At 44.1% G+C, this 121896-nt stretch overlaps 3 protein-coding genes across 3 annotated transcripts; all 3 read right to left on the reverse strand.

Annotated features, from left to right (window-relative positions):
• Nucleotides 1–50673: 50673 nt before the first annotated feature.
• On the reverse strand, nt 50674–71096 carry LOC127196375 (2-acylglycerol O-acyltransferase 1-like). Its single transcript, XM_051154022.1, has 6 exons — nt 70756–71096; nt 65573–65751; nt 64829–65033; nt 60365–60539; nt 59236–59435; nt 50674–50894 (listed from the first exon to the last, which is right to left on the reverse strand). Exons 1-6 carry the CDS (start codon nt 70847–70849, stop codon nt 50740–50742), a joined length of 1008 nt encoding a protein of 335 aa, XP_051009979.1. The 5' UTR covers nt 70850–71096; the 3' UTR covers nt 50674–50739.
• Nucleotides 71097–74870: 3774 nt separating this feature from the next.
• On the reverse strand, nt 74871–96888 carry LOC127196701 (2-acylglycerol O-acyltransferase 1-like). The gene is made up of 4 exons (XM_051154542.1): nt 96795–96888; nt 90846–91201; nt 90018–90222; nt 74871–75091 (listed from the first exon to the last, which is right to left on the reverse strand). The coding sequence occupies exons 1-4, from the start codon at nt 96886–96888 to the stop codon at nt 74937–74939; spliced, it is 810 nt and encodes a 269-aa protein (XP_051010499.1). The 3' UTR covers nt 74871–74936.
• A 4076-nt stretch (nt 96889–100964) lies between these two features.
• LOC127196372 (2-acylglycerol O-acyltransferase 1-like) lies at nt 100965–116264 on the reverse strand. Its single transcript, XM_051154020.1, has 3 exons — nt 116104–116264; nt 109560–109759; nt 100965–101185 (listed from the first exon to the last, which is right to left on the reverse strand). Exons 1-3 carry the CDS (start codon nt 116196–116198, stop codon nt 101031–101033), a joined length of 450 nt encoding a protein of 149 aa, XP_051009977.1. The 5' UTR covers nt 116199–116264; the 3' UTR covers nt 100965–101030.
• Between the last annotated feature and the right edge of the window lie 5632 nt (nt 116265–121896).

Raw genomic sequence — 121896 nt, forward strand, 5'->3', positions numbered from 1 at the left:
AGAGGCGAACAAGAGTAAGGTGTCTTCAGACATAGGGACAGATCCCCAGGGAGCCCCTCTGTAGTGAATCCTATGAGTTTGGCGATGATGTACAAGCCACATGATCTTCCTTCTCCTGGGGAACAGTAGGACTCTTTTCCTTTGAATTACAAATTTTGTCACTTTTGTGAGACTCAAGCTAACATGTCAGGAAGCGCTTCTATGAAAGCCATCTAAAAACACGCACAAGAAGCTGCTCCTAGTAACTGTCTTCAGGAGGAAGTGTAGATAGGATAGAATTAGCTTCCAATATTCTAATTACTTTGTGGGTCAAAAAAAAAAAAATCAGTTAAATACTGTACAAAAAAAAAGAAGTTCTGCTTTATGGTTATTTCTTACTGATGTGATCTTGACCTTCAGCCATGTCTAGAAATAGCATCTTATTGAAGAAGGAGAAGGGGGAAAGGGAGGAGTTAATTTTGGAAATTAAAAAAAAAAAAAAGTATTTCCAAAATCAAAACAGAAGTGACTCAGCAGTTTCTATCATGGGTTCCGATCTGGGAGTCTATTGGGAAGAGCCGTAAGTTTAGAAAATGGGCCTCAGACGACTCCAAAAAGTGCCTCAGCCTTCAGGCAACCTTTCAGTCTTCACTGTCTTGACACATTCTGTGCAGGAGTCGCTTCCTTTCTGTATTTGCCTGTCTCTGAGGCGTCTTGAGATGCATCAGTGTAGCCTCGAGACTGAGAAGATGAGTGACTTCAACCAACTAGAAAACCCCTCCGTCAAAGCCAAGGCCCAGCTTCCTGCATGTAGGTCTATCTGTGTATGCCTTTAATCCCAGCACTCGGGAAGTAGAGGCAAGTGGATCACTGTGAGTTCGAGGACAGCCTGGTCTACAAAACGAGTCCAGGACAGACAAGGCTACACAGAGAGACTGTGTCTCAAAAAACAAAAACAAAAACAAAAACAAAAACAAAATTATTAGCATATATTAATTGTACACAATAATGGGTTTCATTCTGGCATTTTCCATACAAGTACATAAAGTACTTGAGCACTCACTTCTGCTGACCCCTGTTCTACCAATTAACACCCTTTTCCACCTACAGTGTGTGTGTGTGTGTGCGTGTGCGTGTGTGTGTGTAATGAGTTTTATTTGAACTGTTTAGATGAATGTGGACAAGAGTGTGCTTATGAGAACAGTGGCATCTCGGTGGCTACACCACTGAAGAAAATGTCTCCCTCTCTCCTCAGTCTTTGACTCTGCATAAATCTTCATGTGTCCCTTTTCAGGGACGCCTCAGACATCAGAACACAGGTTGTCCTTGACCCTAACATTTGTCAGAAACTGCCTGTGATGAAGTAGGTGAGGTGGAAAGGAAGCCACAGATATCAGGAGAATGAGACTAATCAGTTGTGACTGCTGAAGACTTGGCCAAGCTCTTCCTCGGGTGCCAAGTAGAAACGGCACAGTCAGAGGCACAGAGTCCAGGCTGCATGTTCCTGGCCAGAGGCAGGGGGTTTGTTCTGTGCAGTTCAGCTTGAATGAGGCAATTGGCTAAGACACTGATTGTCCATCCTATTTATTATAATAACGAGAAAGGACCCAGCCTGAACAAAGACAAAGGGTGGCCCTAATCAAGGACCCGAAGTGTTTGGCTGTTTCTGCTCAAAGAATATTCCTATTGAGATAAATGCATGAGAAAGTTCTGCTTCTCTGTTTTTAACACATAAAATAGAGCCATGGAGCAGAAAACAGGAGCAAATACATTAAAGACTCAATTGTACGAATAAGGTTCTAAAACTAATGTCAGGCGCTTCAAATCTACTTTTACTTCATTTAGTTAGTTGGGGTTTTGTATGTTTGTTGTTCTTGAGGAAGAGGATGTCGTGGGATCACATGTGTGTTCCACTATGACCAACCTCTAAAATTATTTTTTATTACAAAAATATTTTGTAAATGATTTGGGAAAACTCAAGAAAAGACAGCTTTATCTGTCTGCCTGTTTGTTTGTTTTCTTTCTCAGTGGTTTGTTTCCCCTACTGTCAAGGCTAGATTTGGAGAAAGGTGGGGGGGGGCAGTACAGTCTACACAGCGATTGTGACAAAGACCCAGGGAATGATGCTCAAACAATGGCTATTTATTTCTCTGTGTTGGAAGTAGAAACCCAAGGTCAAGGTGTGGGCAGGTTTGGCTTCTGCTGAGGCCTGCCGGCCACCTTACCTAGCAGAAGGCCGCCTTCCCACTGTGCCCTTATATGGCCTTTCCTCTGGAAATGCATCCCAGATGTCTCTGGGTCTAATTTCTTCTCATAAGGGAATGGTCAGACTGTGGAGAAACCCATCCTACAGATTACATTGTAACCCAGTTATCTCTTTCAAGACATTCTCTCACCCATAAGACAGGTAGAGTGTTTGCCAAGCATGCTCAATTCCCAGGGTTCAGTCCCTAATGCCATATATACCAGATATATAAGTGCATGCCTGTTAGCCAGAGACTGCAAAAGTAGAGGCAGGGGGAATCAGAAATTCACGGTCACCCTTGCTACAGCACATGCGCATGTATGTGAGTGAGTAAGTGCATTTGTATATCAGTGTGTGTGTGTGTGTGTGTGTGTGTGTGTGTGTACATGTGTTTATAGTAAGTACGGATGCTCATGTATGCTGGGTCTCAGTGCTCATGTATGCGTGTAGGTGGAATAGGCAAAGGTCGGTCCCAGTAGCTGCCACCTTCTGTTTTGAGATGGGGGCTCTCACTTGGATGGTGCACTTGCTGATTAGATTAGGTTGGCTGCATAGAGTCCCAGCACTCCTCTAGTTACCACCTCGCCAGGGCAGGGATCAAAGGATGCACCACCACCCGTGCTTTTTACATGCATGCTGGGGAGCAGACGTGGGTTTTGATGCTCAGGTGATGAACACTTCACCAACTGAGCTGTCTCCCTAGCCCCGACATAATCAAAGTTGAGGCCAACCTGAGGCACGTGAGGCCCTATCTCAAAACAAACAAATACATCTTTATAACTAGTCAGATGCCAGGCTTACAGAGCCAGTACCTGGGTTTTGGAGGTTCTGAGCTTGGATAATAATGAAGAGAACCAACCATGCTTTTAGTAACTCATCCTTATGCAGTCGCTGCACTCCACACAATCACTGGCCCTCAAAATCTTTCTACTTCTTCTCCTGTCAACTCATCTCCAAATGACATCTAAGCTATGGGATTTGTGCTATTTACATAACCCAGGAGTAGATGATGGACCTCACTGTGCCAGCTAGATCACATTGACCCATGCCAAGGGCTAGGCTCATCTCACCTCCCTGCTCTTCTTGAGAGCTGAGCTGCCCCAGTCTCATCATGGCTTTGGGATACAGTGCTTCCCCCATTGCACTGTGGTGCTAACCCCAGGTCTCCATTGGTTGCTGTACAGGGCAGTCCTTCTCCTCTCTTTCAGGTACCATGGGATGTACCACAGTCTTGCACACCCTTGAAGGTTTTGAGAAGCCAAGAACTCTACTTCAGGCTTCCAGAAGCCCATTAATTTAGCTGTTTTCCATGGCCTCAAACCTGCAAACCTATAGCATCTTGTCTCTCAGGCTCCTGAGACGCTATGCGTGTTATACTCACAGACACAGGAGGCAAGTCTCAGACCCTGTTGTTCTCTGGCTCCCTCAGATCTAGCCAGGCAACCCTCTTCGTCCCTTCCTCATCTTTTTCTCTGTCTCTCACACACACAGTTACTCGTAGGGAGAAGCAGATGAGACCTCTCACTGTATGAAGGCGTGTTACCCTTTCCTCTCTTCCTGCATTTGCAAGAAGTGGGTTTGGTATTCCTTTCACTAGCTCCTCTTTTTATTTATTTACTTTTAAAGACTTATTATTGATTTTTATTGATTGATTGATTTCATGTGTTTGAATGTTTTGCCTGAATGTATGTATGTGTACCGCGTGCTCATGGAAGTCAGAAGAAGGTGTTGGCACTCCTGGTACTAGAAATGGATGGTTGTGAGCCACCATGTGGATGCAGGGAATTGAACTCCTCTAAAATAGCAACCGGTGCTCTTAACCACTGAGCCATCTCTTCAGCCCTTGATAGTTCTTCTTATCTATCAAAGAAACCCTTTTTTTTTTTTTTTTTTGATAGTTAAGGATGATGCTCTGTTGTCAGGGCATCATAATTGATCTGCAACTTGAGTCCTTGTGGGGCCTAATGATCCCTGACTGCAACCTCACACATCTCAGTGTGGGCCTGGATACTGCTGTCATAGTTTCTGGATGGAGCCCTCTGATTAGCAGCTAGACACGCCATGCAGGTCTGCTCCTCTACTGAGTGTCTGTCTTCTCCCTAGAGCCCTAAACTGTGCTCCTTCTATAACTCATCGGATGCAGAACTATGCCCAAACACCTTCCTAAATAGCAGCCCTCTTTCTGTTGTTGTTTTCTTGTTTTACAACACAGTCTCACTCTGTAGCTCAGAGTGGGTCTTGAAGCTGTGATGACTGACCCTCTTGCCTGCACTTCGTAAGTTCTGGGATTACAGGCATGAGCCAACCCGCCTGGATGGGATATCTTCTTTATTTATTATTTTCAAAGATCATTTTTAGATCTTGACTGAAACAGGATATCAGAGTTAGGGTGGGAACAGTTGGGATCACACTCAGGTCCTCCCTTGTGCCACTGAGTTCTAACCATAGGCATAGAACAAGATTCTACGCTCTGACCGACGATGTCTTTACTGCTGCACACCAGTGATGTGATCTTGAGACAGGCCACTTAAACTCTCCAAACTCCCATCTTCATCTCTCAGATAAGGCAAATAATTATTATGCCAATGAGATTGCATGAAAGTATGTAAGTATAGTGCTTGGGAGGCAAAGAAACCCAGTCCATGTTCCATATATGTAGACCTGTCACCACTAGAAGGGGAAAGATTAGAAAGGAAGAGAACAGTAGAAGGTTGGGTCAGCGCTGGGGCCACTCAGGCTTGCTCAGCAGGATGAGGACCACAGTTGCAGATTAAAAGTGTCATTGGAGTTGAGAGTATTAGATCCCAGGCTGGTGAATCTTGAATCTCTGGGGGAAGCTTTTAGCTTATTCCTGACTTGGTTTCTGTTTTGTTTTGTTCCATCAGAAATAACCTCAGTTACTATTGGTCTTTCCTGTTTATTGGCTGGCCTAGTGTGGGATGCCCTAGGGATGAGTCAGGTGCACCTGCTCCGGCTCTGCTGAGAAATCTCATCCCTGGGTTACAAAGGAGGCTTTATTCATCTCAAACCCATGACTAGAGTTCTTGGAACGTGAAGTCGCCTTCCCAGCTATGCTTTCAGAGGTTTTACCCCTCTGAGGAGGATGTGATTCTTGTCCCTTCCCCAAATTGCCTCGGAAAGCCATGCTCCTGGCAAAACAGGACAGGGAGTTCAGGACAGTGGCTCCCTCTCCTCAGTCTTCTTCCTCAGTGGTGTAGTAGTTAGTTGTATGGCTGCTATGGTAAAACACCTGAGGAAAGGAAGATTTAAGGAAGGATTTATTTTAGCTTACAGTTCAAAGGAGGTACAGTCCATCATGGCAGGAGAAGTCGGAATGCTTATGCTCAGCTGGCTTTCTCCTCTTTATAGGGTGATAGACCTCAGTCCATGGAAGGGTACCACCTACATTCAGAATGGGTCTTCCCTCAGTTAACCTAATGGAGATAACCTTTCATGGATGTGGTGCAAGATTTGTTTCCATGGTGATTCTAAATCCCACCAAGTTGACAATCAAGATGGATCATCACTGGTGTTGTCCTTAGACAATATTGGGGCACCAGAATGGCCACAGTCTTGTTCTCTACTAAATTTATCTCCCTTCTGGCTCTGCAACTGGCCCTGGCAGCTCTGCTTTCTGATGTTAGCACTGAGGCTCCTCGCCTTTTCTTCTTCTGAAGTAGCTTTTCTGCCGTCTTACACAGGTGGCTCTGCAAACCCTTGCCCCTGGGGCTTTGCCTGCTCTTTCCAACCTCATTCTCAGTCTGAGGGTTTCTGGCTTGTCACTGCAGCATCTTGTGTACTGGCCAAGCTATACAAAAGGGAGGCCTCTGATCAGTGTGTGGTGATGGTGGTGAGGTCCTCCATCCGAATTGCTGGGGCTCTTTGTCTCAGAACAGTGACCAGAGTTCCTTCTGGCTTGGGAACACACTGTTTTCCCAGACTCCTTAGAGCCTTCATGTGGCACTATTGCTCCCCTCCCTGATGGTAGTCATGGAGGAAGGTGGAATATTGGCTTAAATGCACCCAGTACTGTCTTCACAGGCCCTGGACTTACAGGTATAAGCTCTATGGAACAGATTTGGATGCGGAGCAGTGGTTACAGATTACATAATTATACTAAGTGCTATGTGAAACTCATTCTTGGGCTGGGGATTGTAGTCCAAGGGTAGAGTTCTGACTAACTCAAGGATCAATGTACAGGACAGAAAAACAAAACGAGAAACCTCACCCCCAATTACAGTCAATTCTTTTTATGCTGACATCACTGTGTTTTTTGAGACTCCTCTTGAATTCTCAGCAAAAAGCAAGAGGCTTTGGCAATGTGCATCTGCAAGAATGGGTTAGTATTGTTAGTTCACTGCACTCTACAAAGTAGGTGCTTAGAGGAATATTTGGTGGTTCCTTATAGGGAGTTTTAAGCACATTAACTTAGATTATGAGTTAAAATATCTCAGGATTTGAGGCTCTAGCATTAATCTAGTCTGCTGCCATTTAGTCCTTCACACTGTCCGTTCCTTTCCTGGATTAGTGACTGATGTGTTTGTTTTGAGATAACTGAATATCCAAGTGCAGTGACTCACACAAATAGTTTTCTTACGCAGTAGTTTTCTTACGCAGGAAGGAGTCTGAAGGGAAGAAGTTGTTGGGTGGGTGAAGCCATCATGCAGTGATGTCAGCATTGGCATGCTTGGCTTTTTCCTCCTACTGTGAGATCCCTACCACCATCCTTGGCATCACATCTTCATTTTTGGAAAGATAAAGGGGACAGTATCCACCCACTATATCGGTCCCTGCTATTGAAAATCAATACTCACCCAACTGACCCAGCAGAGAATTTCCCCCAAGATCTGAGGTCCTTACTGGGTCATCTGTTCATCTCTGTGTAAAATCGAGGTGTGGAGAGACAGAGAGTCGAGGGTGAATGGTAAGTAGGCCATGGTAGGGGACAGCCAGCTTTCCTCAGTCAGGGGCATTCATACTAGCTCAAAACTGTTTGGGGCAGAGGAACAGCTTGTTCCATGCCTGGCAGCTCTAGAAAGATGTTTTTGTTTGGAGCCAGATTCAACCTCTCCTTAGACTGGTCCCTGGGGCTACTAGTCATGCCCTGTGGCAACTTTGCACATCAATTTGTTGACTTCTTGCTAAGAGATGTGCAAATATTTGAAGACATCGACCATGGCTCCTGTGATTCTTCTCATAAACATTGGAAGCATCTCCAGCCGGGTCCTGGTCTGGTGCGATGTTCTGCGCTCCCCTTTTGATTTGCTCCCCCGCTGGGTGTGTGTTGAGCAATGCACCGATTAGACTCCAGTGTCCCCACACCTCTCTGGTCAACAGGTGTGAAGCAAACCCAGAGGAGCCAGCAGCTGGTCGCCACTGTTCTGGGAGAGCATTGACTTGTCAGATGAGATTGGTGTTGCCTTCTGTGCGCTTGCTACAGGTGACCTGGCTTCTAAAAGCAAAGCATCTTTTCTACATCTTTACCATTTTCTACTTACATATTTGATAGAGGTACTTTGCTGCAGAAATTTATTGGAGATTAACACACACACACACACACACACACACACACACACACACACCATTTATTTATTTGTTTGTTTGTTTACAGGCAGGGTCTCTACATAGCTCTGACTGTCCTGGAACTCACTATGTAGATAAGGCTGGCCTTGAACTCACAGAGCTCAACCTGTCTCTGCCTCCCATGTGCTGAGATTTAAAGGCATGTGCCACCATGCCTGGCTTAATTTTTTTTTTTTTAATTTTTAAAGTTTCTTTAAAATTAATACATTCAGTTTACATCCCAATTGTACCCCCCTCCTCCCTCCCACTCCCATCTTCTTTCGCCTGTCCCCCCACCCCTTGTCCTTTTTTGGAGACAGGGTGCCTCTTGGTACCCCTAGCTGTCCTGGAACTCAGAGATCCTCCTGGCCCTGCCTCGTGAGTGCTGGGGTTAAAGGCATGTGCTACCACTACCAGTGGTTTAGATTTTTTTTTTTTTTTTTTTTTTTTTTTTAAGAGGGTTTCACTATGTAGCCTTGGCTGGCCTAGAACCCAATATATAGACAGGCTTACCTCAAGTTCACAGAGATCTGCTTACCTTTGCCTCTGAGTACTGGGATTAAAGGCTTGTGCCACCATGACCAGGCTTATATTTGTTTAGCCTTTGAGACAGTATTTTGTGTAGCTCAGGATGGCCGTAAAGTCCACATGTAGCCAAAGATGGCTTTGCATTCCCAACTTTCTTGCCTCTACCTCCAACAAATGGAATTATGGGTAAGTGCCACCCGCCACACCCAGCTTTTGGTAATATCTTCTATATTGTTAGGCTTGATTTATGTGTCTAGTTTCCTGAGTTATTTTCAGATTATTTATTTATCCTTTAATTTTTAATATTGCCTTTTTGGGCAACATATACCACAGCATTTAGGTGGAAATAGGTTTTGGGGTTTAAACTTGAGTCATCAGGCTTGGCAGCAAGCAGAGTTACCTGCTGACTCATTTTAGATTTTAATTCTATTTTCCAAAGTGTGAGTTGTTCCTTCCAAGTTGATACGATCTGCAAATGTGACTAATGTATGCTCTTTATAATTCTGTAAAAATTGTCAGGTTTTGTCATTGATGTTGTTGTTTGGTTGGTTTGATCTTATGAGACAGAGTGCCCTGATCTTGCTCTGTTTGGCCAGGAACTTTCTTTGTAGCCCAGCTAACCCAGACTTCATAGATCCTCCTGCTTCTGTTTACTTAGTGCTGGCATTCCAGGTGTACACCACGCCCGTCAGCAAACACTTTCAGTAAGAAACTCAAAGTGTTTCAGCCTGTTGCCTGATGACCTATTTATTTATAGAGTGAGGGTAGCCAGTTTGTCGTTAGGCACATCAACAGTAGGTAAATCTGCCTCATGACCTTGCTCACATGCTCACACTCTATCCTTGTCCTAGGACACTGTGAGTTCTTCTTCCAGTCTCTGTAAATATTCAGACGAGGAGAAGGACGCTGCATTTATATGGAGCTCATGTCTATAATCTCAGTATCTGGGAAGCTAAGTACAGTATAGTTGGGGCAGGGGAAGGGGAGAGGGCCAGTCCCATCCCTGTCGCCGGCCTGTAATCCCAGCAGAGGCTAGGGGGTTATGAATTTGAAGACAATATGGATGAAATAGTGAGTTCCAGGCCAGCCTGGGCTACCCAGCAAGATCCGGTTTATTGTGCATTGTTTAAGATGAGAGAGAGAGAGAGAGAGAGAGAGAGAGAGAGAGAGAGAGAGAGAGAGAGGAAAGTGAGCCTCTGTGTTCTTCAAAGTAATGCTTTTTTGTGACCCTGCTGCCTTCCTAATAATAAGTTAGATAAAATTTAAAGCTGAATCACACAAATGGTTTATGAAATTGCACATTAAAGGGGTTAGCACAAAAGCAGAAATTATGTGTAATTTAAATGATCTTTGAAAATGCCCTAAATGACACAAAATACATCAGTTATGATGTGCCATGGGCAACCTTTTGTCTTGTCCTGATTTGTTTTGTTTATTGAGACAAGGTCTCTCTATATAGATATAGCCACATAGCTGGTTTCTCTGTATGTGTCTACACAGTGACACTTTCTGCCTGTGTGACTGTGTCCCTCTATCTAAATCCCTGTCTGGCCTGTAAGTTGCTATGTACACCAGACTGGGGCCTCGAACTTGTGAACTTGTGTCTATCCTCCTGCCTCTCTAATTCCCTAGTGATGATGACAGTTTGGTACTACTATGCTCAGCAACAACAGTAATAGTATAGTCACCAACCTCTCCTCAGTGGCCAAAGAGAATCAGTAAGCTAACGGTTCACATAGGTGTCCATCACTAAATATTTAAAGTAGTTCATCAAATCTTCTCTGGAAATGAATGACAGAAAAGTGAAGAACTCCAAAGTATTCCTGTCCTTTGATATGTATGGTTTATGTTGGCTTCATTTGATTCCTTTGCTCTCTTTAATTTCATCATCATCATCATCATCATCATCATCATCATCATAATAATAATAATATCATCATCATTATTATTTATTCTGTGTATGTGTGTTGATAGATGGAGGAGGGCTCATGCCACAACACACATGTGGATGTCATAGGACAACTGCTGAATCAGTGTTCCACTTCCATCTTTTACATGGTCTTGATGTTCCTTTGAAATACATGGCATTAGCCACGTAGCTGGTTTCTCTGTATGTGTCTACACAGTGACACTTTCTGCCTGTGTGACTGTGTCCCTCTATCTAAATCCTTTCCTTTTATAAATATGTCTGGGATTGTTGGATTGGGACTCAACTCCAGGGACTTCATTTTTAAAAGACCACTTCTGTAGAAACCCTGTTTCCAAACAAGTACTGGGGTGCTAAGATTTCCTGAGAGATATAGTTCAGCTCATATCACTGGGATTGAACAAAGATTATGAGTCCATCATAAGAAGGCAGAGAAAAAAAAATAATGGCCACAGCAGCCACTCTTGGGATGTAGTGAGGCTAGTGCAGAAGTGGGACATGGCAAAAAAAGTTTGTTGTTTTTTTTTTTCACACCCACTCCTGCCAGCTAACTCTACATTTGAAGATGCTGGATGCACACAGCAGTGGCATCTTTAATAAGACCGTAATATCTCCCTACATTCTATGTTTAGTCCTTTTTTATTTTTATTTTTTTGAGACATGGCTTTTCCATGTGCCCCTGGATGTCCTGTAACTCACTCTGTAGACTAGGCTGGCTTTGAACTCAGAGATCTGCCTGCCTCTGCCTCCCAAGTGCTGGGATTAAAGGTGTGTGCCACCATCGTCCAATTGCTATGTTCAGTCTTTTAGCTCTTATGAAGCCAGGCATGGTGGCTCACATCTGCAATCCCAGCTCTTGGATACTGAGACAAGCATTCACCGAGAACTCAGTACCAGTCTGGGCTACACAGTGAGCTCCTAGTTAGCCTAAGCTATCGAGTAAGACCCTGTCTCAAAAAACAAAAGTGAAACAAAGAAAGACATGGACAAGCTTTACGTGCCCAGCTGCTTTATGTGTCTAAGTAGACAGAAGTGTGCTCTCCCGACTCTAAATCTCAGCACAGCTCAGCACTGGCTACTAGGCCAAGTGTTTCTTGTGAAATGACTCACAGCCCAGAACAGTTGACACGCAATGAGCAGCTATACAACACTTGCTAAATAGTAGCTAGTTTCCTCCTTGCTATTGACTCTGGACGCCCCCAAAGCTTTTTTTTTTTTTTAAGATTGGCTGTAGCCCAGAACAACAAAACCCTGGGTTGGGGATCCAACTCAGTGGCAAAGCTCGAGCCTGGCGGCAGAAAGACTCTGGGTTCAGCTCCCTGCAGAGGGGAAAGCATAAGAAGCAAGAAAGGATGGAATGAAGGAGTGAAGAAGGAAGGACAGTCCCTTGACAAATAACCGATACTGAATTAGAAGGAAGACTTCCAGGAAGATCCCTGAGATGTGGTTAGACCAGTGCTTCTCAGCCTGTGAGTGAGTTGCAATCCCTTTAAAGGGGGCGTGGGAGTGAGGGGTGGAGGGATTGGAGGGTGGGGGATAAGGGGGTGGGAGTGTAGGGAGTGTTGGGAGTCCTTTCACAGGGGTCAAGACAGTAGCAATATTACAGTTACAAAGTAATAACAAAAATAATTTTATTGTTGGAGATCACCACAACATGAGAAACTGTATTAAAGGGCCATCACATTAGGAAAGCTGAGAACCACTGACCACTGGCTTGGACTCAAGTGGCCACAGGTTGATTTCCATTCTAAAAAAAAAAAGGTCAAAAATTTAAATAATTTTATGTATGTACGTGCAGGGAGCACATATGTGACTGCAGTGCCATGGGGTCCAGTAGAGGTCATTGGACGCCCTGGAGCTGGAGTTACAGGCGGTTATGAGTTAGTTGTCCATGTGGCTGTCGGGAACTGGCAAGAGCAGCAGGTGCGTAACTGCTGAGCCATCTGCCCAGCCTCCACAGGCTGATTTTCAACACAGTGGACCAATGATACTGGGCCTGGTTCATGATGTAATTGAGTAGGAACATTGGACACAGCAAGACAAGGTTTCCGTGGATAAGCTGTCTTCTGACAGGCTAGTTCCTTCCTCAGGTGAGCAACTCATTTCCTGATAAGGAACAAACTTTTCCTGGATAAAGTCAGTTTGGGGGAAGCGCCTGAAGCAAACTGTTAAACTACTGCTGTATACTCATCTTCTTAGGCAATAATTTCATGAATATTAGTAGAAGCGTCATCATTTCTCTTGGCCCATCTGTTCTTAAACACCACCTGAATTTCTCTAGGTGCCACGACGTGAACCGACTGGGGTGGCAGGGGATGATGGAACAACAGAGCAAAGTAGGGGAAAACTGGCAACCAATGGGCTGCATTCTTTAATGGAGGCACAGCAATAGCAGCCCAGAAGCTCCGTGTGTTTATTTCATACAGTGCCACGAAGGGTTAGCTAACCTCAGTAAAAAGTCTCTGGAGGAGCCGAGAGGTGGTGGTGCACCCCTTTGATTCCAGCACTTGGGAGACAGAGGCAGGTGTATCTGAGTTTGAGGTCATCCTGGTCTACAGAGTGAGTTCCAGGACTGTCAGGCTACACGGAGGGGAGGGAGGGAGGAAGGGAGGGAGGGGGGAGGGAGGGGGGAGGGAGGGCGAAGGAAGTCACTAGAGGGACAGTACAGGTTTCTGGCATCCCTGAAGAGGGCCGAGCCTCAGTTGACACATTCTAGCACACTGCTTTTAGCTAAAGGTTAACAGTTCCTCAGCACCAGTACTTGAACCACAGGATGGTTTCCCCATTCTTCTGAGCGTGATCTACTGATGGCTGTGCCATCCCCATGGTTGTGGGGCAGCGGGTCCTTAACATGAGTGCGCCCATGCCAAAAGTACATGTTCACTCAGGACTTCATCCACTCCCTATATTTAAGAAATATAAATTCAATTACTTTTTAAAGAGTTTTAAATGTATTAATTTTATTTATGTGAATTTATGCCTTGTGCACGTGGATGTCTGTGTTCCAGGTGCATGCCTGTGCCTTCAGGGATTAGAAAGGGGGTGTCAAATACCCTGGAACTAGAGTCACAGACAGTTGTGAGCTGCCATGTAGGTGCTGGGAATCAAGCCATGTCCTCTTAACAACAAGTGCTCTTGACTGCTGAGCCATCTCTCCAGCCCCTAAGCTCAGTTATCTTTTAAGGACTAAAGTGATAGGTTTGCCTTCAAGTCCTGTATTTGGTAGATGAGAAGATCTGTTTTGCTGTAGAAGGACCATATAGAACAGGCACTTTAGTTTTATTTTATTTTATTTTTCTGATTTGACAGAATACCTTTAATATTTTTTATAATTTAATTAATTTATTCAGATTACAACTCAATTGTTATCCCATCTCTTGTATCCTCCCATTCCTCCCTCCCTCCCACTTTCACCCTATTCCCCTCCCCTAGGTCTATGACCGAGGGGGACCTCCTCCCCCACTATATGGTCATAGACTATCAAGTCTCATCTTGGTAACCTAGAACAGGCACTTTAAAAGCTGCAGTTTTTCTTCTTACTGCTGCATAGCCTGGCTCCCAGGCCCTTCTTAAAGGTGTGGCAGAAAGCTCTCCAGAGCAGCTGAGATGGAAGCTCAGCACTTGGGAGGCTGAAGCAGGAGGCTTGCCTTGAATAACCATGAGACTAATTGGGCTTAACAACAAATAACTGCCCCAAAAGCAAAATGTAATATTTACCAAAAGCAAGAAGGTCAAGAACAGCTGTTACGGCAGAATGGCATGTGACTGGTCCTTCTCAGAGGGATCCTGAACCCTCTACCAGGACCTCCTGCCAATACCTACTCTGTGACCCTAATTTATAGCAACCACTAAAAACCTCACTTCAGCTGAGCATATGGCCTACTTGTAAGGCTCCCAGGCCACCTGAAGGATCCCCCAAAATCCATTTGGCTTCTGTAAAGACCCAATCATGTATTATTTCTGCCCCATTTTAGTATTTCAAGCTTACTTCATAGGGGTCTGAGGAAGTCACTCACTGGTGAAGTGCTTGCCTAGCATACAAGAAGCCCTGGATGAGATCCCCAGCCGTGCAGAAACTGGAGCCCGGCACGACTTGCTTGTAATCCCAACAACCTGAACTCAGCCCATAGCACCTGGATAAGAAGCCAGATTCAGCAGACTGCAGCAATCTCAGCCCTTGTATGGCAGAGACAGAGGAATCAGCCTGCGGAGCAGCTAGCCTGAAGTTCACTGTGTAGCACTGACAAAAACAAGAGGGATCCTGACTCAACAAACAATTCCTAAAAGCTGTCTTGACCTCCACATGTGCACCACGGCATACTACACACACACACACACACACACACACACACACATCCCAAGAAAAAAGATACCATTTCTCTTTTCTGGCTTCAGCATTCCTTTTGACACTTTACTGCCCAAAGGAAACTAGACACACCGCTATACGCCTGTTGTTCTACTGTGCTGTCTCTTGCTGTGAAAACAAAACAAAACAAACGAACCAACAAAAACACTGACCAACACCAACTAGGGAAGGAAATGATTTCTTTGGCTTACCTATTCCACTCACAGTCTGTCTCTGAGGGAAGTCAGGGCAGGAACTCAAGCATGGCAGGAACCCAGAGGTAGGCACCAAAGCAGAGACCATGAAAGCGTGCTGCTTCCTGGCTTGTTCCCTATGGCTCGCTCAGCCTGCTCTGTTATAGAACGCAGGACCACCTGCTCTGGGGTAGCACCATGAACAGTAGTCTGGGCCCTTCATCATCAATCATTAATTAAAAAAATGTTCTACAGACTTGCCTCCTGTCAATCTTACGGAGGCATTTTCTCAATTGAGGTTCCTCTTCCCAGGTGACCCTGGCTTGTGTGTGTAAAGTCCAAAGGAAACTCCAATTCCCCAGACTCAAAGGAAGTCCTCGACTGTGGGGTGGAGTAAGCACTCTGAGTGATTAGATAAAAGCCACGTTTCCTCAGGAACTTGTGAAGCCTATTTCCCTCTACCAAAAGATTTCCCTTATCACTGGCCCAAAGGACAAAAGGCTGTCTGTGGTGCCTATCAGCATATCAAAGCTCACGCTGGCCTCCAGGCTCCCTCAATGTCACTAGTACCTATTACACATTTCAAAGTCCATGCTAGCTTCCTAGCTCTTCACACCTCTTCCCTGACTCTAAACTCCCTCCATCTCACAGGCTTCCCTCCCACAGTTACTCATTCTCCTTATAACTTTGCTATTTTTTATATGCTCTCCCCCACTCCCCAGCCCCCCCTCTCCCTCCCTCCCTCCCTCCCTCCCTCCCTCTCTCTCTCTCTCTCTCTCTCTGCATCTGCTTCTCCCATGGCCTGGTTCAGTCTATATCTTTCTCTCTCTGCTCTGGCCTCTTCCAGAAGCCTCTGGCTGGTCTTTCTCATATCTACAATAAAAAAACCTCCCCCTTAACCATACCATGGATCAACCAGGTCCTCAGTTTTAGTGTCATGGTGGCAAAAACAAGCCAGCATAGCTGCTGTTATTTTTTATTTTCAGGGCTTCATCTAAATTCACCATCCTGCTGACTCCATCTCCCAGGCACTGGGGTTGTTTCTTGTTTTAGTTGTTTTGAGGGTTTTTTTTTTGGGGGGGGGGTACTTGTGGCTATCAAACCACCGGTATTAGATGTTAACAAGGTACTCTGCCACTGAGCTACACCCTTACCCTTCCTCCTCTTTTCTTCTTCTTCCTCTCCCTTTTCTCCTCCTCCTTCTTCTTCCTCTTCCTCCTTTATTCTGGCACTAGAAGTTGAGCCCAAGTTGTTGCATGCTAAGCTCACCCAACCACTGAACTACACCCAGCAGTCTAAATCTCTACTCGTGCTTACTATTATGTGGAAGTTGGGAGCTGACCTCACGGCTGTGCACATACTGGGCAAGCTCTCTACCACTGAGCTACACCCTCAGGCCCTATACTGAGTGATTTCATCTAAAGAAAATGAAAACCATTAAATACAGCCCCCGATGGAAGTCTCTCTGACCTTCCCTCATCTCTGTCCTCTGCTCCTTTCTTCCCCGGAAGAGGTACTCTGTAAATGTTTCCTCACCTGCCTAAAGTCCACACTCCACAGAGAGAAATAGTCACCTCAGGTTCTTCTCAGAGCTTCCATCAGCTAAAGCATTCCACAGGAAGACAGAAGGCAGTCAACCCACCAGGACAGACCAGGAACAGGTCTTGATTCTCCATTCTGTTACAAGAATCATTTACAAACCATCATCTGTAAGCCAAGTGAATCTTGCCTCAGGCCATTGGATATCCTCCAAGCCTACTGTGTTAGCCTAAAAAGTAACTACACCTCCTGAGTTTCTTATCCTAGTCCCCATAAAATAAAGGGGAAGCATGTACGTGCGTGCGTGCGTGTGTGCGTGCATGCGTGCGTGCGTGTGTATGTATATTCAGGTAAGTTTACCCACATGCATGGTTGCAGAGGCCAGAGCAAGTCTCAGTGTCTTCCTCTGTTGGTTTACACATTATTTCCTTGATACAGTCTCCTGATGAACCGGACGTTTTTGCCTAAGCTAACTGGCCAGTGGCTCACCCATCTCTGTCCTACAGCATTACAGTTAAAGGCATGCACAGCCATGCATGCGCAGCTTTTTACATGGGTGCTGGGATTTGAATGAAGCCCCACATGTTTGCAGAGCAACTTTTCTTACCTGATGAGCCATGTTCCCAGGCCAGAACCACGATGGAAACCTTCTGTTGTGCATTAATAAATCTAGGCATCTCTGCTTTCATTTTTATTTGTTTACTTCGCTTTTATTTTTAGGTTTTAGGTTTGCTGCATTTTCTTTTGTTTGAGGCAGCTGTCCTTGAACTTGTCAAGTGGCTGAGGATTGATTAAAATGGACGGAGCTAACAGCGGCAAAGCTATATTATATAAATGTAGGTTTATTGGAGCAGTGTAGGGGTGGAGGGTGTTGGTGGGGGGATGAGGAAGGGAAAGAGAGAGGCTCGCAGAGGGGTGGGAAGGGCATGGGAAGAAGGGAAGGACAGAGAGCAGGAAGGAGAAAAGGGCAGGAAGGGGGAGAGGGGCCAGTGGAATCAAAATGTCTGGATTATACAGTGAAGGGTCTCAGGGAGAGGGGAAGGCCCGCCCCTAGGTAGAGGGCAGGGCATGGCAGCCACACCGGGAAGCAGAACCTAACAAGATGACCTTGCCTGACCTTCCTGCCCCGGCCTCGTTGGCGCTAAGGTTATAGCTGTGTCTGCTGCACTACCGTGTCAGCTAGGGCCTCCTGCCTTCACTTTCTGTCCGGCTCCTTTGCTTTGGATCAGATGTCTGCTAGACTCTGCTTAGACATTGGAATCACTCAAGGAATGCTTGTGTGTCTAATGCATGCAACTGTCAGCTCTTTACATCTGTCTCTTGCTCTCTTTATATCATCATCATCATTATTATTATTACTACTACTATTACTATAGCTTTGGCTGTCCTGGACTTGCTTTGTAGATCAGGCTGGCCTCAAACTCAGAGCGATCTGCTTGCCTCTGTCTCACTGAGTGCTGGGATTAAAGGCGTGAGCCACCGTGCTCCACTGTCTCTCGCCTTTTTATAACCTTTTGGATTCTGGGAATAGCCGGTGCTTCACAAGAAATACCTCCTGTCAGATGAGACCAGTTCTCAAGATGATGAGGCCCATCATGAGACCACTATTGTTTTTAAAATTACAAGTATTATCTGTAGGCCTGGCTAGCAATCAATCAAGACACAGACACTTGTTATATTTTAAGATAGCCTTAGTTAACCTGGGGCAGGGCAGATATCAGTCCTCTAAACTACCTTCCATACTAGGGCCTCAGGCATGGGATCCCAGTCTCAATCCCATGCCATCTGCTTCTAATAACTTCTATCAAGCTACCTCCCAACCATAACCCCAAACACTTGCTCATGTTCTTCACCTGGGCTGGATTCTCCATCCACACCGTGGGCCATGTGCTTCCCCAGGTAACCCATGGCGGCCTTCCTCTCTTCACTTCAGGTCTCCTTCTCCTGGTGGTGGTCTTTCTTCTTCCCAGGATTCCTCTGTCTCTAAGCCCCACCTATCTCCTGCCCTGCCCAGGTGGGATGGCTTTTTATTAAGCAAAAGGTTGGTCACACAGACAGCAAGCAGTAATTAGCATCAAAATACATCAAGACCATCCCCCAACAGACTACACTCTGGCCAGGAATGCTTCCTTATACACACTCTTGCCTCTTATGTCTTTCTCTGTTTAAACCCAAAACTCATGTCCATACCTGACAGACTTCCCAGAGTATGCCTTAGAACTCTTCTCTCTGCTTGTCAACATGTCTCATCTGCTTACTTGACATATAGGGATGGGAGGCTGAGCCTAGCTTGTTGGGGCTGGAGCTAGGGCTACACTGCATGCATGCAGACATAATCAGAGTCCTCTTATAAGAAGTGCCAGCCACACGCAGTGGCATACTCCTTTACTCCGAGCACTCTGGTAGGCAGAGGCAGGTGGATCTTTATGAGTTCAAAGCCAGCCTGGCCTACAAAGAGAGTCCAGAGCGGTCAAGGCTACACAGAGAAACCTTTTCTTGAAACAACAACAACAACAAAAGTGCCCGTTATCCTATGATCAGTATTTAGTGCACCTACGACCACAGTCAGGACTCTGGTTTCTGGGCAGGCTGGAGAAGCATTTGTTTCTCCATGACCCTGATTACACCTGTAAGTCCCATTGTCCAATATTAGTGAACACTAATCATAAGAGAGATTGAATGGATGAAAAATTGAAGGAGGGAAATCTGTCCCCAGAGCCACAACTAAACTCTGAGCACTTGACCTTCAAAAGAGGCCTTTCTTACCAGCTCAGCTCATCTACCAGAAGACCAATGTATTCCTCACTTCTGTCAGGTTACCGCTACCACACATGTCTGTGGGAATTAGGAATTGCGACTACAGCAGAATTAAACTAAATCTTCATGATCAGCCGTGGATATCAAAATGCAATGATGTGGGTTGCAGGGTTGATAGGCAGGTGCAAGCCTGCCAGGCTAGGAGATTTTTTTTTTTTTTTTCTGTAAATAAATGGGCTATGCTAAAATAGCAACACCCACCCCTGATAACAGATCAGCGTTTCTTCACATTAGTCTGTCATATTTTCTGCAACAGCAGTCACTGGTTTGATGACATAAGCATCCTTTCTGGTCCCCTTTTGGAGTCAAGTTCTGTTCCCCTGGACAATTACAAGCATGGAAGTGTATTTTGGTCTAACATTTTCTCAATGATGATAGAGACCAAGATTAAAATCTGAAGGAACCAAAGTTGCTCGTGAGAGTCTCTGAAGAACACTGTGTGTTGGCTTCATGAAAATCTCTTAACCTAAATTTTGACAAGGTGAATATTCATGATGGTGACCTTGAAGGTTGCTAGCCAGAGAGGAATAAAGAAGCTGGTAACAGGAGAAGTTGCAGAAAACTAGGTCATCGTAAGAGCTGGCGGAGGAAATAACTACCTCAACAACAAATATGCAAATATTCCCAAGGTCACAAACTGGAGTTTAGTTTAAAAAGGTCCCTAACTTGCCACCTGCCTCCAGTCTTTTCTGAGACTATTTGGATAGTATTGTGACTTTAATTACCTAGTTCACAATCCATACACACACACCCCTTTGGTGGGTCCTTTAGACTTTTTTCAGTATACAGTGTTGTAGGAAAAATTGGTGTCTCTCCTGGGTGGAATCCTGCCATGGTCTCCTCCCTTAAGAGTTAATCCAGTAGCAGGGTGCAGTGGTGCATGCTTGACTATGATTCTTGTCCAAGATGGATCTCCATTTGCTTTTGGCTCCTCCTCCTCAATTTGCATACACAACTTCAGATGAAGAGCAAGGCCAGGCTTAGGAGGAGGGCCTTAAGAGTGATTGTGGTGTGATGTGGGCAGATATGGCTGTCTTTGAGCAAGCCACGATGACATGTCCAAAATGAATCAGTAAACCGTGAAATTCCTGGAGGAAGAATTAAGAGTGAGGATACAGCTGGGCGGCGGTGGCGCACACCTTTAATCCCAGCACTCAGGAGGCTGAGGCAGGCGGCTCTCTGTGAGTTCGAGGCCACCCTGGTCTACACAGTGAGTTCCAGCACAGCCAGTGCTACACAGAGAAACCCTGTCTTGAAATTCAAAAACAAAACAAAAAAAACAAACAAACAAACAAGTGAGGATACCTAAGTAAGCACAGTCAGAGTCCAGGAGAAAGTAAAAAGCAAGGATTTAGCTACAGCCCAAATGATTCTGTTCCTTGGGTCAGATCCCAAAACAGGATTACATCCATTTCTGTAAAGTCTTTGTATGGAGATGTACCACTGAGCTAGCTGTGGTGGTACATATACATAACCCAGAACTCAGGGCTTGGACATAGGAAGATGAGAAGTTCAGGGTCATCTTCTTTGTCTACATAGTGAGTTTGAGGCCAACCTAGGCTACATGACACTCTGTCTCAACAAAACAAGCAAAACAATTTTTTTTCTAATTAGCAGTTGAGAGAGAAGACAAGGAAAGAAGACAGCCTGAGCTACAGAATGAGACCTCCCTGTCTCTAGAGGAAAGAAAAAGGAAGTGTGAGATGTCTTGCCAGAAAACTATAGTATAAAAAAGAGCTCTCTTTTGTACAGTGGATCAGTATTGTCCCTTGTTTGCCCGGGGGTTACTGGGTATTATTGCTTCGAGGACTGTTCCTGGGAGAAAAACTGACGAGGGATTGTCAGGGACAATGAGGAAAAGACCACATCTTATTCTACAGGGCTCCATTGTAACGTTATGTTGTAGTTTGAGAGGCCTTTTCTGATCATCTGCTCTAGATCCAAAATAAATAACAGTGACTTATTACATTTATTAATAAGATTTAGGCTTAATACCTGGGCAGATATGATTGATCTATTCGAATTCTCTAGTCTGGCTACTTCCCAGCACACTTGCCATATTGGACCTGCCTAGGATGTTCCTGCTCCATCAGGCCACATCCTTTACCTACATCATCTTTCTGCTCTCTTCTTCACTTCCCTTCTCTCCCCTTACTCCCTCCCTGACTCCCCTTGACTGGGAACAGAAGTCCTGCCTACTGTCTCCCCTGCCCAGCCATTGGCTGTTAGCTTCTCTATTAACCAATCAGAGATAACTGGGGAGAAATAATTACACAACATTGGTCATTGAGTGTGACAATGCCCACATCCAGACTGCAACCAGGTTTTAGGCCACAGGAAAGAGCATTTGAATACATAGTGCACTGGACCAACCCCCAACACTAAACCCTCTGGCCAGAGCAATGAGTGATAGAAGTCAAAGAGCTGACTTTAGGAGGGAACTTTTGAGTTTAAGGTAAGAGCTGGGCTGCTGTGCACAACAGAGGGAAGTAAGCAGTCCTGCAAGAGGTGGAGGCAGCCCTTCCTACATCCCCATGGACCTCAGCAAGATTAGCATCTTACAATGTGGTGTCAGATCAGAGGAGGTGTCAGGCTGTTTCCTGGATCTTTCTTGAGCAGTGTTCCTCTGCTAAATCAATCAGGTTTCTTAGCTGCTGAGCCGTCTCTCCATCCCTGTATCTTACTTTTATAGTCCTCTCTTGTTTGGTTTGAGATTGTCTCATGCTGCAGCCGCAGCTGCCCTGGAACTTACCATGTAGCCCAGGTCACTGTCTTGCAGCCATCCTCCTGCCTCACGTGGTACCATGCAGGGCTTTGGAATTTCTTTATAACCCAGTTCCAGCCATGAGAAAGGAATCAAGCAGGTCTACCTGTGGATGAGGGTCATAGTAAACTCAGAATACTCTGAACTTTTACAAGTATCTTGTGAGGTGGGACTGTCATAATAGCTAATGTTTACTGAGATCTTGTCACGTGCAGGCATGGTGCTAAATGTTCCTATGTAACAGCTCGTGTGATTCCAAAACACTGGGAAGGGATTTGTGTCATATGCCTTATTTAATGGAACAAGAGATGAAGATTTTGGAAGGTGTGGTCTCATTGAGGCCACATAAAGGGATCTGTCTGACTCCAAAGGTAGGTTTTTTTTTTTTTTTTTTTTTTTTTTTAAAGTTAGACAGCCAACCTTGGCTGAGGAACAGCCTTTTCCTAGGATGGATTCAACACTGGGCTTTGTTCATCTTGTACTCAACTGTGAGTCGTGATGTCACCTCAAGTCTGGCTTGGAGAGAGAGGCAAACAGCCCTGTCCCATTTTCACTGAAGTGAAATTGCAATGGTTCATTGTTTTTTCATTGCTGTGGTTTTGTTTTGTTTTGTTTTGTTTTTTTTAAACCCAGTTCCCGTGAGCCGACAAATTGTCTGCGGACAGTTGGGAACAGCTCTTACATAATGGGTCAGAATCTGTGTGACAATCCGATGTGATGGAAGCGGGGGTGGGGGGGGTTTAGTTATCAGCCTGCCTATTCTAATTGCTAATAAGGATAATGAGTTCAGGTGAGGACACTGCCTGCTCAGAATCCAGCGTTTGCTTTCTCTTTTGAAGTTGCGAATCACCTCTCTTCCCCCACCCCCATGGTGCTTTAAAGTTTGCTTTTTAGGCAAATTAAATAATTGATCTCAAATAATAATTTCCACTATTACCATTCAGGATTTTATTATGCACTTCAGATGACCGATGAGAAAAGGCATGAAACTGTTGCCTATTCCTGTGTGTGTGTGTGTGTGTGTGTGTGTGTGTGTGTGTGTATAAATATACATATGTATATGTTTGCGTGTGTATATATGTATGTGTGTATTTGTGTGCATGTGTGTGTATGAATGTATGGATGTATCTGTGTGTGGTGTGTGTGTGCATGTGCATTCTGAGACCTGAAGAGGATGTTGAGTGTCATTCTTACGTCATTCTTCACCTTGTTTTTTGAGACAGGGTATCTTACTGAAGTAATTATTAGCTCATTAGGAGCATATGTCCTCCTATGTGTAGTTCATGAAAAGCATTACTCCCAGATAAAGCCAAGTATATGTATTAAAAAACTACCTGCCAAGCTGGGCATGGTGGCACACGCCTTTAATCCCAGCACTCGGGAGGCAGAGCCAGGTGGATCTCTGTGAGTTCGAGGCCAGCGAGTCTAGGACATCCAAGGCTACACAGAGAACCCTGTCTCGAAAAACTAAAAACAAAAACAAAAACAAAAAACAAAAAAACTACCTGCCAAATGCCATCTCTGAGATTGGGATGGGGAGGGGGCTCCAGTTGTGGGTTTTCTTATTAAAAAGCAAAACTATGCTTGTGCCACTTTTGCTCCATCTACCCTTTCCCACAGAGCCAATTCCTCACAACCAGAACATATGAGAAAACTCACTGTTCTCTGTCATTTTGATCTTCATCAAAATAGAACTCTTGAGTCACTGGGGAGCAAAGAGCAGTGACCCGCGCTGAGCATAACAAGGAATAAAGTAATCTAGAAAAAGCCAAGAGCAACAGGCTGCCAGCAGTAAACTGCCTTCACCAAGAACTACATTTTGTCTTCTGTTTCCACTGTAGAAGCAAATGCAGCAGGTCAGTAAATGGTTCTGGCATCTATCTCCTATGTGAGCACTGTACCGTGTGTCAGAAATTAAGCAAAAAGCACAAAGAAGAAAAAATCCGTAGGTTTGTGGTACACCATGCCTGTATTCCCAGCACTTGAGACTGGCCAGCCTTGGCTACATGGTGAGACTCTGTCTCCAATAGACAAAAGAAACAAATGTGAAAGTTATACCTTAGGCCCTCAGACTGTCCAATCCCTGGAGAGAAATGACAGCACCATGGAACCAGAGCCCGAAGGGGGTTGTGTGTAGAGCTGTGTGGGCTGTTTCTCTTTCAAGCCCCCGTCATGCTGAGGAGGAGCTAAGGCTCTGCAAATAGGCTGAGCTTATGGCAGCCTCAGGAGCCGAGGTTTGTAACTCTGCCTGGGGAACATAGGAACATCACCACCCCTGGACACGGTGTGAGCTCAGAAAATGATGCCCCAAAATATACAGATAGGGGGTGCCAGCTCCTGAGAACTGAGGGCACAAAGAAACACCCCCTCTCTTGCCTAAAGAGGACTCTCTAAAAGGAACTTAAGGGTCAAGAGTTTCCAGAATCCTGTCACCAAGGAAAATCAAGGCCGTCACAGGAGAGGAGACATGGGTGTAATGAGCATGTAAGAGCAATGTCAACTGCTCAGTGTAGAAAACCATAATAAGTGTGTTATGAAGTGATAAGGACAGCTGTAGCCAGCTGAGCTAGTAAACATGAGTGGCGTATAGTAATAGATAAGCAGACCTGAGTGTGTGATGTGATAAAGAGTAAAGAAACTCGGTGAAAAGTATATAAACCGCGGTCGAAAGCCATTCAGTATCTCACTTCCACCATGGCTGCATAAATCCCGACTGCCTGGAACGAGATCCACCGAACAGATCGAGACTCTGCCCAAATACCCAAACACGAATGACGGCTCAAGCTCCTAGGACCCTACTGCTGTAATCAGAAGTCGCAGCTCCGGACCTGTCGTCGCTGACACGACTCTCCATCAGGTTGTATAACCCTGATTAGGAATGTTAGATGCTACTCCTATTAGAATTAAGATAGTTATGAATGCTTGAGTATAAGATAGAACAGTATGGAATGGTATCATTATATGATTTTGGCCATTTGTGTTTTTGGACTGATTTGGTGTTGTTTTTGTGTAGTGGTGACTGATATTCTTGAACCCGTTTATGTTAATAAACTTAGCAACTGCAAAACCACTGATCAGTCTCAGATTGAGTTCATTCGGGATCCTGAGTGCGAAGTACTCAGTGCTCGCGACAATGGGGGACCGGCATCATAGATGGTCACCACCCCATGAAGCCTTCCTTTCTGTGCCTCAGCCAGCATTGTCTCAGCTTCAGTCACCTGACCCTGCAGCTGCTCTCCTGTTTCCATGGATTCCTGTCCATGCAAATGTAATTAAATATGGCTTTTCTCCTGCTAACCTGTCTTGTGCACATTTAATGAGTATCCCAACTGAAGAAGCCAACGGCGGATAAGAAGTCACTTTTGAATCCCCTGCCTTGGGGGCAAACTCATTCTCAGTTGTGAACCTAGGGTTTAGGGATCCAGAGTCTCAGGCTAGACCAATTGCTGTGACTTCAGTGATCCCTCCCAAAATTATGTCAAAACACTGTGGGTGGGTAGTTGGAGTTCATTTGTTTGTTTGTTGAGATAGGGGCTCACATAGCCCAGGTTGGCCTTGAGCTTAGTAAGGATAACCTGGAAATTCTGATCCTGCTATCACCACTACTCAAAGGTAGGCACAGGGGCATGCATGTACCAGCACACCTTTTATGTGTACTAGAGATCAAACTCGAAGCTTTGCATGTGGGCAGGGACTCTACCAACTGAACTACATCCCCAACACTTATGTTGAAATGTAACTGACTTGTGACACTATTGAGTGGCCCCTTGAGATGTGATTGGACAATGTGGGTTCTGCTTTCATGGATGAATTTATAATGCTACCCACAGGAGCTGATTATCACGGGAGCAGGCTTCTGATAGTTGGGTAAGTCGAGCCCCAAGCCCCCTTATCTCTCTGAAGTTCCCTATCCTTCCATTTACTTCCCAGCATGAATCGAAGATGCCCTCAGCAGACACAAATACCATGCTCTGGAACTTCCCTGTCTCCAGAAACTCCAACCAATTTCTCTTAAATTACTTGGTTTGCAGTACTCCGTTATACTATGGAAAACTGAGGATGACACCAAGTCTTCAAATGCTGTGCGTTATATCTCGCTAAGATGCAGGCTTCTGCCTATGAAACCTTTGTCAGGCCTGGGCTGCGGAACCTAGGAATTTGTCCTTGTCACAAGCTTCAAGGTAGCACAGGCACTCCTAGTGAGAAAACATCCTCCAATAACCGTATTCTAATCCTTGCATACAGCCAGTGCCAGAGTATTGATTTGAATCGAGTAAAAATTGTGTGCATTACAATTTTCTATGTAGGCACTTAGAATGGCCATGACCTTTGATTATTTACAGGGTCACTTCCTATACAAAGCCACAGACACACTGGCCACTATAATCCTAGCCAGGAGCTCCTGCCCCATACATTTGTATATGTGATGTCATTCATTTGGAAATCCTTTTCTTTGCCGGACACATCGTTAACCTTTTAAGCCATAAAAATAACAATCGCAATTTGATCTTTATTGGCAGCAAATGCTTCTACTTTGTCACGGTGGCTTTCTTAATATAATCACACTATATCATCTATCTGAAGGACATTTTGGATCAAAACAAAAGTTGTTGTCCCGGTAAGAAGTACAGAAATCAAGCTTATAGGCAATGAGTCCCGTGTGTAAGAACAGACGGGGTCTGCAAGAATGAACTGGAAATCACATTTCTCAAAATTCATGCATGCTTTCTTCAGCACACATAAGGGAACCACAGTTATCCCTTGTCATCTGGGAGTGACTGAGTTTAGGGCTGCAGATACTGAATTTTGTTTGTGTTTTTTAAGTCCCCTATATGAAGATGGGCACTATTTGCATATAATGTATGTTCATCTTCCCTTTAAGTTGTATATAGAGTACTTAAAATGCACAGCACAATATAAATGTAAATGCCACATAAGATTTTCAACCAGGCTGCTTAGAGGATAACAACAAGAAAAAGTTCCCTATATACAATGAAAATCTTTTAAGTCATAAAGAAGAAAGAAATTACATCATTTGCAGGAAAGTAAATGGGACTGGAGAGAATCATATAATCTAAGCCACATTTGTGGCTCCTTGGTTTTATATAGATACATAGAATCATATATGCATTTATGACATGAAAGTAGAAGGGCAGACTGTCTGGGGTAACAGAGGGGACTAATGGGAGGGGAGGAGAGGGAGTGAAGGGGGTAGATATAGGGGAAGATAGAGTCTGCATAAAATACATACTTGCATATCAATTTTTAAAAAAGGAAATGCTTGTAAATGTTATATACAAATAGATTTTTTTGGCTGCGGGAGGTTAGTTTTCTTTTAGGTTTTAGTATGTAGTTCAGCATAGGTAGAGCAGACCTGCCTTAGACTTGCTATGTAGCCCAGGCTAGCCTCAATTTCCTAAATCTCATGATTTAGTCTTCTAAGTGCGGGGATGACAGATGTGTGCCATGTCTTGCTTTTCCTCCCCTAGGTATTTTCAAAGTAAGGTGGCTGGTGAGGTAGACTCTGTGGATAATAGAGAGCTAGCTATACTGCCCTCAGAAGTTACTCAGAGGCACTTTTATAGCTGGGCATGGTGGCACACGCCTTTAATCCCAGCACTCGGGAGACAGAGGTAGGCAGATCGCTGTGAGTTTGAGGCCAACCTGGTCTACAAAAGTAAGTCCAGGGCAGCCAGAACTGTTACATAGAGAAACTCTGTCTTGAAAAATCAAAAAAAAAAAATTATTATTATTATATAAAATAAATTTTAAAAATTAAAAAAAGAATCAACCCACTCAGTCTATGAATATTTATGGGTCCTTCCAGGAGAGCAGAGACCCTAGCAGATAAGATGAAGGCAGCCAATACACGTACCCTTGCTTTTAGAACATGAGACGTGCCCCCAAAGCAAGACAATACGCGGCTTTATGACTTGGCTTGCAGCTGGCACTGGCCTCAAGGGGTATCTCGTGGAAGCTGAGATGGCTCTGCAAGGATCTGGGGGAAGGATGTTTCAAAGAAAAGCAGGCTAATGGCAGTGTCAGGGAAGGGTGGCGCGCTGAGACTATGGGAAAAGGGGACTACAAAGCCATAGCCAAGAGAAGAAGGGACTTGTCCCTGCTCTGCCACTTGCCAGCCAGTGGAACTTGAAGCAGTGTCCCCTGATCTTTTGTATCTCAGTGTCACAGAAACAAGGGAGTGACCTAGATCTGCGGTTTTCGAACTTGGCGGAGCACTGGAATGACTTGGAAAGCTTTCCAGACGCCCGATGACTTCACTGGTCTGGAGTTCAGCTTTAAAGCTGGGGATCGCTAACAGTCCACAGCAAAGTGGGGACCCTGTGCTCGCTTGCTCGATTATCTGTGAAAGTTTAGTCCCACCCTACCAACTGCTGATAAAGGACAGTGACCTCCCTCAGCCTAGCCGCCTTCTGCCTCTGCATCTCTAGCAAGGAGCCAGTGACCCGGATCTATCTAGCCCCTTTCATATAATTATCATTGTATGGTATGGGTAGACTGCTTATGTAACTACAAAGGCTGAAACCCCATCCCGGGCCAGCGGTCCCAGCGGAGGTAAGGGGATACTCCCTGCAGGGTTTCCATCTGTCTCTCAGCCTCTCCAAAGCAAATGTACTTTTCCAGCCCTTTTAACTGTAACAGTTTAAAAAAAAAAAAAAAAAAAAAAAAGGAAAAGAAAATTATAGCCACCAACATTTCCTTTATAGACAGAGGCAGGCACCAAAATAGCTCTCCACTTGCTATCCAGGTAAACTTGAGACAAATTTGGAAGCCTTGTAACTTGGACCATCATCCCAGGACCTGAAGTGGGGATCTGGTTTTCTTTCTTTTTCCATCTTTCATTCCTTATCCTTTTTTAATTCCCTAAAATATAATCCAAAGACACAGGTAGGGTTTGCCAAGGCCAAGGTTCTGCTAATGACCAAAGCCGATAAATTCCAGCTCAAGCAGATTAGCCCAGTTAAGTCCTTGGCATTAGGGTCTGGTGTACCGCCCAGGCCTGCCGAGACACCTCCTGCATCCTGCTGGGAAATCCTTCTTAAGCCCCCAAATAGCAACTTAATCTGTGGAAGAAATGACAAAGGAGGGGTGCTAAGTATAGCCAGTGCCTCAGAGAGAACTGCATACTTTAGAATAAAATGTGAGCCATGGGGCTATTTTAAATTTTCAACTAGTCTTCTCAAGCAAGAAAAAAAGATGTGCATGGCATTAATTCGAATTAATATTTTATTTTCCCTTAATGCTATTATCATTTCTTGACTAATGAACTATTTTGTAGCTTCTGCTTTTTAGCAACTCTCCAAAAATCCCATTTTGCTGCATCTCTAAACTGGAACTAGATGAAACTAGGTACACTTCCTGTGTTCAGTAGGCCACATGTGCTAGTAGGTACATGAGAGAAAGACGGAGGCAGACAGACAGACAGGCAGACAGGCAGAGAGGGAGACAGAATGAACAAGGCAGAGAGACCTTTTAAAGGAAGCACTTGTTGCAGAGGAAAATATGGGACTTGTGGGGATAGTGAAGACAGGGACACCTGGGACAGCTGGTGATGACGTAAGCTGCTGCCTCTGAGTCACTGAAAGGCAGGCTGGCAGAATGCCAAATTTACAACAGAACTGGCAACCACACCTGCAGCTTCACTCAAGCTAGGCGAGGACTCTACCAACTGAGCTAGATCCCCAGCCTTGTTTAAACAAATATAAAGCAGTATCCCAAGTATCCCAAGTAAACATGTAGACAAATGTCTTTGTTTATTAAAGAGATTAGGTGGTAACCAGGTCATTCATGCAGCTGTACCAAATACCATAAACTAGGTGGCTTATAAATTGATGAACCAATACCATCTTATACTAAAGACAAACTAGACTCATTCCTGTTTATAAGTAAACCTCTGGTTTGGATGATTGAGCTATGCCCCACCTGTAATCTTGAGTACAGATTGGTCTGTACTGCTTGTTCCAGGGAATAGCAATCATGCCTTTGTTTCAAAATGCTGTTATTTTAAAATATGAAATATAAGGCACACACCAGATATGATATGGAGAAGTTCATTTGTAGAGGCATGGAGAAGTAGGCAGGGCATCCCAAGGGACGAGAGAGAGAGTCAGAGAAAGAGAAAGTGAGAGAGAAAGAGTGAGACAGACAGACAAACACATAGTAAGAGGTGTGTGTGTGTGTGTGTGTGTGTGTGTGTGTGAGAGAGAGAGAGAGAGAGAGAGAGAGAGAGAGAGAGAGAGAGAGAGAGAGAGAGAGAGAGAGAGAGACAAGGTGGTGGGTTTGTATACTCCTGGGCAGGGGCATGTCTAATGGCAGGTAGGTAATGACATCATAGGTTGCTAGGCAGACTGGGGCAGTATGCTAACATTTCCTCCTTTTTCCTATAATTAAAAAATGAGGAGTTTGGATTGCTTTTCATGTAAGGTAAGTTAAAGTACATAAGCATAGGTTCACTAGAAGCAGTTTTTGGCTGCCATGTAAGGGGGAAAAGAGAGAGAGAAGAAGAAAGGAACACACACACACACACACACACACACACACACAGACACACACACACACACACACACACCAGCAACAAAATGTCCGGATTACATGGTAAAGAGTAAGGAAAAGCTCTGCCCTAGAAAGTTCAGGGTAGAGGGCCAGGTATGCCAACCACGTCCTGCAGCAGATAGGGACTGAGGAGTGCTGGGGGAACCGGGAGCTGTTTGTCCTGGGTCTGAAGCTCACCATTCCAGCCTTTTGTAAACGGATAAGAGATGAAGAAATCGACATCTTTGACTGCTTCCTGCTGACAGTAAAGTGGTGACAGGGGATCAAAAGGCTGAAATGTTGGCTAGGTCCGGGAAGAGCAGGCTGTTGGATTTGCTGTCCAGGGTCTGAGAACATCTGTGGCAAGGCAGGGCAGTGCAGGTCCAGCTGCCGTGACCTGTGAGGTTGCACTGGAGCACCTGTCGGTTGCTGCTTTGGCACTATCCTGGATGTGGGAAGATTGACAGGATACTGCAACATATTTGTGACTGGAAAACAAAGCTAGTAGGTTAAAGAGAAAATTCCCTCTAGGTGTACATTTGAAAGCCTTGGGAGGGCAAGCACAGATGGAAGTTTTGGAGTGAAAAAGAGAAAAGCTTGAATTTAGGAAACTTCCTTTTATTTTACTTTAGGTGTATATTTGAAATTTTGGGGGGACAAAGGAGAGAAAAGGCTTGAAAATAAGGAACCTTATTATATCTTAGAAAAGGCTTGAACATACGGACCTTCCTTCCATTTTACCTGATTTCTGGTGGTGATTAAAAAGGTCTCCTTTTGGATCTGTCCAAGTTTGGTTGCAGAGGTGTGTAAGCTTAGAAGCCCTTAATGTGGGCATAGGGATTTTAAATTCTCTAGAAGGATTCCTAGAAGAGGCTGGAGAGACAGCAAATGGACTATTTCTCAGGGAGAGGTGAAGTCAGTTATCCCTTAAGGTGTTCCCAGAAACGATTGTGACTCATAAAAGTCAGGTACAGACTGTTCCAGCGACTCATCAGTTCCGGTCAGCGACCAGAGCCCGAACACGGACAGGCTGGCCCAGAGACACAGCCACCTAGTACACTAAGATTTTTTGGTGGCTGCGCTGCAGTCCTACCCACTGGGAAAAGTCCTAGTTGTAGGTCAGTGAAGAGGATCAGGCACACTTATGTAGACCGGGGTTGGGTACCTCCGCTCCCAGTGAACCAGAGAGGTGTCGACAGTCTCTTGGAAAAAAGGCAAGCATTTTTGCTGACTAGAAGGGGACAGCTGGGTAATTATGGAGGGAAGTCCCAAAACCCACGAAAAGGGGAAGGAACCCCACCCTTCGAAATAGACAAAAGGTGGGAGACTTAGACTGTTGGCAGTACTTATCTGGGCTCCATTTGACCTGAGAGGTAGGTTTCCCTGTAGCTACAAGAATCCCTTTAAGTTTGTAAAAGGAGATACATTTTAGACATGTTAAGCATCATCATTGTTTGCAGCCTGTAGTGAAATGCACATTGTACAGAAAGGCAGTAAGCATATAGCATAGCAGAGGCTTGGGAAGACCTTTGGGTTATGAGCATGAATTTTTTTTGAGGTGAGCTTAGGAAAGGCAGAAGCCTTATGATGGAACCTTTCTGACGTCTGTGGAACAGTAACGTGGGGAGGACGGAAACCTCCTGTGGAGCAGAATGGCAAAAGCTCACTTTAGCATCAGCACGCATCATGAAAGAGGAGCTTCTTCCCTCTGTTCAGAAATCTGGGTGTATATAAAAAACATTTAAAGTAAAAGATAAATCAAGGGAAAGTTGAAATATTGAGTTTGGAACTACGATAGAGGGTCTTATAGTGGAATGTTTTACCACAGTTAGATTAATAAATCAGTTTTGTTTTCTTTCTTTTTTTTTTTTTTTATCAATGTCAACACTCTGAACAGTCTCAGTGCCAGAGTAGCATAGCAATAGGAGGAAATAAAACAATCTTTTAGACATTTTGACCTTCATAACTTGCATTTAACATTTTAATCTTTTCTCTTTGTAGCCTTAGCTGTCCTGGATTCCCTTTGTAGACCAGGCTGGCCTCGAACTCACGGAGATCCGCCTGCCTCTGCCTCGCGAGTGCTAGGATTAAAGGCATGTGCCACCATACCCAGTTGCATTTACCATCCTAAAACATCTTCTTAGACCTTCTAACATTCATAACTTGCATGTAATAACCTTAAAACACCTTCTTAGTGGGGCTGGAGAGATGGTTCAGAGCTTAAGAGCACTGGCTGTTCTTCTAGAGGTCCTGAGTTCAATTACCAGCAACCACATTGTGTCTCACAACCGTCTATAAAGTGATCTGATGCCCTCCTCTGGCATGCGGATTTACACACAGATAAGGCATTAATAGGCATTAAATAAATAAATAAATTAAAAAAACCTTCTTAGACCTTCTAATGTTCATAATTTGCATGTAATAACCTTAAAACACCTTCTAGAACCTCCAATATTCACAAAACATATTCTTCAAAGCTTTAAAATGCAGGTGAAATTGCTGTGAGTAGTCACTGTCCTTTAGCTAAAAGACTGGTGAAAGGCTGTATCTGAGATCTGTCCTTTAAGTCTGGTAACAAGGTAGACTATATCTAGACCTGATGGAGCTCTAGGAGTGAGGCTTAAAGTCTGCTCTCCTACATATGAGGAAGACTGGGAAGGTGTCTGAAGCCTCCCATCATAGAAGTTGGCAATGTGACTGTGTAACCCAGGTATGAAGTTAAAACAGACCTGCAGCGTTACCCTGGGCTTGGCGAGGTTGCCGAATCTAAGAACCATGTGTGCTCCTCTAGGTTAAGGGGCTTGAAGGCTGGAAGTATCTCTAGCTCTTGTGCTGATTGAACCTCCAGTGCCTGGCACAGAGGACAAGCCTGCATGGTAGCATTTTGACTTCTGGAGGCCAGTCTGCCGGTAGGCAGGGTATAGCTTTTAGGCAGCTGTGGGATCAGTGTCCCCTTCTGGCTGCAACCAAAACAGATTCTCAGGTCCTTGGTAGAGCTGGCTCAGGCTGGACCCCAGTGGAAGGGTGCATTGCAGGCCTTTATTTCTTTGCCTCAGGGCATCAGCTAAGGCCTGAAGCATAGTTTTCTGCTGTAGCTGAGCCTGTCTGGAAGGTTTCTCTTGGGTTTTAAAGATTTTAAAGACTATTTTTACCAGCTATTGTATGGAGGAGGTTCAGGAACCATCCTCAGCCTTTTAGTTTAGATGACCTTGAGATTGTAGTCTATCTTAGGAATATTTAGATAGATGAATTTTGTTCAATTTTGAAGTTATATATAGGATGTTAAAATTTAAAGGTGTATAGTTTATCTTAATCTTACCATAAGAATTTGGGTTTTATCCCTGTTAAGTTGGAGTCTTAAAGTGTATAAACACAGTCCATAAAAAGAGAGGAGAATAGTTTCCTGTATGTTTTAGTTTATAAAAAGTCCATAGCCTATGAAAGTTTAAAGCTATATTATAATTTAGTAAAAACAAAGCTAAATATAATTCATAAGGCAGTGATTTTTCGGCTTTGCAAATAAAGGTAAGGCAGAGCAATCAAGTTCTAACACAGTAGAACATTGTAGAATAATTTAAAATTGTATCAAGCCCATTAGCATGGTTGAATCTAGGGTAGCTGGTGACAGGAAAAGCAGCATTTATTTCTTTGTTTAGGAATTAGTAAAGACATAACTTAGAAATAAAAATATTTTGAATCAGGGTAAAAATATAATCTTGAAAATGTAAAAATCAGAAATTAGGTAAAACTTAATCCTGTTATTAATTGCACCAGCAGATCAAGTAGCAGAATGCTTAAAAGACAGAAGCTGTTATTTGGCATTTAGCAAGGATTTGATAGGGCTGGCAGCTGTTAGTAAAGATGGTGGATGTAGCCATGATTTTCCCAAAACAAAGATGGTGGCTAGTCACGTGATCACCCTCAGCCAAGATGGTGACAAGGCAATAGCTCCACCCCAGCCAAGATTTTCCCAAAACAAAGATGGCAGTTAATCACATGATCTCCCTCAGCCAAGATGACAAGGAGGCAATAGCTCCACCTCCTGAGCAGCCAGTGGTGGGAGGTTTTAAAAATGATATCAGGCTATCTCCCATCTGCACATTGACTTCCCTGACCTCCTGTGAGATCAGTGAACCTGCCTGAGAGTTTCCCCCAATAAGATTTGCCTTTACATAATTCGGGCCTGAATTGGTTTATTCCATTGGCAGAGATAACCTATCAAAAGTCACTTCCCATTTCCTACTGTAAGAGCATCATCCAGGTAGCTTCCTGTTCCCTGCTTACTGTACAGTTTCCTACTGCAAGAACATTCATCTGGGTAGCTGGCTGTTGACTATAATTTTTAAAGAAAAACAGATCTTCTTTTCCTGGTTTCATCACGGCATAGGGTCGGGTGGAAAGAACCCCACTCAGGAACATCACATCCACAATCTCTGACTCGATTGATATCTTTATATGGGAGAGTGGAGGGCAGCTCACAGGCCAGTCACCTGTATATTGCAAAGCTAACTACACCACCAGGCCACCTGGCGTCAGGGTGAATGAACAGATCACTGATCACTGCACAGTGCAGCCAAGGCACAAGAAATACTAGGGAATGGGCGAAGTTGTGGGAGTATGAGTTATGGAAAAATAACTTCTCAGAGACCAGCAACTTTGGTTTTGGAACTAAAGAACACATTAACCTGGACATCAAATAAGATGGGAGCATTATGAACACGGCTTGGAGTTCTCTGTGGTGCTGGGTAAGCCAGGTTGCAGCACTGAATACAAGAAGCACAGGGAAGGCTGCACTGGTGCCAAACAGAATCAGCAAAGAGGAGGCCATGCACTGGTTCCAGCAGAAGAACGCTAGGATCATCCTTCCTCGCAAATACATTTTTTCTAAAAGGCCAATAACATTTTTTCAGAGGTTAATAAAAGGAAAGAAGGAAGGAAGGAAGGAAGGAAGAAAAAAGAAAGAAAGAAAGAAAGAAAGAAAGAAAGAAAGAAAGAAAGAAAGAAGTAGAACTAGCTAAAGGAATAACAGTGGCTCTCAACCAGGGGTGATTTTACACGCAGGAGACATTTGACCATGAATGAAGACAAAAGTCTTCCTGGAGAAAAGGTTCAGGCTCCACTAGACAGATAATTGTTATATCATTATTTAATCATGACTTTGAGATCCAACCCTCTCAGCTCAAATGATGTATCAGGATAGTTCTTTCAAATCGATAATAGGCACCCCACAAAAGAATCTCAGGAATTTCCCTAACAGTTTATTGGTTATTCCTACTAATGAAGTTAAAATTTGAAGTTTTATTTGACAGACGCAACTATGGACCTTTGTCACAGTCTTTACATTTTGACTTTTAGAGATGAGAAATGTGAATGCATAGAATGTAGTGAAAGAGCAACACATTATACTAACGGGGACAAATGGGCTATTTTCTCCTGCTTTCCCTAAACAATGCAGTGTTTTGTGAAGCTGGCCTTGTTTTCCTCATTGCTCTTTGTCAAGTTTTGACTAAGGGGAGGTGGTGTTAAGGGGATGTGGGGAGGGCAAGGGAGCTCTCTCTCTCTCTCTCTCTGTGTGTGTGTGTGTGTGTGTGTGCATTCTTGCATGTCTGTAGTTTGGTCTGTGGGTAAATAGATACTGGTTTTGAGGAAGTGTAGGAGGTGGGGTGGGGTGAGTCCTGTTACTTCCAAAGCTGAGAAGGCTGAAGAATCACTGGGAACATTTCTGGCAACAAAACATAAGTATAAAGCCAGGTGCTGTGGTGCACATCTGCAATCCCAGCACTTGAGGAGGCAGAGACAGGCAGATCTCTGTGAGTTCGAGGCCAGCCTGGTTTACAACGCAAGTCCAGGACAACTGTTAGCGTACCTGCCTCTAGGTTGCTTAGCAACCTCTGACATCGTCACAGCCCAGCATCAGGTGTTTGCCAGGGGCAAACCCACCTCTTGTGTCTCTCCCAGCCTGCCTCTCTGTCTCCCTCTGGGGCACCTCTTCCCTCTCTCCTTTCTCCCTTTCTACAGTAAATCTCTCCATAGTCATATCTGTTGTGTGCCATCTCAGTTTTAATCATAACAACAGTCAAGGCTACACAGAGAAACCCTGTCTCAAAAAACAAACAAACAGCAACAACAGTAAATATAGATAGAATCTAAGTTAGAATCTAAATGAAGAGCTGGACATAGTGCCCATGCCTATAATCCCGGCCTGGAGGAGGAGGAGGATTGTGGGTCGAAGGGCAGCCTAGGGGTACAGTAGGATAAGGAGAGACCCTGTCACAGGAAGAGAAGAATAGAGACAATGAGCTCAACCACGATTTAAAGAACTGGCCATGAGGCTACAATTCTCATCCAAAGCTCGCCCATCTCCTTCATGGATGGTCCTGCTACCCTGCATTGTCGCAGCCCTCTTTACGACTATCTGATCATAACACAATGATACAAGCCAGCTGTAGCAGCTTACACCTGTGTTCCTAACATTCAGGAGGCTGTGATGGTTGGAGGATTTCCGCATGAGGCCCTATTTCAAAACAAACTAACACACACACACACACACACACACACACACACACACACACACACACACACGCCACTGCCGCCGCCACCAACACTACCACCACCACCACTAACAACAACAACAGCTAAGAAGTATATAAATAAATAGACCTAGAAATAACGGTATATTCCTCTTGCTTGAGGATAGAAGTTAGAACAATGTTTTGTGTCTGGTTAAAACAATACTATTATACTTATGCTAAGTGGCAAAAGGAACTTACCGCCTTCCCCCCCACTCCTGCTCCTGGAAGTATACATTTGCTCCTGAGAGGCAAGCTAAGCTTTGGGACTCCTGATTCACTGAACTCACCAAGTCCACAGATATTAGGTCATAAACTCTGCCCTGTACCGACTAATCCCTCAGCTTCCTAGACCTGCCTTCTGGTCACAGGAATGCTAAATATGGGCTCCACACACACCTGCTAGAAGATTTATTGTAGAAGCATGGAGAGAGAAGGAGGGGACACCCCAGGGGGACACAGAGAGAGAGAGAGAGAGAGAGAGAGAGAGAGAGAGAGAGAGAGAGAGAGAGAGAGAGAGGGAGAGAGAGGGAGAGAAAGAGACAAAGTAAGAGAGTGAGGGATGGCAGGCCTGTCCTTTTTATCCTGGGCCCTTGGTGGCAGTGTCAGGTGATGACAGCAGAGCTCACTAAGCAACCTGGAGGAAGGCTTGTGAAGCTGCTTATATGCTAACAAGGGCCATGCTCCCAAATTCCACAAAAAACTCCCTTGACTTTTACCTGCAGAGATTTTGCCAAGGATCTCTCTCTCTCTCTCTCTCTCTCTCTCTCTCTCTCTCTCTCTCTCTCTCTCTCTCCAGCTGGCCTAATAATAATCTGATCAGCAAGTTTTTCTGATGATCCTTTGAAATTATCAGAAAATAATCAAATAAACACAACTTTCTCCCAGGGTAAAAATAGCTGGTTGCTTTTAAAGCCTGCAGGTGGAAATGCAAAATGGCACAACCACTATGGAAACAGTTTGTGATCTCTTAAAAGGCTAAATATTGAGGCTGGTGGGGGGGGTGGGGGGGGGAAGGTTCAGTTGGTAAAGGACTTGTCATGCAAACAAAGCACCTGAGTTGCATCCCTAGAAGCCACTTTAAAAAAAAAAAAAAAAAAAAAGTCCAGTGTGGTGGCAGGTGCTTACAATCCTACTGTTGGGGAGGCAGAGACAGGTGACAGAACAGCACTAGTCACAATAAACAAAAATGGAAGTAATGTGGCTGTGTACTGATGGATGGACAAATGTAGTATAGTCACACACTGGACTATTTAGCCATAAATAGAAGCTCCAATGTACGCTGCAGCATAGATGACTCTGCTTGATATTGTGTCAAGTGGAATAACCCAAGAACAAAAAGACAAATAATGTGGGATTCTGCCTATAGGACATACCTATAATAGTCAAGACCATGAAGCACACTAGTGGTTACCAGAGGGTGGGGCTGACAGGGAGGAATGTGGAATTATTGCTTAATGGTTATAGCTTTTGTTAGAGTAGTGAAAATGATTTACCTGTAGAGGTGATGGCTATGCAACCATATAACTATAACAACAAATCCAGGTGGTGTGAGACAGACCTGTAATTTCAGTACTTGGCAGGTGGACCAGGAGGATCAGGAGTTCAAGGTCAACCTCAGCTATGTAGTAAGTTCAAGGCCAGCCCAAACAACATAAGATTTTATCACCAAATTATACTCTTAAAAATAAATGGTTAAGGCTGGAGATGTAGATCATCTGGTAGGGCATTTGCCTACCATGTACAAAGCCCTGGGTTCCATACCCAAACTTAGCATTAACATGAGAACATTTCTATTTTCAATCCCTGGACCATTTAAAATGTACCCTCGGGTGGTGTGGATAGAGGTCATTTGATTGTCCTTCTGGTCTTCTGCCTGCTGCTCTGGCCCTCAGCTTCCTGAGGCTTACATGCTTGCAGTAGTTGACTGTCAGATCCTGGACAATGTGTTTTTCTGGAGTCAGCATATAGTTAGGATAAAAGTTAACCAAGCAAATCACTAGGGAGATCGTATAGCCTGTGAAAGGCTTGCCTGAGTTGAATCCCCAAGAACTCATATAAAAACAAAAGCAGAACAAACAAACAAACAAAAGCATAGTGGCCATGGTAAAAGTAAAACTGAGTCTTGAGGGATGACATCTGAGGTTGGCCTTTGGCCTCCACATGCACACATATGTGTACAAAAAGTTAACCAACCAGGATGATGGGTGATTTGCTTTGTTTCCCATCTTTCTGACCAGGGACCTGCAACTGCTGGGTCAAAAAAAAACAAAAACAAAAACAAAACCCCAAAAAACAAATAAAGAGGTAGTCTGGAGAAGAGGTCAGAGGGAAGGAAAAGCAAAAGAGAAACCAGAGGAGCAGAGAAAAGAGAGCAAGGAAAGGGTGTGGAGAGGGAGGGGTAGTAGAAGATGAGGGAACAGTGCGGTCTGATTAAACCTCAGCATGTGGTTGGAAACTGCAGGCTAAACCCTTTCCCCTTGTGGTCTCCAGACTCTCATGGAAACTGGAGACTGACCACACTGGGAGGCAAACAGAGTGGGCAGCCTGAATGTGAGCTGCAGCTCAATGGCCCTGTACTTAGGAGGCATGCATCAGAGACGTAGCACGGGCGGGTTTGCTTCCCAGATCCATGCACTGTGCAGAAGAGCAAGAGGAGAGCGAAGTCTGGGGGAGAGTCGGGGGAGAAGCCTTATGTTGTGGTGACCACCACTATAAAATTATTTGGTTGCTTCCTCATAAATATAATTTTGCTACTGTTATGAGTCATAATATGAATATCTGACGTGTAGGATGTCTGATATGTGACCCCTGTGAAAGAGTCGGCTCCTGCAAAGGCTTCTCAAGTTCCTGCGCTGCCTCTCAAGTGCTGGGATAGGTAGGCATCACCACGCCCAGGCTGATGTCATTTAATTCTGGTATTTCCCTGTTTAATTTTGTTCAAATGTCTTGCCTATTGGAGAAAGTGGAGAGTTTGGTACATGTATGTTTAGGACAGTAACGTCTTTTTGATGAATTATTCTCTTGATTATAAGGAAGTGTCTTTTTAAAAAAAAATTTATTTAGTTAGTTTTAGTTCAAAGTCAGATATTCTGATAGCCTGCTTGCTTCTTGGTCCCATTTGCTTGGAATGCTTTTTTCCATCCCTTCACTTTAATGTGATGCCCACGTTTCAAGATGAGTTTCTTATAGGTAATAGAAAACTGGATTTTGCTTCTTAATCCATCCATCCAACTTGTGTCTTTTGTTTGGAGAGTTGAAGTCACTGATATTTAAAGCTACTTCTGAAAGGTTGATGACAATCATTCTGTTGTTTGTGCTCTTGATCATACTTTGTGTTTCAGTAATTATAGCTTCACTTGTTTTCTTCCCAGAGTCTGTTGGCTATGCTTATTTGTCTCTTCAGACTAAAGCAGTGGTTTTCAACCTGTGGGTTGCAACCCTTTTGGGGTCACATCGGATATCCTGCATATCAGATATTTACATTATGATTCATAACGGTAGCAAAATTAGAGCTATAAAGGAGCAATGAAATAGTTTTATAGTTGGGGGTTAGCACAACATGAGGAACTGTATATCAAAGGGTCGCAGCGTTTGGAAGGTTGAGAACCACTGGCATAAAATATCACCACAGACTGACCCTGTCCCAGATAGTTTTTATTTTTATCTTATATTCTTTGCTTGTGTGGTCTAATTCTTTTTTATTATTAATTTATTCATATTACATCTCAATTGTTAGCCCATCCCTTGTATCCTCCCATTGTGTGGTCTAATTCTTTACTTTATCTTTGAGACTTGATATTCTGTGTTTTACTTGATCCATTCTACTTGTAAGGCTTTCCCCTGAGTTTTCTACTTGGGTTGCTAAGTTTTTTGACCCCATCTTTGTTTCAGCGTGAGTTCCTTTCAATACCTCTGTTGACTTCCGTTTTCAGACCCTGGACCATCTTCATTATTGCATTCAGCTGTCTGTTTTCCTTGACACCAGTCATGTACTTCTTCTCTTTAAGTTCATTGAGCTGTTTGTTTGTATCTTCCTTAAACTCCTTGAATTCTTTGATGACTCCTCTGGCTCCCCTTTTAAGTTCTGTGTCTTGAGATTCATTTAGGGAAGTCTCTTTGGAGAAGCTTTCTGTAGAACTGGTGGGATTTGTGGGTAACATACTGTCTGGACCTTTCACGTTGCTTTTGTGATGAGACCTGGACATGTGATGAGAACTTCTTTTGCTGGTTGTGTGTCTGATGTAGGTACAGCAAGCCAGGCTCTGTGTGTGTGTGTGTGTGTGTGTGTGTGTGTGTGTGTGTGTGTGTGAGAGAGAGAGAGAGAGAGAGAGAGAGAGAGAGAGAGAGAGAGAGAGAGAGAGAGAGAGAGAGAGAGAGAGAGGACACAAAATGTAAGAAAAGAAAGTGGAACACATTCAGAAATGGCTCTTGGCCTTGAAATTTGAAAATGCAGAGCAGAAAACAGTCATGTCCACAACTACTGATGATGCAGGTACATCTTGCTGACAACCATTAAAGAACCATCATCATTTCTCATTCCAGAGGAAGTGGGTCACATCTGCTTGAAAGAAAGGGATGTAGGAAAATATATTCTGACTTCACAAGGGAAAATAAAGTCTAGGATTAATGAAAACTATTCAAGTCTTTTGGCAACAAAAAGCATATAAGCTGTCATGGAAATCAGCAATTTCATTTTAAAGCCCCACTCTTTGCTTGACTAAAGGGTACTTTATTTTTTTAATTGGTTGAAAGGCTTTGGGGATCTTTCAGTCGACAATGAGTAAATATCTATAAAAACACCCAACTTTAACTCGATTCTCTCTTCACTTAGAATAAGCTCAAAGCACTTTTTGGAAGCTCATTTTCTTTAGACTAACTCTTTTAAGCCTCATGTTTTAAATTGGCAGCTGGAGCCATGTCAATATCTATTGAAATAGTGAAGCTATTTGTTTTATTGAGGACTGATGGTTTTCAGTAAGCAGATACTTAAAAATAAGACAAAATTGAGACTTACTTAAAAATAACAGATTATATATATACACACACATACATATATGTATGCATATATATATATGTATGTATATGTATATATTTTGGCTGGTCCTGAACTGAACTCATGGACAATGCTCCTGCTTTATCTTCTTGAATGCTAGGATTACAGGCACACAACACCACACCCAACAAAATGCACACTTTCAAGGTATACAATGCTGTGAGTTTTGAAAAGCTGAGAGCTTTTTATTGCAATTCCCGCAGTTAGCTACTAGAATGCTGTGTGGGGTGTGGGCTGACGGTGAAGAACAAACACACAGCACCACAAGGCGAATAGCACACACAGAATTCACTCTCGACAAGAATATTCTTAACTACGCCCACTTCAATAGAGAAGAAAAGGACTTAGACAATCCCTATGTTACAGGTGAGGAAACTCCAGCTTGGAGAGACAAGTCTGTGGGCCAGGACCCCACATCAGAACTGTCAGGCTCCTTGCTAGACTCTCAGTCAGGAGGCTCAGCTTCCTAAGGGGAGGAGAATTTGCTTCCCTTGTCTTCAACAATAGCTAGTTTTGTGATTTGGGAAATTCATTCAGCTGGCTGGAGCTTTGTCTTAGTTTCTTTTCTTGTTGCTAAGATAAAACACCCTGACAAAAGAATCTCTTAAAGTTTAAGAGAGTTTATTTTAGCTCACAGTTCAAGATTATGGTCCTTCATGATGGGTGTGTGGAGGTGTAGGGAGTGTCTAGGCAGCAGGAGCTTGAACCTGCTGGACACATCACACCCACACTTAGGAAATAAAAACATGAACTCAAACTGCTGTGGGGCTCCCTTTGTCTATTTATACAGTCCAGGACCTACTGGCCAAAGAATGGTCAAAACCATCATTAAGACGGTCTTCCACATCAGTCAGTGGTCTCAAGATAACCCTGTATGGGCATGCCCAGAGGGCCACCTCCCACATTACTCCAGATCCTGTTAAGTTGTCCATTCTTTGAATCATAACTTGTAATTTCTGTTATACTTCTCTCCCATAGCTGAGCAGAAATGATGAGATGATATGATGGCAAAGAAATGACCCAGTTGATCATGGAAGTACAATTGTACCCAGAAATGTAGCTCAGTGCTCTCTGTAATAACTAACCAACAGGCTGCTACACCCCATCTGAGTTAAATACGGCAGCTAAAAATAGCTTCCTGTGACTACATTTGAACTGCAAAGCTCATGTAAACTGATGGCAGAAAGCGCTGTGTGTCCATGTGCACCTAGCACCTGTGGAATCCTAGCATTAGGGGTTCCAGTGCAAGGAGAAGGATTCGAAGATCAAGATCCTCTGGCTACAAAGTGAGTTCCAGGCTAGCCTGGGCTACATGAGACTCTGTTATGAAAGAGAAAGGGGAGGAGAGGAGGAAAAGGAGAAATAGGATTGAAGGAAATCCTAGTGATTTCTTATCTGTTTAAAGAGAAGGCTGGGACAGCTGGCTGGTCCCCCAGATGCCTGTGATTCCCACATCTCCCCCATCAGGGTTCACAGAGCAGTGGCTAAAATGTTTTGACTCAGTAACCCTAGGGCTGAGTCTCCGTCAAACCCAGAATCTCACAACAGCAACAACAAAACCAATTTAAGATTCAAGTAGAAATGACATCCAGGCTTGCAAGCTGCTCAGCCTGCTCCCAGCAAACCCTTCCTCCCCTCTTCCCCCACAAGGAGCAGCTGGCACAGGGGACCAGCACAATGCCATACAGTGGAGTTCAGGAGGCCAAAGAAACAAGTGGAGAGGAAGTACACGCGACCTCAGTCAACAGGACAATGTGGCCACTGTCTTCTTTCTGTATTCTCTGGTCTTGTCACATCTTAGAGACCATGGAAAAAGAGATTGGCTGAGCTACCCTATTACTCTTGGCTCTGTGCTGGTCCGAGCATTGTACATCACATCGCCTCATTCGCTTCCTCCTCCCATTAGTTTCTCTTGGCAATGAAAGTCTACTATTGTCAGCCCAACTAGGAGGGAAGTGTGATGCGAGAGCCTAACTGTTCTCCCTGCAGCAGGAAACTGACTTCCAAAGTCCGTCTCTACCACCTAATGGTTGTGCAGATCAGGGCCCTCCATCACCTAAGGCTCCCTTACTACATAGAAACCTGAGATTAGTAATAACTTAGAATACTCCTGTGAGGCAGGAGAATGTCAGTGCCCATAAACACTGTAAGCCCCAAAGCCTGGCTTCTTGGTGTGTTTTAAAACATACATACATACATACACACATACATACAATTTACACACATGCATCTGTGTGGGTGTATGCAAGTACCTTCAGAGGCCAGAAAATCCCCTGGAGATAGAGTCAGCACCACTGACTGAGGTGCTGAAAACATAACTTGGATCTTGTGGAGGAAAGCAGGCTCTTAACGACTGAGTCATTTCTTCAGTGCGCTCTTGGTGTGTTTTTACCTGCTGGTGAAGAAAAAAAAAAAATGAAATGAAATAAAAGAGGGCTATATTGATGCCAGGGGGGTAGAGCATGAAGGAGAGATCCAGAGGACTTCTCTTGGTGCTCATGTCACCTCTTGGCGATCCTCAGAGACACGCTTCAGGTCTTTTCATGGAGTTAAAGCAAGAGGTCTACCCTACATGCCTTCATTGTGCCACTCCAGGCTTCACTCACTCACACCTCAGCCATCTAAAAGCATCTACCTCCAAATGCCTTAGAGCTGCAGAAAGTTCCCACTGGAGCTAGGAACTGCAAACAAAGCTGAAAGTAATTCTTCAGCCAGTTCCTGCCCAAAAACACCAGTAGAGGAACATCCCCGATGACACTCGGAATCAACAGAAAACACATTACATGTTTCACATGGGGGAGGGGAGAGTCAGACCAAAGCCACCACACTTTTTTGTTGTTTGTTCGTTTGAAGATTTTATCTATTTACTTTATGTATATAAGTGTTCTATCTGCATGTACACCTGCCTCGCAGAAGAGGGCATGAGAGGGTATAGATGGTTGTGAACCACCATGTGGTTGCTAGGAATTGAACTCAGGACCTCTGGAAGAGTAGACAGTGCTCTTAACCACTGAGCCCTCTCCCCAGGCCAGCCACCACACCCTTGTGTGTCACAAAAGCAGAAAAAGATTGCAGATGAAAAAGAAGTTTCTGCTTTGAAATATGCTTCCAGAGGCAGCTTCTAAACGTCTCCAGATAAGGCACGGGATGAAACCCCTCACTGCAGGTAGGTCAGGAGGATGTGGCGAGTGCTTCAGAGATGTCTCAAAACCCATTGTCAGTGGCTGCTAATGAAGTGCTTTCTCTGGCCACAAAAGGCCACTGGGATGTGTTGTTTGAGTATGCTGCAGGCTTTCCACATGAGCCCGGAGCTGTAAAAGTAACATTGCTTGTGCACATCTGGACAACTTTTCCTTCTTGTTTGCATTCATCCAACTGTTTGGTCTTTGTACCAGGTGCCCGATGCCACTTGTCAGATTGACACAGTTTTGGAGAAGAGGGTCTTTAAGGGTTTCCCACAGCATTCAAGCGTTTCATTACAACAATGCAAAGGATGGTAATACAACAGATGATTAGTGTGGTGGTTTGTGTAGGCATGACCCCCATAGGACTCATGTGTTTGAATCCTTGGCCCGTGGGGAGTAGCACTATTAGGAGGTGTGGCTCTGTTGGACGAAGTGTGTCACCGTGTGTGTGTGGGGGGGGGCCTTTGAGCTCTCCTATGCTCAAGCTCCACCCAGTGTGGAGCACAGTCCCCTTCTTCTGCCTTCGGATTGAGATGTACAACTCCCAGCTCCTTCTCCAGGGCCACATCTGCCTGCATGCTGCCATGCTGCCTGCCATGATGATGATAATGCACTAAACCTCTGGAACTGTAAGCCAGCCTCAGTTAAATGTTTCCTTGGTCATGGCGTCTCTTCACAGCACTGACACCCCCAACTAAGACAAGTAACAAATACCCTTTGCTATAGTGACTTGGATGACGAAGGACGTTTCTGCTTCTAACAAAGGTTCCCGGAGACTGTCAGGAAAGAGCAAACAAGAAGCTACCTTGAGTAGGGAACCATTTCTGAAGAAACATATGGGTAAGTTAGGTCGCAGTGGGAGGGTGACAGTCTAGCACCTATGAGGCTCTGGGTTCAATTCCCAAGCGTGACTAATATTGATGACAAAAAAATTTTAAAAGAGAAAAATATTAAAATCTGGGATAATACATCACACAGAAAGCAGCAAGTGTGCTCCTTGTCATGTGTGGCTGAAAGGAAGGTCTTCGAGGACCAGGATAGGGTGGAAAGGGATGTGCTAGATTCTTTCATGTAAAATTTGTAACAGCTGATGTAAAACGCACAAAGCTGAAATACTCTCTGCTTCTCACCAATCGTCCTTTCTCCTTCATCCTTGACGTCCTTGACGTTGTACCTGACAGTCAGCAGTGTCTGAAGTTCTGTGGTCCTCTCTCCCTTTCTCTGCCTTTCATTTCCCTTTACCAGAGACTATGGACAGAGCAGACAGCAATGTGAAAAGAACAAAAATAAGTAATAAGAGAAAGGAGGTTGAAAAGTTGATGCAGGGTCAGTGAGTCTTTCTTCAAAGTCTTCCCTGGAGGGCAAGTTTACCCCCTGTCTCTGGCTGAGGCACTGTCCAGGCACTATCCTGAGGCAGGGTATGGGAAAACGTTGCTTCAGGCTTAAACTGGAAATCAACTCCCCACCTGTCTTTCTATCTTTCTGTCTTTCCCTTTCTATTTTTTTCTCCCTCTCTTCTATCTTTCTCTCCCCCTTTCCCCTCCCTCAGTCTCTCCCTTCCTCCCTCATTGCTCTTCCTGCTTTCTTTTACTCTCTGTTCTTCCTTCTTCCTCATCTTTCTATGTAGCCCAGGCTGGCCTTAAACTTGCAATTCCTTTGCTGCAATCTCCCAAGGGCTGGCTTACAAGTATGCACCATCACGTCTGGCTTCCAAAGATCATGTTTAAAGTGTGGTTAGATCCAACTAGATGCCCTTAGATTTAGATGGGTCCAGCTCAGCATGGCAGCTCATACCTGTCAGCCTAGCATTTGAGAAACTGAGGAAGGAACACTGCTGTGCATTTAGGCCAGCCTGGGCTACACAACGTGCTCTGTGACAAAGTGAGACTGCCTGATAACCAACAACCAAGAACTGCAATGAGAGCCGAAATGAAGCACAGTTGCTTTTATTCCCAGAACTCCCTTTGTTTGGTATTATTTCAATTATAGTATTAAGTGTTGTGTATACACAGATATATACAAGTTATTATTCATACTTATCTCCATAATAGCATACATACTCTATAAGTATGTAAAGCATTATTCTCATGTATAAATATATATTTTAAGACTTGTTTTATTTTAATTATGTGTGTGTAGGTGTGTCTAAGTGTGGGTTTGTGCAAAAGTTCATGTATACAAAGGTCAGAAGAGCATATTAGATCCCCTGGGTCCTGAGAGCTAAACTCTAGCCCTCTGTAAGAGCAGTACCGCGATCTTCAGTGCTGAACCATCTCTTTCTAGGCTTTATATACTGAACATAAAAACCTTTATGAAAATTCTGCTAACATTTTTATACCACTAGGAGTTTCATATTTGTGGATTCATTGTTATTTAAAACTTACGGCAATCTGAAATGACAAATTCTATAACCCTGTTTATAGGATCAGGCCAATTAAAAAAAAATTATAGCATTCCCTTAGTTTGCTATCACAAGACTGTGTCAGTACCAGGTCAGACTGAGGGATAAGCTTCCCTGCCACAGAGAGTTGTTAGAGCTGCTGCTGGAGAGCAGGAAAGGGTGTGTAAAACACAATTTTTTTTTTCTTTTTTTGAGAAAACTGGAACATAGAGGGGTTGTTTTGTGGAAAGAGAGTGTTGATGCCTGATTGGAGGTGCACACATACATGGAGGAAATAAAATGAACTTTAAAATAGCTGATGTCCTGTGCACTATCAGCTACAGGGAAATCAAGACTTTAACCAAACAGGTGTTTACTTCCTACACATTTAGCTTTAGCAACAAGTTGGTCCATTTATGAAAAATTCTCACACTGCCTTTTTTTTTTTTAAGTGGTGAACATAACATGTTGCTACCCAATTGAGTGCCCAGGTGCTGTTCCCAGAGCTGAGGGCAGCTGCCATGTCCACGGGGTTCCCGGCATGGGAAAGCATCAGAAACGTGAGACAAATAGCCAGGCACAAGATAGTTGCCACACAATACATAATCTCACACAGATGGAAACACTGAAAAGCTGATTTTAGCCAGCTGGTTTTAAAATGATGTTTCTTCTTTTCCCCTTCTCATTTAACCCAGAACCTCAGGCCATGGGGCGATGTTACCCACATTCTGGGTGGGTCTTCCCTTTTTATTTAAAATTCTCTGGAGGGGCCAAAAAGATGGCTTGGTAGGAAAAGGTGCTTGCTGGCAAGACTGATGACCTCAGTTCGATCCCCACAGTACACATGCTAGGAGACAACTGACTCCTACAAGTTGTTCTCTGTCCCCTTTGCATGTGTGCAATGCTCTCCATACCCATTCCACGTGCATGCCCCATTCCTTTATCCTGCCCTGCCCCCAACACAAATGACTAGATTATAAGAAATGTGTCTTTAATCTATAAAACAACAAAACCTACATATTCCCTTGCAAGTAATTTGTTTGACTTTTTAAAGAATGGTTAGAATCGGGACTGAAGAGATGTCTCAGAGGTTGAGAACACTGGCTGCTCTTCCAGGGGTCCGGAGTTCAATGCCCAGCAACCACACGGTGGCTCACAACCATCTAACCTGAGATCTGGTGCCCTCTTCTGGTGGGCAGGCACATATGCAGGCAGAACACTATATGCATAATAAATAAAATTTTAAAAAAAGCTAAAATCAATTAGACAGCTGATCTCCCAATATGAACTACTTCTGAAAACTGTAAGTGGCTTTTTATTCTTTTTTTTTTGTCTGCTATGAGACACGACTTCTCATCTCACATCCCAGGATGGCTTCAAACTCTTCACTGTAGTTGTAGATGACCTTAAGTTTCTGATCCTTCTGCCGCCACCTCCTTGGTTGCCTGATGTTTTTCATGTAGGACTGAGGCCTCATGGGCTTTTTTCTCTTGCTCGCTTTAGCATGACTAATGTTACCCTCACTGAGCTCATGCTTGAGTTGTTTGGTGAGAGTTTAATGGGTGTAGCTTCTGACATCACTAGCAGACACAGTCTCACAGGGAGCTTCCAGGGCCTCTAGCTCTCACAGCCTTTCTGTGCCTCTTCTGAAGCATCCCCTTTGCATGACGGCAAAATTCATTACAAAACCTTCATTTGCATAATTGTTATGCCGTTTTTTGAAGCAGGATGAGTCTGCCACTTGGAATCCTACATGGATATGAGCCAGTGTCATTTCTCTTTACACTCAGAAACATATGCATTTGCAACAGAAAAGGATCTCTATATGGAAGATGTCATCGGCCTGTTTTAGGACATTGTATAGGGTGCTGGAGTGTGGTATGCAATATATGTACTTGTAATTTTCTCCCTGTGGTGGCCTTTTCACCTAAGACAAACTCTGAGAGAAAACACCCTCTCTTCTGAATACTGTCCAGTTCACAGTTAGGCAGAGTTGGGTCTTCTCTGCTTGCTGGTATGTCCCTGGTGCCAGGGCCAGCTTGGGAGGAACCAGAGGGGATAAAAGAAATAATTTCCTCGTGGGTGTAACAAGTAAATTGGCTAAAATGTGAAGGTTTTTCTAAAGCTATTTCATAGTAATGAACCCTAGTATAAGCCAAGACCTACGTGAAATGGGAAATTCCTGGTTATCTAGTTGGCCCACAGCAATAATCAGCAACCCTTCCCACTGCCATAAGAAGTCAGCTTGGGGCTGCTTAGTTTCTGAGCATTAGGTGGGAAGAATGGCACTAAAACAACATTCTTTCCAAATACTTCCAGGGCTTAGTGCTTGGTTTCCTGTCTGCTGCACTATGTGGGAGTAAGTCCATCCAATCACAGTTCATTCCTATGTTTTTCGGCTTCACATTCGGGAATGTAAAGCCCCCAGCTAGAGAAAAGCCTGGAATGCATTGATGGGACCTGAAGGACCAAAATTACCTAGTATTAAAACTGACAGTATTCAGGAACAATTGTTCTGGCCAGTGGAGGCCAGACTCTTCAGCTCTCTACATGGCAAGTCAGTCGGTCTCTAAACGGTCAGTTGTGCGGAACAACAGCTGCCCCGGCCACTGAAGACACACTGGAGCCACAGTACTGATCACTTAGAGTCCAGAGGCCCTTTGAAGTTGGCATTTTGCTTTTTCTCTGAGCACATGAGTAATTCTAAACCTTTTGGAAACCCGAAGAACAATCTAGTCTCCCTAAATTCAGAAGATTGTTAAGCCTTAGTCATCTTCAAGCCATTCCTGTAATCATCTAATGTATTTTTATTTTCCAGTATTAAGGATCAAACTTAAGGCCTTATCCATGCCAGGCAAGCATTCTACCACTGGGCTACAACCTCCATTTACTGTGTTTTTATTTACCACAGTACAAAATACCAGCAGCGGTCTCCACCACTAATACCTTTTAGTTGCAAGTTCATCCTTAGTCAAAAGAAAGAAAAAAAGAGAGAGAAAGAGAGAAAGAAAGAGAGAAAGAATCCCACAGAGAACTATTTAAACTATTTATTTTTCTCAACAATGCTTTCTTGTCTTCCTTTGTGCATGGAGGAGGCAGTCATGTAAACACCAGGGTTTTGTGCTCTGGAATACCGTACTTCCCCTTGTGCTCTTCGAATAGTGTCCTCAGCTCCTGCAAGTAGGTCCGATGCAGCTCCTCAATCTGCTCTGGGGTCGGGTGCAGAGTCTGCTGAACAGGGATGGGGCGGCCAACTGCGAAGGGCAGAGCACATATCAACTTCGAGGAACAACCACCCCTCCACCACACTCAGCCTGTGTCTCCAGTGGGCAGCTGAGGGCTGGGCTGCCAATCTGCATTCTGCCAGCCTGCTGGCCCCAGTCCTCTCCTCAGCTCACTGGCTGCCTCCCTCAGTCACACCATCCCACTTGACAACAAATACAGACTTTCCCTTCTCAGCACACACTGGGCTGTCATTCTCCTGGGGGTTGACTTTTGAGTCATACTCGCTGCTGTGCAGACTGCAGCTGTGAGCAGAGTAGGCGTTCCTGTGTGCCACGTCACTCTCATCTCCTCTGGGCATAGCTGACAGCCAGAGCACAGCGTTCTTAGTGTGATTCACTGTGAAATGCGCAGGTCACCTGGCGTCCCTCAGGTCTGTGGGTGTTTGTTTGTTTGTCTTTTTGAGACAGGGTTTCTCTGTGTAGCCCTGGCTGTCTTGGACTCAAATTGAAGACCAGGCTGGTCTTATACTCACAGTGATACTCCTGCCTCTGCCTCCCCAAGTGCTGGGAATGAAGGTGTGCACCATCATAACTGGCTACTCTATTTTGAATTTAAATATGTAATATATATCTTTTGATATACAGTATATAGATATAGATAGAAATACAAGTCTATCAATATCTTTTGAATCAATAGAAAGTGTCACATATCATTACAGTGGAGCCTCTGTGAAATGACCATGGCTCATTATGAAAACAGTTACATAAGCTGAGCAACATTATTCACTGGATTCCAAGGCGACTAAATTTTTGAAAGAAATAACATAATGTGCCCCCATGTCTAAAATGTCCAAGAAAAGTTGCAAAATGAAGTGTGATTCTATCTGTGAAAAAATATTTTTAGGTGCAGCAGTGTTTTTAGTGTGCAGGAAAAACTGGGAAAGATGAACATTTCCCTCCAGAGACAGAGTCAGAGATGGAAAAAGGTTCAGTTAATTTGTATCATATGAATGTTCCACAAGGAAGAAGGCATTTATTTCATCTATACACTCACAAAATGCCAATTGGTAGTAAAATTTGCTCTTCTGTATATATTTTTAAAAGATGTTTATATACTAAGTAATCTCAGAATTTTAGAGTCCAAAAATACAAGTCTTTGTGGTCTGTGTACATTCCACCCCCTGTTGGCCTGGTGATGCTACTGCTCCAGGTTGGTTAATGTCAATTCTTGATGCCCAGGGTTCTGAAGTCATTGGCTTGGGCATGAGGCCCATGGGCATGGCAGTAAGAGGTAGCTGGAGGACACAAAGGGAGGGCCCTGCTTTGTCTTCTGCCAAGCTACATGCAAGGATGAGCCCGTGCCAGGAACAGAGGTGATTATTTAAGAAAAACTAAACCACTGTGAAGGAGTAGAGTGGCAGCAAGTGATAAAGAGCACGAACAAGGGAGCTGAGGGTCATAGAGCAAGGAGCATCACACCCAGAGCCTGAATTGCTCAGGGGTTCCCCAGATGGAGCCTGCACACCCTCATGGACAGGGTTACTTGACCTTTTGGAGGTCAAATGCATGCACAGCAGACATTAAGTCCTCACACACACCGCGAGACAACTGGAGGATATAAACCACGTGTGCTGCTGTGTGCCTGTAGTTGCAGCACTCAGGAGGCTTAGGCAGGAGGACCAGGAGTTCTAGGCCAACTCTGGCTCCATAGTAAGCAGACTGGATGGACCTTAGCTTTCTCTCCACCCTAATTTTTCCTGGGTGTGGGATGAGAGAGTATAATTTGACATTCTCAAAGCTGCCTCTCAGTTCAGAACTTTGAGGAAGGAAAACTGAGAAACTCTACCCAATGGACCAGTGAACTTGTAGTGTCACAGAAAAAACTGTAGTTTCCAGTGAGACTACTTCAGTGAGGGTGGCCAATGTGACAGTGCAGGATGCAATGGGGACTGACAAGAGGCATTGCTGTGTAAGGTGAAAGTGACTGTGCTGCTCCCAGCTCAATGTCACAGGAATTGTGACCTCTCCCCTAGGGCATCTTCTTTCCAAGGAATGAGTGACACCATGGCTAAGCTCAATCATATCCCCTTCTTATGAAGTTTCGTTCCATTTAAGTGGGTTCTTCCAGGAGCCCAAATATGCCCTTGTCTAGTGAATTAATCATAAGACCGTCCCCTTGTAAGATGCCCATAGCCCACTTGCCTTTCACTGGGAACAGTGGGGACAAGCCTGTGTGGGTTCCTTTCACCTCCTGTTTCTTGAACTTGAACTGAGTCTTTATTGGAAACATTAATGCTTATGGGTATCTAACAGATGTCACTAAATTGAATGCTGAACAGCCTAGGAAGGTTACCACAACAGCCTCTCCTTCACAGATAAGGCAGGCTAATATCAAAGCTAGCCTGGGCTACAGAGGGAAACCTTGTCTCAGAAAAATGGAGGGGAAAAAGCCCTACCTGGTGTGTTGTAGTTTTCATTACGTCGTGGCTGACGTGCTCCAATGTTGCAGCTTTCAATCTGTGCCCCTGTTGGAATGTGGCTGCTCCCTGTAGCCTTGCACAGCAGGCTTGTTTATCCCCCATGTGCTGTGCTAAGTTTACCAGGGCTAGAGAACCGGAAAAGCACAGCGGTGCACCAAGGACTCCAAGGATCCCTATCTTGCTTTAAACCCATTCTACTACTGTGCTGTGTGCATCTTGGAGAGAGGACAAGGAGTTTTGGGACAAGTGAGGACAGCAGCCTAAGCGCTGGACGCTCATTTTCCCCCCTCTGGGAAGGAAAGAATCAATCTTTCGCAATAAAAACATCCTTATTAGCCGGGCGTGGTGGCCTATGCCTGTAATCCCAGCACTCGGGAGGCAGAGGCAGGGGGATCACTGTGAGTTCGAGGCCAACCTGGTCTACAAAGTGAGTCCAGGACAGTCAAGGGTAACACAGAGAGACCTTGCCTCAAAAACCAACCAACTAGACAAACAAAACAAACAAAAACAAAACGAAAAAAACAAAAAAAAAAAACATCTTTATTCTGCTTGTCTGCAGGAAGAGTCTATAGAGTCTATAATCCTCCATTTTGTTTTGTTTTTGCTTTTAGACACAGTTTTTCTGGGTAGTCAAACTGGTCGTGAACTCACTTAAGTAGCCCAGGCTGGCCTCAACCTGTCTCAACCTGTCAAGCACCAGGATTGCAGACATGTACCACTACAGCAGCCCAGACTCTCCTAGGGTCACGGAGAACACTCCCTTCTCAAACTGTACCATTGCAGAGAGAAGAGGTGAGCATTGTGGCCAGGGGGGACTGTGGAGATACTTGGGAGCTGGAGGGACCCTGAGTTCAGATCCAGTCAGACAGAAGTTCAAAGGACTTTGGCCTTTGTGTGTGCATGCATGCATACACGACTCCGGTGCATGGCCGTGCAGACATGAACCTTCAAGGAGCAGTTAGCACGCCTTACTAAGCACTGGAGTGTTGTACTATGCAGTGTGGGCTGCCATGCTGGCACAGGATTATTTTGAGCTAAAGGCACCTAAAACACTGCAGATGGTGCTTCTGCCATATGGAGAAGGGTACTATGGACTTCTCTTTTCCTCCTACGAGAAGGAACTAAAACTCCCATGTAAACGATGCTCTCCTTATACCAGGGAGAAAGAAACATTCTTTTCAGCAGGCAGGGGAAGTAGCCAAGAGAAATCCTTGCAGACTGTGTTACAATAACCTCTCCCTGTCTTTAGTCTCTGCCTACATTTTAGCTGCTTTTCCTCCACTGCCTGTCTTTGGTCAAGCCAGCATGTAAACATGTCTCCCGAGCACTTCTGTGACTCCTCATGATTTTGTTCTTTCCTTTAGCACCTCCTGTCCTGTGAGAAAACTTCAGTTGAGTTCCCTTCCTTGCCTCTTATTGCACAAGTCCCTTAGCCTGTGCTTCCCCCTCAAGTATGTGACGTTGATTTAAGACACAGTGGACTTTTTTTGCTCTTACGTGGGTTGGAATCAGTTTCATTAAAATAAGACACATTTCCTTACCTTTTTTATTTAGAGAGAATCCAAGCTTTTGTATCCTCTCAGCCACATTCAACCATTCCTGTGTGCTTTGCATGCACATGCACACATATGGACATCAACATATAGGGATTATTATCTTTAAAAAGAGTTTTTTGAGAGAAGGTCTCATGTAGCCCGGGCTGACCTTGAACTCATTATGTAGCAAAGAATGGCCATGAACACTGGCTCCTCTTGCTTCTAACTTTCAGGTACTGGGTTACAGGTATTCATCCACCCTACCTGTTTTATGTGGGGTGGGGATGGGGGGTGGGGGATTGAATCTTGGCTTTGTGCTGGGAGGACAAGCATTCCACCCACCAAGCTACCTGCCTAGCTCCTTATTAGGCTTTAATCTGTTCATTTGTCTGTTTGGTTTTGAGACAGGATCTAGTATGTAGCCCTGGCTAGCATTTAACCTGAAATAGTCTTCCTGTTTCTGCCTCCTAAGTTATGGTACATAAGACATGTGCCACCATGCCAGGCAATGCTACTTATTCCTCTCTTCTCTTCTCTTCTCTTTCTCTCTCTCTCTTTCTCATAAGGATTTATATATTTATATTTATTCATTTTTATGTATACGGTGCTCAGCCTGCACGTACCCCTGCAGCCCAGAAGAGGGCACCTGACCACATCATAGATGGTTGTGAGCCACCATGTGGTTGCTGGGAATTGAACTCAGGACCTTAGGAAGAGCAGCTAATGCTCTTAACCTCTGAGCCATCTTTCCAGCCCCACTATGTATCTCTAAAAACATCTGGAAGTTAGGCATGGAGAGTACCAGTTTAGCCATGTGACTCGACCCTAACTATTTCATTTTCTAAGAATGAGGCAAAGTGTCTGACACATCACCACATTCACACCCACAGAGCCGTACCATCCTGGGACATTTTGTAAAAGATTCACACTAAACTGTGTCAAGGGCTTCCTTAGCTATGCTGGCATTGGCTTACCCAACTGATGACAGCTGTGAGTCTCTGAGTGCCTCCTCCTCTCTGTCTTTCCAGAAACTGAGAGGTTTTTGTTTTCTTTATTTGCTTGCTAGTTTGCTTTTAATGAGACATTTGTCTATTTCCTCACAATTTGACTTGGGTTAACATTTTGCCAAGAATCCCTGCTCAAGGAAAGCTTAATACAGTCAGCACTCTCAGCAGGCTGGTCAGGAAGGTTTCTGTCCTGTGCATCTGCAGCACGCTTCCAGGACTCGGGCACACAGCTCTGTGACCCCTGAGAAGCCCAAGGGAGGATGTGACAGCTACTCCTACCTTCTTTCTTAGAATTGGAAACTCTAAGGCTGGGAAGAAAGAAAACTATTCTAGTCACTCTGAGTCAGACCTTAAACCCCACCACTTCCCTCAGCTCGTTGCCTGATATATGATGAGGATTCTTAATGCCAATATTAATCTCTACATCTGAGGCCATGTTAGCCACAAGCCTTTCTGACACACATACCAAGAACCAATCCCTTGTCCCTCTCTCCCTCCTTATTTCCTTCTTCCTGCTTTCTCTCCCTCTTTCTTTGCCTTCCTTCTTACAACACTGGGAACAGAATCTGTCTCTTGCATGTTTGGCAAGTCCTCCTACATTAAGCTAAATAGAGTCTACCTATGTAGCTTTTGTCCAGGCTGGCCTTGAACTTGATCCACAGCCCTGGTCAGCTTTCAACTTGTGACCTTCTTGTCTCAGCTGCCCAGTAATTGGGATTAGAGGTCTATGCTTGGTCTGGTTCACACTGGTTTGGCTTTTGGATCTTGCCTCCCCCTCTGTTGTCCTAAGTATGACAGCTGGGTATAGACATAAGGTTATTGTGGAATTCAAATGCTGATTTCTGTATCCCCACCCCCGTATCTGGTTGCAAGCCTTGTTCTGAGAAGCTCCTGTATCAATGTTGTATAAACGCTGCTCTCCAATTGTCCTCTTGTATGCAAATAAAGAAGTTGATAGCCAATCACTGAACAGGGGAGAGAATATAACTGGACTTGCTGCCAGCCACGGGAGGAGGAGCTAGAAGAGGAAGTGGGGGAGTCAGCCACAGCACAGGTGCAGGAGAGATGCAGAAGATTCAGCTGGAGCAAAGAAAGAATGAAAAAGCAAGTAACTTAAGGATTTGGGCAAAGCTGGAGTCAGGAAAGCAAAGAGGGTCAAGAACAGACTGAAACTGCTAAATATTGTGCTGTAAGATTTATAAACAAATATAAAAGTGTCTCAGTTATTTGTGTGATGGCTGGGTTAAGAGAGAAACTAAGAGATAGAAACAGTTTGATAAAAATAACTATTAACAGCTCGTTGTCTATGAAATCCATACTATTGTGCTGCCTCAGAGGTTAAGAGCACTGTCTATTGTTCCAGAGTTCCCGAGTTCAATTTCCAGGAACAACATGGTGATTCATAACCCTCTAGAATGACACTTGGAGCCCTCTTCTGGTGAGTAGGCACACATGCAGGCAGAGCAATGTATAAGTTATAAGTAAATGAATCTCAAAAAAATATTAAAAAAAGAAATCCATGTTATTATCTTCATTTAATACTTTCTGATAATAACAGGCTGCTGGAGACACTACTGACTAAGGACACTGGAAGTCAGCAGAGGGTAAGCCAGTGGACTGTCCCTTCATTCTGAGTTTTTTAAAGAGGCACAATGCACACTATGGATGACAAGACGACTTGACAGCTGGCTCACATTTAGCAACTTCATTTGTCTCTGGCTTTGTCAGGATAGGCAGAATTTAACAGTATCACACACCAAGCCACTGTGCTTACAAAACAGACAAACAAAAACACACAAAAGTTTAATGCAATGAGGTAATAATTAAAATCCTTTAACTGAACAGAATGCCCTTTATTTTCAGTACTTACAAATTTTTGTGACCATATGCACTACATGCAATTAAACTTTTTCCTTGAATCATAACTTGTAATTTCTGTTATACTTCTCTCCCATAGCTGAGCAGAAATGATGAGATGATATGATGGCAAAGAAATGACCCAGTTGATCATGGAAGTACAATTGTACCCGGAAATGTAGCTCAGTGCTCTCTGTAATAACTAACCAACAGGCTGCTACACCCCATCTGAGTTAAATATGGCAACTAAAAATAGCTTCCTGTGACTACATTTGAACTGTAAAGCTCGTGTAAACTGATGGCAGAAAGCGCTGTGTGTCCATGTGCACCTAGCACCTGGCATTAGGGGTTCCAGTGCAAGGAGAAGGATTTGAAGATCAAGATCACCTGGCTACAAAGTGCGTTCCAGGCTAGCCTGGGCTACACGAGACTCTGTTATGAAAGAGAAAGGGGAGGAGGGGAGAAGGAGGAGAAAAAGGATTGAAGGAAATCCTAGTGAAACAGATCTTTTAAAAGGCAGTATATTTAGACCTTAGTTGTCAGGCTATTGTGGTAAAGATAGTATTTCTATTTTATATAAAGTCAAAGCGGTGGTTTCTGCACTGTCTTATTTTCAACTTCCTAGTCTCTTCCAAGCCTCAGAAGGGAATTATTTCACTCCTGCTACTTGTTTCTTGTTTAGTTTTTGAGACAGAGCCTTGTGTGTTGCTCAGGCTGCCCTTGACCCTGGGTTCCCCCTGCCTCTGTATCCCAAGCAGGCAAAACCTCAGGCCCCTTTCCTTTTCTACTTCTCCCCATATCTAGAGATTCAAATCACCTTTTATAACTAAAAGCATTTGCACCTGAGCACACATAAGCATGATTAGTTGCACAAAGGAGGCGTTTAGTAAGAAGCTGATGCTGGGGGCGGGGGTGTGTGTGTGTGGCTGTGAAGACATATATATATATAAACTTTCAAGTGTTTAACTCTGAAGTTGTTTGTCTGTCAGTCAACCACTCTGCTACAGGCAAGTGCAGAGAAACAGGCCCAGGAAGAAGCACTGGAAACTTCATGTCTTACAGGAGATTCTAGTTTAACAGTGGTATATTGCAGGGTAATCAACGGCCACTCCAAGGTGAACAGAGATCGTTCATTAGGCGTGAGTACTGTGTTTGAAGCTCAGTTAAAGTCTAAGACAATGGTTCTCAACCTCCATTAGAGGTTGAATGACCCTTTCACTAGGGTTGCCTAAGGCCATCAGAAAACGTAGATATTTGTATACAACTTCCAATAGTAGCAAATTACAGGTATGAAGTAGCAACTAAAATAATTTATGGTTGGGGGTCACAACAACATGAGGAGCTATATTAAAGGGTCACAGCATCAGGAAGGTTGAGAACCAGTGGTCTGAGACATTATGAAGTCGAAACTCAAGGCTACATCTTTTAATGTTAGTACTTAGTCATTAATAGTAAATGGAGTAAGATCATTTTATGTATTTCAGGTACGTACCAACAGTGTAGATCGGTTTCCGATAGGGCATTAGGCCAAAGCTGTACTGGAAAATCCCTCTGCCACAGATTAATGGTATGGTGAAGCCTGTTAAGTTCAGCATTGTGTCTTGCACAGTTCGAAGCCATGAACCCTTAGGGTTATTAATCTGTTTGTATAGATCATTTTCACCAAAAGAAAACACTGGGACCAAACTGGCACTGCAAGTAACAAAGAGAAAGGACACAGTTTACAAATAATTGAAAAATGTTCATTTGGTTGTTTGTGAAAACGTATATACAAATAGGTCTGAAGGTTCACACACATGTGTATGCATAGAGGCTAAAAGTAAATGTCCCTACATCAGAGCTGGAGGTACCTGTGTTTGCAGGTGCCAGGCCTGTGGTGTGGGTGCTGACATCTAAACTCCAGTCCCCAGAATTGCACGGTCCAATTGGTGAGCCATTAAATACCTCCAGCTTCAAGAAAACAATCTTTTTTTTTTCAAGGATACAATCTTAAATAATGTATTTTCATCCGGTTTTTTTTTTTTTTTTCAACAAAAACTCCCAAACTCTAAATGTTCCAGTGACAGTGAATCTTCATTATCAACTCCACTGGGGTTGGAACCTCCTAGGAGACACACCTCTGGGTGTCCATGAACGTGTTTTGAGAGAAGTTTTGAATGAGGAGTGGAAGATGATCTCTGAGGATAGGTCCTCATTATCCATGGGCAGGGGTCTTAGATTTAATAAAGAGGAGGGAAGATAAAAGTGAGCTGAGTCCCATCACTCATTGCTCTCTGCCTGTAGACAGTGGGTACAACATGACCAGTGCTTACTGCTCCCCAAATGTGTTCCCTACCAAGATGAACTGTATCCCCTGAAACAGGGAGCCCACATAAACCCGTCTTCCTCAAACTGGTTTTCTTAGGCGTTTGTAGCCATGGGGGAAAGTAGCAAATACAGCCCTTCCAGTGCTATCGCCTATACTACAGTTGAAACCCTGAAGCTGAAGCTGCTTCATGGACTTCAAAACACTTCAAGCTGTACTTGAAATCCTGAACTACATAGCAAGACCATCATCTGCAACAAAACTGAAAAAAACAAAAAAACAAAAAAACCCAAAAAAACCCAAAAAGACCACTTACCCATGGGTCAAGGCAATCTTAACAAATCCTTTGCGCTTGTGGATACATAGGGTAAAATTTCCAGGGTGGGCATTCAGTGTCTCCTCTGCAGCCCCGAGAACAATGACTGAAATATTCCCACCTCCGTCCTTGCTCAACACATAAGACAAGCTCTTCTGAGAAACTGAAAGCGGTCCTTTGTGAGTCAAACAGATAGTGTAACTAGCCATTCCTTCTGAAGAATTATTTTTTAAAATAATATTATACAGCAGCAGTGATGGTTTTATTATGATTCCTACTATTAGAGAAATCTGAGTTTCTGAATGTTTCTCTCTCCTCTCTTTTTCTCTACAGAGTCACACTATGTAGGCTTGCTGGCCCTCAGCTCACTAGGCTAAGCTTGTATCAAACTCATGGCAAGCATTCTAGCTCAGCCTCCAACATACTGGGGGTTACAGGTCACATGTGGCTTTGAATGGCCTACCCCTTTGAAAGAAAAGGCAGACACTGATGGATGAGAGAACCTGACCATTCGTGGATGGCTTTGAACTTTCCCTGAGTTTAAGACATGTCGTTTAGTTCTGAGTAACCTGAGTGAGAAATAAGACATTGCTTCTTTGGCAGAGACAGCCCCCTGGATCTTGACACATGTTCCTTCTAGCTCTCTTCTGGCCAATCCTCATGCCTTTCTACTTCTAGCTTGCCCTGATATTTTGCAGAGTCCCTTCATTATTTCTATTGTCCTCTAATCTCATCTATACCCATGAACTCAACTACCACTTGTGCGTGCTGAGTTCTATCAAACCCATCTCCTGGATTATATTTCTTGGCTTGCTGGGCAATGTCACCAATGGCCAAATGGAAATCTCCAAATCCAGTGCATCAAATGATTCCTCAGAGCAGATCCTGTTCCAACATTAATGATCATGACGAAGGATCCCATCGCCCACCCAGTCATCCAGTTCGAAATATCATTCTGCTGTGCCAGTTCCCTTCTGCCGGCCACCAGCTGACTGGTGACTCATCTCACACAGCTGCTGCCTACCTGAAGAAGAGGAATCCATCCTGAAATCTTGTTACTCTATCAGACACTGCTCTCTTCTAGATTCCTGCCATCAGAGCTCTGTGCCAGGCCAGGCCTCATAGGGTCTCCCTGATCACTGCCATAGGCTTGTCCCATAGTCCTAGTGTTCACACCACCCATCTAGCCTATCTCTGTGCTGCTGTGTGAATGAGCTTTCTATCAGTTAGCGAATGAATAGATAGCACTTTTGTTCAGAGACCCCGCACAAGTTTCCTGTGGCTTTACCCACAGAGCAAAATCTAAGATCCTCTGCAGGATGCCAGAGGCTGCTGTGAGTAGAACCCTGCTACCTGCTCCAGCATAGTAGGCAGGCAGATAGTACATAAGCCTCAGAACACATACTGTTCTGGCTGACACCTGGTGGCTGCAGACTCTCCAAAATGGGCCAAGAGGAATGAGTTGTAGTTAGGGTTTAAGAGAATCTGTAGCCACAGAAATTTCCTGTGTTTGGGGAGGATCAGAGGAAGAAGTCTTGGACCACAAAATTTCCTCAGAAGCCAGAACTGGGAAGTGCTGCTGAGGCCTCATATACAGTTAAGTCAGCTAAGTTGACACTGGCCAAAAATTTAGGTTTTCTTATTTAGCATTGAAGACATGAAGGCTGCAGCAAGAGGAACTATTTCATAATATTATGAACCAATAATGGCCAGTGTTGTGGTACACATGTCGGCAGGTGGATCTCTGTAAGTTTGAGGCCAGCCTGATCTATGTAGTGTCAGGCCAGCCATGGCTACCAAGAGATCCAATCTCAGAAGCTCCAATAAACAAACAAACAAACCAATGGTGGCACATAACACACAGATCTAATCTCAGTGTCAACTCCAGTAAACAGGAAGGGCTGTGGTCATTGACTGTGATTAAAAAAAGACTCTGAGACTGACAGTGTCTGACATGGCCATGGAGAGGGGTGTATCTTGTCTCACCCACACCTGCTCTCAAGTACTCCAATTTATTAGAGATTATACTTTGATTCAGAAAAAAGTTAAATCTCTTTCTGTGACTTTTTTTTTTCAATTTCTGTGACTCTTTTGGAAATTAAAATTTTATCTTTAATTTTTTCCTTTCATAAAACTCTAACTCAATGTCTACAAAATAAAGATAGACAGGATTATTTTCTCTGGTAGTTTGGGGTGTGAGTGTGTCCAGTAGAGGTAAAATGATAGATCAGAAGGAAGTAGGGGAGCTTAGAGCACTGTCCAGTGTGCCCTACAGCACCCATTAGACTGGGTTTGGCTTTTGAGGCCACTAACTGGTGCAGACCTGGCAAAGCCAGCATGGATCCTAGCCAGCTTTGGATTGTAAATGATTTCCAAGCAATACATAACAACAGAGGCGACTATATGGGAAGCCACGACAATCTGGAAGTAATAGAAAATCTGCCCCTAAGCTCTGTCACTAAGCAATACTGAAGTTACACTTTTTTGGAAAAGGCTACTGACTCATTTTTCTCTATCCTCAGGAGCTGCAAAGCTGATGATAACCACCCTACATAACTGTGACAGGCACACAATACTTTGTCAGCTACTGAAGTGCATGGTCAAACAGTCGATCAAGCTGGAAAACAAACGAGTCTCTGCAGTTGAAATGAAGGCTATAGGCAGGAGCACAGCCCTCTGTATATGTGGAATAGGCCCCTTATGAGTGCCTCAGGCTGAATCTGTTCTCAGAATTAGCAATTAAAGAGCACTCTAGTGCTTGACAGGCAGAGCGCAAGCACCCACAATCTCATAATTCGAGAGGTGGAAGCAGCACCATTAGGAATTCAGTGCCAGAAGGCCAGCCTGGGTTATGGGGTGAGGCTCTGTATAGTCCTGTCTGTCCTGCAGCTCCATTTGCAGAGCAGACTGAGAAGGAGTTACCTTTGTTTCTCCCTTTTCTTCTTTTCCCTTCTGTGCCCCCTTCTTTTCTTCCCATGTAGATCTGGAGGCAGAGCTAAGCCTCCTTCATGCTTGACAAATGCTGTACCATTGACAACATCCACAACTCTTGCAGTTACACACAATGCAGGATGCCAAAGCTAGCAAGCACACTGAGCACTTCATGTCACTATCACTACTGGGAGGCACAATGGAGGATTTTTCCAACATAAAAGTATTCAAAGTGTGTTGGGGCATGGTCTGGTGCTTTGTATTTGACTGCTAATTATTTTCCCCACTGAGACCAACTTGCTGTCTTTAAGGGGCAGACTCATGGGCCCCCACAAGATGTTTGTAATTCTTGCCTCCCAAGTTATCCCTGATTGGCTGAGTAAATGCCTGCACACATGGACAGGACAGAGTGAGCAGGTGTGGCCAAAGGGCTGCCAGGGAGAGATGGATCTTGGGATGAGAGCTGGATCAGGGATGGAAGAGGAGAAAGGAGCAGATTTGCCATGGGAGAGGAAAGAGCCACAAAGGCCAGGAAGAAGAACTCTGAAGTTCTGTATGGAAAGAACCGGCCCAGATGAATAACATAAGCGAATATTTTGAGATTATGAATGGAAAATAGCCCAGTCAGAAAGGATTAAATCAGATGGCATGGGATAGAAGCTGGGAGATAATGGAATATAGTTTAGGCGGCTAATATATCTGCTCAGCCCCAAGTAATATAAGGCTTATTATAAAATAGAACAGGTGTCTGTGTCCTTTTATTGATGTGTAGCAGGTTAGATAAACCACCATAATAATTATAGGTATTTAATGTTAAACTTCATTAGATTTTTTATAGATAATACAAAAAAAGTGCCTCTCCAAAGTGTGATTTATAATTTATTTGTTCCACGAATGTATTCCCACAATGGAGTATAATATATATAAAAATTAAGGCAGACGATAGATTGAACGTATTAGACAGCAAATATTAAGTGAGCATGGGAGAAGAGGGAAATAGGGGTGGGGGAGGGGCATGGGAGAGAGAGGGGGGGAGAGAGAGAGAGAGAGAGAGAGAGAGAGAGAGAGAGAGAGAGAGAGAGAGAGAGAGAGAGAGAGAGAGAGAGAGAGAGAGAGAAGAGGAGAGTTGGTAGAATAGGGCGAGAAAGTAGAGAGAGAGGTAGAGAGAGATCACATGGAGGTCTGCCTTTGGCAGGGTCACGCCTCCATGGCAGGTAAATGGTGACACCACAGTAGGCCAACAGAAGGAGAATCTAAACTAAGTGCACTCACTGATTTATTCTACCACTGGATGGTGTTTATTAGAAAATTCCAATGTTGCTATCACAATAGTAAATACTTGGGATGGACAGAACAACAGAAAGCATGGTCCCAAGGTCCATGCACTGAGGGTCCAGGAGTGAGTGTGTGAGGAAAATCCACAGAGCACAGGAAATCTAAAATCAAGTGGCTGCTGTATGTGCTGCCACAGCACTGAAAGGACAGTGGCTGCGACCCCAATCTCTGTAGGTACAGTGTGGCTCCATCACTTACCATAGTTCATCAGATATTCTCGGAAGAAGGGGAACCGGAACCACAATGTGGCCACATGAAGATACACCATAAAGCCAGGAAATAGCTTCTTGATATCTGAATAATTTGTACAGAAATTTCCAAAGGCTCCAGCCACGAATGCTCCATGAGGGTGAAACCCAAATATATAATTGTGACTTGGATCCAAATCCTGGGTTTTGATGAGCTACAGCACGTTCACATTGAGATAAGGAAATGACATGACACCATGAGTGACAAGTGGAAGAATTCCCTGTGTCTTAAGCCAGCGGGCAACGAGAACAGGATTCACCTTAGTTCACTGGATTAGAGATGTTTTGACATTTATAAACTATCCTCTAAGTTCGGGTCCCTCCACACACTGTCTTTCAGACTTTGTCTATGATGGAAGGTTAATCTCCAGTGAACAGCAGTAGGGATGTGGGGCCTCATGATGGGGACTCTTATTCTCTCTTGCCTTCCCTATCTGCCATGAGATCATCAGCTAGGGTGATAACTGGTTGAACATTAGAACCTTGGTATTGGACACCCAGCCCCACCCTCAGGTTTCAGAACTGTGAGGAATAAAATTTTCTTTAAACAGGTCTGATGCTCTAGTATTCATTGTAAAAGCACAAAATGAACTAGACACACTCCGTCCGGAATGGGAAAAGGTGGAGATGCCCAGGATGGAAACACACGCCACTGTCCTCCCAACTCAGGACTTTAGGAGACAGTTCTACTCACGTGAATTGGAAAATAGTCCTTAAAGTACTTCCACACAGTCCAGCTTCGGACCCAGTCAGATCTCCTGCCTCCTCGCTCTGGGGTTTCCCAGTCATAGAAGAACCAGGCCAGATATGGGATGTAAATGAACCAGTAATTGTGTACTATCAGCATCACTAGGATCCCAATGCCTATCTCCCCTGCAAGGAAGGAGAAGCTGGGTGGAGCTGGTGCATCGGCATCTGCTCCCTGCATTTCATAACCACTGGCTATGGAAAGTAGAAGAGTCACTGCTGTAGGAAATCTTGGCTTCCTACATTGGCTGTACAGTGCAAGGAGAGGGCAAGTGCTACCCCAGCTTCCATTTTCAAGAACTCTATTGTCAGAAACAAAACAGCATTGTATTCGTTAATTTTCCATGGCTGTGACAAAACATCATGATCAAGTCAACTTACAAGAGACCGTGTTTAATTTAGAGCTTATTGTTTCAGAAGATTAGAGAGAGATCACGAGTGGGAGCAAAGGCATGAAGGCAGGAACACTCCTGCAAGCAGGAGGCAGAGAAGGCATACAGGAAACAGCACTTTGCTTTTAGAGCCTCAAAGCTTGCCAGCAGTGACCCACTTCCTCCCACAAGGCCACACCTCTTACTGCTCCCAAGCAGTTCCACTACCAAGGATACAACATTTAAACAAATGAGCCTATGACTGTCATTCTCTTTCAAAGCGCCATAAGCAAAATGGGGGCATTTCAGGTTCTGGTGGCTATGAGTTCTTGTTATGTTTATGGAGAGTCATTTGTCGTTTTTAATAAATAAAAAAACCCAATTGTTTGATTTTACCAATGGAGCCTTGGGAGCCAGGCACCAGGGTGAAAACCTGCTAGCTCAGAGAGTCAGAGAAACCACCCAGCTGGCTTTCCTACTCCACTGATACTGCAGAAGGAAAAAGCTTTTTTTCCTTCTCCATGATGTCTCAAATACCCTCAACTCAATGTCCCTCCCTCCTGTTTCCTTATGTTCAATCCCTGCTTTGTGGTTACTTGCTCTGCCTCTTGACCTATGGTTGACTTTATTTAGCTCTTGGTTTAAAGGTATGTACTACTGCTGAGCTTCACCACAAGTACTTGCTTGTAGTAAACAAAAAGCTCTAGGATCAAAGGCTGAGCGAAAACACAATTAGGAAAAGATTTTTCCAGTTCACAATCTCGGGGTTCACAATGTGATCACATATATTGCAAGAATCATTCTAATTTTTTATGTGTGTAATAATATTGCTTTAAAATACAGGTGGGAGAGAAAAAACTTGACCTGAAAACTGACAGCAAAAAAATGATACCTGTACAATAAGTCATTATGTTTAATGCATAGTTTTGTTTTTTGAGACATGGTCTTTAGAATCTTCTTTGAGAGTAATAGAAAGTGGTCTTGGAATGTCGTGCTTTACAGATATTTTGTAATAGAGGATCCCTTGGTATTTAGCCTAGGCTTAGATAGCACACCTATTGGTTTGGGCTGAGAATAAGTAAAGTTTTTTCTTTGTTAGAGAACATTCAGCTGAAGCTATGTTCCCATGGAAATCATGTAAACACAGTGGCTTTAGCTCCGGACAATTCAGCATTAACTTTTCCTGACTATTATTGAAGAAATGATAGTCAGGTCATGTTGACCATTGCTTGGAAATTGGTTGGTTTTTGCTGTATGCTTTATTGTAGGTCACACAGAACTGTTTGTATTTCATTATTTGACTGTTCTATTGATTGTAAATTATCAGAAAAATCATGATGCAATCTGTAATGAAAAAAAATCGAACTTCACTTAAATAAAGTACTGGGGTTGGCCCAAGGGATAGCAGCAAGAAAATAATGAAGACAGAAAAGTAAAGTTCTCCTGGGCTATAAAACGTTTCAGTTTTGTAGCATATGCCTGGGCTAGTATTTTTTTCTCTCTGTTCCTCAAGCTCTCCTCAACAACTAATTCCTAGCTAGTTGTTCACCAATGGTTGGTTTCCCTTAACCAGTTGTTCACTGCCTGCACAATTTTCCCTACTGCAGATCCACCAAGTTTTTCTCCTCTCTCCTCTTCACTGGTTCTCAGAGCTGGTCTGTAGGAATCTATTATAGCTTAGAAGCCAGGTGTGGTGGGGCATACCTGGAGATAAGGTAAGAGGATTGAGTCACAGGCCAACCCAGGCCACATAGTGAACCTGTGTTTTGAAAAGAATAATAAGAATTGTATCAGCTGGGTGGTGGTGGTGCATGCCTTTAGCCCAAGCACTCGGGAGGCGGAGGCAGGCGAATTTCTATGAGTCTGAGGCCAGCCTTGTCCACAGAGCAAGAGTTGCAGGACAGCCAAGGTTACACAGTGAAACCCTGTGTCAAACCCCTCACCATAAAAAAGTATATCAATAAGAGAGGGCAGATTAAAAACTTAAAGCCTGGTAGGTTATGAATGTTCACTAGTGCAGGTCCCTTTAAGGAGTCATGCGTCAGCCTTCCTTTTTGCAATGAGATGCCCTCCAGACCCCAAACTCTTGTCTACTTCTTTTCAATCTCATTTTAAAAAGTCCTGAAGCAAGGCTACATCAAGCCATCCCAGTGACACCTACTGGGTCTATCCCTGAGACACCACAGTCTTTCTTCTGTATGATCAGATGCATAGTGATACCCCGCAGTGGTGGTCTGAAGCCACTGGCAGTGCTGGTCAGTTGCTACGCTTTTACCAATGTATACATATTATTGAGACCTGTTTTAGCCTTTAGCATAGCATACTTGTAGCTGTTTTGTTTCTTTAAGTCTCCATTTTGTATGTAAGGTGAAACTAAGTTTAGGTTCCATGTTCTACCTGCCTGAGAGCTTCAATAGCCTTTTACTTACAAATCAATACTTGTCAAATGTTCTGCTTGATTAATGATTATTTTCAACTTACTAACTTACATACTTATTTAATGATATATTTCTAGCTAAGCAAAACCACCATACCCTGCTATGTTCCTTTCTCCTGGACCGGTGGGGGACTGGAAAGTCCCCCAAACCTATATTCTAGCCATTCAGCTTAAACTGCTGTGTCTAGCCACCTGGATATGTCATGCTTGGAACAAAATCGATTCTTCTTGTGTTTATCTTGTCAAATGCTGTAATGCTGCCCTCCTCTTATTTCCCACCTGGTTACCTGGTTGTTACCTGGTTATAGCTTTTCTTACAAAAACCTGCCTTAGAATCAGGCTGAAGTCACAGTTAGGGTCCCGAGGAGTCCTTTCTGTGACCTGACTGCAATCAGCCATGTCTTGGGGTGGGTTTTCACTCAATAAACCATCAATGTCTCATCGAGATTGGTGCTTGATTGGTTTGTGTGACAGTTCATGTACTACAACAATGTCTATGCTAAAACTTTAACTGGTAAATCAGACACAGTAAGTGAAAGAAACTACTGGAGAAAGGTAGTGAGTCCAGAAAACTACTGGTTCCAGGTAGGTGACATTTTGCACAAGGCTAAATGATGACATGATAAGAAGGCCGTGGTTCTCAAAATCAGGGAAGAGCAATAGATGAACAGTTAGAGCACACAGGAGTGTTAGGGCCATGAAGTGAAATCTGCTACATATCCGCTACCCACAGACGTGAACCTTGTAATGTCAGTGACATCGCACATTCAACATCCCTCCTCCAGGAGGGGAGCATGCATGTCTCTCTGGCCTAAATAAAAAGCCACTTTATGTCCTCCTTTCTAGTAAGTTCCTCCACCAACAGCTGATCAGAAGAGCAGATTTAAGTGTCTAACTCCTGATGTCCTTGACGGCCAGCCATGCAATAAAGCCCTTTTTTTTTTGTTGTGGTTGCAAAATCCTTGTGCCACAGTATTGGCAGAACTTGAGCATCTCCTCTTTTTTTGCTCCATTTGTGCTTCCTTTGTGTTATTGCCTTGGCAATTTTTGCTGTGGCTTGAATAAAAATGGCCCCAAAAGGCCTATAGGGAGTGGAACTATTAGAAGGTGTGGCCTCATTAGAGCAGGTGGGGCCTTGCTAGAGTAGGTGTGGCATTGTTGGAGTAGTGTCTCTATAGGCTAGGCTTTGAATCTCAGGTGCTTAAGCCACACCCAGTGTGGCAGTCTTCTTCTGTTGCTGCCAGTCAAGATGTAGAACTCTCAGCTCCCTCTCCAGTACCATGTCTGCCTGCCTGCCATGCTTCCCACCATGACAATAATGAACTTTAAGCCAGTCTCCAATTAAATGTTTGCCTTTGTAAGTATTGTTGTGGTCACAGTGTCTCTTCACAGCAATAGAAACCCTAAGTACTGCAGTAATAATCAGGTGTCTTGGTGCTGAGGATATGTGCAATTGGGCAATGCAGATGGGCATCCAGTTTTAGCCACAGCACCTGAAGAGTGACTTCTGACCCATACGCACCTAGACTTCAGAGCCAATCAAGACTGGCAGATAGAGATACCCCCAGGTCACTCTAGGCAGCGCTCAGGGAAACTAGAACAATTTATGATGCTCTGTGACCTTTTCTGTGTGTACGTGTGGGTGGTGGTAAACAAACATCTATTCACCCAAGATAGGGTACCATCCATAGACCAAAGAAAAAAGTCTCACCCTAGTTCAGCTTGGTGGATCAACGGTTTACTGTAGTTATTGACAGCAAGGTGGGTGAGGGGTTACTCACAGATGTACCGTTGGGGAAATAGTTACATGATATATGGCTTATAAGAAACAATAATTATTAATTATCCATTACCTTTAATTGCTTGAGATGTGTATAAACATCCATTTCACATAGCCCAATTAAATAACATTATTTTTGTTTTGTTTTGTTTTGTTTTTTCCAGACTGGGCTTTGCTGTTTTAGGCCTGGCTATCCTACAACTCACTCCATAGACCAGGCTGGCCTCAAACTCACAGAGATTGGCCTGCCTCTGCCTTCTGAGTGCTGGGAATAAAAACATATGCCAACACTGCACAGCTAATAATACTACATTAAAAAAAAACAACCAAGATGGATGGAAGGAGGGAGGGAAGGAAAAAGATAGAAAACAGCACAAGAGAAATAAAGTTGACAAGGTTATTAGACAGGAGTGAGAAAGAATCCAAAGCAGGGAGTAGGTGAATGCCTTCTCTAATCTGGCTGACCCGGGAAGCTGTCTGTGAGCTGGGGTCCTGTGGGGACTGTGTCTGGGAGGAGAGGGCAGCACAGGCAGGGCTCTTACCCAACAGGAGGAAGGATAGGACCCACTGCAGCACAGCAGCGGTTTGCAGGCGCCTCTCCAGCGGGATATTGAGAGGTGCGAACTCGATCTTCATGGTCTCACAGCAAGCACTGTCCCGTCCACAGGGTCTGCTGTATCAGCACTGACCAGGAGGCAGAAGTTCTGATGGGCAGGAAAGGATCCAATTCCCCCTGGAACAGGAGGTAAGGGAGGGTGCTTAAGGCTGAGGCAGGGTGTCACTGTTACTGTGCAGAGCTAGACAGATCACTGGGCACTTCTGGAGAGCTCAGCTTGCCTCTTGCCCAATTGCAGGGCCTGGGTCTCCGCCCCTGTTTGACCATGTTTAATCTGATAAGTTCTGCTGGCTATATTGGCTGCACAGCAAGCCCCAGGAATTCTCCACATCACCTCCCCAGCCTGACTTTTTACCTGGATTCTGGGCACCAGGCTCTGATCTTCACGCTTGCAAACATCTGAACAGTTGAACTCTCTCTCTCCAGCCCTTCACCTGAGTTTTACGCAATTAATTTAATTAAGTAAAGGTCTATAGGGCAAAGGGAACTGTATGTGCAAAGGTCTTCCTAAGAAAAGGGAAGGGTGCCATTTGTGACAGGTTGGTAAAACTGTTTTAGGTTTTCTTTTGTGTTTCTAGTTGAAGAGTTACCGTCTTCTCTCTTAGATTTCTTTCTGCGCCGTTCTCGAGGCTCCATGGGGATACCGTGATTCCATACTACGTCATACACTGTGAAGCTCTCGCACCAACAACACTTTACAAGTATCCTATGCACTCCAGTTTGCAGCTAAGAAAATAGGGAAACCAGGGCTCAAAGTAGAGGCTAGCTGGGCTACACCTGACCCTGTCTCAAAAATTAAAACACACACACACACACACACACACACACACACACACACAGACAGACAGACAGAGAGAGAGAGGGAGAGGGAGAGGGAGAGGGAGAGAGACAGAGACAGAGACAGAGAGAGACAGAGAAAGAGAAACAGAGAAAAAGACAGACACAGAGAGAGAGAGATCCATATATTGAAAATAAAAACGAATCTTTGTTTTTTCAAAACAAGGTTTTTCTGTATAGCCTTGGCTGTCCTAGACTCCCTTTGTAGACCAGGCTGGCCTCGAACTCACAGCGATCCACCTGCTTCTGCCTCCCGAGTAAAGCAAGTCTTAAAAAGAAACAGAAAGCCAAAAACAAACCACAAAATTCCCAAGTCTTTAAAAGCAATTATAAAACCAACCCCCAAAACTGATACCAATACAGAAAACACACATTTATTAGTTGTTAAACTCTTACCACCAGAGAGAAATTTAAAAAGTCACAGAAGGACATGCAATGTAGGAAATACAAAAGTGTATTACTCCTGCCGGATGGTGGTGGTGCACTCCTTTAATCCCAGCATTCAGGAGGCAGAGACAGGCTGATCACTGTGAGTTCGAGGCCATCCTGGGCTCCAGGACAGCCAAGGCTAACACAGAGAGACCCTGTCTCAAAGAAAAAGTTTTTCACTCCTAAAGAAAGGATTTGAACAGCAGTCCTTTTGCAATGGGACTACAGGAATAAACCACCACTCCTGGCTCCATGCCCTACCTCTTTACACATACTTTGTAGCATAAGGACCCGAGCTATAACATGACACCCACAAAAAAGTAGGGTGTGATGGCATGCCTGCTATGCCAACACAGACAGGAGCTGGCTAGGGGCTGGCTGGACAGTCTAATCAAATTGGAATGTTCCACGTTTATTGAGAGAATCTATCTCAAAAAAGAAAAAGAAAAAAAAAAAGGCGGAGAATGAGAAAAACATCTGATATCAACACACACACACACACACACACACACACACACACACACAACAAATGTAAGAACTAGTCACTTGTGGTTGAGATGCAAATAACTAACCAACAAATCTCAGAGACAGACACAGAGTCAGTCATCTCTTTCTCTCTTCCCCCATCTCTCATATCCTCCTTTATTCATCTCACTCTGTAGTCCAGGCTGGTCTGGAACTCACAGTGATTCTCCTGCCTCGGTCTCCTGACTGCTAAGTTTAGAGGACACCTGCCACCATGCCCAGCCCAACCCTCTCTTCGGGAAGAATACGGAGTGGGTGCATGCTACACTGTCCTCGCACTCACGCTCTTTGGCAGCCTGCCTTAGTGAGAGGGAAGGCTGAGCCACACACATGTAGCAACTAGATTTCGTCTCCACAGAAATGTACTTTCTACCGAAGAGTGATGACCTCACTTCCCAGCCGCTGCCTGTGACAAGGGGTCACGCCAATGCCCTTGATGTAAACCTACTGTTTTCAAAGCAGTGTGAGAAGGTTTGCAGGGAATTGCAACCTCACAGCAGGTCCCTTGGAAAGAGCAAAGGTGCCTGGAGGCTGCTACCTCCAGAGAAGCAGAAACAGTGGCCACTGACAGTTCCACAAACTTCTAGCTGTACATGAAGGAAAGGACCGACTCAAGCTCCACTTGGCATTCAAGGAACCATTAGGAAGAAAACTGCAAAAGCCAAACAACACATGTACGCATTTCCCCGGGGCCACTCCCCGGTGTCTCTCACAGGGCCTGAGGTCGTTTTTTGTCTTTCTGCTTGGTTTTCCTTTGCTGCTTTAAACTCTATATGTGACTGTACAGTAGATGGAGCCTTAACAGCTGGAGAGACCTCTGAGAAACCACACTAGTGAACGTAACACATGGCCTTTGCATGAGCAAAATTCATTACAAAACCTTCATTTGCAGAATTGTTATGCCATTTTTTGAAGCAGGATGAGTCTGCCACTTGGAATCCTACATGGATATGAGCCAGTGTCATTTCTCTTTACACTCAGAAACACATGCGTTTGCAACAGAAAAGGATCTCTATATGGAAGATGTCATCGGCCTGTTTTAGGACATTGTATAGGGTGCTGGAGTGTGGTATGCAATATATGTACTTGTAATTTTCTCCCTGTGGTGGCCTTTTCACCTAAGACAAACTCTGAAAGAAAACACCCTCTCTTCTGAATACTGTCCAGTTCACAGTTAGGCAGAGTTGGGTCTTCTCTGCTTGCTGGTATATCCTTGGTGCCAGGGCCAGCTTGGGAGGAACCAGAGGGGATAAAAGAAATAATTTCCTCGTGGGTGTAACAAATAACTTGGCTAAAATGTGAAGGTTTTTCTAAAGCTATTTCATAGTAATGAACCCTAGTATAAGCCAAGACCTACGTGAAATGGGAAATTCCTGGTTATCTAGTTGGCCCACAGCAATAATCAGCAACCCTTCCCACTGCCATAAGAAGTCAGCTTGGGGCTGCTTAGTTTCTGAGCATTAGGTGGGAAGAATGGCACTAAAACAACATTCTTTCCAAACACTTCCAGGGCTTAGTGCTTGGTTTCCTGTCTGCTGCACTATGTGGGAGTAAGTCCATCCAATCACAGTTCATTCCTATGTTTTTCGGCTTCACATTCGGGAATGTAAAGCCCCCAGCTAGAGAAAAGCCTGGAATGCATTGATGGGACCTGAAGGACCAAAATTACCTAGTATTAAAACTGACAGTATTCAGGAACAATTGTTCTGGCCAGTGGAGGCCAGACTCTTCAGCTCTCTACATGGCAAGTCAGTCGGTCTCTAAACGGTCAGTTGTGCGGAACAACAGCTGCCCCGGCCACTGAAGACACACTGGAGCCACAGTACTGATCACTTAGAGTCCAGAGGCCCTTTGAAGTTGGCATTTTGCTTTTTCTCTGAGCACATGAGTAATTCTAAACCTTTTGGAAACCTGAAGAACAATCTAGTCTCCCTAAATTCAGAAGATTGTTAAGCCTTAGTCATCTTCAAGCCATTCCTGTAATCATCTAATGTATTTTTATTTTCCAGTATTAAGGATCAAACTTAAGGCCTTATCCATGCCAGGCAAGCATTCTACCACTGGGCTACAACCTCCATTTACTGTGTTTTTATTTACCACAGTACAAAATACCAGCAGCGGTCTCCACCACTAATACCTTTTAGTTGCAAGTTCATCCTTAGTCAAAAGAAAGAAAGAAAGAAAGAAAGAGAGAGAGAAAGAAAGAAAGAAAGAGAGAAAAAGAGAAAGAAAGAAAGAATCCCACAGAGAACTATTTAAACTATTTATTTTTCTCAACAATGCTTTCTTGTCTTCCTTTGTGCATGGAGGAGGCAGTCATGTAAACACCAGGGTTTTGTGCTCTGGAATACCGTACTTCCCCTTGTGCTCTTCGAATAGTGTCCTCAGCTCCTGCAAGTAGGTCCGATGCAGCTCCTCAATCTGCTCTGGGGTCGGGTGCAGAGTCTGCTGAACAGGGATGGGGCGGCCAACTGCGAAGGGCAGAGCACATATCAACTTCGAGGAACAACCACCCCTCCACCACACTCAGCCTGTGTCTCCAGTGGGCAGCTGAGGGCTGGGCTGCCAATCTGCATTCTGCCAGCCTGCTGGCCCCAGTCCTCTCCTCAGCTCACTGGCTGCCTCCCTCAGTCACACCATCCCACTTGACAACAAATACAGACTTTCCCTTCTCAGCACACACTGGGCCGTCATTCTCCTGGGGGTTGACTTTTGAGTCATACTCGCTGCTGTGCAGACTGCAGCTGTGAGCAGAGTAGGCGTTCCTGTGTGCCACGTCACTCTCATCTCCTCTGGGCATAGCTGACAGCCAGAGCACAGCGTTCTTAGTGTGATTCACTGTGAAATGCGCAGGTCACCTGGCGTCCCTCAGGTCTGTGGGTGTTTGTCTGTTTGTCTTTTTGAGACAGGGTTTCTCTGTGTAGCCCTGGCTGTCTTGGACTCAAATTGAAGACCAGGCTGGTCTTATACTCACAGTGATACTCCTGCCTCTGCCTCCCCAAGTGCTGGGAATGAAGGTGTGCACCATCATAACTGGCTACTCTATTTGAATTTAAATATGTAATATATATCTTTTGATATACAGTATATAGATATAGATAGAAATACAAGTCTATCAATATCTTTTGAATCAATAGGAAGTGTCACATATCATTACAGTGGAGCCTCTGTGAAATGACCATGGCTCATTATGAAAACAGTTACATAAGCTGAGCAACATTATTCACTGGATTCCAAGGTGACTAAATTTTTGAAAGAAATAACAAATAGTGTGCCCCCATGTCTAAAATGTCCAAGAAAAGTTGCAAAATGAAGTGTGATTCTATCTGTGAAAAAATATTTTTAGGTGCAGCAGTGTTTTTAGTGTGCAGGAAAAACTGGGAAAGATGAACATTTCCCTCCAGAGACAGAGTCAGAGATGGAAAAGGTTCAGTTAATTTGTATCATATGAATGTTCCACAAGGAAAAGGCATTTATTTCATCTATACACTCACAAAATGCCAATTGGTAGTAAAATTTGCTCTTCTGTATATATTTTTAAAAGATGTTTATATACTAAGTAATCTCAGAATTTTAGAGTCCAAAAATACAAGTCTTTGTGGTCTGTGTACATTCCACCCCCTGTTGGCCTGGTGATGCTACTGCTCCAGGTTGGTTAATGTCAAACCTTGATGCACACTGTTCTGAAGTCATTGGCTTGGGCATGAGGCCCATGGACATGGCAGTAAGAGGAAGCTAGGGGACACAAAGAGAGGGCCCTGCTTTGTCTTCTGCCAAGCTACATACAAGGATGAGCCCGTGCCAGGAACAGAGGTGATTATTTAAGAAAAACTAAACCACTGTGAAGGAGTAGAGTGGCAGCAAGTGATAAAGAGCACGAACAAGGGAGCTGAGGGTCATAGAGCAAGGAGCATCACACCCAGAGCCTGAATTGCTCAGGGGTTCCCCAGATGGAGCCTGCACACCCTCATGGACAGGGTTACTTGACCTTTTGGAGGTCAAATGCATGCACAGCAGACATTAAGTCCTCAGACACACCGCGAGACAACTGGAGGATATAAACCACGTGTGCTGCTGTGTGCCTGTAGTTGCAGCACTCAGGAGGCTTAGGCAGGAGGACCAGGAGTTCCAGGCCAACTCTGGCTCCATAGTAAGCAGACTGGATGGATCTTAGCTTTCTCTCCACCCTAGTTTTTCCTGGGTGTGGGATGAGAGAGTATAATTTGACATTCTCAAAGCTGCCTCTCAGTTCAGAACTTTGAGGAAGGAAAACTGAGAAACTCTACCCAATGGACCAGTGAACTTGTACACAGAAAAAACTGTAGTTTCCAGTGAGACTACTTCAGTGAGGGTGGCCAATGTGGCAGTGCAGGATGCAATGGGGACTGACAAGAGGCATTGCTGTCTAAGGTGAAAGTGACTGTGCTGCTCCCAGCTCAATGTCACAGGAATTGTGACCTCTCCCCTAGGGTGTCTTCTTTCCAAGAAATGAGTGACACCATGGCTAAGCTCAATCATATCCCCTTCTTATGAAGTTTCGTTCCATTTAAGTGGGTTCTTCCAGGAGCCCAAACATGCCCTTGTCTAGTGAATTAATCACAAGACCGTCCCCTTGTAAGATGCCCACAGCCCATTTGCCTTTCACTGGGAACAGTGGGGACAAGCCTGTGTGGGTTCCTTTCACCTCCTGTTTCTTGACCTTGAACTGAGTCTTTATTGGAAACATTAATGCTTATGGGTATCTATCAGATGTCACTAAATTGAATGCTGAACAGCCTAGGAAGGTGACCACAACAGCCTCTCCTTCACAGATAAGGCAGGCTAATATCAAAGCTAGCCTGGGCTACAGAGGGAAACTTTGTCTCAGAAAAATGGAGGGGAAAAAAACCCTACCTGGTGTGTTGTAGTTTTCATTACGTCGTGGCTGACGTGCTCCAATGTTGCAGCTTTCAATCTGTGCCCCTGTTGGAATGTGGCTGCTCCCTGTAGCCTTGCACAGCAGGCTTGTTTATCCCCCATGTGCTGTGCTAAGTTTACCAGAGTTAGAGAACGGGAAAAGCACAGCGGTGCGCCAAGGACTCTAAGGATCCCTATCTTGCTTTAAACCCATTCTACTACTGTGCTGTGTGCATCTTGGAGAGAGGACAAGGAGTTTTGGGACAAGTGAGGACAGCAGCCTAAGGGCTGGACGCTCATTTTCCCCCCTCTGGGAAGGAAAGAATCAATCTTTCACAATAAAAACATCTTTATTAGCCGGGGGTGGTGGCGCATGCCTGTAATCCCAGCACTCGGGAGGCAGAGGCAGGCGGATCGCTGTGAGTTCGAGGCCAACCTGGTCTACAAAGTGAGTCCAGGACAGCCAAGGGTAACACAGAGAGACCTTGTCTCGAAAAACCAAACAAATAAACAAACAAACAAAAACAAAAACAAAACAAAAACAAAAACAAAAAAACAACAACAAAAAATTCTTATTCTGCTTGTCTGCAGGAAGAGTCCATTGTTCTTATAATGCTCCATTTTGTTTTGTTTTTGCTTTTAGACACAGTTTTTCTGGGTAGTCAAACTGGTCGTGAACTCACTTAAGTAGCCCAGGCTGGCCTCAACCTGTCTCAACCTGTCAAGCACCAGGATTGCAGACATGTACCACTACAGCAGCCCAGACTCTCCTAGGGTCACGGAGAACACTCCCTTCTCAAACTGTACCATTGCAGAGAGAAGAGGTGAGCATTGTGGCCAGGGGGGACTGTGGAGATACTTGGGAGCTGGAGGGACCCTGAGTTCAGATCCAGTCAGACAGAAGTTCAAAGGACTTTGGCCTTTGTGTGTGCATGCATGCATACATGACTCCGGTGCATGGCCGTGCAGACATGAACCTTCAAGGAGCAGTTAGCACGCCTTACTAAGCACTGGAGTGTTGTACTATGCAGTGTGGGCTGCCATGCTGGCACAGGATTATTTTGAGCTAAAGGCACCTAAAACACTGCAGATGGTGCTTCTGCCATATGGAGAAGGGTACTATGGACTTCTCTTTTCCTCCTACGAGAAGGAACTAAAACTCCCATGTAAACGATGCTCTCCTTATACCAGGGAGAAAGAAACATTCTTTTCAGCAGGCAGGGGAAGTAGCCAAGAGAAATCCTTGCAGACTGTGTTACAATAACCTCTCCCTGTCTTTAGCCTCTGCCTACATTTTAGCTGCTTTTCCTCCACTGCCTGTCTTTGGTCAAGCCAGCATGTAAACATGTCTCCCGAGCACTTCTGTGACTCCTCATGATTTTGTTCTTTCCTTTAGCACCTCCTGTCCTGTGAGAAAACTTCAGTTGAGTTCCCTTCCTTGCCTCTTATTGCACAAGTCCCTTAGCCTGTGCTTCCCCCTCAAGTATGTGACGTTGATTTAAGACACAGTGGACTTTTTTTTGCTCTTACGTGGGTTGGAATCAGTTTCATTAAAATAAAACACATTTCCTTACCTTTTTTATTTAGAGAGAATCCAATCTTTTGTATCCCCTCAGCCACATTCAACCATTCCTGTGTGGTTTGCATGCACATGCACACATATGGACATCAACATATAGGGATTATTATCTTTAAAAAGAGTTTTTTGAGAGAAGGTCTCATGTAGCCCGGGCTGGCCTTGAACTCATTACACAGCAAAGAATGGCCATGAACACTGGCTCCTCTTGCTTCTAACTTTCAGGTACTGGGTTACAGGTATTCATCCACCCTACCTGTTTTATGTGGGGTGGGGGTGTGGGGTGGTGGATTGAATCTTGGCTTTGTGCTGGGAGGACAAGCATGCCACCCACCAAGCTACCTGCCTAGCTCCTTATTAGGCTTTAGTCTGTTCATTTGTCTGTTTGGTTTTGAGACAGGATCTAGTATGTAGCCCTGGCTAGCATTTAACCTGAAATAGTCTTCCTGTTTCTGCCTCCTAAGTTATGGCACATAAGAAATGTGCCACCGTGCCAGGCAATGCTACTTATTCCTCTCTTCTCTTTTCTTCTCTTCTCTTCTCTCTCTCTTTCTCTCTCTCTATTAAGGATTTATTTATTTATATTTATTTATTATTATGTATACGGTGCTCAGCCTGCACGTACCCCTGCAGCCCAGAAGAGGGCACCTGACCACATCATAGATGGTTGTGAGCCACCATGTGGTTGCTGGGAATTGAACTCAGGATCTTAGGAAGAGCAGCTAATGCTCTTAACCTCTGAGCCATCTTTCCAGCCCCACTATATAACTCTAAAAACATCTGGAAGTAGGGCATGGAGAGCACCAGTTCAGCCATGTGACTCGACTCTAACTATTTCATTTTCTAAGAATGAGGCAAAGTGTCTGACACATCACCACATTCACACCCACAGACCCATCCTAGGACATTTTGTAAAAGATTCGAACTAAACTGTGTCAAGGGCTTCCTTAGCTATGCTGGCATTGGCTTACCCAACTGATGACAGCTGTGAGTCTCTGAGTGCCTCCTCCCCTCTGTCTTTCCAGAAACTGAGAGGTTTTAGTTTTCTTTATTTGCTTGCTGGTTTGTTTTTAATGAGACATTTGTCTATTTCCTCACAATTTGACTTGGGTTAACATTTTGCCAAGAATCCCTGCTCAAGGAAAGCTTAATACAGTCAGCACTCTCAGCAAGCTGGTCAGGAAGGTTTCTGTCCTGTGCATCTGCAGCACGCTTCCAGGACTCGGGCACACAGCTCTGTGACCCCTGAGAAGCCCAAGGGAGGATGTGACAGCTACTCCTACCTTCTTTCTTAGAATTGGAAACTCTAAGGCTGGGAAGAAAGAAAACTATTCTAGTCACTCTGAGTCAGACCTTAAACCCCACCACTTCCCTCAGCTCGTTGCCTGATATATGATGAGGATTCTTAATGCCAATATTAATCTCTACATCTGCGGCCATGTTAGCCACAGCCTTTCTGACACACATACCAAGAACCAATCCCTCGTCCCTCTCTCCCTCCTTATTTCCTTCTTCCTGCTTTCTCTCCCTCTTTCTTTGCCTTCCTTCTTACAACACTGGGAACAGAATCTGTCTCTTGCATGTTTGGCAAGTCCTCCTACATTAAGCTAAATAGAGTCTACCTATGTAGCTTTTGTCCAGGCTGGCCTTGAACTTGATCCACAGCCCTGGTCAGCTTTCAACTTGTGACCTTCTTGTCTCAGCTGCCCAGTAATTGGGATTAGAGGTCTATGCTTGGTCTGGTTCACACTGGTTTGGCTTTTGGATCTTGCCTCCCCCTCTGTTGTCCTAAGTATGACAGCTGGGTATAGACATAAGGTTATTGTGGAATTCAAATGCTGATTTCTGTATCCCCACCCCCGTATCTGGTTGCAAGCCTTGTTCTGAGAAGCTCCTGTATCAATGTTTTATAAACGCTGCTCCCCAATTGTCCTCTTGTATGCAAATAAAGAAGTTGATAGCCAATCACTGAGCAGGGGAGAGAATATAACTGGACTTGCTGCCAGCCACGGGAGGAGGAGCTAGAAGAGGAAGTGGGGGAGTCAGCCACAGCACAGGTGCAGGAGAGATGCAGAAGATTCAGCTGGAGCAAAGAAAGAATGAAAAAGCAAGTAACTTAGGGATTTGGGCAAAGCTGGAGTCAGGATAGCAAAGAGGGCCAAGAACAGACTGAAACTGCTAAATATTGTGCTATAAGATTCATAAACAAATATAAAAGTGTCTCAGTTATTTGTGTGATGGCTGGGTAAGAGAGAAACTAAGAGATAGAAACAGTTTGATAAAAATAACCATTAACAGCTCGTTGTCTATGAAATCCATACTATTGTGCTGCCTCAGAGGTTAAGAGCACTGTCTATTGTTCCAGAGTTCCCGAGTTCAATTCCCAGCAACAACATGGTGATTCATAACCCTCTAGAATGACACTTGGAGCCCTCTTCTGGGGGTAGGCACACATGCAGGCAGAGCATTGTATAAGTTATAGGTGAATGAATCTCAAAAAAATATTAAAAAAGGAAATCCATATTATTATCATCTTAATTTAATACTTTCTGATAATAACAGGCTGCTGGAGACACTACTGACTAAGGACACTGGAAGTCAGCAGAGGGGTAAACCAGTGGACTGTCCCCTCATTCTGAGTTTTTTAAAGAGGCACAATGCACACTATGGATGACAAGACGACTTGACAGCTGGCTCACATTTAGCAACTTCATTTGTCTCTGGCTTTGTCAGGATAGGCAGAATTTAACAGTATCACACACCAAGCCACTGTGCTTACAAAACAGACAAACAAAAACACACAAAAGTTTAATGCAATGAGGTAATAATTAAAATCCTTTAACTGAACAGAATGCCCTTTATTTTCAGTACTTACAAATTTTTGTGACCATATGCACTACATGCAATTAAACTTTTTCCTTGAATCATAACTTGTAATTTCTGTTATACTTCTCTCCCACAGCTGAGCAGAAATGATGAGATGATATGATGGCAAAGAAATGACCCAGTTGATCATGGAAGTACAATTGTACCCGGAAATGTAGCTCAGTGCTCTCTGTAATAACTAACCAGCAGGCTGCTACACCCCATCTGAGTTAAATATGGCAGCTAAAAATAGCTTCCTGTGACTACATTTGAACTGTAAAGCTCGTGTAAACTGATGGCAGAAAGCGCTGTGTGTCCATGTGCACCTAGCACCTGTGGAATCCTGGCATTAGGGGTTCCAGTGCAAGGAGAAGGATTTGAAGATCAAGATCACCTGGCTACAAAATGAGTTCCAGGCTAGCCTGGGCTACATGAGACTCTGTTATGAAAGAGAAAGGGGAGGAGGGGAGAAGGAGGAGAAAAAGGATTGAAGGAAATCCTACTGTAATAGATCTTTTAAAAAGGCACTATATTTAGACCTTAGTTGTCAGGCTATTGTGGTAAAGATAGTATTTCTATTTTATATAAAGTCAAAGCGGTGGTTTCTGCACTGTCTTATTTTCAACTTCCTAGTCTCTTCCAAGCCTCAGAAGGGAATTATTTCACTTCTGCTACTTGTTTCTTGTTTAGTTTTTGAGACAGAGCCTTGTGTGTTGCTCAGGCTGCCCTTGACCCTGGGTTCCCCCTGCCTCTGTATCCCAAGCAGGCAAAACCTCAGGCCCCTTTCCTTTTCTACTTCTCCCCATATCTAGAGATTCAAACACACATCTTTTATAACTAAAAGCATTTGCACCTGAGCACACATAAGCATGATTAGTCACACAAAGGAGGCGTTTAGTAAGAAGCTGATGATGGGGACGGGAGCGGGTGTGTATGTGTGGCTGTGAAGTATATATATATATATATATATATATATATATATATATATATATATATATATAAGCTTTCAAGTGTTTAACTCTGAAGTTGTTTGTCTGTCAGTCAACCACTCTGCTACAGGCAAGTGCAGAGAAACAGGCCCAGGAAGAAGCACTGGAAACTTCATGTCTTACAGGAGATTCTAGTTTAACAGTGGTATATTGCAGGGTAATCAACAGCCACTCCAAGGTGAACAGAGATTTTTCATTAGGCGTGAGTACTGTGGTTGAAGTTCAGTTAAAGTCTAAGACAATGGTTCTCAACCTCCATTAGGGGTTGAATGACCCTTTTGCTGGGGTTGCCTAAGGCCATCAGAAAACACAGACATTTGCATACAACTTACAATAGTAGCAAATTACAGGTATGAAGTAGCAACTAAAATAATTTATGGTTCGGGGTCACGACAACATTAAAGGGTCACAGCACCAGGAAGGTTGAGAACCAGTGGTCTAAGACATTATGAAGTCCAAACTCAAGGCTACGTCTTTTGAATGTTAGTACTTAGTCATTAATAGTAAATGGAGTAAGATCATTTTATGTATTTCAGGTACATACCAACAGTGTAGATTGGTTTCCGATAGGGCATTAGGCCAAAGCTGTACTGAAAAATCCCTCTGCCATAGATTAATGGTATGGTGAAGCCTGTTAAATTCTCCATTGTGTCTTGCACAGTTCGAAGCCATGAACCCTTAGGGTTGTTAATCTGTTTGTATAGATCATTTTCACCAAAAGAAAACACTGGGACCAAACTGGCTCTGCAAGTAACAAAGAGGAAGGACACAGTTTACAAATAAATGAAAAATGTTTGGTTGTTTTTGTAATTTTTGTAAGTACATGCACAGATGTATCTAAAGGTTCTCTCTCTCTCTCTCTCTCTCTCTCTCTCTCTCTCTCTCTCTCTCTCTCTCTCGCGCGCGCGCGCGCACACACACACACACACACACACACACACACACGTGTGTATGCATAGAGGCTAAGAGAAAGTTTCCCTCTCTTATAGCTGGTGCTATATGTGTTTGCAGGATGCCAGGCCTGCTGTCTGGGTGCTGGCATCCAAACTCCAGTCCCCAAAATTGCACAGTCTAATTGTTGAGGCTATAATCTTAAATAATGTATTTTCATCCAGATTTTTCAAGAAAAACTCCCAAACTCTAAATGTTCCAGTGACAGTGAATCTTCATTGTCAACTCCACTGGGGTTGGAACCTCCTAGGAGACACACCTCTGGGTGTCCATGAACGTGTTTTGAGAGAAGTTTTGAATGAGGAGTGGAAGATGATCTCTGAGGATAGGTCCTCATTATCCATGGGCAGGGGTCTTAGATTTAATAAAGAGGAGGGAAGATAAAAGTGAGCTGAGTCCCATCACTCATTGCTCTCTGCCTGTAGACAGTGGGTACAACATGACCAGTGCTTCCTGCTCCCCAAATGTGTTCTCTACCAAGATGAACTGTATCCCCTGAAACAGGGAGCCCACATAAACCCACCTTCCTCAAACTGGTTTTCTTAGGCGTTTGTAGCCATGGGGGAAAGTAGCAAATACAGCCCTTCCAGTGCTATCGCCTATACTACATTTGAAACCCTGAAGCTGCACGGATTCAAAACACTTCAAGCTGTACTTGAAACCCTTAGGAAGTGGTTCAGCAATCTAACCATAGCCAGGTTTTTATTCTATAGAGAGTCAGGTTTAGGTAAGACATCCACCCCACCCCACCCTGAGTGCTTCCTTCTGTCTACCTTGTTGCACATGTAACAATTTGTGTCCACCTTTTTTTGTTTTTTGTTTTTTAAATTACTGTTTGCTGTGACATCAAACTGCCTTTGTAGAAAGCTCATTCTCCATTCTCATTGACTTGGATAATGTTCTTTAAGGACTAGAAAAGTTATTATCATTCTTTGTGTTCACATAATGTCTTGTCCTTTTAAAATACACTCATCCTAAACAAATAGTCACTTAACTAGACAAGGCAGGGTGGCTCATACCTGTAGTCCCAGGGCATGGCAGGCTCAGCAGTAGTGTCACCATAAGTTTGAGGCCAGCCTAACTACATATCAAGACCCCCATCTCCAACAAAACTGAAAAAAAAAAAGTCCACTTACCCATGGGTCAAGGCAATCTTAACAAATCCTTTGCGCTTGTGGATACATAGGGTACAATTTCCAGGGTGGGCATTCAGTGTCTCCTCTGCAGCCCCGAGAACAATGACTGAAATATTCCCACCTCTGTCCTTGCTCAACACATAAGACAAGCTCTTCTTAGAAACTGAAAGTAGCCCTTTGTGAGTCAAACAGAAGAATTATTTTTTAAAATAATGTTCTACAGCAAAAGTGATGGTTTTTTTATGATTCCTACTATTAGAGAAATCTGAGTTTCTGAATGTTTCTCTCTCCTCTCTCTCTTTTTTTAAATTAATTTATTCTTGTTACATCTCAATGGATATCCCATCCCTTGTGTCCTCCCATTCTTCCCTCCCTCCCCCTTTCCCCTTATTCCCCTCCCTTATGACTGTTCCTGAGGGGGATTACCTCCCCCTGTATATGCTCATAGGGTATCAAGTCTCTTCTCGGTAACCTGCTGTCCTTCCTCTGAGTGCCACCAGGTCTACCCCTCCAGGGGACATGGTCAAATGTGAGGCACCAGAGTACGTGAGAAAGTCATATCCCACTCTCCACTCAACTGTGGAGAATGTTCTGACCATTGGCTAGATCTGGGTAGGGGTTTAAAGTTTACTGCCTGTATTGTCCTTGGCTAGTGCCTTAGTTTGAGCGGCACCCCTGGGCCCAAATCTGTCTATCATAACGTTCTACTTGTAGGTTTCTAGGACCCTCTGGATCCTTCTACTTTGCCATTCTCCCATGCTTCTCTCATCTAGAGTCCCAATAGGATGTCCTCCCCTCTGTCCCAGTTTCCTGGTAAGTGAAGGCTTTCGTGGGACATGCCCCTTGGGCTAGTATGCAGATATAAGTGACTATATACCATTTAAGTCTTTCTGCTTCTGGGTTAACTCACTCATTATGATCATTTCTAGCTCAATCAAAACAACTCTGAGATTCCATCTTACACCCATCAGAATGGCTAAGATCGAAAACTCAAGCGACACCACATGCTGGCGAGGATGTGGGGAGAGAGGAACACTCCTTCATTGCTGGTAGGAATGCAAACTAGTACAGCCACTTTGGAAATCTATCTGGTGCTATCTCAGAAAAATGGGAATAGGGCTTCCTCAAGACCCAGCTACTCCACTCCTTGGAATATACCCAGAAGATGCTCCAGCAATAAGAAAATTTGCTCAACCATGTTCATAGCAGCCTCATTCATAATAGCCAGATCATGGAAACAGCCTAAGGGTCCCTCAGTAGAAGAATGGATAAAGAAACTGTGGTACATATACACTATGGAATACTACTCAGCTATTAAAACAAGGAATTCTCTCTTCTCTTTTTCTCTACAGAGTCACACTATGTAGGCTTGCTGGCCCTCAGCTCACTAGGCTAAGCTTGTATCAAACTCATGGCAAGCATTCTAGCTCAGCCTCCAACCTACTGGGGGTTACAGGTCACATGTGGCTTTGAATGGCCTACCCCTTTGAAAGAAAAGGCAGACACTGATGGATGAGAGAACCTGACCATTCGTGGATGGCTTTGAACTTTCCCTGAGTTTAAGACATGTCGTTTAGTTCTGAGTAACCTGAGTGAGAAATAAGACATTGCTTCTTTGGCAGAGACAGCCCCCTGGATCTTGACACATGATCCTTCTAGCTCTCTTCTGGCCAATCCTCATGCCTTTCTACTTCTAGCTTGCCCTGATATTTTGCAGAGTCCCTTCATTATTTCTATTGTCCTCTAATCTCATCTATACCCATGAACTCAACTACCACTTGTGCGTGCTGAGTTCTATCAAACCCATCTCCTGGATTATATTTCTTGGCTTGCTGGGCAATGTCACCAATGGCCAAATGGAAATCTCCAAATCCAGTGCATCAAATGATTCCTCAGAGCAGATCCTGTTCCAACATTAATGATCATGACGAAGGATCCCATCGCCCACCCAGTCATCCAGTTCGAAATATCATTCTGCTGTGCCAGTTCCCTTCTGCCGGCCACCAGCTGACTGGTGACTCATCTCACACAGCTGCTGCCTACCTGAAGAAGAGGAATCCATCCTGAAATCTTGTTACTCTATCAGACACTGCTCTCTTCTAGATTCCTGCCATCAGAGCTCTGTGCCAGGCCAGGCCTCATAGGGTCTCCCTGATCACTGCCATAGGCTTGTCCCATAGTCCTAGTGTTCACACCACCCATCTAGCCTATCTCTGTGCTGCTGTGTGAATGAGCTTTCTATCAGTTAGCGAATGAATAGATAGCACTTTTGTTCAGAGACCCCGCACAAGTTTCCTGTGGCTTTACCCACAGAGCAAAATCTAAGATCCTCTGCAGGATGCCAGAGGCTGCTGTGAGTAGAACCCTGCTACCTGCTCCAGCATAGTAGGCAGGCAGATAGTACATAAGCCTCAGAACACATACTGTTCTGGCTGACACCTGGTGGCTGCAGACTCTCCAAAATGGGCCAAGAGGAATGAGTTGTAGTTAGGGTTTAAGAGAATCTGTAGCCACAGAAATTTCCTGTGTTTGGGGAGGATCAGAGGAAGAAGTCTTGGACCACAAAATTTCCTCAGAAGCCAGAACTGGGAAGTGCTGCTGAGGCCTCATATACAGTTAAGTCAGCTAAGTTGACACTGGCCAAAAATTTAGGTTTTCTTATTTAGCATTGAAGACATGAAGGCTGCAGCAAGAGGAACTATTTCATAATATTATGAACCAATAATGGCCAGTGTTGTGGTACACATGTCGGCAGGTGGATCTCTGTAAGTTTGAGGCCAGCCTGATCTATGTAGTGTCAGGCCAGCCATGGCTACCAAGAGATCCAATCTCAGAAGCTCCAATAAACAAACAAAAAAACCAATGATGGCACATAACACACAGATCTAATCTCAGTGTCAACTCCAGTAAACAGGAAGGGCTGTGATCATTGACTGTGATTAAAAAAAGACTCTGAGACTGACAGTGTCTGACATGGCCATGGAGAGGGGTGTATCTTGTCTCACCCACACCTGCTCTCAAGTACTCCAATTTATTAGAGATTATACTTTGATTCAGAAAAAAGTTAAATCTATTTCTGTGACTTTTTTTTCAATTTCTGTGACTCTTTTAGAAATTAAAATTTTATCTTTAATTTTTTTCCTTTCATAAAACTCTAACTCAATGTCTACAAAATAAAGATAGACAGGATTATTTTCTCTGGTAGTTTGGGGTGTTAGTGTGTCCAGTAGAGGTAAAATGATAGATCACAAGGAAGTGGGGGAGCTTAGAGCACTGTCCAGTGTGCCCTACAGCACTCATTAGACTGAATTTGGCTTTTGAGGCCACTAACTGGTGCAGACCTGGCAAAGCCAGCATGGATCCTAGCCAGCTTTGGATTGTAAATGATTTCCAAGCAATACATAACAACAGAGGCGACTATATGGGAAGCCACGACAATCTGGAAGTAATAGAAAATCTGCCCCTAAGCTCTGTCACTAAGCAATACTGAAATTATACTTTTTGGAAAAGGCTACTGACTCAGTTTTCTCTATCCTCAGGAGCTGCAAAGCTGATGATAACCACCCTACATAACTGTGACAGGCACACAATACTTTGTCAGCTACTGAAGTGCATGGTCAAACAGTCAGTCAAGCTGGAAAACAAACGAGTCTCTGCAGTTGAAATGAAGGCTATAGGCAGGAGCACAGCCCTCTGTATATGTGGAATAGGCCCCTTATGAGTGCCTCAGGCTGAATCTGTTCTCAGAATTAGCAATTAAAGAGCACTCTAGTGCTTGACAGGCAGAGCTGCAAGCACCCACAATCTCAGGATTCAAGAGGCAGAGCTAAGCCTCCTTCATGCTTGACAAATGCTGTACCACTGACAACATCCACAACTCTTGCAGTTACACACAATGCAGGATGCCAAAGCTAGCAAGCACACTGAGCACTTCATGTCACTATCACTACTGGGAGGCACAATGGAGGATTTTTCCAACATAAAAGTATTCAAAGTGTGTTGGGGCATGGTCTGGTGCTTTGTATTTGAATGCTAATTATTTTCCCCACTGAGGCCAACTTGCTGTCCTTAAGGGGCAGACTCATGTGCCCCCACAAGATGTTTGTAATTCTTGCCTCCCAAGTTATCCCTGATTGGCTGAGTAAATGCCTACACACCTGGACAGGACAGAGTGAGCAGGTGTGGCCAAAGGGCTGCCAGGGAGAGATGGATCTTGGGATGAGAGCTGGATCAGGGATGGAAGAGGAGAAAGGAGCAGATTTGCCATGGGAGAGGAAAGAGCCACAAAGGCCAGAAAGAAGAACTCTGAAGTTCTGCATGGAAAGAAGTGGCCCAAATAAATAACATAAGCGAATATTTTGGGATTATGAATGGAAAATAGCCCAGTCAGAAAGGATTAAATCAGATGGCATGGGATAGAGGCTGGGAGATAATGGAAGATAGTTTAGCCGGCTAATATATCTGCTCAGCCCCAAGTAATATAAGGCTTATTATAAAATAGAACAGGTGTCTGTGTCCTTTTATTGATTGGTAGCAGGACAGATATAATTACAGGTACTTAATTTTAAGCTTCATTAGTTTTTTGTATAGACACTACAAAAGAATATGCCTCTCCAAAGTATGATTTATAATTTCTTAGCTCCACAACTGTTTTCCCACATTTGAGTATATTAAGTGCACTCACTGACTTATTCTACCACTGGATGGTGTTTATTGGAAAATCCCTATGTTGCTATCACAATAGTAAATACTGGCGATGGACAGAACAACAGAAACAAGGTCCCAAGGTCCATGCACTGAGGGTCCAGCAGTGAGTGTGTGAGGAAAATCCACAGAGCACAGGAAATCTAAAATCAAGTGGCTGTTTTATGTGCTGCCACCACACCAGAGCACTGAAGGGACAGTGGCTGCGACTCCGAGCCCTGCAGGGACACAGTGGCTGTTTCACTGAGCCTTGTAGGAACACTGTGGCCGCATCACTTACCAGAAGTCATCAGGTATTCTCGGAAGAATGGAAGCCGTAACAAGATTGTGACCATGTGGAGATACACTGTAAAGCCAGGAAATAGCTTCTTGAAATCTGAATAATTTGTACAGAAATTTCCAAAGGCTCCAGTCGCGAATGTTCCATGAGGGTGAAACCCAAATATATAATTGTGACTTGGATCCAAATCCTGGGTTTTGATGAGCTACAGCACGTTCACATTGAGATGAGGAAATGACATGACACCATTAATGACAAGTGGAAGGATTCCCTGTGTCTTAAGCCAGCGGGCAACGAGAACAGGATTCACCTTAGTTCACTGGATTAGAGATATTTTGACATTTTTAAACTATCCTCTAAGTTTGGGTCCCTCCACACACTGTCTTTCAGACTTTGTCAATGATGGAAAGTTAATCTCCAGTGAACAGCAGTAGGGATGTGGGGCCTCATGATGGGGACTCGATCATGAGGGCAAAATGATTAGAGACTAACAGCCTTACTGCCGGTGTGGGTGGATTGTTTCTAAATGGACAAGTTGGCCCCTCTTATTCTCTCTTGCCTTCCCTATCTGCCATGAGATCATCAGCTAGGGTGATAACTGGTTGAACATTAGAACCTTGGTATTGGACACCCAGCCCCACCCTCAGGTTTCAGAACTGTGAGGAATAAAATTTTCTTTAAACAGGTCTGATGCTCTAGTATTCATTGTAAAAGCACAAAATGAACTAGACACACTCCGTCCGGAATGGGAAAAGGTGGAGATGCCCAGGATGGAAACACACGCCACTGTCCTCCCAACTCAGGACTTTAGGAGACAGTTCTACTCACGTGAATTGGAAAATAGTCCTTAAAGTACTTCCACACAGTCCAGCTTCGGACCCAGTCAGATCTCCTGCCTCCTCGCTCTGGGGTTTCCCAGTCATAGAAGAACCAGGCCAGATATGGGATGTAAATGAACCAGTAATTGTGTACTATCAGCATCACTAGGATCCCAATGCCTATCTCCCCTGCAAGGAAGGAGAAGCTGGGTGGAGCTGGTGCATCGGCATCTGCTCCCTGTATTTCATAACCACTGGCTATGGAAAGTAGAAGAGTCACTGCTGTAGGAAATCTTAGCTTCCTACATTGGCTGTACAGGTGCAAGGAGAGGGCAAGTGCTACCCCAGCTTCCATTTTCAAGAACTCTATTGTCAGAAACAGAAACAGCATTGTATTCGTTAATTTTCCATGGCTGTGACAAAACATCATGATCAAGTCAACTTACAAGAGACCGTGTTTAATTTAGAGCTTATTGTTTCAGAAGATTAGAGAGAGATCACGAGTGGGAGCAAAGGCATGAAGGCAGGAACACTCCTGCAAGCAGGAGGCAGAGAAGGCATACAGGAAACAGCACTTTGCTTTTAGAGCCTCAAAACTTGCCAGCAGTGACCCACTTCCTCCCACAAGGCCACACCTCTTACTGCTCCCAAGCAGTTCCACTACCAAGGATACAACATTTAAACAAATGAGCCTATGACTGTCATTCTCTTTCAAAGCGCCACAAGCAAAATGGGGGCATTTCAGGTTCTGGTGGCTATGAGTTCTTGTTATGTTTATGGAGAGTCATTTGTCGTTTTTAATAAATAAAAAAACCCAATTGTTTGATTTTACCAATGGAGCCTTGGGAGCCAGGCACCAGGGTGAAAACCTGCTAGCTCAGAGAGTCAGAGAAACCACCCAGCTGGCTTTCCTACTCCACTGATACTGCAGAAGGAAAAAGCTCTTTCTCCTTCTCCATGATGTCTCAAATACCCTCAACTCAATGTCCCTCCCTCCTGTTTCCTTATGTTCAATCCCTGCTTTGTGGTTACTTGCTCTGCCTCTTGACCTATGGTTGACTTTATTTAGCTCTTGGTTTAAAGGTATGTACTACTGCTGAGCTTCACCACAAGTACTCGCTTGTAGTAAACAGAAAGCTCTATGATCAAAGGCTGAGCGAAAACACAATTAGGAAAAGATTTTTCCAGTTCACAATCTCGGGGTTCACAATGTGATCAAATATCTTGTAACAATCATTCCAAATTTTTTATGTACTTAATGATATTATTTCAAAATACAGGTGGGGAGAGAAAGAAAAGATGGTCTGCATACTGTTAAAAAAAAGAGACCTTTAGAATAACCCATTATGTTTAAGGTATATTTTTGGTTTTTGAGATATGGAACTTGCTAGGTAGACCATGCTGACCTCAAATTCACAGAACTCTGCCTTTGCTTCATGAGTGTTGACATTAGAGGTGACCTGAAGACCATCGAATTAAAGAACAGAAAAGGAGAAGATGTTGGAGACATAAGGACAATTTGTAAAGGCTTTTCTTGACAAAGCTCCAGAGACCTACGAATGTCCAGCAGATGATTCTAGACATCCAGGACAGCTGTTGAGGCTTTGCATGACAAAGTTTTAAAGATCTCTGGCTGATCACTACTGCATTAAATATCATGTATGTTCCAGATATAATTTTGCTTAAAACTACTTTGAAGTCTACTTTTCTTCTAAAACTGTTTTTTTTTTTTTTTTTTTCCTCTCTCTGTCTTTATTTCTCAGCCTAATGAAATTCACACAGAGAAAAGTTTTCCCACAGAGAATGTTGAAAGAAGGCATCTGGTCAAAGGCTTGAGACAATGAGAGAGTGTTTGGCTCTGACTGAGCTCCCAAGCAGAAAGCGCTTGAAAAAAGTTAGGATCTTGACATAGCAGTACCTGGCTAGATACTGTTAGCTGTAGAAAAGTTTCTTTCGAATCTTTGAGAGCAATGGAAAGTGGTCTTGGAATGTCATGCTTTATAGATATTTTATAATAGAGGATCCCTTGGTAGTTAGCCTAGGCTTAGATTGCACACCTACTGGTCTGGGACTAGGAGTAAGTAGTTTTTTCTTTATTAGAGAACATTTAGCTCAAGCTGTTTCTATGGCAATCATGTAAACACATGGCTTTAGCCCTGGGAAATTTGTGATTAAACTTTCCTGACTGCTATTTAAGAAATGATAATCAGGTCCTGTTGACCGTTTCTTGGACATTGATTGATTTTGGCTGTATGCTTTACTGTAGGTTATACAGAACTGTTTGTATTCCTTGTTAGACTGTTCTCTTGCTTTGTTGATTTTAAAATGTCCTATTGATTTTAAAAGATGAGAAAAATCATGATGCAATCTTTAATGAACAAAAAAACTGAACTTCATCTTAAATAAAGTACTGGGGTCACCAGAGGGGTAACAACAAGCAAGTTAGAGAGACAGAAAAGTAAAGTTCTCCTGGGTTATAAGACCCTTTAGTTTGTATGGCATATGCCTGGGCTAGTATTACTTTTTCCCTCTGTTCTTCAATTTCTCCTTAACAACTAATTCCTAGCTATTTGTTCACCAAGGGATGGTTTCCCTTAAGGAGCAGTTCACCGCCTGCATAATCCTCGCTGCCGCAGATCCGCCAAGATGCTCTCCTCTCTCCTCTTCACTGTTTCCCGGAGCTGGTCTGTAGGATTATAATAAAGTTTAGAAGCCAGGTGTTGTAGGGCATACTTGGAGACTGAGGTAGGAGGATCGAATTACAGGTCAACCTAGGCCACATAGTGAACTCCTGTTTTGAAAAGGACAATAAGAAGAAAAATATCAGCTGGGTGGTGGCAGAGCATGCCTTTAGCCCTAGCATTAGGGAGGCAGAGGCAGGTGGGTCTCTATGAGTCTGAGGCCAGCCGGGTCTACAGAGCAAGAGTTCCAGGACAGACAGGTTACACAATAAAACACTGTCTCAACCCTCCCCTCATCATAAAAAACCATATCAAGAAGAGAGAGGGTAGAACAAAAACCTAAAAGCCTCGTAGGTGATGAATGTTCACTAGTGCAGGTCACTTTAAGGAGTGCTGAGTCAGCCTTCTCTTTTGCAATGAGGTGCTCTCCAGACCCCAAACTCCTGTCTACTTCTTTTCAATCTCATTTTCAAAAGTTCTGAACCAAGCTACATCAAGGTATCTCGGTGACACCCACCGGATCAATCCCGAGACACCACAGTTCTATGACCCAATTTGTAGCGATACGCCATAGTGGTAGTCTGAAGCTACTGGAAGTGCTGGCTAGCGATACAATGCTTCTAACCAACATATACATATTGTTGAAACATGCTTTAGCCTTTAGCATAGCATAATTGTAGCCATTTAAAAATATGTTATTAATTTATTCATATTACATCTCAATAGTTATCCCATCTCTTGTATCCTCCCATTCCTCCCTCCCTCCTATTTTCCCCTTACTCCCCTCCCCTATGACTGTGACTGAGGGGGACTTCCTCCCCTTGCATGTGCTCATAGGGTATCAAGCCTCTTCGTGGTAGCCTGCTATTCTTCCTCTGAGTGCCACCAGGTCTCCCCTCCGAGGGGACATGGTCAAATATGGGGCACCAGAGTTCCTGTGAAAGTCAGACCCCACTCTCTACTCAACTGTGGAGAATGTCCTGTCCATTGGCTAGATCTGATTAGGGGTTTGAAGTTTACTGCACGTATTGTCCTTGGTTGGTGCCATAGTTTGAGCAGGTCCCCTGGGCCCAGATCTGCTCATCATAATGTTCTTCTTGTGGGTTTCTAGGACCCTCTGGATCCTTCTATTTTGCCATTCTCCCATCCTTCTCTCACCTAGAGTCCCAATAAGATATCCTCCTCTCTGTCCCACTTTCCTGGTAAGTGAAGACTTTCATGGGACATGAGCATTTTGTTTTTTAAGATCTCCATTTTGTATATAAAGTGAAATTAAGTTTAGGTTCTTAGGATCTACCTGGCTGGGAGCTTCACTAGCCTTTTACTTACATTTCAATACTTGTTGAATATTCTGCTTGATTAATGATCATCTTCTACTTAATTAAGTATTTAATGGTATATTTCTACCTAAGAAAAACCACCATACCCTGCTATGTTCCTTTCTCCTGGAACGGTGGGGAACTGGAAAGTTCCCCAAGCCTATATTCTAGCCAATCAGCTTAAACTGCTGTGTCTAGCCTCCTGGATATGTTAGGCTTGGAACAAAATTGATTCTTCTTGTGTTTAGCTAGTCAAATGCTGTAATGCTGCCCTCCCCTTATTTCCCACCTGGTTACCTGGTGGTTACCTGGTTATGGCTTTTCTACAAAAACCTGCCTTAGAATCAGGCTGAAGTCACAGTTAGGGTCCCGAGGAGTCCTTTCTGTGACCCTGACTGCAATCAGCCATGTCTTGGGGTGTGTTTTCACTCAGCATGTCTCTCTGGCCTAAATAAAAAGCCACTTTATGTCCTCCTTTCTAGTAAGTTCCTCCACCAATAGCAGATCAGAAGAGCAGATTTAAATGCATAGCTCCTGATGTCCTTGATGGCCAGCCATGCAATAAAGCACTGTTTTTCTGTTGTGGTTGCAAAATCCTTGTGCCACAGTATTGGCAGAACTTGAGCATCTCCTCTTTTTTTGCTCCATTTGTGCTTCCTTTGTGTTGTTGCCTTGGCAATTTTTGCTGTGGCTTGAATAAAAATGGCCCCCAAAGGCCTATAGGGAGTGGAACTATTAGAAGGTGTGGCCTCATTAGAGCAGGTGGGGCCTTGCTAGAGTAGGTGTGGCTTTGTTGGAGTAGTGTCACTACAGGCTAGGCTTTGAATCTCAGGTGCTTAAGCCACACCCAGTGTGGCAGTCTTCTTCTGTTGCTGCCAGTCAAGATGTAGAACTCTCAGCTCCCTCTCCAGTACCATGTCTGCCTGCCTGCCATGCTTCCCACCATGATAATAATGAACTTTAAGCCAGTCTCCAATTAAATGTTTGCCTTTGTAAGTATTGTTGTGGTCACGGTGTCACTTCACAGCAACAGAAACCCTAAGTACTGCAGTAATAATCAGGTGTCTTGGTGCTGAGGATATGTGCAATTGGGCAATGCAGATGGGCATCCAGTTTTAGCCACAGCACCTGAAGAGTGACTTCTGACCCATAGGCACCTAGACTTCAGAGCCAATCAAGACTGGCAGATAGAGATACCCCCAGGTCACTCTAGGCAGTGCTCAGGGAAACAAGAACAATTTATGATGCTCTGTGACCTTTTCTGTGTGTACGTGTGGGTGGTGGTAAACAAACATCTATTCACCCAAGGTAGGGTACCATCCATAGACCAAAGAAAAAAGTCTCACCCTAGTTCAGCTTGGTGGATCAACGGTTTACTGTAGCTATTGACAGCAAGGTGGGTGAGGGGTTACTCACAGATGTACCGTTGGGGAAATAGTTACATGATATATGGCTTATAAGAAACAATAATTATTAATTATCAGTTACCATTGATTGCTTGAGATGTGTATAAACATCCATTTCACATAGCCCAATTAAATAACATTATTTTTGTTTTGTTTTGTTTTGTTTTTTCCAGACTGGGCTTTGCTGTTTTAGGCCTGGCTATCCTACAACTCACTCCATAGACCACGCTGGCCTCAAACTCACAGAGATTGGCCTGCCTCTGCCTTCTGAGTGCTGGGAATAAATACATATGCCAACACTGCACAGCTAATAATACTACATTAAAAAAAAAAACAACCAAGATGGATGGAAGGAGGGAGGGAAGGAAAAAGATAGAAAACAGCACAAGAGAAATAAAGTTGACAAGGTTATTAGACAGCAGTGAGAAAGAATCCAAAGCAGGGAGTAGGTGAATGCCTTCTCTAATCTGGCTGACCCGGGAAGCTGTCTGTGAGCTGGGGTCCTGTGGGGACTGTGTCTGGGAGGAGAGGGCAGCACAGGCAGGGCTCTTACCCAACAGGAGCAAGGATAGGACCCACTGCAGCACAGCAGCGGTTTGCAGGCGCCTCTCCAGCGGGATATTGAGAGGTGCGAACTCGATCTTCATGGTCTCACAGCAAGCACTGTCCCGTCCACAGGGTCTGCTGTATCAGCACTGACCAGGAGGCAGAAGTTCTGATGGGCAGGAAAGGATCCAATTCCCCCTGGAACAGGAGGTAAGGGAGGGTGCTTAAGGCTGAGGCAGGGTGTCACTGTTACTGTGCAGAGCTAGACAGATCACTGGGCACTTCTGGAGAGCTCAGCTTGCTTCTTGCCCAATTGCAGGGCCTGGGTCTCCGCCCCTGTTTGACCATTTTTAATCTGATAGGTTCTGCTGGCTATATTGGCTGCACAGCAAGCCCCAGGAATTCTCCACATCACCTCCCCAGCCTGACTTTTTACCTGGATTCTGGGCACCAGGCTCTGATCTTCACGCTTGCAAGCATCTGAACAGTCAAACTCTCTCTCTCCAGCCCTTCACCTGAGTTTTACGCAATTAATTTAATTAAGTAAAGGTCTATAGGGCAAAGGGAACTGTATGTGCAAAGGTCTTCCTAAGAAAAGGGAAGGGTGCCATTTGTGACAGGTTGGTAAAACTGTTTTTTTGTTTTCTTTTGTGTTTCTAGTTGAAGAGTTACCGTCTTCTCGCTTAGATTTCTTTCTGAGCCGTTCTCGAGGCTCCATGGGGATACCGTGATTCCATACTATGTCATACACTGTGAAGCTCTCGTGCCAAATACACTTTACAAGTATCCTATGCACTCCAGTTTGCAGCTAAGAAAATAGGGAAACCAGGGCTCAAAGTAGAGGCTAGCTGGGCTACACCTGACCCTGTCTCAAAAATTAAAACACACACACACACACACACACACACACACACACACACACACACACAGACACACATACAGAGAGAGAGAGAGAGAGAGAGAGAGGGAGAGGGAGAGAGACAGAGACAGAGACAGAGAAAGAGAGACACAGAGAGAGACAGAGACAGAGAGAGAGATCCATATATTGAAAATAAAAACGAATCTTTCTTTCTTTTTTCAAAACAAGGTTTTTCTGTATAGCCTTGGCTGTCCTAGACTCCCTTTGTAGACCAGGCTGGCCTCGAACTCACAGCGATCCACCTGCTTCTGCCTCCCGAGTAAAGCAAGTCTTAAAAAGAAACAGAAAGCCAAAAACAAACCACAAAATTCCCAAGTCTTTAAAAGCAATTATAAAACCAACCCCCAAAACTGATACCAACACAGAAAACACACATTTATTAGTTGTTAAACTCTTACCACCAGAGAGAAATTTAAAAAGTCACAGAAGGACATGCAATGTAGGAAATACAAAAGTGTATTACTCCTGCCGGATGGTGGTGGTGCACTCCTTTAATCCCAGCATTCAGGAGGCAGAGACAGGCTGATCACTGTGAGTTCGAGGCCATCCTGGGCTCCAGGACAGCCAAGGCTAACACAGAGAGACCCTGTCTCAAAGAAAAAGTTTTTCACTCCTAAAGAAAGGATTTGAACAGCAGTCCTTTTGCAATGGGACTACAGGAATAAACCACCACTCCTGGCTCCATGCCCTACCTCTTTACACATACTTTGTAGCATAAGGACCCGAACTATAACATGACACCCACAAAAAAAGTAGGGTGTGATGGCATGCCTGCTATGCCAACACAGACAGGAGCTGGCTAGGGGCTGGCTGGACAGTCTAATCAAATTGGAATGTTCCACGTTTATTGAGAGAATCTATCTCAAAAAAGAAAAAGAAAAAAAAAAGGAGGAGAAAACATCTGATATCAACACACACACACACACACACACACACACACACACACACACACACACACACAACAAATGTAAGAACTAGTCACTTGTGGTTGAGATGCAAATAACTAACCAACAAATCTCAGAGACAGAAACAGAGTCAGTCATCCTCTTTCTCTCTTCCCCCCTCAATCTCTCTCATATCCTCCTTTATTCATCTCACTCTGTAGTCCAGGCTGGTCTGGAACTCACAGTGATTCTCCTGCCTCGGTCTCCTGACTGCTAAGTTTAGAGGACACCTGCCACCATGCCCAGGCCAGCAACCCTCTCTTCGGGAAGAATACACAGTGGGTGCATGCTACACTGTCCTCGCACTCACTGCTCCTTTGGCAGCCTGCCTTAGTGAGAGGGAAGGCTGAGCCACACACATGTAGCAACTAGATTTCGTCTCCACAGAAATGTACTTTCTACCGAAGAGTGATGACCTCACTTCCCAGCCGCTGCCTGTGACAAGGGGTCACGCCAATGCCCTTGATGTAAACCTACTGTTTTCAAAGCAGTGTGAGAAGGTTTGCAGGGAATTGCAACCTCACAGCAGGTCCCTTGGAAAGAGAAAAGGTGCCTGGAGGCTGCTACCTCCAGAGAAGCAGAAACAGTGGCCACTGACAGTTCCACAAACTTCTAGCTGTACATGAAGGAAAGGACCGACTCAAGCTCCACTTGGCATTCAAGGAACCATTAGGAAGAAAACTGCACAAGCCAAACAACACATGTACGCATTTCCCCAGGGCCACTCCCCGGTGTCTCTCACAGGGCCTGAGGTCATTTTTTGTCTTTCTGCTTGGTTTTCCTTTGCTGCTTTAAACTCTATATGTGACTGTACAGTAGATGGAGCCTTAACAGCTGGAGAGACCTCTGAGAAACCACACTAGTGAACGTAACACATGGCCTTTGCATGATGGCAAAATTCATTACAAAACCTTCATTTGCAGAATTGTTATGCCATTTTTTGAAGCAGGATGAGTCTGCCACTTGGAATCCTACATGGATATGAGCCAGTGTCATTTCTCTTTACACTCAGAAACACATGCGTTTGCAACAGAAAAGGATCTCTATATGGAAGATGTCATCGGCCTGTTTTAGGACATTGTATAGGGTGCTGGAGTGTGGTATGCAATATATGTACTTGTAATTTTCTCCCTGTGGTGGCCTTTTCACCTAAGACAAACTCTGAAAGAAAACACCCTCTCTTCTGAATACTGTCCAGTTCACAGTTAGGCAGAGTTGGGTCTTCTCTGCTTGCTGGTATATCCTTGGTGCCAGGGCCAGCTTGGGAGGAACCAGAGGGGATAAAAGAAATAATTTCCTCGTGGGTGTAACAATAACTTGGCTAAAATGTGAAGGTTTTCCTAAAGCTATTTCATAGTAATGAACCCTAGTATAAGCCAAGACCTACGTGAAATGGGAAATTCCTGGTTATCTAGTTGGCCCACAGCAATAATCAGCAACCCTTCCCACTGCCATAAGAAGTCAGCTTGGGGCTGCTTAGTTTCTGAGCATTAGGTGGGAAGAATGGCACTAAAACAACGTTCTTTCCAAATACTTCCAGGGCTTAGTGCTTGTTTTCCTGTCTCTGCACGTGGGAGTAAGTCCATCCAATCACAGTTCATTCCTATGTTTTTCGGCTTCACATTCGGGAATGTAAAGCCCCCAGCTAGAGAAAAGCCTGGAATGCATTGATGGGACCTGAAGGACCAAAATTACCTAGTATTAAAACTGACAGTATTCAGGAACAATTGTTCTGGCCAGTGGAGGCCCGTCTCTTCAGCTATCTACATGGCAAGTCAATCGGTCTCTAAATGGTCAGTTGTGCGGAACAACAGCTGCCCCGGCCACTGAAGACACACTGGAGCCACAGTACTGATCACTTATAGAGTCCAGAGGCCCTTTGAAGTTGGCATTTTGCTTTTTCTCTGAGCACATGAGTAATTCTAAACCTTTTGGAAACCCGAAGAACAATCTAGTCTCCCTAAATTCAGAAGATTGTTAAGCCTTAGTCATCTTCAAGCCATTCCTGTAATCATCTAATGTATTTTTATTTTCCAGTATTAAGGATCAAACTTAAGGCCTTATCCATGCCAGGCATCATTCTACCACTGGGCTACAACCTCCATTTACTGTGTTTTTATTTACCACAGTACAAAATACCAGCAGCGGTCTCCACCACTAATACCTTTTAGTTGCAAGTTCATCCTTAGTCAAAAGAAAGAAAAAAGAAAGAGAAGAGAGAAAGAAAGAAGAAAGAAAGAAAGAAAGAAAGAAAGAGAGAAAAAGAAAGAAAGAAAGAGAGAAAAAGAGAAAGAAAGAAAGAATCCCACAGAGAACTATTTAAACTATTTATTTTTCTCAACAATGCTTTCTTGTCTTCCTTTGTGCATGGAGGAGGCAGTCATGTAAACACCAGGGTTTTGTGCTCTGGAATACCGTACTTCCCCTTGTGCTCTTCGAATAGTGTCCTCAGCTCCTGCAAGTAGGTCCGATGCAGCTCCTCAATCTGCTCTGGGGTCGGGTGCAGAGTCTGCTGAACAGGGATGGGGCGGCCAACTGCGAAGGGCAGAGCACATATCAACTTCGAGGAACAACCACCCTCCACCACACTCAGCCTGTGTCTCCAGTGGGCAGCTGAGGGCTGAGCTGCCAATCTGCATTCTGCCAGCCTGCTGGCCCCAGTCCTCTCCTCAGCTCACTGGCTGCCTCCCTCAGTCACACCATCCCACTTGACAACAAATACAGACTTTCCCTTCTCAGCACACACCGGGCTGTCATTCTCCTGGGGGTTGACTTTTGAGTCATACTCACTGCTGTGCAGACTGCAGCTGTGAGCAGAGTAGGCGTTCCTGTGTGCCACGTCACTCTCATCTCCTCTGGGCATAGCTGACAGCCAGAGCACAGCGTTCTTAGTGTGATTCACTGTGAAATGCGCAGGTCACCTGGCGTCCCTCAGGTCTGTGGGTGTTTGTTTGTTTGTCTTTTTGAGACAGGGTTTCTCTGTGTAGCCCTGGCTGTCTTGGACTCAAATTGAAGACCAGGCTGGTCTTATACTCACAGTGATACTCCTGCCTCTGCCTCCCCAAGTGCTGAGAATGAAGGTGTGCACCATCATAACTGGCTACTCTATGTTGAATTTAAATATGTAATATATATCTTTTGATATACAGTATATAGATATAAATAGAAATACATGTCTATCAATATTTTTGAAACAATAGAAAGTGCCACATATCATTACAGTGGAGCCTCTGTGCAAGAGAAAGTCATATAATCACAAAACTGAAAGAGACCATAGCTCATTCTGAAAACTGTTACATAAGCTGAGCAACATTATTCACTGGAATCCAAGGGGACTAAATTTTTGAAAGAAATAACAAATAGTGTGCCACACACGATGTCTAAAATGTCCTGGAAAAGTTGCAAAATGAAGTGTGATTCTATCTGTGAAAAAATATTTTTAGGTGCAGCAGTGTTTTTAGTATGCAGGAAAAACTGGTAAATATGAACATTTCCCTCCAGAGACAGAGTCAGAGATGGAAAAGGTTCATTTAATTTGTATCATATGAATGAATGTTCCACAAGAAAAAAGACATTTATTTCACCTATACACTCACAAAATGCCAATTGGTAGTAAATTTGTTTTTTTCTGTATGTATTTTTAAAAGATGTTTATATACTAAGTAATCTCAGACTTTTAGAGTCCAAAAATACAAGTTTTTGTAATCTGTGTACATTCCACTCCCTGCAGGCCTGGTGATGCTACTACTCCAGGTTGGTTAATGCCAAACCTTGATGCACAGTGTCCTGAAGTCATTGGCTTGGGTATGAGGCCCATGGGCATGGCAGTAAGAGGTAGCTGGAGGACACAAAGGGAGGGCCCTGCTTTGTCTTCTGCCAAGCTACATGCAAGGATGAGCCCGTGCCAGGAACAGAGGTGATTATTTAAGAAAAACTAAACCACTGTGAAGGAGTAGAGTGGCAGCAAGTGATAAAGAGCACGAACAAGGGAGCTGAGGGTCATAGAGCAAGGAGCATCACACCCAGAGCCTGAATTGCTCAGGGGTTCCCCAGATGGAGCCTGCACACCCTCATGGACAGGGTTACTTGACCTTTTGGAGGTCAAATGCATGCACAGCAGACATTAAGTCCTCAGACACACAGCGAGACAACTGGAGGATATAAACCAGGTGTGCTGCTGTGTGCCTGTAGTTGCAGCACTCAGGAGGCTTAGGCAGGAGGACCAGGAGTTCCAGGCCAACTCTGGCTCCATAGTAAGCAGACTGGATGGATCTTAGCTTTCTCTCCACCCTAGTTTTTCCTGGGTGTGGGATGAGAGAGTATAATTTGACATTCTCAAAGCTGCCTCTCAGTTCAGAACTTTGAGGAAGGAAAACTGAGAGACTCTACCCAATGGACCAGTGAACTTGTAGTGTCACAGAAAAAACTGTAGTTTCCAGTGAGACTACTTCAGTGAGGGTGGCCAACGTGACGGTGCAGGATGCAATGGGGACTGACAAGAGGCATTGCTGTGTAAGGTGAAAGTGACTGTGCTGCTCCCAGCTCAATGTCACAGGAATTGTGACCTCTCCCCTAGGGCGTCTTCTTTCCAAGAAATGAGTGACACCATGGCTAAGCTCAATCATAGTCTCTTCTTATGAAGTTTCGTTCCATTTAAGTGGGTTCTTCCAGGAGCCCAAATACGCCCTTGTGTAGTGGAATTAATCACAAGGCCGTCCCCTTGTAAGATGCCCACAGCCCACTTGCCTTTCACTAGGAACAGTGGGGACAAGCCTGTGTGGGTTCCTTTCACCTCCTTTCTTGAACTTGAACTGAGTCTTTATTGGAAACATTAATGCTTATGGGTATCTAACAGATGTCACTAAATTGAATGCTGAACAGCCTAGGAAGGTGACCACAACAGCCTCTCCTTCACAGATAAGGCAGGCTAATATCAAAGCTAGCCTGGGCTACAGAGGGAAACTTTGTCTCAGAAAAATGGAGGGGAAAAAAACCCTACCTGGTGTGTTGTAGTTTTCATTACGTCGTGGCTGACGTGCTCCAATGTTGCAGCTTTCAATCTGTGCCCCTGTTGGAATGTGGCTGCTCCCTGTAGCCTTGCACAGCAGGCTTGTTTATCCCCCATGTGCTGTGCTAAGTTTACCAGAGTTAGAGAACGGGAAAAGCACAGCGGTGCGCCAAGGACTCCAAGGATCCCTATCTTGCTTTAAACCCATTCTACTACTGTGCTGTGTGCATCTTGGAGAGAGGACAAGGAGTTTTGGGACAAGTGAGGACAGCAGCCTAAGGGCTGGACGCTCATTTTCCCCCCTCTGGGAAGGAAAGAATCAATCTTTCGCAAATAAAAACATCTTATTAGCCGGGGTGGTGGCATGCCTGTAATCCCAGCACTCGGGAGGCAGAGGCAGGCGGATCGCTGTGAGTTCGAGGCCAACCTGGTCTACAAAGTGAGTCCAGGACAGCCAAGGGTAACACAGAGAGACCTTGTCTTGAAAAACCAACCAACCAAACAAACAAACAAAAACAAAAACAAAAAAATCAAAACCAAACCAAACCAAACAAAACAAAATCTTCATTCTGCTTGTCTGTAGGAAGAGTCTATAGAGTCTATAATCCTCCATTTTGTTTTGTTTTTGCTTTTAGACACAGTTTTTCTGGGTAGTCAAACTGGTCGTGAACTCACTTAAGTAGCCCAGGCTGGCCTCAACCTGTCTCAACCTGTCAAGCACCAGGATTGCAGACATGTACCACTACAGCAGCCCAGACTCTCCTAGGGTCACGGAGAACACTCCCTTCTCAAACTGTACCATTGCAGAGAGAAGAGGTGAGCATTGTGGCCAGGGGGGACTGTGGAGATACTTGGGAGCTGGAGGGACCCTGAGTTCAGATCCAGTCAGACAGAAGTTCAAAGGACTTTGGCCTTTGTGTGTGCATGCATGCATACATGACTCCGGTGCATGGCCGTGCAGACATGAACCTTCAAGGAGCAGTTAGCACGCCTTACTAAGCACTGGAGTGTTGTACTATGCAGTGTGGGCTGCCATGCTGGCACAGGATTATTTTGAGCTAAAGGCACCTAAAACACTGCAGATGGTGCTTCTGCCATATGGAGAAGGGTACTATGGACTTCTCTTTTCCTCCTACGAGAAGGAACTAAAACTCCCATGTAAACGATGCTCTCCTTATACCAGGGAGAAAGAAACATTCTTTTCAGCAGGCAGGGGAAGTAGCCAAGAGAAATCCTTGCAGACTGTGTTACAATAACCTCTCCCTGTCTTTAGCCTCTGCCTACATTTTAGCTGCTTTTCCTCCACTGCCTGTCTTTGGTCAAGCCAGCATGTAAACATGTCTCCCGAGCACTTCTGTGACTCCTCATGATTTTGTTCTTTCCTTTAGCACCTCCTGTCCTGTGAGAAAACTTCAGTTGAGTTCCCTTCCTTGCCTCTTATTGCACAAGTCCCTTAGCCTGTGCTTCCCCCTCAAGTATGTGACGTTGATTTAAGACACAGTGGACTTTTTTTGCTCTTACGTGGGTTGGAATCAGTTTCATTAAATAAAACACATTTCCTTACCTTTTTTATTTAGAGAGAATCCAATCTTTTGTATCCCCTCAGCCACATTCAACCATTCCTGTGTGTTTGCATGCACATGCACACATATGGACATCAACATATAGGGATTATTATCTTTAAAAAGAGTTTTTTGAGAGAAGGTCTCATGTAGCCCGGGCTGGCCTTGAACTCATTACACAGCAAAGAATGGCCATGAACACTGGCTCCTCTTGCTTCTAACTTTCAGGTACTGGGTTACAGGTATTCATCCACCCTACCTGTTTTATGTGGGGTGGGGGTGGGTGGTGGATTGAATCTTGGCTTTGTGCTGGGAGGACAAGCATGCCACCCACCAAGCTACCTGCCTAGCTCCTTATTAGGCTTTAGTCTGTTCATTTGTCTGTTTGGTTTTGAGACAGGATCTAGTATGTAGCCCTGGCTAGCATTTAACCTGAAATAGTCTTCCTGTTTCTGCCTCCTAAGTTATGGCACATAAGAATGTGCCACCGTGCCAGGCAATGCTACTTATTCCTCTTTCTTTTTCTTCTCTTCTCTTCTCTCTCTCTTTCTCTCTCTCTATTAAGGATTTATTTATTTATATTTATTTATTATTATGTATACGGTGCTCAGCCTGCACGTACCCCTGCAGCCCAGAAGAGGGCACCTGACCACATCATAGATGGTTGTGAGCCACCATGTGGTTGCTGGGAATTGAACTCAGGATCTTAGGAAGAGCAGCTAATGCTCTTAACCTCTGAGCCATCTTTCCAGCCCCACTATAACTCTAAAAACATCTGGAAGTAGGGCATGGAGAGCACCAGTTCAGCCATGTGACTCGACTCTAACTATTTCATTTTCTAAGAATGAGGCAAAGTGTCTGACACATCACCACATTCACACCCACAGACCCATCCTAGGACATTTTGTAAAACATTCGCACTAAACTGTGTCAAGGGCTTCCTTAGCTATGCTGGCATTGGCTTACCCAACTGATGACAGCTGTGAGTCTCTGAGTGCCTCCTCCCCTCTGTCTTTCCAGAAACTGAGAGGTTTTAGTTTTCTTTATTTGCTTGCTGGTTTGTTTTTAATGAGACATTTGTCTATTTCCTCACAATTTGACTTGGGTTAACATTTTGCCAAGAATCCCTGCTCAAGGAAAGCTTAATACAGTCAGCACTCTCAGCAGCTGGTCAGGAAGGTTTCTGTCCTGTGCATCTGCAGCACGCTTCCAGGACTCGGGCACACAGCTCTGTGACCCCTGAGAAGCCCAAGGGAGGATGTGACAGCTACTCCTACCTTCTTTCTTAGAATTGGAAACTCTAAGGCTGGGAAGAAAGAAAACTATTCTAGTCACTCTGAGTCAGACCTTAAACCCCACCACTTCCCTCAGCTCGTTGCCTGATATATGATGAGGATTCTTAATGCCAATATTAATCTCTACATCTGTGGCCATGTTAGCCACAGCCTTTCTGACACACATACCAAGAACCAATCCCTCGTCCCTCTCCCTCCTTATTTCCTTCTTCCTGCTTTCTCTCCCTCTTTCTTTGCCTTCCTTCTTACAACACTGGGAACAGAATCTGTCTCTTGCATGTTTGGCAAGTCCTCCTACATTAAGCTAAATAGAGTCTACCTATGTAGCTTTTGTCCAGGCTGGCCTTGAACTTGATCCACAGCCCTGGTCAGCTTTCAACTTGTGACCTTCTTGTCTCAGCTGCCCAGTAATTGGGATTAGAGGTCTATGCTTGGTCTGGTTCACACTGGTTTGGCTTTTGGATCTTGCCTCCCCCTCTGTTGTCCTAAGTATGACAGCTGGGTATAGACATAAGGTTATTGTGGAATTCAAATGCTGATTTCTGTATCCCCACCCCCGTATCTGGTTGCAAGCCTTGTTCTGAGAAGCTCCTGTATCAATGTTTTTAAACGCTGCTCCCAATTGTCCTCTTGTATGCAAATAAAGAAGTTGATAGCCAATCACTGAGCAGGGAGAGAGGAGAGAATATAACTGGACTTGCTGCCAGCCACGGGAGGAGGAGCTAGAAGAGGAAGTGGGGGAGTCAGCCACAGCACAGGTGCAGGAGAGATGCAGAAGATTCAGCTGGAGCAAAGAAAGAATGAAAAAGCAAGTACTTAGGGATTTGGGCAAAGCTGGAGTCAGGATAGCAAAGAGGGCCAAGAACAGACTGAAACTGCTAAATATTGTGCTATAAGATTCATAAACAAATATAAAAGTGTCTCAGTTATTTGTGTGATGGCTGGGTAAGAGAGAAACTAAGAGATAGAAACAGTTTGATAAAAATAACCATTAATAGCTCGTTGTCTATGAAATCCATACTATTGTGCTGCCTCAGAGGTTAAGAGCACTGTCTATTGTTCCAGAGTTCCCAAGTTCAATTCCCAGCAACAACATGGTGATTCATAACCCTCTAGAATGACACTTGGAGCCCTCTTCTGGTGAGTAGGCACACATGCAGGCAGAGCATTGTATAAGTTATAGGTGAATGAATCTCAAAAAAATATTAAAAAAGGAAATCCATATTATTATCATCTTAATTTAATACTTTCTGATAATAACAGGCTGCTGGAGACACTACTGACTAAGGACACTGGAAGTCAGCAGAGGGGTAAACCAGTGGACTGTCCCCTCATTCTGAGTTTTTTAAAGAGGCACAATGCACACTATGGATGACAAGACGACTTGACAGCTGGCTCACATTTAGCAACTTCATTTGTCTCTGGCTTTGTCAGGATAGGCAGAATTTAACAGTATCACACACCAAGCCACTGTGCTTACAAAACAGACAAACAAAAACACACAAAAGTTTAATGCAATGAGGTAATAATTAAAATCCTTTAACTGAACAGAATGCCCTTTATTTTCAGTACTTACAAATTTTTGTGACCATATGCACTACATGCAATTAAACTTTTTCCTTGAATCATAACTTGTAATTTCTGTTATACTTCTCTCCCACAGCTGAGCAGAAATGATGAGATGATATGATGGCAAAGAAATGACCCAGTTGATCATGGAAGTACAATTGTACCCGGAAATGTAGCTCAGTGCTCTCTGTAATAACTAACCAGCAGGCTGCTACACCCCATCTGAGTTAAATATGGCAGCTAAAAATAGCTTCCTGTGACTACATTTGAACTGTAAAGCTCGTGTAAACTGATGGCAGAAAGCGCTGTGTGTCCATGTGCACCTAGCACCTGTGGAATCCTGGCATTAGGGGTTCCAGTGCAAGGAGAAGGATTTGAAGATCAAGATCACCTGGCTACAAAATGAGTTCCAGGCTAGCCTGGGCTACACGAGACTCTGTTATGAAAGAGAAAGGGGAGGAGGGGAGAAGGAGGAGAAAAAGGATTGAAGGAAATCCTAGTGAAACAGATCTTTTAAAAGGCAGTATATTTAGACCTTAGTTGTCAGGCTATTGTGGTAAAGATAGTATTTCTATTTTATATAAAGTCAAAGCGGTGGTTTCTGCACTGTCTCATTTTCAACTTCCTAGTCTCTTCCAAGCTTCAGAAGGGAATTATTTCACTCCTGCTACTTGTTTCTTGTTTACTTTTTGAGACGGAGCCTTGTGTGTTGCTCAGGCTGCTCTTGACCCTGGGTTCCCCCTGCCTCTGTATCCCAAGCAGGCAAAACCTCAGGCCCCTTTCCTTTTCTACCTCTCCCAGTAGCTAGAGATTCAAACACACACCTTTTATAACTAAAAGCATTTGCACCTGAGCACACATAAGCATGATTAGTCGCACAAAGGAGACGTTTAGTAAGAAGCTGATGCTGGTGGGGGGGGGGGTGGGGGTGTGGCTGTGAAGACATATATATATATAAACTTTCAAGTGTTTAACTCTGAAGTTGTTTGTCTGTCAGTCAACCACTCTGCTACAGGCAAGTGCAGAGAAACACTGGAAACTTCATGTCTTACAGGAGCTTCTAGTTTAACAGTGGTATATTGCACGGCCACTCCAAGGTGAACAGAGATTGTTCATTAGGCGTGAGTACTGTGGTTGAAGTTCAGTTAAAGTCTAAGACAATGGTTCTCAATCTCTTTTAGGGGTTGAATGACCCTTTTGCTGGGGTTGCCTAAGGCCATCAGAAAACACAGACATTTGCATACAACTTACAATAGTAGCAAATTACAGTTATGAAGTAGCAACTAAAATAATTTATGGTTCGTGGTCACGACAACATGAGGAGCTACATTAAAGGGTCACAGCATCAGGAAGGTTGAGAACCAGTGGTCTGAGACATTATGAAGTCCAAACTCAAGGCTACGTCTTTTGAATGTTAGTACCTAGTCATTAATAGTAAATGGAGTAAGATCATTTTATGTATTTCAGGTACATACCAACAGTGTAGATCGGTTTCCGATAGGGCATTAGGCCAAAGCTGTACTGAAAAATCCCTCTGCCATAGATTAATGGTATGGTGATTCCTGTTAAATTCTGCATTGTGTCTTGCACAGTTCGAAGGCATGAACCCTTAGGGTTGTTAATCTGTTTGTATAGATCATTTTCACCAAAAGAAAACACTGGGACCAAACTAGCACTGCAAGTAACAAAGAGGAAGGACACAGTTTACAAATAAATGAAAAATGTTTGGTTGTTTTTGTAAGTACATGCACAGATGTATCTAAAGGTTCTCTCTCTCTCTCTCTCTCTCTCTCTCTCTCTCTCTCTGTCTCTCTCTCTCTGTCTCTCTGACTCTCTCTCTCTCTCTCTCTCTCTCTCTCACGCGCGCGCGCGCGCGCGCGCGCGAACACACACACACACACACACACACACACACACACGTGTATATGCATAGAGGCTAAGAGAAAGTTTCCCTCTCTTATAGCTGGTGCTATATGTGTTTGCAGGATGCCAGGCCTGCTGTCTGGGTGCTGGCATCCAATCTCCAGTCCCCAAAATTGCACAGTCTAATTGTTGAGGCTATAATCTTAAATAATGTATTTTCATCCAGATTTTTCAAGAAAAACTCCCAAACTCTAAATGTTCCAGTGACAGTGAATCTTCATTGTCAACTCCACTGGGGTTGGAACCTCCTAGGAGACACACCTCTGAGTGTCCATGAACGTGTTTTGAGAGAAGTTTTGAATGAGGAGTGGAAGATGATCTCTGAGGATAGGTCCTCATTATCCATGGGCAGGGGTCTTAGATTTAATAAAGAGGAGGGAAGACAAAAGTGAGCTGAGTCCCATCACTCATTGCTCTCTGCCAGTAGACAGTGGGTACAACATGACCAGTGCTTCCTGCTCCCCAAATGTGTTCTCTACCAAGATGAACTGTATCCCCTGAAACAGGGAGCCCACATAAACCCACCTTCCTCAAACTGGTTTTCTTAGGCGTTTGTAGCCATGGGGGAAAGTAGCAAATACAGCCCTTCCAGTGCTATCGCCTATACTACATTTGAAACCCTGAAGCTGCACGGATTCAAAACACTTCAAGCTGTACTTGAAACCCTTAGGAAGTGGTTCAGCAATCTAACTATAGCCAGGTTTTTATTCTATAGAGAGTCAGGTTTAGGTAAGACATCCACCCCACCCCACCCTGAGTGCTTCCTTCTGTCTACCTTGTTGCACATGTAACAATTTGTGTCAGCCTTTTGTTTTCTTTTGTTTTTTGTTTTTTAAATTACTGTTTGCTGTGACATCAAACTGCCTTCGTAGAAAGCTCAATCTCCATTCTCATTGACTTGGATAATGTTCTTTAAGGACTAGAAAAGTTATTATCATTCTTTGTGTTCACATAATGTCTTGTCCTTTTAAAATACACTCATCCTAAACAAATAGTCACTTAACTAGACAAGGCAGGGTGGCTCATACCTGTAGTTCCAGGGCATGGCAGGCTCAGCAGTAGGGTCACCATAAGTTTGAGGCCAGCCTAACAACATATCAAGACCCCCATCTCCAACAAAACAGAAAAAAAAAAAAGTCCACTTACCCATGGGTCAAGGCAATCTTAACAAATCCTTTGCGCTTGTGGATACATAGGGTACAATTTCCAGGGTGGGCATTCAGTTCCTCTTCTGCACCCCCGAGAACAATGACTGAAATATTCCCACCTCTGTCCTTGCTCAACACATAAGACAAGCTCTTCTTAGAAACTGAAAGTAGCCCTTTGTGAGTCAAACAGAAGAATTATTTTTTAAAATAATGTTCTACAGCAACAGTGATGGTTTTATTATGATTCCTACTATTAGAGAAATCTGAGTTTCTGAATGTTTCTCTCTCCTCTCTTTTTCTCTACAGAGTCACATATGTAGCCTTGTTGGTCCTCAGCTCACTAGGCTAAGCTTGCATCAAACTCATGGCAAGCATTCTAGCTCAGCCTCCAACATACTGGGGGTTACAGGTCACATGTGGCTTTGAATGGCCTACCCCTTTGAAAGAAAAGGCAGACACTGATGGATGAGAGAACCTGACCATTCGTGGATGGCTTTGAACTTTCCCTGAGTTTAAGACATGTCGTTTAGTTCTGAGTAACCTGAGTGAGAAATAAGACATTGCTTCTTTGGCAGAGACAGCCCCCTGGATCTTGACACATGATCCTTCTAGTTCTCTTCTGGCCAATCCTCATGCCTTTCTACTTCTAGCTTGCCCTGATATTTTGCAGAGTCCCTTCATTATTCCTATTGTCCTCTAATCTCATCTATACCCATGAACTCAACTACCACTTGTGCGTGCTGAGTTCTATCAAACCCATCTCCTGGATTATATTCCTTGGCTTGCTGGGCAATGTCACCAATGGCCAAATGGAAATCTCCAAATCCAGTGCATCAAATGATTCCTCAGAGCAGATCCTGTTCCAACATTAATGATCATGACGAAGGATCCCATCGCCCACCCAGTCATCCAGTTCGAAATATCATTCTGCTGTGCCAGTTCCCTTCTGCCGGCCACCAGCTAACTGGTGACTCATCTCACACAGCTGCTGCCTACCTGAAGAAGAGGAATCCATCCTGAAATCTTGTTACTCTATCAGACACTGCTCTCTTCTAGATTCCTGCCATCAGAGCTCTGTGCCAGGCCAGGCCTCATAGGATCTCCCTGATCACTGCCATAGGCTTGTCCCATAGTCCTAGTGTTCACACCACCCATCTAGCCTATCTCTGTGCTGCTGTGTGAATGAGCTTTCTATCAGTTAGCGAATGAATAGATAGCACTTTTGTTCAGAGACCGCCCACAAGTTTCCTGTGGCTTTACCCACAGAACAAAATCTAAGATCCTCTGCAGGATGCCAGAGGCTGCTGTGAGTAGAACCCTGCTACCTGCTCCAGCATAGTAGGCAGGCAGATAGTACATAAGCCTCAGAACACATACTGTTCTGGCTGACACCTGGTGGCTGCAGACTCTCCAAAATGGGCCAAGAGGAATGAGTTGTAGTTAGGGTTTAAGAGAATCTGTAGCCACAGAAATTTCCTGTGTTTGGGGAGGATCAGAGGAAGAAGTCTTGGACCACAAAATTTCCTCAGAAGCCAGAACTGGGAAGTGCTGCTGAGGCCTCATATACAGTTAAGTCAGCTAAGTTGACACTGGCCAAAAATTTTTTTCTTATTTAGCATTGAAGACATGAAGGCTGCAGCAAGAGGAACTATTTAATATTATGAACCAATAATGGCCAGTGTTGTGGTACACATGTCGGCAGGTGGATCTCTGTAAGTTTGAGGCCAGCCTGATCTATGTAGTGTCAGGCCAGCCATGGCTACCAAGAGATCCAATCTCAGAAGCTCCAATAAACAAACAAACAAACCAATGGTGGCACATAACACACAGATCTAATCTCAGTGTCAACTCCAGTAAACAGGAAGGGCTGTGGTCATTGACTGTGATTAAAAAAAGACTCTGAGACTGACAGTGTCTGACATGGCCATGGAGAGGGGTGTATCTTGTCTCACCCACACCTGCTCTCAAGTACTCCAATTTATTAGAGATTATACTTTGATTCAGAAAAAAGTTAAATCTATTTCTGTGACTTTTTTTTTTCAATTTCTGTGACTCTTTTGGAAATTAAAATTTTATCTTTAATTTTTTTCCTTTCATAAAACTCTAACTCAATGTCTACAAAATAAAGATAGACAGGATTATTTTCTCTGGTAGTTTGGGGTGTTAGTGTGTCCAGTAGAGGTAAAATGATAGATCACAAGGAAGTGGGGGAGCTTAGAGCACTGTACAGTGTGCCCTACAGCACTCATTAGACTGAGTTTGGCTTTTGAGGCCACTAACTGGTGCAGACCCGGCAAAGCCAGCATGGATCCTAGCCAGCTTTGGATTGTAAATGATTTCCAAGCAATACATAACAACAGAGTCGACTATATAGGAAGCCATGACAATCTGGAAGTAATAGAAAATCTGCCCCTAAGCTCTGTCACTAAGCAATACTGAAGTTATACTTTTTTAGAAAAGGCTACTGACTCATTTTTCTCTATCCTCAGGAGCTGCAAAGCTGATGATAACCACCCTACATAACTGTGACAGGCACACAATACTTTGTCAGCTACTGAAGTGCATGGTCAAACAGTCGATCAAGCTGGAAAACAAACGAGTCTCTGCAGTTGAAATGAAGGCTATAGGCAGGAGCACAGCCCTCTGTATATGTGGAATAGGCCCCTTATGAGTGCCTCAGGCTGAATCTGTTCTCAGAATTAGCAATTAAAGAGCACTCCATTGCTTGACAGGCAGAGCGCAAGCACCCACAATCTCAGAATTTGAGAGGTGGAAGCAGCACCATCAGGAATTCAGTGCCAGAAGGCCAGCCTGGGTTATGGGGTGAGGTTCTACATAGTCCTGGCTGTCCTGGAGCTCCATCTGCAGAGCAGACTGAGGAAGAGTTACCTTTGTTTCTCTCTTCTCTTCCTTTCCCTCAGTGCCTACTTCTTTTCTTCCCATGTAGATCTGGGGGCAGAGCTAAGCCTCCTTCATGCTTGACAAATGCTGTACCATTGACAACATCCACAACTCTTGCAGTTACACACAATGCAGGATGGCAAAGCTAGCAAGCACACTGAGCACTTCATGTCACTATCACTACTGGGAGGCACAATGGAGGATTTTTCCAACATAAAAGTATTCAAAGTGTGTTGGGGCATGCTCTGGTGCTTTGTATTTGATTGCTAATTATTTTCCCCACTGAGGCCAACTTGCTGTCTTTAAGGGGCAGACTCATGTGCCCCCACAAGATGTTTGTAATTCTTGCCTCCCAAGTTATCCCTGATTGGCTGAGTAAATGCCTACACACCTGGACAGGACAGAGTGAGCAGGTGTGGCCAAAGGGCTGCCAGGGAGAGATGGATCTTGGGATGAGAGCTGGATCAGGGATGGAAGAGGAGAAAGGAGCAGATTTGCCATGGGAGAAGAAAGAGCCACAAAGGCCAGAAAGAAGAACTCTGAAGTTCTGCATGGAAAGAACCAGCCCAGATGAATAACATAAGCGAATATTTTGAGATTATGAATGGAAAATAGCCCAGTCAGAAAGGATTAAATCAGATGGCATGGGATAGAGGCTGGGATATAATGGAATATAGTTTAGGTGGCTAATATATCTGCTCAGCCCCAAGTAATATAAGGCTTATTATAAAATAGAACAGGTGTCTTTGTCCTTTTATTGATTGGTAGCAGGACAGATATAATTACAGGTACTTAATTTTAAGCTTCATTAGTTTTTTGTATAGACACTACAAAAGAATGTGCCTCTCCAAAGTATGATTTATAATTTTTTAGCTCCACAACTGTTTTCCCACATTTGAGTATATTAAGTGCACTCACTGACTTATTCGACTACTGGATGGTGTTTATTGGAAAATCCCTATGTTGCTATCACAATAGTAAATACTTGGGATGGACAGAACAACAGAAAGCATGGTCCCAAGGTCCATGCACTGAGGGTCCAGCAGTGAGTGTGTGAGGAAAATCCACAGAGCACAGGAAATCTAAAATCAAGTGGCTGTTTTATGTGCTGCCACCACACCAGAGCACTGAAGGGACAGTGGCTGCGACTCCGAGCCCTGCAGGGACACAGTAGCTGTTTCACTGAGCCTTGTAGGAACACTGTGGCCGCATCACTTACCAGAAGTCATCAGGCATTCTCGGAAGAATGGAAGCCGTAAGAAGATTGCGGTCATGTGGAGATACACTGTAAAGCCAGGAAATAGCTTCTTGAAATCTGAATAATTTGTACAGAAATTTCCAAAGGCTCCAGTCGCGAATGCTCCATGAGGGTGAAACCCAAATATATAATTGTGACTTGGATCCAAATCCTGGGTTTTGATGAGCTACAGCACGTTCACATTGAGATGAGGAAATGACATGACACCATTAATGACAAGTGGAAGGATTCCCTGTGTCTTAAGCCAGCGGGCAACGAGAACAGGATTCACCTTAGTTCACTGGATTAGAGATATTTTGACATTTTTAAACTATCCTCTAAGTTTGGGTCCCTCCACACACTGTCTTTCAGACTTTGTCAATGATGGAAAGTTAATCTCCAGTGAACAGCAGTAGGGATGTGGGGCCTCATGTTGGGGACTCGATCATGAGGGCAGAATGATTAGAGACTAACAGCCTTACTGCCGGTGTGGGTGGATTGTTTCTAAATGGACAAGTTGGCCCCTCTTATTCTCTCTTGCCTTCCCTATCTGCCATGAGATCATCAGCTAGGGTGATAACTGGTTGAACATTAGAACCTTGGTATTGGACACCCAGCCCCACCCTCAGGTTTCAGAACTGTGAGGAATAAAATTTTCTTTAAACAGGTCTGATGCTCTAGTATTCATTGTAAAAGCACAAAATGAACTAGACACACTCCGTCCGGAATGGGAAAAGGTGGAGATGCCCAGGATGGAAACACACGCCACTGTCCTCCCAACTCAGGACTTTAGGAGACAGTTCTACTCACGTGAATTGGAAAATAGTCCTTAAAGTACTTCCACACAGTCCAGCTTCGGACCCAGTTAGATCTCCTGCCTCCTCGCTCTGGGGTTTCCCAGTCATAGAAGAACCAGGCCAGATATGGGATGTAAATGAACCAGTAATTGTGTACTATCAGCATCACTAGGATCCCAATGCCTATCTCCCCTGCAAGGAAGGAGAAGCTGGGTGGAGCTGGTGCATCGGCATCTGCTCCCTGTATTTCATAACCACTGGCTATGGAAAGTAGAAGAGTCACTGCTGTAGGAAATCTTAGCTTCCTACATTGGCTGTACAAGTGCAAGGAGAGGGCAAGTGCTACCCCAGCTTCCATTTTCAAGAACTCTATTGTCAGAAACAGAAACAGCATTGTATTCGTTAATTTTCCATGGCTGTGACAAAACATCATGATCAAGTCAACTTACAAGAGACCGTGTTTAATTTAGAGCTTATTGTTTCAGAAGATTAGAGAGAGATCACGAGTGGGAGCAAAGGCATGAAGGCAGGAACACTCCTGCAAGCAGGAGGCAGAGAAGGCATACAGGAAACAGCACTTTGCTTTTAGAGCCTCAAAGCTTGCCAGCAGTGACCCACTTCCTCCCACAAGGCCACACCTCTTACTGCTCCCAAGCAGTTCCACTACCAAGGATACAACATTTAAACAAATGAGCCTATGATTGTCATTCTCTTTCAAAGCGCCACAAGCAAAATGGGGGCATTTCAGGTTCTGGTGGCTATGAGTTCTTGTTATGTTTATGGAGAGTCATTTGTCGTTTTTAATAAATAAAAAAACCCAATTGTTTGATTTTACCAATGGAGCCTTGGGAGCCAGGCACCAGGGTGAAAACCTGCTAGCTCAGAGAGTCAGAGAAACCACCCAGCTGGCTTTCCTACTCCACTGATACTGCAGAAGGAAAAAGCTCTTTCTCCTTCTCCATGATGTCTCAAATACCCTCAACTCAATGTCCCTCCCTCCTGTTTCCTTATGTTCAATCCCTGCTTTGTGGTTACTTGCTCTGCCTCTTGACCTATGGTTGACTTTATTTAGCTCTTGGTTTAAAGGTATGTACTACTGCTGAGCTTCACCACAAGTACTTGCTTGTAGTAAACAAAAAGCTCTAGGATCAAAGGCTGAGCGAAAACACAATTAGGAAAAGATTTTTCCAGTTCACAATCTCGGGGTTCACAATGTGATCAAATATCTTGTAACAATCATTCCAATTTTTTTATGTACTTAATGATATTATTTCAAAATACAGGTGGGGAGAGGAAAAAAAAGATGGTCTGCATACTGTTAAAAAAAAGATACCTTTGGAATAACCCATTATGTTTAAGGTATATTTTTGGTTTTTGAGATATGGAACTTGCTAGGTAGACCATGCTGACCTCAAATTCACGGAGCTCTGCCTTTGCTTCATGAATGTTGACATTAGAGGTGACCTGAAGACCATCGAATTAAAGAACAGAAAAGGAGAAGATGTTGGAGACATAAGGACAACTTGTAAAGGCTTTTCTTGACAAAGCTCCAGAGACCTACGAATGTCCAGCAGATGATTCTAGACATCCAGGACAGCTGTTGAGGCTTTGCATGACAAAGTTTCAAAGATCTCTGGCTGATCACTACTGCATTAAATATCATGTATGTTCCAGATATAATTTTGCTTAAAACTACTTTGAAGTCTACTTTTCTTCTAAAACTGTTTTTTTTTTTTCCTCTCTCTGTCTTTATTTCTCAGCCTAATGAAATTCACACAGAGAAAAGTTTTCCCACAGAGAATGTTGAAAGAAGGCATCTGGTCAAAGGCTTGAGACAATGAGAGAGTGTTTGGCTCTGACTGAGCTCCCAAGCAGAAAGCGCTTGAAAAAAGTTAGGATCTTGACATAGCAGTACCTGGCTAGATACTGTTAGCTGTAGAAAAGTTTCTTTCGAATCTTTGAGAGCAATGGAAAGTGGTCTTGGAATGTCATGCTTTATAGATATTTTATAATAGAGGATCCCTTGGTAGTTAGCCTAGGCTTAGATTGCACACCTACTGGTCTGGGACTAGGAGTAAGTAGTTTTTTCTTTATTAGAGAACATTTAGCTCAAGCTGTTTCTATGGCAATCATGTAAACACATGGCTTTAGCCCTGGGAAATTTGTGATTAAACTTTCCTGACTGCTATTTAAGAAATGATAATCAGGTCCTGTTGACCGTTCCTTGGACATTGATTGATTTTGGCTGTATGCTTTATTATAGGTTATACAGAACTGTTTGTATTCCTTGTTAGACTGTTCTCTTGCTTTGTTGATTTTTAAATGCCCTATTGATTTTAAAAGATGAGAAAAATCATGATGCAATCTTTAATGAACAAAAAAACTGAACTTCATCTTAAATAAAGTACTGGGGTCACCAAAGGGGTAACAACAAGCAAATAAGAGAAACAGAAAAGTAAAGTTCTCCTGGGTTATAAGACCCTTCAGTTTGTATGGCATATGCCTGGGCTAGTATTACTTTTTCCCTCTGTTCTTCAATTTCTCCTTAACAACTAATTCCTAGCTATTTGTTCACCAAGGGATGGTTTCCCTTAAGGAGCAGTTCACCGCCTGCATAATTCTCCCTGCCGCAGATCTGCCAAGACGCTCTCCTCTCTCCTCTTCACTGTTTCCCGGAGCTGGTCTGCAGGAGTATAATACAGTTTAGAAGCCAGGTGTTGTAGGGCATACTTGGAGACTGAGGTAGGAGGATCGAATCACAGGCCAACCTAGGCCACATAGTGAACTCCTGTTTTGAAAAGGACAATAAGAAGAAAAATATCAGCTGGGTGGTGGCGGTGCATGCCTTTAGTCCCAGCATTAGGGAGGCAGAGGCAGGTGGGTCTCTATGAGTCTGAGGCCAGCCGGGTCTACAGAGCAAGAGTTCCAGGACAGACAGGTTACACAATAAAACACTGTCTCAACCCTCCCCTCATCATAAAAAACCATATCAACAAGAGAGAGGGTAGAACAAAAACCTAAAAGCCTCGTAGGTGGTGAATGTTCACTAGTGCAGGTCACTTTAAGGAGTGCTGAGTCAGCCTTCTCTTTTGCAATGAGGTGCTCTCCAGACTCCAAACTCCAGTCTACCTCTTTTCAATCTCATTTTCAAAAGTTCTGAACCAAGCTACATCAAGGTATCTTGGTGACACCCACTGGATCAATCCCGAGACACCACAGTTCTATGACCCAATTTGTAGCGATACGCCATAGTGGTAGTCTGAAGCTACTGGAAGTGCTGGCTAGCGATACAGTGCTTTTTACCAACATATACATATTGTTGAAACATGCTTTAGCCTTTAGCATAGCATAATTGTAGCCATTTAAAAATATGTTATTAATTTATTCATATTACATCTCAATGGTTATCCCATCTCTTGTATCCTCCCATTCCTCGCTCCCTCCTATTTTCCCCTTACTCCCCTCCCCTATGACTGTGACTGAGGGGGACTTCCTCCCCTTGCATGTGCTCATAGGGTATCAAGCCTCTTCGTGGTAGCCTGCTATTCTTCCTCTGAGTGCCACCAGGTCTCCCCTCCGAGGGGACATGGTCAAATATGGGGCACTAGAGTTCGTGTGAAAGTCAGACCCCACTCTCTACTCAACTGTGGAGAATGTCCTGTCCATTGGCTAGATCTGAGTAGGGGTTTGAAGTTTACTGCAGGTATTGTCCTTGGCTGGTGCCATAGTTTGAGCAGGACCCCTGGGCCCAGATCTGCCCATCATAATGTTCTTCTTGTGGGTTTCTAGGACCCTCTGGATCCTTCTATTTTGCCATTCTCCCATCCTTCTCTTACCTAGAGTCCCAATAAGATATCTTCCTCTCTGTCCCACTTTCCTGGTAAGTGAAGACTTTCATGGGACATGGCCATTTTGTTTTTTAAGATCTCCATTTTGTATATAAAGTGAAATTAAGTTTAGGTTCTTAGGATCTACCTGGCTGGGAGCTTCACTAGCCTTTTACTTACATTTCAATACTTGTTGAATATTCTGCTTGATTAATGATCATCTTCTACTTAATTAAGTATTTAATGGTATATTTCTACCTAAGAAAAACCACCATACCCTGCTATGTTCCTTTCTCCTGGAACGGTGGGGAACTGGAAAGTTCCCCAAGCCTATATTCTAGCCAATCAGCTTAAACTGCTGTGTCTAGCCTCCTGGATATGTTATGCTTGGAACAAAATTGATTCTTCTTGTGTTTAGCTAGTCAAATGCTGTAATGCTGCCCTCCCCTTATTTCCCACCTGGTTACCTGGTGGTTACCTGGTTATGGCTTTTCTTACAAAAACCTGCCTTAGAATCAGGCTGAAGTCACAGTTAGGGTCCCGAGGAGTCCTTTCTGTGACCTGACTGCAATCAGCCATGTCTTGGGGTGGGTTTTCACTCAATAAACCATCAATGTCTCATCGAGATTGGTGCTTGATTGGTTTGTGTGACAGTTCATGTACTACAACAATGTCTATGCTAAAACTTTAACTGGTAAATCAGACACAGTAAGTGAAAGAAACTACTGGAGAAAGGTAGTGAGTCCAGAAAACTACTGGTTCCAGGTAGGTGACATTTTGCACAAGGCTAAATGATGACATGATAAGAAGGCCGTGGTTCTCAAAATCAGGGAAGAGCAATAGATGAACAGTTAGAGCACACAGGAGTGTTAGGGCCATGAAGTGAAATCTGCTACATATCCGCTACCCACAGACGTGAACCTTGTAATGTCAGTGACATCGCACATTCAACATCCCTCCTCCAGGAGGGGAGCATGCATGTCTCTCTGGCCTAAATAAAAAGCCACTTTATGTCCTCCTTTCTAGTAAGTTCCTCCACCAACAGCTGATCAGAAGAGCAGATTTAAATGCGTAGCTCCTGATGTCCTTGATGTCCAGCCATGCAATAAAGCCCTTTTTTTGTTGTGGTTGCAAAATCCTTGTGCCACAGTATTGGCAGAACTTGAGCATCTCCTCCTTTTTTGCTCCATGTGTGGTTCCTTTGTGTTGTTACCTTGGCAATTTTTGCTGTGGCTTGAATAAAAATGGCCCCCAAAGGCCTATAGGGAGTGGAACTATTAGAAGGTGTGGCCTCATTAGAGCAGGTGGGGCCTTGCTAGAGTAGGTGTGGCTTTGTTGGAGTACTGTCACTACAGGCTAGGCTTTGAATCTCAGGTGCTTAAGCCACATCCAGTGTGGCAGTCTTCTTCTGCTGCCTGCCAGTCAAGATGTAGAACTCTCAGCTCCCTCTCCAGTACCATGTCTGCCTGCCTGCCATGCTTCCCACCATGACAATAATGAACTTTAAGCCAGTCTCCAATTAAATGTTTTCCTTTGTAAGTATTGTTGTGGTCATGGTGTCTCTTCACAGCAATAGAAACCCTAACTACTGCAGTAATAATCAGGTGTCTTGGTGCTGAGGATATGTGCAATTGGGCAATGCAGATGGGCATCCAGTTTTAGCCTCGAGGGAAAAAATGCCAAAATTGTAATGATGGTGTTTGGGATTTTTTTTTTCGAGACAGGGTTTTTCTGTGTAGCCTTGGCTGTCTCGGACTCGATGTGTAGACCAGGCTGGCCTCAAACTCATAGTGTTCTGTCTGCCTCTGCCTCCTAAGTACTGGGATTAAAGGCGTGTGCCACCACACCTGGCAATTTTCCTATTCTTATCTACAATTTTGAAACCAGAGCCTTGTTCATGCTGGACAAACAGTTTATCACTGTGCTACATACCCTGGTGTAAGAAAAGTTACACATTTTTCTACTTTTCTCATAATTAG

This window comes from Acomys russatus, chromosome 12 (genome assembly GCF_903995435.1).
Source record: "Acomys russatus chromosome 12, mAcoRus1.1, whole genome shotgun sequence".
Taxonomy (NCBI): Eukaryota; Metazoa; Chordata; class Mammalia; order Rodentia; family Muridae; genus Acomys; species Acomys russatus.

What these genes read in the sequence shown, in the direction of transcription:
- LOC127196375 (XM_051154022.1), bottom strand. Translation starts at nt 70,849, where the DNA reads ATGAAGATCGAGTTCGCACCTCTCAATATCCCGCTGGAGAGGCGCCTG. An exon ending in AGAATATCTGATGAACTATG is followed by an intron (nt 60,540 to 64,828) that starts GTAAGTGATGGA and finishes TGACTCACAAAG; the next exon opens with GACCGCTTTCAGTTTCTCAG. An exon ending in GAAACCGATCTACACTGTTG is followed by an intron (nt 50,895 to 59,235) that starts GTACGTACCTGA and finishes TGCCCTTCGCAG; the next exon opens with TTGGCCGCCCCATCCCTGTT.
- LOC127196372 (XM_051154020.1), bottom strand. Translation starts at nt 116,198, where the DNA reads ATGACTGGGAAACCCCAGAGCGAGGAGGCAGGAGATCTAACTGGGTCC. An exon ending in AGGACTATTTTCCAATTCAC is followed by an intron (nt 109,760 to 116,103) that starts GTGAGTAGAACT and finishes TGTTACTTGCAG; the next exon opens with TGCTAGTTTGGTCCCAGTGT. An exon ending in GAAACCGATCTACACTGTTG is followed by an intron (nt 101,186 to 109,559) that starts GTATGTACCTGA and finishes TGCCCTTCGCAG; the next exon opens with TTGGCCGCCCCATCCCTGTT.
- LOC127196701 (XM_051154542.1), bottom strand. Translation starts at nt 96,888, where the DNA reads ATGAAGATCGAGTTCGCACCTCTCAATATCCCGCTGGAGAGGCGCCTG. An exon ending in CCTATCCTTGCTCCTGTTGG is followed by an intron (nt 91,202 to 96,794) that starts GTAAGAGCCCTG and finishes TTCTGACAATAG; the next exon opens with AGTTCTTGAAAATGGAAGCT. An exon ending in AGGACTATTTTCCAATTCAC is followed by an intron (nt 90,223 to 90,845) that starts GTGAGTAGAACT and finishes AACGTGCTGTAG; the next exon opens with CTCATCAAAACCCAGGATTT.